The sequence below is a fragment of the Phoenix dactylifera genome, chromosome 9, assembly GCF_051530095.1.
Source record: "Phoenix dactylifera cultivar Ajwa chromosome 9, Ajwa_hap1_PhDact_Kaust_v1.1, whole genome shotgun sequence".
Lineage (NCBI taxonomy): Eukaryota > Viridiplantae > Streptophyta > Magnoliopsida > Arecales > Arecaceae > Phoenix > Phoenix dactylifera.
Genome location: NC_143198.1, coordinates 2,170,356 through 2,275,261, shown reverse-complemented (window position 1 = coordinate 2,275,261; position 104,906 = coordinate 2,170,356). Strand labels below are relative to the sequence as shown.

General features: G+C 40.4%; 10 protein-coding genes, 2 long non-coding RNA genes and 1 pseudogene across 15 annotated transcripts; 7 read left to right on the top strand and 6 right to left on the bottom strand.

The window, feature by feature from the left end:
• Nucleotides 1-1,405: 1,405 nt before the first annotated feature.
• On the bottom strand, nt 1,406-2,818 carry LOC149752777 (uncharacterized). Its single transcript, XM_089925388.1, has one exon. The coding sequence runs from the start codon at nt 2,816-2,818 to the stop codon at nt 1,406-1,408; it is 1,413 nt and encodes a 470-aa protein (XP_089781514.1).
• Nucleotides 2,819-8,315: 5,497 nt separating this feature from the next.
• Nucleotides 8,316-13,386, top strand: LOC103704506 (VAN3-binding protein). Of its 4 annotated transcripts, none has more exons than XM_008787830.6 (7): nt 8,316-9,741; nt 10,594-10,716; nt 11,858-12,251; nt 12,328-12,579; nt 12,687-12,736; nt 12,836-12,893; nt 12,989-13,386. In XM_008787830.6, the coding sequence occupies exons 1-7, from the start codon at nt 9,469-9,471 to the stop codon at nt 13,195-13,197; spliced, it is 1,359 nt and encodes a 452-aa protein (XP_008786052.3). In that variant the 5' UTR covers nt 8,316-9,468; the 3' UTR covers nt 13,198-13,386. The 4 variants fall into 4 exon arrangements, with proteins under 4 accessions (XP_008786052.3, XP_008786051.3, XP_008786050.3 ...); XM_008787829.6 differs by having other exon boundaries at nt 10,591-10,716; XM_008787828.6 differs by having other exon boundaries at nt 8,317-9,741; nt 11,852-12,251.
• A 144-nt stretch (nt 13,387-13,530) lies between these two features.
• LOC103704507 (protein LIFEGUARD 2-like) lies at nt 13,531-17,153 on the bottom strand. Its single transcript, XM_008787831.5, has 4 exons — nt 16,656-17,153; nt 16,448-16,561; nt 14,230-14,387; nt 13,531-14,146 (listed from the first exon to the last, which is right to left on the bottom strand). The coding sequence occupies exons 1-4, from the start codon at nt 16,906-16,908 to the stop codon at nt 13,940-13,942; spliced, it is 732 nt and encodes a 243-aa protein (XP_008786053.4). The 5' UTR covers nt 16,909-17,153; the 3' UTR covers nt 13,531-13,939.
• A 1,322-nt stretch (nt 17,154-18,475) lies between these two features.
• Nucleotides 18,476-21,480, bottom strand: LOC103704508 (protein LIFEGUARD 4-like). The gene is made up of 4 exons (XM_008787832.6): nt 21,087-21,480; nt 20,849-20,962; nt 18,864-19,021; nt 18,476-18,763 (listed from the first exon to the last, which is right to left on the bottom strand). Exons 1-4 carry the CDS (start codon nt 21,340-21,342, stop codon nt 18,557-18,559), a joined length of 735 nt encoding a protein of 244 aa, XP_008786054.3. The 5' UTR covers nt 21,343-21,480; the 3' UTR covers nt 18,476-18,556.
• A 7,142-nt stretch (nt 21,481-28,622) lies between these two features.
• Nucleotides 28,623-29,195, top strand: LOC120104548 (uncharacterized). The gene has a single exon (XM_039115853.3). The coding sequence runs from the start codon at nt 28,623-28,625 to the stop codon at nt 29,193-29,195; it is 573 nt and encodes a 190-aa protein (XP_038971781.3).
• Nucleotides 29,196-33,401: 4,206 nt separating this feature from the next.
• Nucleotides 33,402-33,845, bottom strand: LOC149752776 (secreted RxLR effector protein 161 pseudogene; annotated as a pseudogene).
• Nucleotides 33,846-36,600: 2,755 nt separating this feature from the next.
• LOC149752775 (uncharacterized) lies at nt 36,601-37,245 on the bottom strand. Its single transcript, XM_089925383.1, has one exon. It carries the CDS (start codon nt 37,243-37,245, stop codon nt 36,601-36,603), a length of 645 nt encoding a protein of 214 aa, XP_089781509.1.
• Nucleotides 37,246-55,856: 18,611 nt separating this feature from the next.
• Nucleotides 55,857-56,390, top strand: LOC149752774 (uncharacterized). The gene has a single exon (XM_089925381.1). The coding sequence runs from the start codon at nt 55,857-55,859 to the stop codon at nt 56,388-56,390; it is 534 nt and encodes a 177-aa protein (XP_089781507.1).
• Nucleotides 56,391-60,501: 4,111 nt separating this feature from the next.
• On the top strand, nt 60,502-62,795 carry LOC103704509 (early light-induced protein 2, chloroplastic-like). The gene is made up of 3 exons (XM_008787834.5): nt 60,502-60,793; nt 61,909-61,998; nt 62,328-62,795. Exons 1-3 carry the CDS (start codon nt 60,647-60,649, stop codon nt 62,670-62,672), a joined length of 582 nt encoding a protein of 193 aa, XP_008786056.4. The 5' UTR covers nt 60,502-60,646; the 3' UTR covers nt 62,673-62,795.
• A 1,428-nt stretch (nt 62,796-64,223) lies between these two features.
• On the top strand, nt 64,224-71,263 carry LOC103704586 (emp24/gp25L/p24 family/GOLD family protein). The gene is made up of 4 exons (XM_039115789.3): nt 64,224-64,553; nt 68,886-69,072; nt 69,533-69,640; nt 70,947-71,263. Exons 1-4 carry the CDS (start codon nt 64,332-64,334, stop codon nt 71,078-71,080), a joined length of 651 nt encoding a protein of 216 aa, XP_038971717.1. The 5' UTR covers nt 64,224-64,331; the 3' UTR covers nt 71,081-71,263.
• Nucleotides 71,264-71,484: 221 nt separating this feature from the next.
• On the bottom strand, nt 71,485-74,738 carry LOC149752773 (uncharacterized). The gene is made up of 2 exons (XM_089925380.1): nt 73,875-74,738; nt 71,485-71,559 (listed from the first exon to the last, which is right to left on the bottom strand). Exons 1-2 carry the CDS (start codon nt 74,736-74,738, stop codon nt 71,485-71,487), a joined length of 939 nt encoding a protein of 312 aa, XP_089781506.1.
• A 2,670-nt stretch (nt 74,739-77,408) lies between these two features.
• On the top strand, nt 77,409-80,141 carry LOC103704510 (uncharacterized). The gene is made up of 2 exons (XR_016396355.1): nt 77,409-78,080; nt 79,906-80,141. It is a non-coding gene; the product is annotated as an uncharacterized LOC103704510 (long non-coding RNA).
• An 18,237-nt stretch (nt 80,142-98,378) lies between these two features.
• Nucleotides 98,379-99,216, top strand: LOC103704511 (uncharacterized). Its single transcript, XR_603627.6, has 2 exons — nt 98,379-98,715; nt 98,829-99,216. It is a non-coding gene; the product is annotated as an uncharacterized LOC103704511 (long non-coding RNA).
• The last annotated feature ends 5,690 nt before the right edge of the window (nt 99,217-104,906 follow it).

Genomic DNA, 104,906 nt, shown 5'->3' with positions numbered 1-104,906 from the left:
GGCCATCGCCTATCAGCCATCGAGTGTGAACCGACACCATGGGCACATATCTCGCAATCTCACGCCATAAAAAGGAACACCCCCGCCCACCTCGAACCCCGCCCTCCCGGCCTACCCCCCCATAGCGGGCGGTCATGATCCGGGTCCAGAAGCTCTGCGGCTCCAGGATGAAGCGGGAAGCGTGCCGGGCGAGGAGCACCTCTCGTCTCTCCCGGAGAGACAACACCCCAAGGCCACCCTCCCTGAGAGGGAGGCAAATACTCTCCCATGCCACCAGGTGCACCCCACGGCCCCCACCAAGCGAGCCCCATAAGAAGCCCCGAATCAGTCGTTCAATCTTTAGTAGGACGGATCGTGGTACCACCGTGCTAGTCATGAGATAGATAGGCATAGAGCCCAAAACAGATCTAATCAGCAAAACTCTACCCATCATAGATAGAGACGCTGCTCGCCAACCCTCTAGCCTACTCTGGACCCGTTGCACCATCCCGGAGCACTCAGATACACGCAGTCTCCTACCTGTGATCGGAACACCCAGGTATGTCCAGGTCCCGTCCTGCTCAGGCATCTCCAGAATCCTCCGAATCTCACGTCGAACCCCGAGTGGCGAACTCGGGCTAAAGGAGATAGAGGATTTCTGGGCATTCACTCTCTGACCAGATGCATAGCAATAGGCAGCCAAAGCCCGCCTAATAGCCAGGGCATCTGCTACGCGGGCACGCGTCAGGAGTAGGCAGTCATCGGCGAATAGTAAATGGGATATCGGCTGGGCCCCTAGAGCTGGGACGTAAGCCTCCAGCTCTCCGGCGACACATGCAGCCCGCAGCAATCGAGACAAAACATCAGAACAGATGATGAATAGGTACGGGGATAGCGGGCATCCCTGCCGAAGCCCCATAGTAGAGCTAAAGAATGGGGACGGAGAGCCGTTGATCAAGATGGAGAACCGCGGACTCCGAACACACCCCATAACCCAACCAATCCAGGTCTCATGGAAACCCAGACTCTCCAAAGCTCGCCTAAGAAAACTCCACCTGATTCTATCGTAAGCTCGCTCCATGTCCAGCTTGATAGCCATCAGGCTTCGACGCTTCGGGGCCCGGCGAAGATCCCACATCATCTCTTGGGCCACCATAGCGTTATCGAAAATACTCCTACCTCCAACAAAAGCACCTTGCTCTTGACAAATAATGCCGGAGAGGAAAGGCTTCATACGATCCATCAGAATTCTTGCCACCACTTTGTATAAAGTAGTGCACAAACTGATCGGTCTAAAGTGGCACGGCTCGGACGCATCCGTTCGCTTAGGTATAAGCGTGACAAAAGTGGCCTTCCAGTCGTCAGGCATACCTGACCGACTAAAGAAACACAGGACCGCTTCTACCACTGCGAACCGAACGATGCTCTAGTATCTCCAGAAAAAGAAAGGAGGGAAGCCATCTGGGCCCGGAGCCCTGTCCTCGCCCAATGCCCAGACAGCCTCTCGCACCTCCCCCTCCGTCACTGGTCGAACCAATAGTGCATTCGCAGCCACCCCGATTTGGGATTCAGCTCTCGGGAGCAAGCCAGCAACGTCCGACCCACTATCCTCCGTCCAGCGGGAGCGAAAGAACTCGAGTAGGATGTGGCTAATCGCCGAATCATCGTCCACCCAAAGACCCCGCTCATCCCGCAAGGAACGAATAGTGTTCCTCTGCCTCCTAATAACCGTCGATCGGTGAAAGAAACTAGTGTTCCGGTCACCCTCTCTGACCCACTGAATTCTGGATTTCTGTCTCCAGAAAATCTCATGTTGCCGTAGGATCGAGTGGTGGGTGGCGAGTAGTCCCCGGAGGCTCACCATATCAGCCTCTGGGAGCACGCCCACCTGATCCTCCCTGCTTTGGAGGGCAGCAATCGCACCCTCCACATCTTCCAGCTTCCTAAAAATATCACCTACGACCTCCCGATTCCAGCGACGTAGCCGTCGCTTGGTCAATTCCAGTTTTCGTGAAATCCTCTGCATGGCGTCGCCGTGGACCGGCAGACCCCAAGCTCCCCGGACGATGTCCCAGGATTGAGGAAAGGATAGCCAAACTTTCTCGAAACGGAATGGGCTACGATGACTCGAGCCTGATGCCGTCGAGAACAGCAGAGGACAATGATCCGAAGCAATCCGAGTAAGATGGCTAACCCTATAGGACGGAAATTTGATGAGCCAGTCAGTAGAAGCAACAACCCTGTCCAGTCGCTCCCACACCCTAGCTCGTCCGGATTGGTTGTTACACCAAGTGAAGCGCGGACCTGAGAAACCCAGATCTACTAGGCCGTTCCGCGAGAGGAAATCGCGGAACTCCCTCCTATCCACTGAGTCAGTGAAGGCCCTGCCTCCTCGTTTCTCACTCTCCTCCAAGATACAATTGAAGTCACCCACCATCACAGCCGGAAGGCCCAGAGCAAGTAGGTGGGTGAGCTCATCCCACAGAACCCTCCTGGTTCGATGGTTAGTGCTGGCATACACTCCGCACAAGACCCACGGAGCAGCGTTAGGTTCCGAGATGGTCATGATGACCTGTTGGGAGCAGTTGTGGAATACGTCAATCGTAGCCACACCCCGCTTCCACAGAGCCACAATGCCCCCCGACAACCCCTGGGAGTCTACTGCATACGACTCCCAGTCAACCTCTAACCGTCGTAAGACACGACTGAGTCCTCTACCGGAAAGTCGTGTTTCATAAAGTAGGCAGATCTCCGGACTATGGATCTGGACCAGCCGCCTAAAGGATGACATAAAGGCCAGCTTAGCCGCCCCTCTACAATTCCACGCAAGAATCCTCATGGGAAAAAGTCCGAGAGGTCGGCCACAGGCTCATCGACCCTCTGGGCCATAGGGTCTATCACCATCTCACAATCAGGATCACCCTGCTGACCCTCATCCGTGCTAGTCCCAGACACTACTCGCAGCACAGCCGCCTTCACCCGTTGAACAACAGTCGAGTGATCCACGGTCGAGCGAGTAGCCCCCTCATGACCACTGGGGTCCCCTACCCCTGGCTCCACCAGTACAAGCGTATCCCGCCTCATCGACTCCACAGGTGCCGACGTATCCCGCCCCACCAAGGAGTCGCTCATGGGGCAGTCGTCGCAGATGGGAACCTCACTCGTACTAGTCGCGTCACCCAGCTCTGACTCGCCCGAGGCACCATCTCCCTGTCCCACAGCCACCTCTAGAGAACCTAGAGAGGCGAGGCAGACGGACGGCGGGTCCTGCCCCGGGGCCTGAGCCCCGAAGTGGAACTCGCTGGCACTGGGCCCCGCAGCCTGGGCTAGTGGGTTGGGCCCTGAATCGGACCCCATAAGGCCCGTTTGGGCCGTGAACAGTGGGAGGCCCCCGCCCACAGGGGCCTTCCCACGGTCATCCGCGCGAGGCCCAGCCAAGCTGGGCCACGCGTTAGCCTCCGCGCGACGGGCCAGGGGGCCCGTCGCGCGGTTCACCGCGTGAAACACGCGGGGCACACGTGCCCCGCGAGTCGCTAGTCCTCCGTGGCCCGCCCGACCTCGGCCCAAGGAACGGCCCACCTCCAGAAGCCCAGAGATCCTGTTCCGTTTCTTGGGCTGAAGCACGGGCTGGCCCATCGACCCAGAACACGGCCCGGCCTGATCCGACAGACCGGCCCGAGTCCCCAGCAACCCAGTCCTGTTAGCCGAGGGCACCGAGTCGACTCGTCCCGCGATCGAGTCACCAGCCATGTCAACTCGGGAGCTCTCCTCATGTCCGCCAGTGGCCCGGGCCGCCACCACCGGCGGGGAGTGGCGGCGGGCCACCTTCGTAGGCTTTTGCCAGCCCTCAAGATCCGGCGGGGACACCGGAGGGCTGGTCGAGGAGGGGGGACTCGGCGGAGTAGGTCGAGGTAAGGGGGACCCCGCAGAAGGCTCGGTCACCTTCCCCCGCTCCGGCGGACCCTTCTCCCGTGGCTGCCGGGCGCGGGATGTGACCAACCACGGGCCATAGATCAGGCCCGAACCCACATCCCCCGGTGAACTAGCTCCGGTCGGAGTCGGAGCCCCAAACCGGCACGCCGGCTCGAGGTGCCCGATTCTACCACACCGGACGCACAGGTCCGAAACGCTTTCGAAGACAAAGGGCTGCCAAATGGTCTTCGACCTTCCCTGTATCCGAATCCCTGGGAGGAGGGGTTCGGAGGCGTCGATAGCCACCTTAACCCTAGCGAAACCCATGGCACGCCGCCCCTCTGTGACACTGTCAACGGCCATGGGCCTCCCTGCCTTGGCGGCGATGTCCATAATGGTCGAGGGCGACCAATACTCCGGGGGGAGCCCCGGTAGCCGGAGCCAGACCACCACGGACTTCACAGGGGTTTCCCTGGGTAGAAAGTCCGGCGCCCACGGCTCCATAGCCAAAAGTTGGCCGGCCACCACCCAGGGGCCCTCCAACAGAGCTCGGTCCCGGAGCTCCGGCGACCGGAACCGCAAAGCAAAATGATCTTCAGCGAGGGAGACCCCCACCACCTCCCCTGTTTTCTTCAACCGGGCGGCCACGTCCTCAAAATTCTTTACTCAGCATATTTGGCAAACTAAAAGAGCCGTCCAAGCTCTCATTATTGCGACAGATAGAGAGAATAACAAAAAAGAAAAGAAAAGAACAAGAGTGTACAATATTTATGTGGTTCGATTTATTGATCTATGTCCATAGGCAAAGATGCTGCAAAAATTTTATTATAGAAACTGAAGATTACAAAGCACGAGATTTCCTCGCAAATTCTAACGTCCAATGCACCCAATTTCTAAAACACTCAATTCTCCACTCTTTTTTTTTTATTTTTTTATAAGAGATATATAAAACAGAGTAAGTTGATTTGGACTCGAACTGGTGTCTAGTTGGTCCGGCCTGCATCCTGACCAGCTATTTGTGTAACTCAAACAAAATATGTACGGCAGTTTGGAGGACATTTTCCTTCGCTTTGGAAAAAGATCTCTTATTTTTGACTATCTAGCGCCTGTAAACTCTGATTGAAAGTAAATTCAAGACATGCTCAGCACCCACAATACATTTAGAGAAAGAAATTAGTGGTGCTGACTTGCTGGCCAATAAAGTTTTTGAAGAAGATTGCAGTTTTGACCCTCTGCGTCCAATTCCTCTGCTCCTCCTCGGGCGTCTCACTGTCGTGCAAAACTTTCACCACCTTAAAGGTAAAATATTTTCAAGCTCGCCAGGGGCAATGCTTGCGAATAACCGCCCTTCACATGGAATTAAGAAGAAACACAAATTAACAAGATCTAATTCTTAGTTTGTCACAAAAATCCGAATAATACGAACTTTTTTTTTCCTTTTTGAGCATAAAGGGTGAGACGAAGAAAAGGTTAAAGGGAAGGCCGGTGGGTTTTCGCTTTTGCTCAGTGGACGGTGCGTAGGGGACAGCAGCTCAGATGACGACGTCCCCAAGGCACGCTCTTGCTCTCAAATCTGCCAAAAAGAGAGAGGGTTTTGATCCCTAGAGGAGGTTAAAACACGAGCGAAGGAATCCGTAAATTTGAGATAGAAATAGAAAAAATCCTATGATAGATTGTTGTTTTTTTATAAAATAAATAAATGATTCATATAAATCAAATATAAATATATTCAAAAAAAAAAAGGTTAAAAGACAATAAACTTCAAAACCACTCCTTCTTTGACTCAAAAGATATATCCGAAGTGATTGGTTATGTCTAAGACTAGTTAATTCATAATTTTATTGATCTCTCTACAGATGAATTTAATTTAGAAAATCATATGGTTCTATTTTGAAGCAAGAAGTGGCACCTATTCCTTCAAGGTGTTTTTCTGAATCCAGCGAATAATTCTGGCCGAATGTGACAGGCCTTGTACATGGAGGATGGAACCCAACATGAGACACCATCAACACGCCCCCTCGATCGTAAATCTGGCCCCGTTTTCCGAGATATATTGGCACCATTATTATAGGCAGTGAGCTTAATTAAATACTCTAGTTGTGTTCCATCACCATGTTATTGGGATTGGGATGGAGGAGCAAGGACGAAGGAGACCAAAAGATGGGGCCCTTTTTTGCCTCTTTAATTAGATACTTTGGTGGCTCGGCTCGAGGGAAAGGACGTTAAATGGCCGCTTTATCACGTGGCTAGGCGAAATCTTGGAACCGTGTTTAGATGCGAGAGTAGATGGGCTCGAGTGTACGGATAAATTCCGAGACCGGCCACCATTCGCATGCATGGGTTGTATGTTTCCTCAAAATGATACGTACTTTTAGGAAGCTTGACAACATCATTTTGTTAAATCATTTGGCAAGTCTGTTTGTTTGTTTGTTTGTTTGAATTCTATATATTGAAGTTGCCTTGGATGCTCGCTTTGGATGGAATTCCCTTGCATATTGCAAGTGGGACTTCTTTCCTTCTTCTTTTTTTTTCCCCCTTAAAATAATAATAATAACATGAATGATATAATACTAAATTTGACATCTTTACACTTTATGATGAAGAGTAATCTTGTTATAAAGAATAAAGAGATTTGGATAGATGGATGTTGCTGGATCATATCTAAGATCCTCTATGCATCATATAGAGGTGTGTTTAATCTTACATCAGTTATTCGTAGATAGATTTTAGGTACTTATACAGGATCAAGAAATTCAAATAATACTTTCTGCCTAGTCATTTTGGATGAGGTTTTAGGTTGTTACAAATGGTATCAGAGCAGATTCAACCCATAATCTATGTCAACTAAAAGACAATGTAGCATGAATCTATTGAGGGCCAATTGTGATGTTTGTAATTAGATTTAAATGTATTTGAATCTTTAGCCTAACAAGAACGTTAGTACTTAAACGAGAAGAGTATGCGAGGACCTATATAAGTATGTGTTTAGTCCTACATTAGTTATTATTATTGTAAATTCTATTTAGAGTTTTCTTTTTTTTTTTTTCTTCTTTCTCTAAGAAGGGAGGCTCCAAATCGGGCCGTCTGGCCTTTATGAAGAATCAAGAAGAATTTACGGTGGAGGTAATTGATAGATGGGAGGTCACAGAAGCAGGGGATGCAATGTAAATACCCACATTACCTAGCATTACAAAAAAGCTGAGGAGACTAGACAAAATTTCAATGCAATATCAACATTTATGACTATATTGCTGAGGTGAGATACCTAGAAAGGGACAAATTGTGACTGGTTGTCCTCATCTGGTCATGGGTCCATGTCCATTTAGGGATGAAAATGAAGCAACCAGCCAGTAGCCATTGGATACTTCGCAGGAATTCACCATTGGATCACCACTTATGCTCTGAAATCTGCCAGGAGGATGCATAATAGGGTTGATTCATTCAAATGAGGGTAAATCCTCCTTTTACACAAAAAATACAACCTCTATCCATGATACAAAGTTCATTTTCTTTATATATATATATAGGACATGTACCTTTGAATGCATTAGGGGTAACGGGCATCCAACTTTATTTGAATTACTTCAAAGATTCCCTTGAAGAGAGGTGCTGCACCTGTGCGGGTCCCTTCTTGTCAGCTCACAGTCTCTAGGCATGCTCGGATTTGGTAATCTCACGGCAGGTACACTGATCTCCCAGTCTATAACCGGAGTGGAGTGCTCGCTTTGGGTGGTATGTGGACCAGCCACCAAGTTAATACGCTTGAAGTTGTTAGGTCTGTATATTAGGATTTGGAAAAGAATACTCTCTGCTAATCGAGCTTCATTTAGATGGGGATCGAAGGTGCCATAGCCGTTTTGGTAAAGTTGTTGCAAGTTATTACTTTTGATTTGGATTTAAATCATATATTTTTTTGTAATAAAAGAAAAATTATCTAGATATCTTCTAATTCAGGATCAGTTTTATTTAATGTCCTATGAGTTTAACAAGTTTCAAAGTGATCTTTAAACTTACTTAAAAAGTTCAAAACAGTTTCGAGTCCCATTTAGCATACAATCATAAGGTGGAATGATTTTATCTACTTTGAAAAAAAAAGACCTATTTATTAACAAATACACTCTTTTCTCCTTTTCCTATCATTTCTTGCTCCCACTACATTCTTCTCTTCCAACATCTCATTCCCTCTAAATTCTATGGCTCTTCTCATCCTTTTTCTTAACCGGTTTCACTCAAGCTCTCCATCCACTCCTACCGCCTTATCTTCCAACACCTTTTCTCTAAACTTGGCCACTATCCTTATCTCTTCATTTTATTCTCCTTTTCATCTAATTTGGTCCTAAGCTCCACCCACTCTCGCCACCTCCTTATTTTCTAATGCTGCCTCCTCCTCCTTTTTAAATACTGTCATGCTCCTTATTCTTTGTTTTCATCTAACCTGATCTCCGAGTCCCACCCACTCCTCTTCTCATCCCTCCTCCTCAATGACCTCCACCTTGGTCTCCTTTTCCTCCTCTCCCGCATCGTCGGCCTCCTCTTCTTTGCTTCTACCGCCCCTGCCATGCTGCACCTTCAATCTCGTTTACGGCGTATCCTATACCATCCTCTCTATTGCTGTCATTAGCTTTGTCTCCTATTCTATCTTCATATAGTCATGCATTGCATGGAGATCAAAGACCATAGTACCGACTTCAACTCTACCACTTCCGACCATGGTGCCATTAAAATGTGCTACCAAAACAAAATATTTTATCCTAAAAAATTCCACATTACCATTGCAGGATGGAGTCTTATGGTGGGCCCAGGTAAACAAAGACGGACATCAATTGAGTAATGCCATGGTTTGCAGCTTGATCACAATGACAATTTTATAACTATGTCAATTTATTTAAATCCATTTATACATGAATCTCAAACTTACAATAGCCTCAGATGACCCTTATTTCATAGGATATAACCTTTGCTATTATAACACAAATAAAAAATCGACCATTCATTATTTGTTCCCAAGCCTCATGTTTCCTGAAAAAAAAAAAGAAGCCCAATCCTGAAAAACCTGCTCACAGTGGGAGTACATTTGTGTAATTGGAGATCAGAAACTTCAGTTCAGGGCCACATTACCTTGAGCCCAGAGCTCTGTCTAACTGCAAAAGCCCCAAGAGCCCATCACATTCCTATCCATCCATCAACAATTTAAAGCGAACCCAAAGCTAATTCTTAAGGAAACTCAAAGGTTACTCCTCCCCTTAGAACCATTTTTTTTTAAAAAAAAAGAGAAAAGGAAAAAGAAAAAGGTCACTCTTCCTTTTACCTCACTAAAACCTCCATTAGCAACCCTCATTGCAGCATGATTCCCCTGTTCGCAGTTGGATCCGAGTCGAGGGCATTTCAGTACTTCAAACTCAGTGAGAGAAGGTTACAGGAGAGTAGTGACTGGAGATTGACACAGTGCAGAGTCCACCGCGAAGGTCTTATCACCTCTCTCTCTCTCTCTCTCTCTTTCGCGTTTTAAAACCCCATCACGAGCCGGGGAATTTGCATCATCATCATAACGCCAACCAGCGGCGAGAGCGGCTCCTGATGGACGACCACAGAGAAAGCTGGCGGCCGGAGCCCTCCGCCCTCCGGCCGCCGGAGGCCCCCCGAGACCCGATGGAGTTCCTCTCCCGCTCCTGGAGCGCCTCCGCCTTAGAAGTCTCCAAGGCCCTCGGCCCCCCTCTCCCCTCGCCGCCTGGGGCGATCCTGGAGGACGCCGCCGGCGAGCTGGAGGAGGCCTCCGTCGGTGGGAACCCCTTCTCCTTCGCTCCCTCCGCCACCTCGCAGCTCGTCATGGAGAGGATAATGTCGCAGTCGGTGAGTTGGTGCCCCAAAAGAGTTGCGAAACAGGGGAGGAGTTGGGTACTTGTTTGGTTTATTTCCTTCAGAACTGGATTTTTTTTCTGGATTTTTGCATATAAATGGATTGGTGTTGGTTCCTCCCACTTCTTTCTTAATGCTTTACAGTGGTAAAGGTTTTTACTTTGTCTATTTTTTAAATAATATCCATGAATCGTGGCAGAGTTTTCCCATCCATTTTATCAAAACGAAAAAAGCATTCTTTTTCTCCCTTTGCTTGTTTACATTTCTTGTTTCTTCCATTTAGATCGACCTTATAGTGGCTTTTTTCTTGTATTTTTATTCATTTCTCTTACATTTTTCATTCATTTGTACTATGATTCAACAGCTTTTTTTAAATTGTTTACTTAAACTTAAAAAAATATTTACAGAATCTTTATACAATACCTTCCTTTGTTCTGAAGTTCTTTTATTTAAAGCAGAGCTATTTTTACTTTTATGTTCCATGGGTTCTAACAGGTGCTCTGCTTATTTTCTCGGTGGCATCAGAGCATAACGCATTATTCCTCCACAGATTCTTAGAACATTGGCAAGTGAATCCAGAGGAAAACAGACATTTTATTTGTCAACAGCTATTAACTCTCGTTGAAATTTTAAATTCTTAGAAATGTTTCTCTTAAGCTTTTCTCTTGGATTCTTCTGAGTTTACCTTAGATCATTGCACCTATTCAAACTTTTTTTAGTAAACCTGCAGTCCTAGAGACTTCCAAAACTACAAAAAGATTATATTTTTTTTCTTTATTTTTCACTGTTCAAAATCTAATCTTCTCCCTACTTTGTTCTCTTGCCCTGTTTCTTTCTAAACAGCAGGAAGTGTCACCACTCGCATCAGGGCGTTTATCCCACAGCAGCGGGCCTCTGAATGGCGGCCAGAGCGGCGGATCCCTCTCCGATAGTCCTCCCGTCTCCCCTTCGGACATCGACGACGTTAAGGTCTCCTCCCCTGCTTTCCTTTCTCTCTCAAACTTTTATAATTTCTTATCTTTAGAAAAGCGTTGCTTGTTTTCTTTCTGTTTGCTTATTTTTGTTTAGTATACTGTTTGTTCCTTCTTTAGAAAAATAAAATTGTTTCTTTGAAATCTGGAGCGCTGAAGACAACGCGACCAAATCTCAGGCTCTCTAATAAGTAAAAATTTTCCGCGAGCGAGAGAGAGAGAGAGAGAGAGAGAGAGAGAGAGAGAGTCCTGCCTTTCTCTTGTCCCAATAAAGCACCTGACATTTCTTTCGCCAGGCTTGTAATTAAATGAACCACCCCCTTTCTTTAAGAGCCTGTGAGCTTTTGGCTCTCTGTTTTCTTGCCATTTTTAGTCCCTTTAGCGAGTCTTACCAATGTAGTCCTGCCTCGACACGAACAAGTTCCCAATCTTCATCTCAAAATGCCCCTATAATTAATCTCTCCTTCATCGTAATTTTCTTGTAATTCACGGAATACTCCCTGGATCATCCTTTTTACCTTTTGTATTAAGACAGAGCTGGTTTTTGTCCTCGGGGGTCAAAGTCAAAGTTTGCGTGAAGAGAACTGTGGGTTTTTTGGGCATTGGGATAGATCCAGAGGTGTGTTGTCGTCATAGATCCTGTCCTTTTTTTGTCTTGTAGCTCTGTGAGCTTAGCTTGTGCTGGGCTTTGGGCTGTTGTTTAGCTCTGTTGGACGCAAGAAGCTCTGGTTCTTCTGCAGAGCTGTCTCCTCTCTGTCCCAGTTAAACAAGACACCCCAGTCAGTGATTGCCCCCTTACTGCCTTAATGCCCGAGCCTGCCCATTACTTTTATCTTAGTTCAGAGAGTGATTCCTTCTTTATACGGCTCATGCCCCCTGCCATCCCTGAGGTCACCAAGTCTCTCTCACCATCTTCATGATTCCTTTGGTTTCCAATAGAGAAAAGGCACTTTATTAGTAGTTATCAAACATTCATTTGTGAAAAAATTTGGCTAGCATCAATTAATCTCTCTAATAAGCTGGGAATAATCCCATGCCTGAAGAATGGAATGTAAGGATAAAAAGATGGTATTCTGGTAGTAGTATAGTAGAGCGCTTGCAATGAAGTAATCACTTCACTTGCAATGGATTAGCTGCAGTTGTGCCGAGCTGGCAACACGCCGAAGCTCCAAGCGTATAGAGGGAGCAGCAAGACGGTGGGGAGGTGGCTCAAGGACAGGAGGGAGAAGAAGAAAGAGGAGACTCGGGCCCACAATGCCCAGCTCCATGCTGCCGTCTCGGTGGCCGCCGTCGCTGCGGCGGTTGCGGCGATCGCAGCCGCCACCGCCGCCACCTCGGGGTCGGGCAAGGACGACCGTGCCACCAGGACCGACATGGCGGTGGCGTCTGCTGCAACCCTTGTGGCCGCGCACTGTGTTGAGGCTGCCGAGTCCATGGGGGCCGAGCGCGAGCACCTGGCGTCGGTCGTCGGTTCTGCTGTTAACGTCCGGAACCCTGGGGATATCATCACTCTCACTGCTGCTGCGGCCACTGGTAAGTGTAATTCTTGTTGCAGAGATATCCTCCATGGGCTGTTATTGGAGAAATAAGATTTGTTCTGGGTTGGCAGCACTGCGAGGGGCGGCGACATTGAAGGCCAGGGCGCTTAAAGAGGTATGGAACATAGCGGCCGTCATCCCGGTGGAGAAGGGAGGGATGGGAGGCCACCACGACCATCGCCACCACAAGCAACACAAGGAATTGGATAGCAATGGAAGCAGTTTCAGTGATGAGCTTGTACAGGACGAGGAGAACTTCCTTGGCCTCTGCAGCCAGGAGCTTCTCGCCCGGGGGACCGAGCTTCTCAAACGCACCCGGAAAGGTCTGCAGTCGCTGCCAACCTTCTCGTTAACGATTGAAGTTAAAAAGAGTCCCAGGGAAGGATTGGCATTGATATTTTTTGTGTTTGATGATTATAATTAATTGCAGGCGCGCTTCATTGGAAGGTCGTCTCGGTGTACATCAATCGCATGGGCCTGGTAAGGTGGTTGTGTAAAGCTTGCTACCGTTTGTTTCTCACTGTCATCATTCTCGCTCCAAGATGTTTTAAGTTATATTTTGTCCTGCCGAGTCTGCAGGTAATGCTTAAGATGAAGAGCAGGCATGTTGCTGGAACCATCACCAAGAAGAAAAAGAGTTAGTCTCACACAAGTGATTAATGAAGGTCAAGTATTGCAGGTCTATTTCCTTTGCATGGACTGATGACGATGCTCCGGCATTGTTTGCTGCAGGCGTGGTTATGGAGGTTCGCAGGGATATCCAAGCATGGCCGGGCCGACACTTGCTGGAAGGCGGAGAGCAACGGCGCTACTTTGGACTGAGGACGGCGGAGCGCCGGGTCATCGAGTTCGAATGCAGGAGCCAGAGGGAGTATGAGATGTGGACGCAGGGAGTATCCCGCCTCCTCAACATTGCCAGCGAGAGGAAGCACCTCGCCTGACCGGGGAGAGCTGCCTGCAGACCATCAAAGTGATCAGCCATTTGCTTAGCTAATGGCCCAAACTGAAAACTAATGGCTTGGCGAGGAATTTTTGTAATCAAAGAAATGTGTGAAGTGGGCTCCATCTGCCATTGTAGAAAAAGAAAAGGAGAAGTGAATCAAATCAACCACTGGGGGTTCTTTTGTGGATTTGCTTTTGCTGTTTGGTTTTTGTTATGCAAGTGATACTGTACAAATACTAGCAGCAGGAAAAAGGGGACCATGTTCAGCTCTTAAACAGTTGCGGCCGGGAAGAATCTTTGACTGCAGAAAAGCAAACAGTTTAGTTCTTGAAAAGAGCACGACTGTGTGGGCTCCTCTCTATGTTCTTGATCTGCCAAAGGAAATCAGTCTATTTTGGCTCTTTATACATGATTCCACATTGAGGAATAATCTCAAACATGCAAGTACTTCATATGTAAAATTATAATACCCTCTTCCATAGCAATACAGTATTTCAATTCAAAGACCGTCCATAACTACAAGGCCACTCTCAGAACCACATTACAATTTGATTACAGTTATGTTAAAGCATACAGGCAAAAACTGTTATCATGATCAACTTGAAGACTATGCACTTATATAAGGTTCGGTATCCATGGCAGTTGAAGGTAGGAAGAAGCCCGATAGAGGTGTCGAACTGCTCATGAATCACTAGCACTAAAGGCTGTTAACAGAGCCATTAATGGAGGCGTCGAGCTGCTCATGAATCACTAGCACCGAAGGCTGTGAGCAGAGCCATGAAAAGGTTGACGATGTCAAGATACAGAGAAATGGCAGCACAGACATAATCGTCGTAGCTGTGGCGCTTGATCAGGTTGTCGGTGTCGTAGATGATGAAACCAGAAAAAATAAGCGCCGCCAAGCACCCATAGATCGTCGTTCCGACCTTTCCAAATGGGATGAAAATCTGCAGGAGCATAGCTAAGATGCTCAGCCCCAGGTCATAAAGAAAGGAATTGGGAGAGCTAAAGCTTGGCATGGTCCACTGACCTGGATGAAGCAGTATATCATCAACACCAGAAGGGCTGCAAACAAGAATGGCCCTAGGAAGTTGAAATCATGGCCTCTTTTGGCAGCCCAGAATGTGTATAGTGTGAGCCCAATAACAACAACAACCGTCAGAGATGCAGCTTCCAGTATAACTTTTCCTGTGCCAAAATCGAAACAAATCACATAATGGATATGGTAAACCTAGAATGTCAACAGCATCATGCAATTCTGCTGCAGAGCTGTGTCCAAGTAGCAATTTCAAGGCTCAAAGACATTAAAAGATCAAAAAACATCAACAAAGTTGATAAGGACTTACTCATACAAAGCCAGTTTGAACAATGAAATGAAGAAAAGAAAATAAAATAACTAAGAATGTAATATAACACCATCCTGCACATTTGACATCCACAGTGACCTTCTCTGGTGGATCTCTCTCTGTTCAAGGTACCCTTCTCATATGGCAGCCTCACTCTACTTCACCAGGTTGGACTTTCTCTATGGCCAGTCTCTTTGGTCTTTCTAGGTCGCCCTTCGCAGAGGCATCTTAGACTCTTATTTACTTCCCTTGGATGCTCATTGTTAATTCATGTAGATTATGGAATCCATGAACCAAAATTATCTGTCCATCATGCATTCATGCAGGTAAAAAACCCTAGCTTGTGAATTGAGTCACAACTATATTTTCTTATGTGGGCCCCTCTAGCAATTGCTTTATGCATGGTTGCATTTCCTTATTATGCCAAGACAGCTTCTCTTTTTCGATTTATGAGAACCCCTTGACAGCCACCAAGGTGGTAGCCTAGTGGTACTGGGCAGCAATTCTAACCACAAGGTCTCAAGTTCGAATCGCTGCGGCGACGATTAAATTGTGGACCGGAGCTCACTACTTTGGCCACTGCTTGGACTTGTGGTGTAGGACCGCTCTTGAACCGCTAGTAGCCGGGGTGGTGCCGGGTGTGACGTACTCACACGTGGGACTCGAGCCAGAGCTCAGAGGAGTAGCTGAGCCGGGCCCACGGGTGGGGAGGGTATGAGTAAAACCGGTCGGGGTGCCCAACACACGGCCATTTCTGCCCGCATCGAACATTCTCCTGGCGGGACGGGGGCCCAGTGGGGGCTGCTACGCGGGGGTGGGCTTGTCCCTTCCTCCCCCCTACCCCTTTTCTTTAGCAAAAAAAAAAAAAAAAAAAAAAAAAACCCCTTGACAGTCTCCATTCTTGACTTTAATTTGGTGCTCAGGGCACCAACAACTCAAGGGAAACAAAGATCATGTGTTCATCTCACTACAACCCTATTTATATTCAACTCTGAATGCATTCATTGTTTTGATGAGTAAGGCAAATTCATGGGAACCACTTCATAGTGTAAGTTTACTTGTCAAACAAAAAGATTCTGGATACGGTCCCATTAAGTGTATTTTAAGATATAGGATCTTTTTTGAATACTATAATATAAGTTACTCCACCATGTATATTCAAGTGTTGAACGAGTATATAATTTTGATGGCTAACCAAAATTTTAGAAGCCAAAGCTTCATGATTGCAAGCCATTAGAGGTAATTTTAAACACGAAGGCATTGAATATTGCTAGTCAAACAACCCAAAATTTTATATAGAATTCTATGTTTTTATCATTTTAATTAAGCACCAGCACTAAATCTGTAATGCATTGGTGTCAATTATGTTTTATTAAATCATACAGTTCTCATCGTGTTCTTTCTATTCTATTTTCGTAGAACTTCACGACTCCACAGACATTTAAAAACAAATGATGCATCTTGATTGCGATGAAATACATCACTTATAGGTGTTTGCTTATTCTTCTATTTTCTCCTCCCAAAACTCAATAGCATTTACATTCCAACTACATCAGTTTCCTTCTCCAACTCAATATATAGAAATGTCGGATTCCGAAATATAAATGTTATATATTAAGTTTTAGTGGTGCTCTTTGTCCATTACACTCTCTATATAAAAATTTTTATTGTCGTTTTGTATTCTGTTTTCTTACTACCTCATAATTCAAAGAATATTTAGAATAATAATCTGATTACATTGTTTCCTTCTCAAATTCAAAATAACAAAGTAGAAGAATTCCCTTTGCGACAAACCTAACACAAAAACAGGCACCAAAATGATTGTTTTCTTCCTCTGCTCATGGGATTTCTTTCAGCAGGAAGACAAATATGAATGCAAATTGAAAATAGTTTTCTCCTTACCGCTCCTTGTTGCGCATGCCAACCCGACCGTGAGGCTGATGCAGACCGTGAACAGCATGAGGAGAATCAGATTTATCGGATGGCGCTGCCGGAAGTATATCATCGGCAACATAACTGTTCCACGGAGGGGAACCATCATCAAAATCACAGCTTCTTTTGCTAAAACTCATCAAGATATCTAAATTGGATGGGATTCCGCAAAAATTACCGAAGAATGGCGCGATGATGATTAGAATAAAGACGGCCAATGAGGCAGGGGTATGGGCGAGGAGGAAGCGGGAGATGGCTGGGACAAAGATGACGACGCAGGCGACAGCGATGGTGAGCAGAATCTGGATGACGACGATGGTGTAGACCTTTCGAACGAAGGCCCACCGAATCTGTGGGTTCTCCATCATGTTGGGGTATAGAGCGCCGCCGCCCACCCCAGCCTCGATGTCGTGCTGCTTGTTCTTCACCATCTCGTGCTCGTCGGGCGGTTCTTCCAAGAGGCGAATAGGATTGACGGGCGGTGGCCCAAGGGATCGGATTGGAATCGGGAGAAGGGGAGGAGAGGGGAATTGGGGTTTGGAGGGAGGCGGTTGAAAGGATGGTGGAGGGGCGGAAGAGAGGGGTGGGGAAGCCCGGCCACCGGTCGCGCAAACGAAAGGGACGCGGGTTTCTATTTATATGGAGTTTCGCTTGAGAATTAGACCGTTACGAACCAACTGATGGTTGTGGTCTTCGCGGATGGTGGTGGATCATGCAGTGCTACGTGCAGGGAAGATCGTCGTGGCCTCTGCTTCTGTTACCTCTGGGATGGCCAGGGACATCTGGGGTACTTCCTCCGCTGAGATAGCGCCCAAGTTCGCCCTGGTTTCTTGGGTACCCCCACCCCTTGGTCATCTCAAGGTAAATTTTGATGGTAGTAGGCTGGTGGATGGTGTCTCTGGAGGTGTGGGATTTGTGATCAGAGACTGTGGGGGTAGACTGATAGCCGCTGGGGGCCGCAGCATTTCAGGACCTACCGTTGTCGGGGCAGAGTTGTGTGCTGCTTGGGAGGGCCTATCCTTTGCGAGGAGGGCTCTCGGTGCTGTCCGGGTGTTTCTCGAGGGAGACTCCTCGGCGGTGATCGACTGGATTCAGGGGGTGGATAGGTTCGGTGATGGCCATCCACTTATCCTTGAGACTAGGAGACTGGCTCAGGAGATGGGTGACTTTCATGCTGCACATGTGTATCGGGAGGCGAACAGAGCGGCTGACTGGGTCGCCTCCTATGTTGCCCGGCACTCGGGAGGGTTTCTTTGGACATCAGTAGCTGAGTGTCCTACCCCGTTGTTGTCTTTACTTTCTTTTGATATGGCCGCATGTACTCAAGCTAGAGATATATGAATTGCCGTTTTCACCAAAAAAAAAAAAAAAAAACCAACTGATGGTAGGGACGCGGTTGTATCTTTAGCGCGAAAGAAGGATTCACCATCCGACCGTCGAGATTACTTTGAAATTTGTGCAGATACATGAATTCCATAGCCCATTTTTATCGAAAATTTTACTCTACCATAACATAAGTATCATGAGTTCCAATCACGTAGGCGGATAAAATAGTAGAAATGATATATCCGATCCTTCTCAAACCTTGCAGTAGTAAGCCTTGCTCATCAGGACACCTCTTTCAAAACATGCTCGATCTGATATCATAAATCAACATATAATCTCATCCTAATATATTCCTCATGAGTCATGATGCAACCTAGCATTGTCACCGCCTGCCTCTTTACACTGTTCTAGAGGAAGAAAAGCACAGAATTTTGGAATATAACAGATCGGCGAAACAGAATGAGAAGCAGAAAAATGCATTGTGAAAGCCACAGGAAAGGAATTTTAATCAATCTGTCCCAGATCACTGTATCACCACAGAAAATTCTACTCTTGGCAAACTTTCCACACAATTAAGAAATAAAAACAGGGCAGAAAACTGGACAGGACTGCATGACCTTGATACTCATTAGGAAGACAATATACAATTTTAATATCAGATAACATCTGAACTTGTAAATAGCAAATGTTAATTTGAATTCATAGCATATGTTAATTTGATATTACATAGTTGGTCGGCTAACTGTGTTTATTTCAACTATCAGCTGCTCGAAATAGAGTAAGCAGAGAAAGAAACAGGTTGATAATATCAAGATACAGAGCAACAGCAGCCCATATATATTCATCGTAGGAATAGCGCTTAATCAAGTTGTCCGTGTCATAAATGATGTATCCAGCAAAAATGATTGCAGCCAACCCTCCATATATCATGACAGAAATCTTTCCCAGTGGGAAAAACATCTGCAAGACAAGCAGATACGCACCCAATTGTTAAAAATATGCACAGATAAAATAAAAGAATGACACAAAATGGAGTAATAGCCTAATGGGTCTCGTTTACCTGGATGAGAGCAAACACCAGCAATACTAAAACAGCAGCAAACAGGAAGGGGCCAAGGAAGTTGAAGTCATGGCCTCTCCTTGCTGCCCAGAATGTGTAGAGAGTAAGACTAACAACCACCACTGCGGTAAGAATAGCAGCTTCCAAAATGACCTTCCCTGTTCGCAGCTAAGAACTATTAGCATCAAGATTGCACACCTTTACAATGCCAAAATCCAATACATGCTAGAAAAAAAGGATTTCTGAGCCTCTTACAAAGATCTAACGACTTATACTAAAAAATTAGAAATTCTACTTTAATATGGGATTTATAATTCTAAAAGACATAGTGAAGTAATTTCAATACAGAAAATCCAGCAACTGTCTTACGGCTCATTGTCACAAAAAAAAAAAAAGATCTTACAGCAGATACAACAGGACATCAGACCACTGCAAGCTATTGGATCAACCCACAACATATTGTATTAATATTCTATGTAACTATAAGTTCTTAATGTATCTTCACCATTTTAATCTCTCTCTCCTTGTTCACCTACGCATACATTCATGCATTAACGGACATAGGCCTTAAGCCTTCAATTAAGATAGAATGGTGGGTACAACTAAATCCAGTTTCACTAGAGCCGGTCAACCATGTGATAGCTGATCAATGTTGAAGTATAAAGTTATCCTTCAAATGTTGGCGCCCACAATGTTAGCTAACCAATCTGCAGCACTATCGGAAGTAGAGGTGAAAATTTAACTTGTATGAAGCTCAATCACCAAACTTTCGATGCTTTCAGCCAGATTCAGTCGTACATGGGTGCACACACACACATATATATAGAGAGAGAGGAGGGAGGGAGGAAGGAAGAAAAGCAGAGACGGAGAGAGAGATGGACAGTCTTTAGCATTTCCAAAGAAGTATAATTAGCCCCTAAATTTCTAATCATTCTGAAGAGATATGGCTTATGTTTCAAGTATCAGCTTATGGTTATATAATACTGAGAGAATTCTTTACAAGCAGAATACCCTCAAGTCTGCTGTTGAGGAACGTTAAACAACATCCTCCTACCTAAAGTTTGCAACTTCATACAACTGACGGCCACCTGCCTACTGCTGATCTAAGCATCATTTTTCCTTGATAAGAGAGTGCTATCTCTACCTCACAAGAAACCATGAGTAGGCATGAAAGCACCTTCTCATATTGAGACAAGGATTTGTTTCACTTCATATGTCAAATTATTATGATGAAATTCTTTCAAGAAGCAAATGCTTTTTTCAATTGAAATAGATCCTAACTGTTATTTATTTACTTTTGGTTGATGGGACTCTTAACTCTCAGTTGCAAATATCTATGCTAGCCAGTTGACTAATAAGCTTTAAAAGGATATTAATGAAAGCTATAGCAATTAAAACCCCCATCACCCCCTGCCCTCACCTCCTCCCCGCCCCGTGCCAAACCCCCCAAAAAAAGTCCCAATTGACCAATCTCCTAAATCAAAACCCGATTTTGACATAACATTTCAGGTCATAGAGCATCCCCAGAAGGAGGCTTCAAAACAATCATCTAAACATCCAACTTTTGAACAACTGAAAGTGCATTATTTAAACTCTTCTTATCAAAAATACAAAGGAAAAGGGTGGCCCAGTGCTAAGTTCGCACCACTATAGGATCTGAAGAGGGTCAAATATATGCAGCCTTACCCGTGGAAAAATTATTTTCGAGGTCACAATAAAACAACCTTACGGTTGCGCCAAGGCTCACTCTCAACTTGAATTATCAAGAACAGTTTTAGTAAAATCCTCTTTCAAGGAATTCAATCAAGTTGTTGGTGTCATGAACTATTACTAGATTAGGGTTTCTTTCCAAATCCATAATCAATTCCCATTCCAGCAACAATTTTCCATACAATATAACAAAAAATTGGAGTCTATCCACCTTATCAATCTATGAAAAAGATTCCTTTCCACCAATAAAAATAGGACAAGGAATTAGATGTTACCACTCGTGAACGCGCATGTCAATCCAACGGCGAAGCTTATCGACACCGTGAACAAACCGAGGAGAAGAAAATTCACCGGATGCCGCTGGTGATAGTAATACAGCGGACATAAAACTGTAGAAATTCCACAAAAATTGATTTCCCCCTTGTTTAGATAAAAGCCAGAGGAACAGAGTAAAAAAATAATGTAAGAAATGCCATAAAAACCGGAAATTAAAGAAAAATTCATAAAAGATACCAATGAAAGGGAGAATCAAGAGAAAGATGTAGAGGCCGAGGCCGGCTGCGGAAGAGACAAAGAAGTGTGAGATGGGCCGGACGGCGACGACGACGGAGGCGACGGCGACGGTGAGCGCCATCTGGGCGGTCAGGATCACGTAGATCTTCCTGATGAACGCCCACCGGAGCTCCGGGCTCTCCAGCATCATCGGGTAGAGCAGCCGCGGCCCGGCCTCGACGTCCCCATCCTTCCCGTACGACGGACGATGCCACATCCTCTCGATCGAAATCGCTCGCACCCAGCGAGATCACAATCTCGAAGAAGACTAGGTTTCTCTCGCCGATCGGGCGAGGATTTCTATCTTAGGGTTAGGGTTTTCAATTGGCGACGAAGGTAAGAAGGGAAGACCAGGAAGGCAATGGCAGGAGGGAACAGGTATACGTAGGCCCCGTGGCCACGATAGACGTTGACGTGCTTACTTCGCTGTGGGTTTTGAAACAGTGAATAGATACCTATCCAAAGGGAACGATACACGTGTCCGTTTTAAAGGTCGGGCCCACGGATGATGAATCTTTGAAGGCTGATTGCTGTTTGGACGGAGCGTAACAGAGCCGGTTGTCCGCTAAATACTTCGCCTGAAAGGAACGCAAGGGGGCAACGGGGTTGCGGTTGTCATTCCGCGAGTTTCAGAACAGGAAACTAACTGAGCGATCGGACGGATGCGATTTCTCAGCGACCAACTTTGGGGATATCCATGTAATAGCGAGATATTGTGACCCATTTAGGTTGCTCAAGCCATATGCCGCCTCCTTCACTGTCCACCGCTCGAAAGAAGTTTTTTGGACATATTTTATAGCCACCCCTCCATCCTTAGGCCACTTTTTTTTTACTTTGTGGCAGCTGTTGTACTTTTTTTTTTAGTATGTATCCTACTAAATATTTAAAATTACATGAATACCCTCCTAAAATTGATATTTATATGTATATTCTTATAAAATACTTGTTTTGCGTATACACCCTTTATTTTTTTTTGTTGCATATATGCCCACACCATCTAACCCCGTTAAAAAATTAGCGGTTTAAAATTAAAAATAACTAAAATATGCTTAATGGATAGATATGCAAATGAAAATATTTATAAGGGTATATATGCACATAATACTTTGAGAGGGTATTTATGTAATTCACATATTTAGGAGGGTTTGCATGCAAAAAAATCTAATTAATTTTTTTTATTTCAATCTGTTTTAATACTCGGATTCGTCTAGTATCTACTCCTCAATGTTTTCTATAAAAAATATTGCTTAAAAAAATTGATTCGACAATTAGATAATAAAAATAGTTGTGAAAGTTCTTTCACTAATTATGAAATTATTCTACGTTATTTCTCTTTATTTATAACAATATCTATATCTTATTTTCATCGAAACATAGCTTATAATATTTATTATTAGAGATGCACATATGAGGGCATATATTAGAATATAGAAAAGATTGGAATCTTTCAAAGGCACACGATAGATTGCAATGATCAAAATTTCTTGCTATTGCTATACTCATAGATGAAACAACATCAATCATCTCCAAGCAAAATCATTCAAGGATTTCGAACTTTTCAAACTTATTCACAATCTCCACGACTATGTAGCAAAAGGCCACCCTACACAAATCCGAGTGTTAAAACAGATTGAAATAAAAAAAATAAAATTATAATTTTTTGCATGTAAACTCTGCTACATATATAAAATTACATGAATATTTTCACAAAATATTATTTGCATATTTATCCTTATAAATATTTTCTTTTTTATATATATCCATTAAGAATATTTCAGTTATTTTTAATTTTAAACTGCTAATTTTTTGACGGCGTTATATGGTGTGGGCACATATGCAAGAAAAATAAAATAAAAGATATATATATATATATATATGAAATAAATATTTTATAAAATTATATATATAAATATTAATGTTAAAAAAGTATTCATGTAAATTTTAATATTTAAGAGAGTATGCAAGGATGGGGAAAAAAAAAAAAACTTTTGCGGAGTGCAGGAGCTTTATGGCATAGCCGTTGGCCGTTAAGCGGGCCCACAGCCGAGTAAAGGTGGCAGGAGTGGGAGAGAAAGAGATGTAGGCGAATAATTGCCGTCCAAATGAACTAAATACGTAACATTAATGTAGGCCGCCGGGGTGCCGAGTTTTTGAGGTAGGGAGGCTCCCGGCGGCCGGTTTGGCCACCAGGCAACGACAGTGGCCGGCAGCTTTGACTGAGGAATCACAGATTGTAGTTGAGGACCGGAGGGAAGAGAGAGAGAGATTTGTGATAGCGGAGAGATAAGGGAAGGAGAGAAGGACAAAGAAAAGGAGGGAGGCTTGCTCCTAATTCAAGTCGGGAAGGAATCCCTTTTTTTAGATGGAGATAAAGTCCGTCTCCTGCTCAACCTCCGATGAGTTTCTTCACCTATCAAATCCCACGCCACCCTTCTTCATGAAGTATCTTAGCTGTTTCTCTCTCTCTCTCTCTCTCTCCCCTTTCCCCATTTATTTCTTCCTACAAGATGGCTGAGCCCCTCTTTTTGTTTTTATTTCTTCTCTCTTTCTCTCTACCCACCATGTTCGCTCAACCGACATCGAGCTGGATCTCTTGACCAAGCTGGCCCAGAGGATTATGGCTCGATTTCGGCCGATCTGAAGGACTAGTTTTCATAGCTAGCCTTGATATGTGATATGTTGCAGTGTTGCACGGGTGGTTGGGTATTATCACTGCCATCGCAAGGGTAGGCTCATGACCCACCAGGGGACAAAGGAGGAGGAGAGAAGAGAGCAGATGGGATGGAGGGAGAAAGGGGCAGAGGGGGCTCCCGGGCCACAGAGGGGCAGAGGGCTGAGGAGCCCAAGTGGGGCCAGTGGTGACTACTAGAGATAGGGTTTCTTCGAGGAAAGAAAACCATGGTTTTTGTTTACTTTGAAATAATCAGTGATGTTACAAGGAACTTAAAGTCCCATTAATTAGCGGTTCACAATCTTGCAATTAGTAGACTCAAGCTTCGTCTCAAGCTTTATTAAAAGCAGCATTGGCTTTATTTTAAATCTTGCAATTAATAAAGCTTCCCACTTTGATTTATATTCTTTTACAAAAGAATGATGCTTCTAGCCTTCTAACTAAAAAAGATTGGACAGAGTCTATGCCACACCGGGGTGGGTTCAGTGTTCCTCTGACTATCAGGTCCGTCACCTGCCGAGGATTGCATCCGACCATTGCCCCTTACTGGTTAGTACTGATGCAGTTGTCTTTTTTCGCTCCCCCTTTAGATTTGAGAAGTTTTGGACATGTTATCCACGGTCTTGGGAGATTGTGAGGGAGGCATGGGGCGTACCGGTGAGAGGGGATGCTATGTATCGTGTGTCTTGCCGATTGGAGCTGACGAAAAGAAGGTTGAGAAGGTGGAACCGTGAGGAGGTAGGGAATATTTTTAGGAGGATTGAGGAGTCTGAGGAGGCCATTGCCAAGTTACAGGCTCAGGAGGCTGTGGAGGGAAGTTTGGCAGATGAGGAGATGGGGGAGCTTAGGTCACTTCTAGCCCTGCATGATTCCCTTTTGAGACGGCAGGAGATCTTATGGAGACAGAAATCGAGGGTACAGTAGATCCAGGAGGGGGACCGGAATACTAGATTTTTCCACCAGACGGCAGTGATTAGGAGGCATCGGAACAGGATCAGGGCGATCAGGGATGAGGATGGGCAGCTAGTGGAGGACCCAGATATGATTCGTAGGGTGTTGGAGGGTTTTTTCATGGCCAGATGGTCTGAGCAGACGGGCACCGTGACTTCAGAGGGTATTGTGCCACCACTGATACGGGTGGCGGAGGAGGATACAGCAGCACTGATTAGGCTGGTATCGGAGAGGGAGATTCGGAGGTGATGTGGTCCCTTGAGGGGGACAAGGCGCCCGGTCCGGATGACTTTCCACCGTTTTTTTTCGGAGGTACTGGATGATTGTGGGACAGACTGTGACGGCGACCATATAGCAGTATTTCAGCACAGCCGTGATGTCTATAGATTGGCAGAGGACCCTAGTCACCCTGATACCGAAGCGACAGGATGCTTCTGAGCCGAGTCACTTTCGCCCGATCAGTCTGTGTACGACCTTGTACAAGGCGACGGCGAAGTTACTAGCCTTGAGATTGAGGGATATTCTACCGAGACTGATCAGCCCGGAGCAGGGGGCTTTTGTGGGAGGGCGGAGTATCACAGATAATGTCCTTATTGCTCAGGAATTTATGTTTGATCTTGGTAGGGCCTCGAGTAGGATGAGTTTGATGGGGATCAAGCTTGACATGGAGAGAGCATATGATAGAATGAGATGGGATTTTGCGCAGCAGTCCTTGCAGGAATTTGGCTTTCCTGAGGTATGGATCAGATGGGTTATGGGGTGCATCAGAGCCCCCTCCTTTGCTATCCTGGTAAATGGATCGCCATCACGGTATTTTGTGTCTTTTGGTGGATTGCGTCATGGATGCCCCCTCTCTCCATTGTTGTTTATTATATGCGCAGATGCACTTTCCCGGGCCCTTCGGCATGCAGTGATCTCCCAGGAGCTGGAGGTTTATAGGCCGGTGGCGGAGGCCACACCGATTTCGCATTTGCTCTTCGCCGATGATTGTCTCTTGTTAGCCCGGGCGACTAGGCAGGCTGCTCGGATTATTTGGAGGATTCTTCGAGATTATTGTTCTATGTCTGGTCAACAGGTTAACTTATCTAAGTCAGCAATTATTTTCAGCCCGAGGACCAAACTGACTGTGAAGACCTTCATTTTGGAGATTCTGGGAGTGGGTGAGCAGGAGGGCACGTTGAGGTATTTGGGAGTACCGATCTCCGGTCAGCGCCTACGCAGTAGTGATTGCTCTTCCCTCGAGCTCAGTATCAGACACAGGCTGGAGGGCTGACAGATACACTCACTCTCCATGATGGGCAGGATTACTCTGGTACGGTCAGTTCTTTCCTCGATCCCTGTCTACCTACTATCTAATTCTCTTATCCCAGTAGCGACAGTGAGGAAAATTGAGCAGATCTGTAGGAACTTTATTTAGGGGAGGAACGGAGGCAGGGGGCATCCCTCTTATGGCATGGGAGGTTGTATGTCAGCCAACGAGATATGGTGGTTTGGGGGTGCAGTCCTTGGTGGCGAGACGGGAGGTCCTAGCGGCACGGCACGCTGCTAGAGTTGTGTTGGAGCCTAGTGGCATATGGTCTTCACTGATGAGGGCCAAGTATGGCGTCCTAGTGCCTGGGGCCCATCTGGACGTTGCCATTCACCGGTCTGAAGGGAGATTTGTGCTAGGGCAGGGTTGGTGCTTCCCGCGATTAGATGGGCCATTGGAGATGGTCGGTCCATTGATGTGTTGGAGGATTGCTGGGTGACGGAGCAGCCTATCAGTAGATTACCGGTTATAGTGGATACGTCGAGGTTAGCTGGCCTCAGGGTCAGAGATCTGATGGAGCCAGGGGGTGATCGCTGGAGGATGGAGTTGATCAGAGAGACTTTTGGGGAGCAGTTGGCAGAGATGATCCTGGCCCTACATATCCCTGCCCGAGAGGGGCTGGATAGACTAGTCTGGATGCCGTCAGGGCGATCGCAGGTGCGAGCCAGGGATATTCACACTTTTTTGAGCCGAGAGCCAGCCCGGCAGATAGAGGGAGAATGAATTTGGAAGATGCGGATTCACCCGCGGGTGGCACTCTTCATCTGGAAGGTGGCATGGGGCTGCCTACCGACCAGGAGCTTGCTAGTACGGCGAGGTATGAGGATCACTCAGTGTTGTGAGGAGTGCACGGAGACCGAGGAGACGATTGATCATGCTCTTCTGCAGTGTCCCAAAGCTAGGGAGATTTGGCGCCTATCACCATCCTTATTACCCCACTCAGTCGAGTCGACACAGGATTTGATTCACTGGTTGAGGGTTTCCATGAGGAGGCCTAGCACTGTTGCGGCCGGCATTTGCTGGGTATATTTGGTTTATTCTATTTGGTTGGACAGGAATGCTGGCATCTTTGAGGGCAGGCGATTACCCCCACGAAGGGTGGTGGACAGAGCCATGCTTTATGCCAGGGAGGTTACTATAGCTGCCATTAGCTTCACTTCTGAGATGGCCAGGGACACCTGGGGTACTCTTTCAGCTGTCACAGCGCCCAGGTTCGCCCTAGTTTTTTGGGTATCCCCACCCCTTGGTCATCTCAAAGTGAATTTTGATGGTAGTATGTCGGTGGACGGGGTGTCAGGAGGAGCTGGCTTTGTTATCAGAGACTATCTGGGTAGGCTGATTGCTGCTGGTGGATGCCGTACGCAGGGATTTACCGCAGTTGTGGCAGAGTTGCGGGCAGCCTGGGAGGGCATAGCCTATGCGAGGCGGGTACTCCGTGCTGAGCATATATGTCTTGAGGGAGATTCCTCTGTGGTGATCGATTGGATTCGAGGAGTGGACAGATATGGTGATGGTCATCCCCTCATTCGTGAGATGCGGCGATTGGCTCAGGAGCTGAGCGACTTCCAGGCTTCACATGTTTTTCGGGAGGCGAACAGTATGGCAGACTGGGTTGCCTCTTTTGTTGCCCGGCATTCCGGGGAGATCATATGGACATCTGTAGGAGATATTCCTCCCACCTTTTACTATTTGCTTTCCTTTGATATGGCTGGATGTACTCAAGTTAGAGTTATATGAAATGCCGTTTCTATCAAAAAAAAAAAAAAAAAAAAAAAAAAAAAAAACGTGCTTACTTGTTGCAGGCTCTCTTTTGCTGCCGATAATAGCTGTCAGAAGTGATGCAAGCACCATCCTCAAAGCACTATTTGCTTTGTTCCACGCTTTGAATTTTCTTTAGTTCTTTGTCAAAATAAAAATGCTCCCCGGTTAATAGAAAGAAACTCCTAACCGTAGAAGGTTGCATGGTCAAAAAAACAACCCCGTTGTTATGGACCCATTGAGGCGAATGGTACTACCACACCGTTTTAAAACTCGATGATCCAACTGTGGGATTATCCGATTTAGAACAAACTGATGGTTTCCATGGTTGGACCATTTATAAGATTGCTCAACTCTGAATAAATAATCCAATCAAAAACTTGGTGGTTCTTCTTTGAGGTTTTTATCTCTCCCACCCTAGAAAAACTTTGGACCAAGTTTTTAAGTGAATCCATGATCCAAATTAACTTAGTTTCCAGAAATGCTCTTCAAAAGAGTTTTCCTCGGCTGATGCACGGAGCAAAGCTTGGGCTGGTCAAATGGACTGGGCCAGGCGGGCCTTCACATTAGGCAACATAGATAAATCCGACGCACTGGAATCTGATGCCGGTTTTGGCTCATCCTCAAGTAATTCTTTCACTTTAGTAAAGATGTGGCTTTGCCGGTGCAATTAGAAAAGAATATAGCAATGGAGGTGAACTGGGGCAATTTGCTTTTGAAAAGCAGTAATGTAGCTATATAGGCACCCTAGCTGCCCACAACCATGCTTCCTACCACCTTGCGGTTCATCGAAGCCGGTCGGAGAGGCATGGCAGCCGTACCCATCTCTGACTCTCCGGCCCCCTTGAGCCTCGGTTCTGCTTGGTGGAGTCTCAACTCCTTTGTGGAATCTGCGTTCGAGAGCGCAATGCTCGGAGAGTGGGAAGATGCGGCAGATCTGTACAACCGCTTCGAGGAAGTCCGGGTCGCCACGATCATCCGGACTGGTGACACCTTGCTGCACTTGGCCGTGTCGAGCCGAGTGGAAGGCAACGTGAAGCTGCTCACGGGCCGTATCCCCAGATATCGCAGCAGAAAAATCCTGGGGATGGGGAACAAGAGCGGCGACACGCCACTGCACCTGGCTGCCGCCCTCGGGATGAGGAAGGCGTGCTTGGACATGGCCAGGCGGTGCCCCGAGCTGTTGACCCAGGTTCGCAATGAGCACGGTGAGACGCCCCTCTTTAAGGCCGCGCGCCACGGCCAGAGGGAAACCTTCCGCGCCATGCAACGTGCCGCCCTCGCCGCAGGTAGCAGCCTCTTCGACCTAGGCTGCTGCCGGAAATCTGGCGGCGACACCGTCCTCCACGTTGCCTTGCTCGAGGAGCACTATGGTACGTAAAGATTAGCTGCGATGCCACAGGCATGCATTAATATTGTCACAAATCTAGGAAACTGATGAATTCACTCCATCTCAATTTTTGGTAGGATCGAGGAGCCCAGAACCTCCAAAATATAAGTAGAAGAATTAAAAAAAAGGCAAAAGGAGAAGGAAAAATAATTTAAAAAAAAGGAACAACGACAATAGGAAGAAAGGGTAGATAGAAAATTCCACCAGGTCCATATATAGCATGCACTGTGGAGCTTGGGGCGCCTTCATTCGCGAAATTTTCTTCTCTGGAAATGTATGTGTTGCTAGGATATTTTGAAATATGGCGGGGAAATTTCTCATGATAACCGTATACAGTCAGTACGAATGATCTGCATCCAAAAAAATAGTTTATTTGGTATTTTTAATTTTTTTTTTACATGTATACCTTCCAAAATATTCAAAATTGTGGAAATATCCTCGTAACGTTGTTATTTGCGTATACCCTCATAAAATACTTCTTTTGCATGTATACCTTTATTTTTCTTTCTTTTTTATATATATAGCTACACCATCGAATGCCATTAAAAAATAAATAATTTAAATTTAAAATGGCTAAAATATCCTTACAGGTAGGCGCACACACACAAAAAAAAAGAGGATACACGTGCAAATAGCAACTTTGCAAGGATATTCATACAATTACGTATATTTAGGAGGGTGTGCACTTAAAAAATTTTAATAAAAAATAATCAAAATTCAGTAAAAATAATTCAATTGCTCTTAATATAAAAAGATGACAAAAAAATATTAATATTATTATGTCACATGATCTCATATTAATATTAACTCTTGTAGAATGAATCGAGTTTTTACAAAATTATTGCCTCAAAAACAAATAACAACTTAACATTTACAAATAACTAAAAAATATTTTACTAATTTAAGCATCTATAATTAATTTAAATTTGGTATGCTTTAATTTTTTAAAAATAATAAAGAATATATAGATGTCATATAATTAATAATGATAATTATATCAAAATCAAATGGAGAATAGCATTACCAAAATGATTACTTAATATTCTAATTGGACTAAGTCATGATCCTAAAAAAAAATGACAATGTGGCTCAATTTTTTTTTTGACTTGTCGATCCAACTAAATCATAAAAGACTTAACAAATTCTAGCCAAGTTTTAATTTTTTAATAGATTTTATGAATACATATCCTTCTAAATATGAGAAATTACATGAATACCTTCATAAAGTTACTATTTGTGTGTATACCCTTGTAACTTTTTTTTGCATATCTACCTAAAAAGGTATTTTAGTTATTTTAGTTGTAAACCGTTTATTTTTAACGATGTACATATGAAAAAAAAGGATGTACATATAAATAGTAATTTTACAAGGGTAATCATGCAATTTTATATATTTAGGAGGGTATATATACATACAAAAAAATACTTATGAAAATTGATCAAGTTGGATTATTGATCTACCTAAATAGTTGGCTAACTCTTGAATTGGACCACCAAGTCCCCATTTCGGATGGCTAATTAGAGGCCACCGACTTAATCGTGATTTGATGATAAATATGTTCGATCCAATCCAAATAGGATGCTGCTTAAGTCTGATCACCAAGTGTTCAAATAACAAGCAAGTTGCGACATATCTTCATATCCAATTGTGTTTGCCTTGATTTTGTTCATTGATATAAACATTTCCCGCCCTACTTGCATGTGATTAGCATCTTCTCATGCATATCTTTTGCAAAAATGTTTTAGTAACCAAAGAAGATGCACATACTAGGCATTGAAGCCTGAAAGGGCATGTATATATATATATGTATATATGCACAAATACATACATACATACATACATATATATATATATATATATATTGAAGAATATAATATATTGTTAAATAATTAAAAAATCCATTATCTAGCTATTATCTCGGTGATGATGGATCTTTCCAATGTTAATTTAATTAAAATATAACTCTTTCAAATCCAATCATCATAATAATAATAAAAATCCTATGGACGGTTTGAACGACCCCCTCTGTTTTTCATTTTTTTAAAGAGAGAGAAGGAATGAATGCGATTGTTATAGCAGGCATTATTTTATTCTGAAGTATCCAATCATGACCTATGTAACTGTCACTGCGTATCTGACGATGGTAACTAATAATTTTAGTGGTGCCTGTCATAACGGTCAAACTTTTTGATATTATTTACTGAATGGCGTACGGTATGGTGCACAGATTTGGCTCTGGAGATCGTTCGATGCTGGCCCTTCCTGGCTAACTACCGCAACGAGAAGGGAGAGTTGCCTATCCATATCTTAGCCAGCAAGCCTTCTACTTTTCGGAGCGGAGTTCCCTTCAAAAATTTATTTGATGTTCTTATTTACCGCTGTGAGTCTCTCCCTCTATCTATCTATCTGGCTAGCTAACTAGATTTGGCTCCACTTGAGCATATCTCTATTTAGATTCAGTTAGGTCCAGATTAAACAATGGAGATCCCATGTCAATGATATGAGGTGTTGAATGTGATCTATTTACTTAGATGCCAAAAATCATGTGATTTAAAAACCTCTAGTCTATGCATCAGATGGTCAAAAAATTAGGCGGTCTAAATAATATCAAATTGTATATATTTTTTTTTTATCACTTGATGCATAGGTTAGGAGTCTCCAAATTATATAGTTTTTGGTATGTATTTTAGAGATAGTAAATAATATCCAACGGCTTAGATCATCGATATAAACCCCTCATTGTATTTGTGCAATCTAAGCTTGATCAGATTTGAGTGGAGATCTAAATTCGATATTAGTTAACAACCATTATGAAAGTGGGTTAATGGTGTAACTAACTAAAACGGGTAAGTGGGAGCATTCTCGGATACTTGGTTTGAGTATGTAAAGTATAAATAGAAGTATCATACCAAAGGTGGTCTTTTCCCGGAAAATGAATGCTCATTTTTGTTTCTCTATTTCTATTTTATCAGTAGCTTGTAGGCAGCATTAGTCCTCTTTTTCGGCAGCATGATGATAGTTACCCGAAATCATCTCATTTGGTATGCCAGAAAAGAACGTGTTGGCTGTGGAGTCCTTCGTTCGGGAGAATGGATGGTGCGGGCATCACATGGCAAGTTCATGCGAGTGCATAGGCATGCCATGTTATATTTTCAAATATGAAAATACATCAAGATCTTGAATTATCATGTTAATCACAATCAACGCGGAATATAAAACTATAAAGACATACCTGTATCCATTGCTAAAATCTGTCCTTGCTTTTAGAGAGAAGGATCACCCTAACAACGTTCCTCAAGAGTGTCTCACGATGATTAGAGGCACAAATTATGTTGTAGGTATGAACCCTAGAGTCTCTCATTTCTTTTATAGGTCTCCCACCATCAAGAAGACCAAAGGATTCTTTTAATATGTTTTCTACCAGCAAGAAAACCAAAAGGCTCTTACGAGCAAGAAAATCAAAAGACTCTTTTAATAGGTTTTCTATCCATAAATACAATTGGACTAGTAATGACCCATAATCTTTTAATTGGGTATTATAGGGTGTGTGGGACACTTTAATAGAATATTAATTTATAATATTCTTACATTCTCCCACTTGACCCATACACCCATAAAACAAAATAAAACATTCTTTGTAATTTGAATTTTTTTTTTATAAACGACTATTATGGGTTATGATATTAAAATCATACACGTGCACGCTTTTCATTAGAAAACCTTCCTAGTCCAATATAATTCATATGAGTTCCATTATATCAATGTCAAATTGGCTACCAATGTGAGTCATGGCGGTCATTTGTTATTCAATCAACAAAATTCCTTTCATGTACCACAACACTAGCAACTTCATTCAACATGATCTTTTATAGGGGTTTAAGGCTACTATCATTATGCCTTGGGTTCATATTCATGTCTATTTCAGACATTTTTCTTGTCATCTTTCATCCACACAATTCAATGTACATATAAGTGGAAAACAAGAAAACAGAAACAATTATACTTGGATATCCATGTATGTCTTGAAGAAAACATTTAATACATTAATGAGCTCACTAACATGTTCAAAACATGGATAAATACATAAGACCCATACTGTCAATATGTTCTTTAAATTTCTTTCCTGTTAATCCTTTCGTCAAAGGATCAGCAACCATAAGTGAAGTCTCGATGTGTTCTATGGACACTGTTTGTTTCTATACTTCCTCCTTGACACTAAGGTACTTGAGCTCCATATGTTTCGCACCATTAGAATACTGGTCATTCTTGGAGAAAAAGACTGCAGAGGAATTATCACAATAAATTCTCAGCGGCTTGGCTATAGAGTCGACAACTCCAAGTTCTGAGATAAAGTTCCTCAGCCATAAACCATGCACTGTGGCTTCAAAGCACGCCACAAACTCAGCCTCCATTGTAGACGAAGCAGTAATAGTTTGCTTCATACTCTTCCAAAAAATAGCTCCACCTGCTAGCAAAAACACATAACCAGAAGTGGATTTTCTGCTATCTGAGCAACCAGCAAAATCAGAGTCTGAGTATCCGATCACCTCTAGATTATCAGTTCTTCTAAAGGTAAGCAAATAATCCTTAGTTCCTTGCAAATAGCGCAGTACCCTCTTCGCAGCTTTCCAATGGGACATTCCTGGATTACTTTGGTAACGCCCAAGCATGCCAACTGCAAAACTGATATATGGCCTCGTACAAGTTTGCGCATATATCAAGCTTCCCACAACAGATGCATACGGAATCTTTCCATCTCCTTCCGCTCCCAATCAGTCTTTGGACATTGTGAGATGCTGAACTTATCACCTTTCGTTATCGGGGTATCTAAAGATGAACAATCTTTTATGCCAAATCTCTCAAGAATTCTTTCTATATAACTTTTCTGAGACAATCCCAACAATCCTCGTTTTCGGTCAAAGATTTCGATTCCAATCACGAAAGATGCCTCACCCATGCCTTTCATTTCAAAATTCTTTGAGAGAAAACTCTTAGTTTCATACAGTAAATCCATATCACTACTGCCCAACAATATGTCATCAACATACAGGACTAGAAAAATAAACTTGCTCCCACTGACCTTTAGATATATACATCGATCAACGACGTTTTCCTTAAATCCAAAGGTAATAATGGTATTATGAAACTTTAGATACCATTGTCGAAAAGCTTGTTTAAGTCCATAGATTGACTTATTGAGCTTACAAACCAAGTGACCTTTACCCTCTTCAGAGAAGCCTTCCGGCTGCTCCATGTAGACCTCTTCATCCAAACTTCCATTCAAAAAAGCCGTTTTCACATCCATTTGGTGCAACTCCAAATCAAAATGAGCCACCAATGCCATAATGATTCTGAAAGAGTCCTTTTTAAATACTGGAGAAAAGGTCTCTTTATAATCAATGCCCTATTTCTGAGTAAAACCTTTCGCCACAAGTCTGGCTTTATATTGTTGCACATTGCCTTTAGAGTCATGTTTTCTTTTGAAAACCCATTTACATCCGACTCTTTTGCATCCTTCAGGCAATTCAACAAGATCCTAGACTTTATTTTGGGCCATGGATTTTAACTCTTTCTTTATGGCATCAATCCATTTATCAGAATCACTTCTTTCTTTAATTTGTGAAAACGTAACTGGATCATTACTTGTTCCAATATCAAATTCATGTTCCTGGACATACATTACATAATCAGATGAAATAGCAGGTCTCCGTTCCCTCTGAGATTTGCGTAACATCATCTGTTCTGGTATCTCCATAGCTTGTTCATCAGTGGAATTCTCATTATGAGATGGATCATTATTTACTTCCAATGTATCATTAGAATGATCATTAGGCGGAACAGTAATACTTTCTGAAAAAGTGGGTATTGGAACATCAACCCGTACTTCCTCAATGATTACATCTCTCAATTCTTTACTCTCACTGACTTCACTAAGCTCAAAAAATTTGGTATTTCCAGTTTCTACTATTCTCGGACTATGGTTGGGACAATAAAACCTATACCATTTGGATCTCTCTGGGTAACCAATAAAGTACCCGCTTATAGTTCTAGGATCCAATTTCTTTTCATGTGGACTGTAAAGCCTTGCTTCAGCTGGACAACCCCAGACATGCATATGTCTCAAACTTGGTACCCTTCCAGTCCATAACTCAAAAGGAGTTTTTGGAACTGATTTACTAGGGACACGGTTTAAGATATACACAGCAGTCTTAAGAGCTTCACTCCCAATGACTTAGGTAAGGTAGAATTGCTTATCATACTCCTAACCATATCCAGTAATGTCCGATTACGCCTCTCAGCAACACCATTCTACGGAGGCGTACCAGGCATAGTGTATTATGCCACAATGCCACGTTGTTCAAGAAGTTTGGCGAATGGGCCAGGGTTACGACCCGATTCATCATATCTACTATAGTACTCACCACCTCGATCCGATCTGATGATTTTCACTTTTCTATCTAATTGTCTTTCAACCTCAGTAAGAACCATCTCAAGGACCGTAGCGGCTTGAGATTTCTCATGTAGCAAATAAATATATCTATACCGTGAAAAATCATCTATGAAGGTGATAAAATACTTTTCTCCCCCAAAACATTCTGTGGAGAAAGGTTCACATATATCTGTATGAATTATTTCAAGAAGCTCCTTACTCCTTGTGGCACTTTTCTTTGTATGTTTGGTTTGCTTTCCTTTAATGCAATCCACACACATACCGAGATCAGTAAAATCCAAAATCGGAAGAATCCCTAACTTTACTAATCTCTGTAACCTTTCTTTGGAGATATGCCCCAACCTTTTATGCCACAAGTCATAAGACTTTTCATTAATCATGTTCCTTTTCATTCCAATACAAACTTCATGGTGTTGGGTGTAAACATTTTTAACAAAGGTATTATCAAGGCAAAGCTGATAAAGGCCATTAGAAAGGAAACCAGAACCAATAGGAATAACATTCTTAAACAAACTAAAACAACCATTCTGAAAGGAAAAAGAGTAGCCATCAATGTCAAGTCTTGACAAGGAAATCAAATTACGCCTTACAGAAGGCACAAAAATAGTATCATGAAGGTCTAAACAATGACTGATACTTAAAATTAAACGAAAGGTTCCAATGGCCAAAACTTCGGCCTTATTCTCATTTCCTATGAAGATGAAACATTCAATTGGATTTGGTGTACGGCTTGTAAGGAATCCCTGCATTGTTAAGGAAACATGAACATTAGCACCCGAATCTAACCACCAAGTATTAGTAGGAACGCTTACAAGATTTGATTCGAAACATACACAAGCATAAAGCTTACCCTTCTTTTCGAACCAAGCCTTATGCTTTGGACACTCAGCTTTCATGTGTCCAGGCTTCCTACAGAAATGACATTATGTATCCTTTCCTTGAACCTAATTGCCTTTAGCAGGTCCCTTTCCCTTTGGTGGTGCTTGTTTCTTTCCTTTCCCATAATGGTGCTTTTTATTTCCAGCTTCTTGAGTCACAAAATTAGCAGAAAAAGTCCCTTGTTGTTTTAGTCTTATCTCCTCCTGAACCACCATACTAGCCAACTCATTCACATTCCATTTATCCTTGATAGAATTGTAGTGCATCTGGAATGGACCATACTGAGGTGGCAATGAGTTCAGGATGAATTGAACAATAAAGGACTCCTCTACTTTCATTCCTAGAGTTTCAAGTTTGGCAGCTATATTTGTCATCTCAAGGATATGCTCTTGCATTCCCTTAGCCCCATTATATTTCATGGTGGCAAGTCTAGCCATTAAGGTCCCCGCTAAAGACTTATCTGCTGAGCGAAATCTCTCCTCAACACTTGTCAAAAAGGTTTTGGCATCCTCTGTACTAGGGAGTGAGTGTTTGATGTTTCCAGCTATGGTCATTCTTAAAAACATGAGGCTCAACCTATTTGATCTCTCCCAGGCTTTGAAATTGTCTTTCTCATCTTTGCTACTGTTTTCAGTAAGAGCAGCTGGTTTTGGGGTCAAAAAGGATAAATCTAGATCAAGAACTCCTAAGGTGAATCTGACCCTCTCCATCCATTCTGAAAAATTACTCCCATTCAGCATAGGGACAGATGATGCTTGTGAATGTAAAGAGACCGGCACACTTACTGCAAAGAATTTCAATTTAATCACATTAATGCTTTGAATTAGACACTCATAAATATAATAATCAGAATTTAAATCATAATGGATGAAATAGGGTATCATTAAAATCCAACCTTTGGGAGGATCCTAACATACAAGTGTTCCTTCCAGCATTTAAATTCTGTGGATGAACTAGTAGTATCATCAAAATTCCTCCTTTGGGTAGGAAATTTTCACATACAAATTGTTCCTTCCAATATTAAAAATTAGTAGATGAACTAATCGTATCATTAAGATCCAACCTTTGGGAGGATCCTAACATACAAGTGTTCCCTCCAATATAATCCATTCATAATTATGATGTCAAATATTTGTCATCTAAAATCAAGTAAGATTTTGTACCTTTGGGCAAACAAATTCTCACATGATTTTAGTACAAATAGATTATCTCAAACAATTCATGTCCAATCAATAAATAAAATTCATCAAGCAATAATGGAATTTTACATATAATGGACTAAGATACAAATTAATACATGCCCAACCATAATAAAATTCAATTAACAGTTAAGAATTTAACACATAATGGGCACAAGGTAATCTAGAGGTAATAAGAATAATTTTCACAATTTTTTTTTTTTATATGTCAGATGAAGTCAGATGCACCATTATTTAAATTACATAAACAGATATTATCATCTATCTAACCAGTTAGATGTCCTTATCATTGCTGATTAAACAAGAAACAAATTACTTTGAGGGCCTATAAACCAAGATCTAATTCTTTCATGTTTTGGGAGAAACACCATTACGTTCATGAATCAAGACATCACCTTGTTGAAAGATGGTATATTGCAATCAGTAATATACTTCCTTCTCATGAATAGATGCCTATAGTGTTTTTTCACATGAACAATATGTTCCAAGAATATAGACAGACCCATGTTTTACATAATAGGAAAGAAAAACATAATAGAAAAACTAATAACTTGGTTATTAGCAGACCTGCATAGGAAGCTAATAACAGCAAGCTCATAAATCAGCATTCCCAGCTAACTGTATCAAAATAGTGGGAGGAGTTACAAGGACGGCCACATACAGGTTTATCTTCATTTTCCTATTTATTCGCTAGAGGTGGGAGATGATAAAAAAATGGTGCTGATGTCCACAGGCTTTGCTCAGCCAGCACAAGCATTTGATGCATTCTAAGTGAGTATTCATTCCTGTCAATATAACACTGTAGGCGTAAGCAGTGGATTTGTCATTTATGCATAAAATACAATGTTCCAACTTTCAAGCCTGTTGGGTCAGATTTACGTCAGATCATGTAAAGATTCAAATTTACTATATGGAAACCCTGCTTTTATAAGCCCAAAAACAATTCGGACCAAGCCAAACTGTAACAATAATAACAGGCACAACAACCATTGCAACTTCAAAAAAAAAAGAAATATTCCTTAACATGAACAGAAGGACAGAAAATATTTTAAGAACTAAACAAAGGTATGAACAAACAAAATGCAGAGAAGTTTATTTTGCCATTAATAACTTCTATAGGAATGCTTAGTATGAATATACAATTGTGAAAAACTTGTCCACAATTTTTAGAACTGATATGTAACACAGCAACTGTATCCACAAAGTAAATGTTGATGAGTCAATTTGACAAACACGTGGAAGGCATGCATATTTATATAGCTCTAAGACAAATTTTTGATAATAGGTTATAAAACTAAGTAGACAGAAATGAAGTACATAAATCCATCATAATCTTCAAACCTTATTTGATGGCAGATTCTTAATATCAATGGAAAAACATAATAATCCACAACAATGGGTCTGATACCAAATGTTATATTTTCAAATATGAAAATACATCAAGATCTTGGATTATCATGTTAATCACATGCCAATGATATCAATAGTTGGAAAGAAGATAGGGAAAAGGGTTGGTAGTGAGGATCTTGATTTTTTTACCTTCAAGAACTTTAACTGCCGTGATATTGCCTAACCAAAAAAAGGAAGAGGTAGGATATAGTTGGAGCTATGATTTTACACTATAGCAACGAATAAATTAGAGTAGGACAAGATAACTAAAGCAGGAAAACTAAAGATAGATGCAAGAATAAATAAAAGATAAAGATAAAGATAATGATAAGTTATTTGATTGGCTAATTTTTTTTTTTTTAAGAGTTACAATTTATATTATAAGTAACTTCTATTAACCACTAGGATAGGTGTCACTATTTAACTTTTGACACTTGTCCTTGTTGGTTTGTACCACATGGATGATCATAGTCATCAGTCTAAAATGATGAAAAATATATATAAATTCTAAAAATGATAATTTAAAAAGTATTTTTAAATTACAAAAATATATTATGCATCATATATCTTTTATTTATAGACTATATATTGTTATATTGTAAATAGCATATTTCATTATACTACACGTTATAAAATCCATGAAATATATTTCAGCGAATGAGGAAAATAATGTATAACTCATTGTTATATTGTTATATACTATATATGATTAATTATAAACTATATTATATATCACATGGTATTAATATTATAGTAGATTGAATGGCATTACTTTAATATATACATATGTTTATGTCCTCTATATTGTAATATAATAATTTATTAAAAATACATTATTTAATTCTAATATTTATTATATCTTCTAAGGTATGTTGTAATGAATAATGATTATATTTTTAAATATTATGTTATATTTTTGTACAAACTTGAGTATGCTATGAAGCTATCTTGACAAGTTTTGCATTAACATGGGCTCATTCAGTTTCCAAATATAGAATTGAAATCAATCATTCATTATTAATCCTGGAAATGGGTATCCTAGAATCGGAAAAATAATTCATATTTTTTATTTTTGACAGCAAACATAATTTTATTTTATTTCTTTATTATTTTTAAAAGCAGAAAAATCTGCAAATGGTGGTGGTTCTAGTTTTGATGTACAAAATCTAGAGATATTGTGCCGGTGACAATTACAGATTGAAAGATATGATAAGACATCGACGAGGGTACATATTATATTAAGCCAGGGTTCTGGTATTAGCTAGTGGTGGTGGGGCTCTAAAGGCAAAACCTAAGATTGCATATCAGCTCTTTTATTATTATTATTTTTCATTATTTTTGTTGTTGTTTTTGTCGTTGTTGTGATCACCATCGTAATCATCATTTTTCTATCGTAATGTAGGCGTATTCCCGGATCTCCCGGATCCGCTAGAGCGCTACCGGATACCCCACGGCGCCATTGCGTGGGTGGAGGAGCGATTCCAGGCCATGGCCATGGGTAGGTTTGAAGGCTAAATAAAACACGATTCCGTCTTTTCTTGCCACTGTTGGATAATCAATGAAGCACCGGCATCAATTGATTAAAGGCATTTGTTTATGTTTATGTTTTTTTTTTTTTTTTGAAGTCCTTGATCTAACCTTGTTCATGTATTTCTTTCATTTTTACGATAATGCATCAATAAATTATTTTTAAAAATAACTATAGCAAGAAATTTTGTTTTTTTTCTTCTCCAACTAAATTTAAAATTGAATAGACAAAATCCCAATTAAGAGGACAATTTGGTGAAACCCAACCTATTTAGGTTGTAAGATATTTTTCAGGATATCTTACATGATTACCAATTTTTAGTAAACATTAATCAAAGATCAATTTAAATATATACTACTTTGAGACTTTCAATTAGAAAAATTATACAAGAAAATTTGTTCTCTTTAATTTAGTTTTTTATATTCTCTATTTTATTTTTATTTACTATTATCGACTTTGGACTATAGCTGCTTTATACTGTGTATTGTATATGCCCATTTGCTTTAAATTTTAATTGCTTGGACAACTGCTTAGATTTATCCTCAATTATAAGGTTAATATACATTGAACTTTGTAGTTTTAGAATTCCATAATAGTAAAGACTAAGAAACATCTAATTAGTAAATGCTAGAGTTGCTCCACTAGAGATGAGGCTATGAGATTCCAAACTAGTACCGCAGTTCTTGCTCTCGACCTCTTGCACAACCTTCTGGTTCGAGACAAGGACTTGCGTTGGATTGGCGCATGCTCAACTGCAACCCAACCTGATTTCATTTTATGGTCATGATTTTAGATTTAAACATAACCCATTAGCTGATAAGGTCAGCTCGCGTCCGATCCACGAAAATAATTTTAAATCTAGTGGGTGATGCAGAACCAGAATGAAGTCAATTTGAAGCCATGTAGGAGACTTTGTTTTAGGTTTGGTTGAGTCTTGTTTAGAGTCCTTGTTTAGTTTAAATTGGGTCCTAAATTATGTTTGTTTCAGTTTTAAATTTGGACTTAATTAGGAGTTCATTTGATTAGAGTTTGATTAGGGATTAGGGTGAGTCATGGCCATAGTTTGGGTGCCGTATAAAGGAGTTGTAGAGGGGGCGCCGTCCTCATTCTTTTGGATCCATTGTTTTTCCTTCCGGTGAATGAAAAAAAAAAAAAAAAAGAGAAAACTCTGCAAGGCTCTGTTAAGAGCCCCAAAAACCCCTGTTCCTTCTTTGCTTGGGAGATTCAATCCGGCAGTAGAACAGAGGTCATCTTCTTCACCTCGCTTCCCCTCATCATTTGGTATCAGAGCAGGCGTCTCCTGCTTCGATGGCGGATGACAACGGCGTAGGTGTCCGCCCCGTCGACGGCGATCACGGGGAACGAGCCCTTTGGGCAGCGATCCGCGGGTTGGAGGGAGCCGTGCGTGAAATCCAGCAAAACCTCCAAGCCATGCGGATCGAAAACGTTGTGGATCCCAACCAGGAGCGTGTGCAGACTCGCGAGGATCTCCCTCACGGTCCACCGGCACCGGTGCGAGATCCACCCCATCAGCGGCGCCAGCGAGTTCCTCCGGAGTCTTCCGATGAAGAGGAGGGAGCCGCGGTCTATGGGACGGTCGGTGGACCGCATCTGCACCCAGGTGAGTACGGCTTCATTGGGGGCGAACGGGACCGAAGGCCCTTCTACCACCGCTTTCCGGATGAGGGGCCGCCTGAGGAAGAGCTTGGTGGGTGGCGTCCATGGAGGAATCAAGACCGTGCGGGCCACGGGCTCCGTGGACTCGACCGAAGACCCCCTGGGGATATGGCTCTTGACGGTTGGCCACCTGATGACGATGGAGTATTCTACGAAGCACAGGAGCCGCGTCCACGGGTGAACAGGGTCCCTGCAGGAGGTAGGAATGCGGAACCCGTGAGGAATAGGCTCCCTTGGGGCGTTCGTGATAGGGGCTCCCCTGATTTCAGATTAAAGGTGGATCTCCCTGCATTTAACGGTAATCTTCACATTGAGGGATTTTTGGATTGGTTGGCCGAGGTAGAAAAATTTTTCGATTATATGGAGATCCCAGATCAGAAGAAGGTGAAGCTGGTCGCGTATAAATTGAAGGGAGGAGCATCTGCATGGTGGGATCAACTGCAACATAACCGTCTACGGCAAGGGAAGATGCAGATCACCACCTGGCGCAAGATGAAACAACATTTGCGTGGCCGTTTTCTCCCGCCTGACTACGAGCAGGCACTCTACCATCAGTACCAGAACTGCCGACAGGGCCCCCGGACGGTGACCGAATACACTGATGAATTCAACCGCCTCAATGCCCGCAACAACTTGTCAGAAACAGAAAATCAGCAAGTGGCAAGGTACATTGGTGGGTTGAAGCCGGCCATCCGAGATCAGGTGGATTTATATCCGGTGTGGAGCCTGTCGGAAGCTACAAGTTTGGCCTTAAAACTAGAGGCGCAGGCGACACGAAAGGCACACCAATTTCAGCCCATGAATAGAGCATCATCCTCGCGCTCCACCATAGCAAAGCAGAAGACTGTTGAAGGGGCGGCCACCTCGAGTCAACCACCACCGATATCCACATCGAGAGGAGCCGGAAATTTCAGCAGGCAGCAGGCGGCCCCAAAAGGTAGTGGCAACCCCTACGAGAGACCCATGCCTATAAAATGTTACAGATGTCAGGAGGTTGGGCATCGGTCTAACGAGTGTCCGAGGCGACGGCCAGTCCATGTAGTCGAAGCTGAGGATGAAGAAGAAATGCCGCATGAGGAGGAGGATCATGAAGAGGGGCAGACCGACGATGAAGACGTCGAGGTGACGGCGCCGGATCAGGGAGTTCCGGCCTCCTTTGTAGTTCAGCGAATTTTATTTGCCCCGAAGAATGAAGAAGAATCGCAACGCCACAGCATCTTCAAAACTTGCTGCACTATCAACAAAACTGTGTGCAACGTGATTATTGACAGCGGCAGCAGCGAAAACATTGTTTCCTCCGCATTGGTTCGTGCGATGGGATTGAAGACAGAAAAGCACCCGTCTCCTTATAAGATTGGATGGATTAAAAAGGGAGCTGAAACGAGAGTAGAGGATGTATGCCGAGTGCCATTGTCCATCGGAAGGTACTACAAGGATGAAGTGGTGTGCGATGTGGTGGATATGGATGCATGTCATGTTCTACTCGGGCGTCCATGCCAGCATGACACAGATGTCACATTCAGGGGCCGAGACAACACATACTTGTTCCGATGGCAGGGTAGGAAAATTTTGTTGGTGCCTATGAAAGAGAAGCTTACCCCCAAAACTTCTCAAGTGGAGGGGAAGTCTTTCCTTGCAGTTTCTGGTGCGCAGTTCATGGCGGAACTCAAGGGGGCTGAAGAGGTTATGGTGTTGATTGTTAAGGGGACGGAGATGCCTATCCTGCAGCAGGTGCCCGAGGAGTTCAAAGAATTGTTGACAGAGTTCAAAGACATCACTCCTGCAGAACTACCAAATGGACTGCCTCCCATGCGAGATATTCAGCATCATATTGATTTGGTGCCCGGTGCAAGTCTCCCCAATCTGCCTCATTACCGCATGAGTCCCAAGGAGAGCAAAATTCTGCAGCAACAAGTTGAAGACTTGATCAAGAAGGGGCTGATCCGGGAAAGCATGAGTCCGTGTGCGGTGCCTGCACTTTTGACGCCGAAGAAGGATGGGAGTTGGCGTATGTGCGTGGACAGCCGTGCGATCAACAGGATAACAGTAAAATACCGGTTTCCCATACCCCGTTTGAATGATATGCTCGACATGTTAGAAGGAGCCAAGGTCTTCTCCAAAATTGACTTACGAAGCGGCTACCATCAAATCCGGATTCGCCCTGGTGATGAGTGGAAGACGGCGTTCAAGACGAAGGATGGGTTATATGAGTGGATGGTCATGCCTTTTGGCCTATCCAATGCACCGAGCACCTTCATGAGAATAATGAATTAGGTACTAAAATCATTTATTGGAAAGTTCGTCGTCGTCTACTTTGATGATATTTTGATCTATAGTCGCAATGAAATTGAGCATAAGGAGCACTTGAGAGCAGTTTTGCTTGCTTTATGGGAGAATCAGTTGTTTGTTAATCTTAAGAAGTGTCATTTTGTTACAAAACGCTTGGTGTTCCTGGGATTTGTTGTTGGGGCTGATGGCATACAGGTTGATGAAGAGAAGGTAAAGGCAATACGGGAGTGGCCGATTCCTACAAATGTTAGCCAAGTCCGCAGCTTTCATGGGTTAGCGACATTCTATCGGCGTTTCATTCGAAACTTCAGTACCATCGTCTCTCCCATCACCGAATGCATGAAGAAGGGCCAATTTCAATGGAAGGAGCAGCAACAAGCAAGTTTTGAACTGATAAAAGAAAAGCTAACTTCTGCACTAGTACTAGCATTACCGAGTTTTGAGAAGCTATTTGAAGTGGAGTGTGATGCTTCTGTGGTCGGCATAGGGGCTGTTTTGACCCAAGAAGGACGGCCCGTGGAGTACTTCAGTGAAAAACTTAGTGAAGCACGGCAAAAATGGACAACCTACGAGCTAGAGTTCTATGCCATCATCCGGGCGTTGAAGCATTGGGAGCATTACCTTATTCAAAAAGAATTTGTTCTGTACAGCGACCATCAAGCCTTGAAGTACATCAATAATCAGAACAATTTGAACCGAATGCATGTTCGATGGGTAAGCTTCTTGCAGAAATTTTCCTTTGTGTTGAAGCATCGGTCCGGGCAGCAGAATCGGGTGGCAGATGCTTTGAGTCGACGCAATGCTTTATTGACTACTATGCAGGCAGAGGTCGTGGGGTTTGAATATTTGAAAGAGTTGTATGCAGAGGATGAGGACTTCAAAGATGTATGGGCAAAGTGTACAAGTCATCAAGCAACTGGAGACTTCAACATTCAGGATGGTTATCTATTTTGCGGCAATTCCTTATGTATTCCCAGATCCTCATTGCGAGAAAAGCTGATTAGAGACCTTCATGGTGGCGGTCTTAGTGGGCATATGGGTCGGGACAAGACCATTGCCAGTCTCACGGAAAGGTATCATTGGCCGCAGCTGAGAAGAGATGTTGGAAAATTTATTCAAAGGTGCTATACTTGCCAAACAGCGAAGGGACAGTCGCAAAACACTGGATTATATATGCCTCTACCTGTGCCAAATGCTATTTGGGAGGATCTGTCGATGGATTTTGTGTTGGGACTTCCCCGAACACAAAGGGGTGTAGATTCAGTCTTCGTGGTGGTGGACAGGTTCTCCAAGATGGCGCATTTCATCCCTTGCAAGAAGACATCAGATGCATCCCACATTGCAAGGTTGTTCTTTCGAGAGATTGTTCGATTGCATGGAGTACCACAATCTATAACATCAGATCGGGATTCCAAATTTTTGAGTCACTTCTGGCTTACTCTTTGGAGGATGTTTGACACTTCATTAAATTTCAGTAGCACTGCGCATCCTCAGACTGATGGACAGACAGAAGTGGTTAACAGGACACTGGATAATTTGATCCGTTGTATTTGTGGGAGTACCCCGAAACATTGGGATTATGCCTTGGCCCAAGCAGAGTTTGCCTACAACAATGCTGTCCATAGTGGAACCGGAAGGTCGCCTTTCTCCATTGTCTATTCAAAGGCACCAAAGCACGCATTGGATCTGGCGCGCCTACCGAAAATTTTGGGAAAGAGTGTGGCTGCAGAACATTTGGCAGAGGAGGTTCAAGCTATACAGTTGGAGGTGAAGAAGCGCCTCGAGGACACAAATGCTAAATACAAATCAACGACAGATAAGCATCGAAGGCACAAAGAATTTCGAGAAGGCGACATGGTGATAGTTTTCCTGCGCAAAGAAAGATTTCTCGTGGGAACTTACAGCAAATGGAAGCCAAGAAAGTATGGCCCATACAAAATTTTGAAAAAGATCAATAACAATGCTTACGTTGTGGACCTACCAGATGATATGGGAATTTCAAAGACTTTTAATGTCGCTGATATCTATGAATACCATAATCCTGAAGAGCAGTTATATCCTGATACGAACTCGAGGACGAGTTGTGTTCAAGTGGAGGGGACTGATGCAGAACCAGAATGAAGTCAATTTGAAGCCATGTAGGAGACTTTGTTTTAGGTTTGGTTGAGTCTTGTTTAGAGTCCTTGTTTAGTTTAAATTGGGTCCTAAATTATGTTTGTTTCAGTTTTAAATTTGGACTTAATTAGGAGTTCATTTGATTAGAGTTTGATTAGGGATTAGGGTGAGTCATGGCCATAGTTTGGGTGCCGTATAAAGGAGTTGTAGAGGGGGCGCCGTCCTCATTCTTTTGGATCCATTGTTTTTCCTTCCGGTGAATGAAAAAAAAAAAAAAGAGAACTCTGCAAGGCTCTGTTAAGAGCCCCAAAAACCCCTGTTCCTTCTTTGCTTGGGAGATTCAATCCGGCAGTAGAACAGAGGTCATCTTCTTCACCTCGCTTCCCCTCATCAGTGGGTCACTCAAGTCGTGGTCAACCACGACGCAGACCTAACTCCGAATATTTGGATTTGCGATAGGGATTGGGCCAGGATTACATCAAGTCTGGTTTGTAGTTCGTGACAAACATCTAGATATTTTTTTATAGCTAAAATATAATAGTTTATAATTAAATGTGAAACTCTTAAAAACTTAAATATAACCAAAAAAGAGCCAACTTAAACTAGAACTTTCATTCAAAATTTTTTAATTTTATCCAAGAAATTGATCATTTTTAAATTTGCAAAGTACGATTTTAATATATATTGATATGTTTCAAAGTATTATAAATAAGAATCCACCAAAATAAATAATGAATAATGAATGTTTAAATATAATTTAAGCAGATAATGGGAGATGTAATTGTTGAGATGAAAAGGGGGAATTAGTTTAAATGATAGTTCGTCTAGTGGATTGAAAAAGATATGTCGAGTGAAGGAAAACGAGACTTATATAATTTAGAGTTTTGAGTAGGGCCGTATCGTATTTGAATCGATTTAGACCTATTTTTTGTTGATCTAAATTTGACCTAGATGATAAGTTAGGTTGGGTCGGATTGGGTTGAAAATATAAGACCCGCATCCAACTCGGACTTTAGATCAGCTCCAATTTTTGAGCCCAACCCATGTACAGATGCATACCAGATCTAATTGGGTTGGAACTGCATTGGGTTATGAGTCAACCCGGCCTTTTTGTGATCCTATTTGTGACCATGCCATTACTAATGAGCAGTTGGGTCTGACAAATCTCCATTCCAGACTGGGTTGGCATCATCGAGCTAGATGAGGGCCGGAGATACCGAAGCCCTATTCTTTTCTTTGGATTACTCCACTAATGATCGATTTCCCCATGCTATATTGTTGTACAACTGAATAGATGGGTGATGCAGATCTAATGAGCTGGCATTTTCAATGCAAAACAAATAGTCATTATCTTAAACTCCTGCTTAAGGAAACTTGATAGCCAACATATGTATGTTGTGAGGATAAGGCTGGGGTGCTGTGATCTAAAACCTAAGAGCATTCACTTCTTACATATTTTATACTAGATGTATCAACAAAAAAATTTAAAATAATTTGGTCTAGGCTACTGCAGTTTTTACTTTGTCTAACCACTTTTTTTTTTTTTGTTTTGTTTAAATGTGAAAAGGATTAGTTCCCTTTTAGATTTCTCGAAATACTTAGTTCCCATTTTGATTATCAAAAGGTTCCTTCAGGCATTCAATCGGCCGAATGATAATGCCCACTTGAATTACTGCATACTTTCCTGCTAAACTGCCACATGAATTCCTATTTCTAAACTGCAGGTCGCCGTTTCGGTCGAAGACGCACTCCAAATGAAGAAGACCCTGCAGGTATGTTCTTGCAAGAGAGACTACTCCAGATGGAGCGACACATGCGGTATTATTTTTTCTTTTTGACATCAAGGGAAGGTAGAGAATTCACCCAAGTTTATTAAGAAAGTGAAAAAGAAGTAAAAGGGGCCTCTTAAAGAGAGGAGGAAAAGGAATGGATACAACTTCCATTACTAAGTAATGCAGCTGGTTGATTTTATTTCACATGATGGAAACTTAAGGCTAGTAACCATCTCTTATTATCAACATACATTGACTCAGCATGCGGTATTTTAACTCGAAATATACACAATTGACTTATGCTTTTCTCGATGCTTTTCCCCTCTGCTTTTCTTTTGTGGACGAAGGCAGGAAATGTAGAGCATTCACATTTTAGCGGCAACATATATTGTCCGACAAATGGTAGCTCACATAAGTTTATTTTTTCCTACTCAAAATATACATAATTGACTTTGGCTTTCCTCCTCTGCTTTTCGTTTGTGGATTAAGGTAGGAAATGTAGACCATCCATATTTTAGCGGTCACATATACATTGTCCCACAAATGGTATAGCTCACATCATTTAATTGTTTTCTATGTTGACAATCTCTATTTTTTGTGAACAATGGTTATTCCTTAAGGACTCATCTGTTTCGTCAGAAAATTTTTTTCTTATTGAAATATTTTTTTTCTGAAATGCTGATGCCTCAGTATATGGTGAATGGAAAAGTGGTTTTTTGCATGTTTGGTTGACTATGAGAAAATGACGTATTTCAGAGTGGTTTATGTTTGGTTAAGCATCTATTTTCTGAAAAAATTGTATAAAATATTTATTATACCCTTAATAAAGGTAAAGACCTGATCCCACTCTATCTAAAAGCTTGAGAGTGTTTTTGAAAAAAAAAAATTATTCCAATTTCCAACCCTTGAGAAAGTCGCTTTCTCATGACCTACATAGATTTTTTTTTTCCCATGGGATACGAGAATCTTATTCTTATAGAAAAGCTACTTTTCCATCTTTCTCCTGTTGGAAACTCCAACCAAAATGAGGTATTTCTCCATTTTTCCGGAAACCACCTTGTTAGATATGTTTATGGCCGTACAGCATCTTTTATCTATGTTGTGACCCATGAGAAAAATTAGGCCTTGAAATAGTAGTGTTTACAAAAAAATGATAGGGAAGTAGGATGCGCCTGGCTGGAACAGTCAATCCCTCCAGTCAAATTTGTGCATCAGGAACCGTGAGACAAACCTATGCAATTTATAAGCAACATTAGGAAAAAACCTACATCTTCTTCTCTCCATTAGCCTTTTATTTTCTAGCTAATTAATTGCATCATTACTCTCTTGTCACTAGATTTCAAAAGTTAAATATCAGAGAAGGGTTAAACAATTTGCATGAGATCCCAAACAACACTTGTGAAGGCATAAACAACTCAAGAAGGAAAATTGGACAAATCTTTGAGTTTGATATTATGTTAACTGAGCACTGGACCTCAAAAGCAATGTAAATTAGACCTTAACAGTAAGAAAGATGTAACCTAGACATCTTGCAGCCTTTTCATAACCATAAACAATTTTAATAATGCATATGCCAGGCACCCAAACATGATTCCTGTTCAATTGTTTTGTGATGCTTGGGGTTGATATATATCGCATGTTATATATAGTCTTGAGTGTCTCTCCCTACTCGTTATAGCAGCAGAGATGACCATCATATATTAAAAACTGCCATCATAGTGTAAAATCAGCATATTAATTTCATGGGCGCGCCATTTGCAAAAGTTGTTGCTTAGCCAATTAACCTTTTTTTGGCAGAGAAACGTGAACATGAAAGCGGCCAAGCAAATCAAATGAATTCTGAGCAAGAGAACCAAAATTTCCATAATGTTCGGCGAAGATTTAAAAAGAACTGTAATGCACTGTTCCAGTTGTTCAGGCTTGCGATGAGTTTCCTGCTGGTTATCACTGGAATATCTGGTTCGTAATCTAGCTTAATTATAGTTGAAAGATCTTTCCCCCCATTGGAAGCATATTCATGAGAAATAGTGACAAATCATTATCTGTGTTAGCCATACATTTCTTTCTACGGTAAACAAAGAAGCGTGAAGGTTGCACACAGGAGGCCTAATCCAAATTAAAAATGCTTTGCGCCCTAAAACACTACAACAAAAATGACTTGTGGCGCTAAATTGCTCGTAGTATTTTCTATTATATACTATTATTTTTTTTTGCTGCATTATAGTATAAATGCTGCTATCTTCCAATAAATATTATTTTATTAGTGGGACTTTATTATAAATACTGCTATAAATTTGTATTCTACGGCATATAATTTGAAGTGCCAGAAACTAGAACTGCTATTTTGGCATCTAACTAATATACCGATAAATAATATCATAATTTGTAGGATTTTGAAAGATTGCTGCTAAACTTTAAATTGTTAATTTTTATATAGAGCTTGGGTTCGGTCCTATTGATGCCATCAAATATGTTATCGTACACATATTCTGTTAGCATTACTATATATAGGTCATTTGTTCGATCGAGCTGGTATTAAAATATTAAAAATTAAAAATTATCTAAGATAAAAATGTAATATAAGAATATTACTATTTTTTGCATAAAAATCATTATTACCTTTGATTATAGCATAAATAAAAGTAATCATGAATAAACTATTCTTAAACAGTTTGTGAAAAAATTATACATGAATATGATGATGTACACAAGTTAATTTTTAAATATTTTTAACAATAAAACTTTGAAAATATCATAAAGAATTAAGTTCATTTTTGAGTTTTGTGAAATATAGAAGAATTTTTTAAAATAACGATTAAAATATGAAATATTAAAATGTACATCAAATACTTATTTTTTGACATTAATGTATGTTAATAAGTTAAATAAACGTACTTAATAACAATACAAGTTGCTGCTCGGTGGTTGAGAGCTTCAAAATTTTTCATAAAAAAAAATTTATCGATATTTTTTAAAAATACCGATAACTAATTGCTGACGCTATCTTAAAACAGTGCATAAGAAAATACCATAAAAATGCCGGCTAAGACATTTGCGGCATTTCTGGTTTACAGCGGCACTTAAAAATATCGCTAGTAATTATTTTTGTTGCAGTAAAGAAAGAAATATTATGTTAGGGAATGGAGACCAACGAGACACATTTCTCTTGGGAAATATAATTTTATCTTGCCGTCCTGTAAACTGTGGTCGTTCTTTGTTATTGCAGCAATTGTATGGCTGGGGATGCGAGTAGTCGAAATGAAGAAGCAAAAGACGACACATGTACGTGCACGTCAGATCATGATCGAGATTCTTCAACGTCAAACAAATTGGGATATTGCCAAAGTTGGATGGGATCCTAGCAGAATGAGAGCTTGGTTCATGTTTCATCGAGATTTAGAGAGAGAAGAAATCCCAGGAGCACCCGACGTCGACTTGGAACGTCGATCTCCGTCAAAAGAAGACTCGGAATATTGTGGATTAAAAGAAGAAGTACAGCTTCCACCATTACCCGAAGGCGACTTCGATCGTGGATTTCTATCAAAAATAAAAGAAGAAGTACAGCTTCCACCATTACCCGAAGGCGACCTCGATCGTGGATCTCCATCAAAAATAGAAGAAGAAAAACAGCTTCAAACATCCAAAGGAGACCCAGTTCGAGGTATTCCAAGTTCAATCCCCATGCTAATCTTTACAATTCATTGAACCACCAGCTTAAAATTTTAAAGATGCAGAGTAGCCGTTACACCTCTTCTCCACGTGAAACGAGGTTTTGGATTCAACTTTCGGTGGTGTCATAATTTGCCAAATATTTCACCCGAGCAATTCTTTAAAGAGGCGCACCCACCATCGTTCTCATGAAAAAAAAGGGAGGGGGTGGCAGATAAGCCACTTTAAAAGATAGATAGTTGGAATATTAAAAAAAAGAAAACTCACTAGGTATTTTTTTTTTTAAAAAAAAAAATAGCATTTGCTGGTGCCATAGTCTCTGAGAAGGTTGCAGGATCGAGTGTCTAAACAAGATAAACAATTAAATCACCATTTTTTCTATGCTAGGTCTCTTGTTTCCCGTAAGTTAATCTTCTGTATTCGAGTTTTCTAGAAATTGCCATAACTCAATAATCTTTTATAAGAAACCTATAGGCCATATCATTCTGGGCATATCTTAGAAAGATGGCATCCACCATTGTAGGCCCTAACTTTCTTTTTTGAATTTTGGGTATCTCAAATTTATCTAACTACCCCTAACTTTCAGGTATGCTAGGTTATATTTCCCTTCTACTCTTTATTAGGTGTTATCTCACGGCCTTTAAAGAAGACCCTATTAAAGATATATATGGCACGCACTAAGGACTAGTGCTCCCCTCACATGAGTTGTTTAATACGCCCGAGCTACTTGAACATATTAGAAAAAGTCCTATTTTTCTTCCTATCACCTTATTACATTGAGGTTAACAAGGACCTATGACCTTATGAATTACGTCATGGTCCTCACAAAATTGAGAAAATTTATCTAAAAGGTATTTCTCACTTAATCCACCATTCACTTACTATGGACTCCCACCTCCATTGTTGCAGATTCCAATGGATGAGGGAACAGTAGAGCAAGTTGTGCACGCTTTGATTTTATCATGTCGGAGTAATGTAACGTTGGAACCGCTTAATGTTTGGTTTCTCAATATCGAACAAATTGTAGGCATAGTTTGGAAGCAACATAAGCTATTGAGGCATAACTTCTTGTTATCCCTGATATACAGCTAACGTATACTGGAATAGAATGGGATAAGTAGGAATACTACAAAATTTGAATATGGAATAAGTAATTTTATCCCTATTTAATCGTTATCTCGTGCCAAGTATGCGACGTTTGAAGGTTATTATTTGGATGAAAAGACAAGTACATCATTATTTTTTTTGTTTTTTTGTTAATAAAAGACTTTTATGGATATTCTCACTAACCAAAGGAAATAAAAGATGGGGATAACATGGTTCTGGGACCCTTGAGAACCACCGATCCCCGGTTTTCCCATGTTTGACTGAACCGTCGGAGATTAACGGTTCCGGCCATCAAAATGTTGTGTTTGCCATTCATACAGGATAAGGTTGGTATAATATTGTGAAATGGGGTCTCAAGAATGTTGGATGGAGTTCTTTCACTTTTTGAATCAGTAAATATCAGTTGTAAAGTGGAGAAAAGAATAGAGTCGAATTGAGTTTATGAACTATGGGTGCCACTCTTATTGCTGCCATCAACGAATAATTCTTTTTTTTTCCTTTCTCCTTCAAGATTGGGCAGAGTCACCCATTTTAATTGCTGCGAAGAACGGCATAACAGAGTTGGTGGAGCATATTCTTTACAGGTTCCCAACAGCGCTTTTAGACATGGATTCAAATGGGAGGAACATCATATTACTCGCAGTGGAGCATCGACAATCCCGTATTTATGACCTCATGCTGAAGAGGAAAAAAAGGCAGAAGTTTGTGTTTGGAATAGTGGACAAAAACGGGAACAGCGCTGCCCATCTAGCTGCCGAGCTCGGACCAGACAAGCCTCATATCATTCCCGGAGCGGCTTTTCGCATGCAACAGGCGGTCAGATGGTTCAAGGTGAAACAATGCAATACCATCCCCCACCTCTTCTTTCTTTCATTTTGTGTTTTTGTCCCTTTTCTATTCTTTCCTTTTTTTTTTGGTATAGGCTAGGCAGGCTACTCAACAAAGGTTAGAATATCCCCTAATAAACGGCCCCATAACTCAAACAACCGAATACATACATATACACACAAACCCATACAGATGCACATGCATGCACACGCACATAGTTTATATAAAGTATCAAGTTCAAATTATACCTGGTATAATTCTTATAGAGTTACATATATATGTTTTAAATTAGATGATGGAAATCCCATATCTATAATTTGAGCTATTGGATATGATCTACCATCTTAAATGACTTACATCATAAATCATATGATTTAGATACTTATAGTTAATGCATCAAGTCATCAAAAATATGTATTATCTCATGTTATTTAAATTATCCTATTTTTGACTATTTGTTGCATAAACTAAGAATCTCCAAATCATATAATTTTTGGTATGTAAACAATTTAAAGATAGTGGGTCATATCCATTGGCTAAGGTGTAATCTTATAAGAGTTATAGGAGGAGATGTAACTAGAACTTGACCCTGTACATAGATACATATACAATTACATACATACTATATATAATGCAGGAATATAAAAAGGATCAGTTGTATGGCTGCACTGTTTTTCTCAACATTTAGATTTCTACTTCTTCTCACTGCTCTCCTAGACTGTCTTCCATTACCATTTTAGTTTCCAACTCCTAGTGTTCCAACGTCATTTCAATTAAATCAAATATAACTAGAAACTTAAATTTGCATTGTAAAGTATTTGGATTTTTCAAAATCAATTATATTATTCACTCCTCATATTAATTATTATACTTTTTATGGTTATTATCTCAAGTCATAACTTTATTAAGTATTATTTTCTAATTAATGGTAGGAGAAAGAAAATGAAAACATTGTTTGAAAGCCTATATGATAAATCATATGCTGAATTGAATCCAAAAAAACTCAAATCCAAACTTGAATCTATTAAATGAGTTTGGAGCTTATTTATAAATCCCAACATGAATCCAAACTTGATTTATCTTATTGAGATTGGATGTGCATACACCATGAATCTAACCTAAGTTTGACCCGTTTGCAATTACTATACCCATGTATTATGCTAGATAGCAGCTATACTTACTTGGAGATATTTTTGTCATTTGATGGGCACAATTGATGCACTACCAGATAAAATGATTAGTGCAATATATATATATATATATATATATATATAGAGAGAGAGAGAGAGAGAGAGAGGGGGGGGGGGGGGGGGGGGATTTTGTTCCCTTTAAAATATTTCTTTGAGACTTTCAATATTATGTTGTATTAAGACATATACGTAAAGGATTCGATACCATTTAAGTGCATACTAGGGGACTTTAACAATTCATTATATGTTAGGAATAGGACATTATTCACCTATGTGCATTGATTTATCTTGACCAAGAATTTTTTTTGAAATGAGGTTTACGTAGAAAATGCAACCTTCGAAAGAATAAATGTCTGAATGGAGAAATGAGTAGAAGTAATCAGAATAGAGAGTACATTTATCATTATAGAAATATATTCTTCATTATATACAAACACAAATAAATTATATATATAGTCAGCTGGAGGAAAGTAATCCATCAATTAACCGGTTTGAGTCCCAAGGTTAAAAATCTCATGAATGCGATGGTGTTATGCATGGTAGAAAGTGGAGCGTTCCATGGGCCCCGGATTCTTCCAGCGGTACAACAAAGAAGGCAAGACCGCCCGAGAAATATTCATAGAGAAGCGCAAGGATCTGGCGACAGAGAGTGACAAATGGGTCACCAAGACTTCCAACTTATGCTTCCTGGTCGCGACGTTCATTGCCACCATAGCCTTCACCACCACCACCTCTCTGCCCATCTCGGGCGTCAGCAATAACTCGAGCTCCTTGCAGCCCCTCGAGGGTAGCATCATTGTCATGTCGTCGTTCATCGCGCTCGGCTTCTCCATGCTGTCCCTCACCATTCTCTTCTCCATCGTCGCTCGCCGCTACGAGCCGTGGGATTTCGAGACCGATCTCCCCTTCAAGTTGATGCTCAACCTAATCTGCCTCTTCGTGTCTCTCGTCGCGATAAACTTATGTTTCTGTGCTATCTATTCCCTCTTGATGCACCAGGCAGTTTACCAGTACTACATAATTGGTGGCATCTTGTTGTTGCTGGCTTCATGTTTTGCTTCCGACTGGTATCGCTCTTTATCGCTCTCATAAAGGCCAAATTTGCTCGGCTACCAGAGCGTGCATTGCCTGCCCTAGAAAATTGATATGTTGATTGAGATCTAACATGATGGCCAGGGTTTGTTGTGTTGTGCTGTCCTGTTTGGCATAAATATTGTGTTTCAGCGTGATTAATAATCTGGTGTTGTTCTTCCGGTATTGTGTGTTGCAGCATTTTTAATGCAACTTTTAGTTTTTCGGTATTTCATTTGTTGCATGTTATTTTTTCCAAGTGCATATAATAAGGTTAACCCATATATATTTCCAGGTACAAGCGTGTTCGTAAGTCAGCCTATGCCGTGACCGTCATGCTGCACTACTTCTTACATCGGGAACGTGACAGTTGACGAAACGCACTGTTCATAAAACCAGATCAAAAACATAATTAAAGACATCAGAACCGTCAATCTGATACGATAAGCCCAAAATGAGACAATAGGGTAGAGAATGATGTGGGCTATTGCCATTATCTGGAACTAAGCTCATTTGTGTATATGGATACATTCATAGGGAGTGATTTACAACAATGCCTTGCATTCTTTCCTGGAGTGGCCCTGACTTGCCAAATATGTATATCAATATATCCAGAAAAGATGTATGCATATTTGATGTTTTTCTTGGAACCCAATATAATACCTGACATGATCTTCCTACCAGGATGCTCTTGCTGGTGAACTAAACATGTAGGACATTCGCTTGCCTTTATGAAAAAAATTATGAAGTAGCAAGGTGTTTTCCTGTCCCTAGCTTGGCCCTGTTTGTGCATTATCTTAGACAAGGTATGCCGTACCAGCCCGAATCGAATGGTATAGGACGTACCATACCGTATCGGTTCAGTACCGGTATGGGTGACATACTGATACTCGGTACGACAAAAAAATTTCGTAACGTATTGTACCGTTCGACACTATGCTAGTCTGGCACCAGTATGAGGTCCGATACCGAGACGACAAACCTAGCTTGATCTCTGATACGCAATGTACATACAATAGTACTAGAAAGCATTCTTGTCATTTCTTTTGTTAATATTGCCTTAATTTCATGGTGCAATATTCAAAGCATGGGGATATAAATATTGGTAAATTGAATAAAAGAGCAAAGTTGTTATATGCATAAACAAGAGCCAAAACCTGGCAGCATCAGGTTAGACCATGTATGATTTGTTCTATTACAACCCATAGTCCAACAGCTTGTGAGTGCAGTCCAAGTCAATTTTTTCTTAATAGTTTGATTGGAGTGGACTATGAGTTTCTTATTGCTGGAGGAATCACAAATGGTGATCCTGTAAAACGATCTATTTTGCGTGTGTTATTTTGTTTGTTTGGGTGGGTTGGGGAAGGATCTTTTCTGAATGTCTCTTTGTTCAGAGTTTGCCTGAATTTTTCCTGTGAAATAGCAGTAATTTGTGCAGGTCATTTGAAATTCAGTTGAGGGGTAAGAAAGAAAAATCAACTGATGCTGTACAAACCGCACAGCAGGGTGGATATTTCAGTTGATAGTTTCTAGTTATCAGATCAGTTTTTATAAGTCCTTATTCCTTTTTTTGTATTGTATTAGATCATTGAAGTCTCAACCCACATCCTCAAATCTTATGCTACTCTGAGAACTGTCGTGCAGGTTCTCTGTCATCATCCTTACATATGATGGTGTGAGAATCTTGTTCTCCCATTCTCTTGTTTCAGTCTCTGCTATAAGCTTCCTGAGTTGATGGAGTTGATGAATCAGCAGGGTACCGAGGTTCTTTGAATGTGATAGTTTCAAGGAGCTGGAATGGATTAACTGCAGAGATTTGTGGAAAGTATCCTACGACAAAATTGAATCAGACTCAGATCCATATCCTGTGGACGCTCATTGTCAATGACTTCTTTTCCTACAGCGAATAGCTTGAAGTTCAGCAAGTTGCACATGTTTGGTTTCAGCAGCACATGTACAAACACAACGCAAAAAAACAGGCAGAAAGTTCTCTTAGCTGACATTTTTGGGGAACAGTTCTAGAGAAGGTACGTCGCTTGGATCATTTCAGTAATGTATTTAAAATTCATCAATTCATTTGTTGTTTTCAGTTAGTTCTGCAACATCTGATAATAATATCCTGCATAGGAGAGCAGAGTTTGCAAAGACCAAGTACTTGGCAGGTAAAATCTAGTCAATTTTATGATGGAGGCATTGCATATATGCACTTCTATTCATTGAATAGCTAGTCCCAAGTCCTGAGCAAAAAAAAAAAAATCTTGTAGTTATCAGATTTTATTTATTTATTTATTTTACTGAGAAATGTAGGAGACATGCTCTATTAAGTAAATACAGGTTAATATAGATTTGGATGATTTGTTATTGATTTTGAAATTACTAATGTTGTATGAAAGACTTTATCTTTAGTGTTGATCCAACATGTATACACCTGAACACTAACCAAAAAGGATAGACAAAATCAAAATTAGAATCACAATAACAATGCTATCACCTGACAAATCGTGGCTGTTACAGAAACTTGCATGTTCCAGGGATCATCATTTTATTTGTCACCTGATTAGAAGTCTGTAATCTGCCTTTGTTTCATGAAATAACCACTTGGGCTTGTTGATGCGCAAGTTATTGTTCCCGGATGTTAATGCCCGAGACGCACATGAGGTTACTGAAAGTAGGTGTGCAGAACTTTTTTTCTCGGTAGATCCTGCAACCATCAAAGATAAAGATTGCTATGTAATTATTGCTTTTCCTCAAAGGAAGCATCAGGGCAATTTTACATAAGTTCATCAGAAACTATTATCATAACAACCCAGGATCTTATCCAAAAAGGCTAGCCAAAAGGTATTATTTAGATTCCTTGATCCCATATAAGTATCCAATATTTACCAAGCGAATAACTAATGTGGGACTAAACACACGCCCGCACGAGTCCTCACAACTATATGAAAGACCTTTCTAGAAACTAAAACAAAGAGACACGAGGATTTCATGTACTCTCGCTCCCTCATGGTTTGTCGATCCATCTTATCAAGCTTCCCCTGCAGATTCTGATGCCCTGTATATCTTGATGAATAAGATGGCCCCTGTTAGATTTTCATCTGCAATGGCTCCTGGCAAGGCTTCATTTCAATCAACCTGTTCCCAGATTTATCCGAAAACAACCCAACTAAATCTGAACTCGAGTCATTTGAATCATATTTGAATTAAAAGATACGACCTCAACCATCCAAAACGAATACAATATGGATCAGAAACTCTTCTTGAATTTGAGAATAGCAACTGTTATATATTTGATCACTACTCTCTCTGTTCATAACTTCAAGAAAACGCTTTTTGCACACATGCGTGTACCCAGACAGGGTTTTTGATGGGCTGCGGGGGATAAAATGGGTATAAATGACCCGCGGGTTACGGTGCCACTATTATGTGAAGCAGTAATTTCCTTTCCCGCGATTTGATAGGATGTACTCAAGCTAAAGCTATATAAATTGCCGCATTTACCAAAAAAAAAAAAAAAGCAGTAATCTAACTTATACCTGATTATTGTTTTTGTACAGGGAGTTGGTGCATCATAATTTATTAGTGCTGTTATAGCTATTGTTTTCTTGCATCATATATCTGTGATCTGCTTAAATAATTACCAATCCATTTATGCTTCTCATGGTTTTTGTTTGGATTATTCTTGTGCAGATTCAACCTCAAATATTGCTGAAATCAATAAATTAAATCTCAAAATGTACTAGTCCAATTCAAGCGGACCTTTAATACATACATCAGATTAAGATCATGCAAGAACTCGATCTAACCTGACCCGGTTGCAGCCTTAGCCCTTTAATTCATGGAAATAAGAGAGGCCACCTCAATGCTCCAAAGTGCTCTCACCTGCCGCGTTGCTACCCACAAATCACAAGCCTCCAAAGAACACGGAAGAAACCTCGAACAAGTTCTAGACCACTGGAATCTTCGCCACCTTTTCTGGTGGCCTCGCGGTCCACGTCGTGGCCCATGTCCATATGTGATGCTCATACGGTCCACGTCAAAAACCAAGCCATGGAGGTGATGCGGCCTCGTGACAGCCACCCCTTTGCCCATGTCCTGCTTCTTTTTCTCTCCCACCTCCTCTATAAATCTCGCCATCTAACAATTGCCTTCAATTCAACTCCTCCCACAAGGAAAATATCTCAAGATCTCAAACTCACATTTGATTCCTCCGCATTCTTAATTACTTCTTGCTACTCTTTGCTTCTGTATACTCTATTCTTGCACTTAGAGGCTCGAAGATGGCGACTTCAGCCACGCTAAACTCCTGCATGACAGGCCTCATGCCACTTGCCGGCTTGAGGAGCCATTCTACAGGCCTTCGCTCCACTTGCTTGCTGCCACATCAGCGTGCTGCCGGTGCCATGCGCATTGGCTGCCAAGCCAAGGTGAGAGTGATCACTAAACACTGCAGCATTCTTTACCTGCCTTTGCTCATGTGGAAACAGACATTCTAATGCAGTAAACTAGCGCTACATCAAGTAGAGATGTACTGAGTTCTGAGAATTTGTTATGGTAGTCTATAGTTTCTGTTAGTATATGCACTCCTTGATTTCAGGAGAAAATATTAAACTAAGAAAGGGAGGATGCGATGCATTTAATTTATTTGGGTGTCATGGATGGTAGATATATTGGATGGGTGCATAAAAAAAGTTGTAACCAAGTCATTTAGATTGAAGCCGAGTGCTAGGAAACAGCTTAATCGAGTTGGATTTAGCCTGATATTCGCACTCCTTTAAAGTTGGGTTAGAGCTTTAACATGGACATAACTTACTGATTCAATAACATAAAGGTGGAAGAAGGAAAGGTGCCCAAAAGGTCAAGATGCAACTTTTAGATTCATCCTTACAGAAAACAAAATATATAAAATTTTAATGACAATAATATTATAAATAAAAAGTAGTAAAGGAACGCCTCTCCTTTTGGTTTTTATATCTAGGCCCCATTCCAACCATTTTGAGAGATTTTCTCTTTTTGGAGGTTTAGTAGCTTTCTCAAGAAAAAGGAAAGGAGAATGAAGCCCTTTTGCAGGTATGACAAAGCCGAGTTCAACTCAGACTCAGGAACTCATATAAGATCTATTTTTCTAAAATTGACGCCATAAGATCTTTAAGAAACGAGGCTTATAAAAACAGATCTCTTCCCGTCTTTGTGAAACCTGTTTTAACGGAATCATATTTTATGAATATCTGTTTTAGTAAAATTCAGTGGCAACCCCAAAAAGAAGGCAAATGACATGCGAATTAGCAGATAGAAGCAATAGTCAAAAGAGAAAAAAGAAAAGAAAGAAAGAAACAAACATGGCAAATACCATTACCCTGATTTAATAGCATAACCGCATCATCATTCAGCCTTATCCTGTATCAGCTCAAATTAAATATGAAGGATTAAATCTTGAGTTCATACTCTGAAAATGAATGACAAAGATAAATAGTAGCTTGCATTTTGTGCTCCTCCATCCATACTAACAAAAGTATTTTTTTTTTCTTGGATAATTAAACAGGATCAGCCGCAGGTGCAAAGAGAGGAGCAAACTATACCTGTCACACCTTCACAGCAGCCGGCTCAGACCCCTCCGAAGCCCAAGGCCAAGGTATGCTAGCTATTAGCATGCATTGCTATCAATCATAATACCTAAATACAAACTCCCTTTTCCCATATAACATAGTGAAACTACTTCGACACAAATGCTCTTGTCAAGGAATCCTGTAATCCATGGATCTTTTTACTGACAAGATTACATTGTATCAAGTACAGATGAAGTATTTCATGCAATTTCATATATTTAGGAGGGTATACATACAAAAAACCCTTATTTCTATGTTCACCACATGAATATTGTCATTAGATGGCAAGTTATAAACCATACATACGTACTAGCATCTCTTAGCTCAATCTAATTACCATCTCGACGCATGACAGGAGAGCACAAAATTTTCAGACATGCTAGCATTCAGTGGGCCAGCACCAGAGAGGATCAATGGAAGGTTGGCAATGGTTGGCTTTGTCTCAGCTTTAGCAGTTGAGTTGGCGAGGGGTGATGGCCTTGCAACTCAGCTAATGAATGGCGGGTTGCCATGGTTTGCAGGAACTGCTGCCTTGTTGTCAGTAGCCTCCCTGGTGCCGTTGTTCAAGGGCGTGAGTGTGCAATCCAAGTCCGGTGGCTTGATGACGGCCGATGCAGAGCTGTGGAATGGCCGGTTCGCCATGCTGGGCTTGGTGGCACTAGCTTTCACTGAGTACTTTAAGGGCGGTCCTCTTGTGTGAAGGACTTCTCATCGGTTCATGTTCAGTTCTTTGATATATTTAGAGATGCAAGCAATGTATGAATACAAGTTAGCATTGTAGATCTCAAATACTTATATTGAAATGAATGAGCTTTTGTAATAATTTTTGGACAATGTTTGGCAACATAAGCCTGGGGTGGATTGCTACAACCACATGAGATTCCCCTGAAGCCAAGCTACAAATGTCTGCAGAGTTTGTCTATTGAGAAAATTAACCAAAATTCCCTAATCCCTGTTTTGCACAGAAATTACTTAGTAAGTCCCAAGGTGCAAGCTTTATGTATGGGATCGGCACTTGAGAACTAGTTGATTGCAAATTGAGATAGGCCCTTGTGTCATGTAAAACACCAACTTTGCTGTTTAAAAGAATTCTTTTGCAACATGTCAGACAATGCAGTCAAACCTTAATGATATCATACCTTCTTATCCTAATGCATACATATATATGCAAACATACATAGGTATATGTGAGGAATCTATGTATGCATATGTATATAGATCATATATACATGCATGTGCACATATATATAGATGCATATATATGTAGGGAGAGAACTTTATAATATCTAAGAGATAGTAAAGTATTTTTCATATCATGGATCATTTCGCACTCTTATACATATCATCTATAAATACGGCAACAAGCTTCCAATCTAAGTACATTCCAACAAGGATTTTGCCTAGTGTTGTCCTCATTAAACTTTTAAAATATAGTCACACAAAACTACACATGATAAGAAAATCTTAAGCTGAGGTACCGCAATCTTTAGTAGGTGTATTTATATATTTCCAGCTATATCGTTCTAGAAAACCAAAGGCATTAGAATCTGCCACCTCTTCTTCAATCAAATCATCAGATATTTCTTTCGAATCCTCTTCCGTGAGCTTCACCTTCAAAGATTCTATATCGGCATCAGGGTTCTTGATCTTGGCCATTCCTAAAAATATTGAAATCAATCACATGATAGAGAAGTTGCCATAGATACATCCACATATTATACCCAATACATCCTCAATATCGAACATTTTGCTTAGATTGGATACGCAAGTTTCAAATTTTTTATAAGAATTAATGATAGTGGCAAGTTTATTAATGCAACATTTGAAGGATTTTTACCATAACTGTGTGCTACTCAACTTTTTGAAAGCCTTCAAATTTAAACATCGAGCCATTGAAGACACTTCTATTGTTGTCGAGGAAGGAGAAAACATCGGAGCTATAATTTGGTATTATGAAAATATATGCTAAATAATTCAAATTACTCCACGAACCATAAAAGATATCAGGTCCTTTTCTTTTATCTTAAAATAGGTGTGATAAACCTTAAATCTTGGGCCGGTGAATTGGTTTCGAAAAATAAATGTCTAACATATTCACCATTAGTTTGTTCATGCGCTCGACTCTGTCCCCAATCTCTTGTTCATCCACGCATTTTCCATCAAATCAATCCCCACCGTCCATCACCTTTATCACAAGCATCACATGCATCCGCGTATCTCGCTATTCGGATTTATAAGCTCGCTTGAATCCGTCATATTGTAATCTCCCGACCTCTATCGATCGGGCGTCCCGAAACCTTCCCGTGTCCGTAATCTTCGAAACCCTAGTTCTTCGAGAATTAATCGAGAAGAAAGAACGATGGGGAGAAGGGAGAGATCGATCCAATTCGTGGAGGTCTTATTGATTCTAGGGCTTCTCCTCGGCTGCCCTCACCGTCTCTCCGCTCTCTCCGTCACCGTAAACGACGTGGAGTGCGTCTACGAGTACGTGCTCTACGAGGGCGACACCGTCTCCGGTAACTTCGTTGTCGTCGATCACGATCTCTTCTGGAGCTCCGATCACCCCGGCATCGATCTGGTGGTGAGTGATTCGAACCAGTTGATCTCGCGCTTGTTTCTTCCTAGGGTTTAGTTTCTTCTGAGGTTGTGTCGACTGAAGCCTCGGATTTGGCGGTTTGGGAATGGGATCGGCCTCCATGGCCTTCAATTCTCTACAGAATCAACTCAGAGTTTCATGAGCTATTGTTTTTCTATTATGTGGTGGAAGTCAAAATTGAATTCGTCCTGTCCGTTAGTTAAAATCGAATCTTTCTTAATTTTCTTGGGAAATATGAAGTTCATATTGCATATGCTTTGGTTTTTTTTATTGTTTATGGGAGTCTTTTGAACTCCAAAATGACTTGGTTTGATTGTAAGATGGTAAAGATGAAATCTTGGTACTGCATTTTAAACGTATTGCTGAGTTATAAAAGAAATTGATAGCATTGTCCATCGTGATAGTGCCTTGAAATAGGAAATCAATGAGTTAATATATGTCTTATGTTGCCTGAAGATCCGCTGGCTTGCATAAAAACAGTTAATCACCTTCACCATAAACAGTGTTTCTGAATACACGTGTTTCTAAATCATATGTCTTTAGTGTCACCATAAAAAGAGTTAATCGCATTCCTCCACCATAAAAAGAGTTAATCATATGTTGCCTGAAGATTAGATGGCTTGCATAAAAAGAGTTAATCACCTTCCTTCACCATAAACAGTGTTTCTAAATACATGTGTCTTCAATGTCACTTTTGAAGTAAGTCTTGAATGATACGTGGTTGCAAGTTATGGTAGTCTACTAACTGCTTGGACATTGCTGGTTGCATTTTTGACTTATCCGGCTGCAAGACTAACAATTTGTTGTTATAGGGAAAGGACCATGTGTTGTAAAAGGCATCTTGCTTGACTCGTCTGCCATAAAGTCATGAATGTCCGAATAAATTATGAGCTGCAAACCTAGGAATGACTTATCTTAAAACCTCTTTTGTGTTGGTATGACCCATGGAATATCTCACCAAAAATCGATGCTTAACCACAACTTTCTCATAGTCATTCAGCCAAGCTAGTTGATAGGAATGTTTGTTTCTTTCCATCTTCTAATTTAACTTCTCAACCAGCTCAGAAAATTTAACTTCTCCAACAGCACAGATAGCAATACATTTTTTCTGAAATACCTCCATCAATAATGAGACTAATTATTTGGCTGGGCAGGTTACTTGAGTTCTAGAAATACTGGTTTTTCACTGATCAGTGTTGAGCATCACATCAATGCAAAATGTTACATGATGATTAAACGAGGCATAGCTTAGGTGGTTCTTTAATTTCATCATCATTTACCTGAGTTCTTTTTTGAAGTTAATTCTGCTAGTGCTACCTGCATTTTAGGACATACTCAAAATATGTCCTAATTTTCATACTTGTAGATAACATATGACAATCTCTCTTTTGGACCAACCATCTTAGTTTATTAGAGTTGTTCTTGTGGTAGACATCCTGGTTTTGAGGCTTTGGCTATGGAATTATTTTTGTAGCTTAAATTGGCTTTCAGGTTGTCACTTACCATTTTGACTTATCTTCAATTTGTATAGCTACATGCTTCCTCCACTATACAAGAACATGAAACCAGCCATCTCATCTTGCACCACTCTCTAGAGTTGCAGTCTATACTTTGCTGCTAACATTTTCTCTATCTTCATAAATCTAGCTTGCATTGGATAACTTAAAGAATTTCTCAGTATACGTTCCTTGTATTTCTTTTTCTCAAGCTTGGTGCTGGCTACCCATGGGGGAAATCTTTCTTTTTAAGAGTGCTTATCACCCAATATTATAACTATAAGTATGCCACTGATCTTTTTTGCTTCTTGAACCCAACTTTTCCACCACATGTGCTCAGCTCCCCTTAACGTTGCTGTATGGTATTGCACCTTTTAGCTTATTAAATCCAAAAATTGTGAATTTTTTATATTTCCACGTAAACAAGAAAGATCCTATTACATCTACGAAATTCCCAATTTGAGGAACAAACTATGGAGAAAAATTATGAAAGATACCTTTTCCTTTTTTGCAAAGCATGTGAAAATTTTGGGATTTTTGTTAAATATCAATATGGATGCATGCATTTGTTGCATAAGCATGTTGAATACAATAATTACGGACTCATTTATACTTTATACAATCATACTTATTAGTTCTAGATACCTTACTCATTCAATTTTTATAAGGATAAAGTTGATATTAGATGATTGATGTACGTATAATAACTTGTGATTTTATAGCAATCATTAGATTGTTAATTGTAGTCATTTATTTTGCTAATTTAATTGATGTTCCTTAGTTCATCTACTTAAGCATTAATAAGGTTGGTCCTCATCTCATTCCCTACCTCTTTGAAGCAATCATTAAGTTTAAAAAGTTATATTGGGCTTGTCGGGCAACCATCTTAAAATTGCATTATTGTTGGGACAAAAATCCTTCCAAAGTACATTAACTTTGATCCCACATTTTCAGTGGCAAAACTAGACCAAAGTATATATGAGAGTGAGCAATCTCTCAAAACCACTAAGTTTCTTGCTATATAATCTTGATTTTTGTTATCTTTCTGCAAAGCTCATCCTCACTTTATAGGAACTTGTTTGTGTTGCCACCTGTGGTGAGCATAACCTCAAGCCTATAGGTATTTGCGGAATGGATACGATTTGACACCCCAATATATTCTTCTGCTTCCCAAGTGGGGATTGAGTATTCTGCTGCTTCCCAAGTGTGTTTTTTTTTTTTTTTTTTTTTTTTTTGGGGGGGGGGGGGGGATGGATAAGATTTGACACCCCAATATATTCTGCTGGATTGAGTATTCTGCTGCTTCTGCGCTCGCCATTAGTGGGGCAAGCAAATTCTTTTCTATTTTATAATATTTGTAGTCGCATCCTTGTAACACCTCTATTCATCTCATCAATCTCATATACCTAAAATTCTGTTTTTGTTGAGAGAGAGTAAAGGAGGGAGACCCACGGGTACTGTAATTATCTAGTTCTGAATACTTGGAGATGCAGCACTCAAAATTTGAACCTAGAATCTTTTGTTGCTAACTAGAGGGGTTTGATGATTGGAGCGAGCTCCAATTCATATTTCTAAATAAGCATGCTGTGGCCAAATTAACAAATGTATACACCTGTTATTGAAATTCCATCACCCTAATCACTAGTTATATATTTCATGAAGATCATAACCGTGAACATAGACATCTAACTCATGAAAGTTCTTATCATCTAATTCTTTTATTCTGTTGAATTTCATCCGTTCAGCAAATCGAGGTTTGTTGTACCTACCCATACTACTTGGTACCAGGTGTACAGTATCGGGTAAAGTACCACTATGGTACGAGGGCTTGATCGATACTTTACTAATATGTGATTAGTTGTCTCACCTTCAATGGCATACCATGTGCTAGTACAGGGTTGTACCATGTCAATATGGCACTATTACGGTGCTTGATGCTGATACAATAAAATTTGTTTCAATTTTTGCATGGATGATTTGAGATGCTAATGGGTTGTGTTGCCTTTATTGACCATGTTTGTCGAAACAATTGAGTGGAGCATAAGCTTAAACATGATACACAAAACTAAAGTGGTTTAAGCCTTTCTAGTAGATCTAAGCATTATCATATTTTAGTCGCCTTGCCTTCTAGAGAGTGTTTTGTATTCATGTGGAATATTCTTAACAAAATGAAGGGTCTTCTCAAGGTCATGATTGAGTAGAAATTACTGTTCTAAGGTATTGCTTTCACCAAATGTAGCGCGAAATTCTGTCAAGTCTTTATGCAAGAAGGTTTACTCTTTATATCTCTTTTAGTGTAAGACAATTCTTACATTTAACAGTCATCGAGAGGAAGAAAGAAGAATGTTATAGTGGGCTTGGTTATATATATGCATTCTCTTCCCTTTTACATATTGCTTTTAAATCAATTTTGATTTATTAATGTATGCACTCATCTATGTTTATGTATGCACACCTTAGTTTATTAGCAATATCCCATCATCATGCAGTATGCTTTTTGGGCCATGACATGTATGGATTTTGTGTGCAATCCACTTATGAATGCATTCAGAGTTTCAAATGTTCTGATCTTTACTTTTAGCTCTGTGATTGCTGAGTTGCTTAAAATTGATAAAGGAGAAATCTGGGGCTTATGCTACCAGATATAACGTTAATTTGAAACTGCACTTGAGATATTGCCATGAGTTCTGTTTTACTGTGCCTAGTTTTCTGGGCCTGACTTCCTTCATCTCAATCCGTAGCATAGTTGTTGGTATCATAACTTGATAATTTATATTGAATTCTGTGGCATATTGCTGAAATTCCTTCAAATAATATGCAGGTGACATCTCCAGGGGGAAACACTGTGCACTCTTTGAAGGGAACTTCGGGTGACAAATTTGAGTTTCAGGCTCCAAGAGCTGGAATGTACAAGTTTTGTTTTCATAACCCAAACAGAACACCAGAGACCGTGTCTTTCTACATACATGTTGGTCATATTCCCAACGAGCATGACCTGGCCAAGGATGGTTAGTCCATAAAATATTTGCTATCTACTACAAAGGTTTTCTTTTTGGGGGCATTTACGCATTCTTTTCCCTTTTTTCTTTTCAAAAATATGCACATATATATATATATATATATATATATATATATAGAGAGAGAGAGAGAGAGAGAGAGAGAGAGAGAGAGAGAGAGAGAGAGAAGGACAGGAGCTTGTCTATTCTTTCTGTTGGTTGAATGACTATGGTCTCATAGATGCCTTGTGTAGTTGGATATTTCTAATTCAATTTATCTATTCTGAAGGTTCATTTTTTTAAGATAATTGGCACCATGCGGGTTTCCTCCCATTCATCTTACTTCCATTCTTTATCTAATAAAAACATCATTTTTTCATGTTAAAATGACACTTGGATATTGCAATGCACTGGCGCAGTTTGCTATTTCATATATTTTCACAATTTTTCTTTATTTTTTTTAATCTTGCAGAGCATTTGGATCCCATAAATGTAAAGATTGCACAGCTCAGGGAAGCATTGGAATCTGTTACATCAGAACAGCGGTACCTGAAAGCACGTGAAGTTCGCCACCGTCATAGTAAGTTAAATTACAAAACTCAACTAAGCTTTAATCCCAAACTAGTAGATTAAATTACATAACTTTATATATTATCATATTAGCTAGGCAGTGGAAGGAAACACATTCTAACACTGCTCGGCTCATGTTCATCTAAAAATAGAAGAACTCTGGTGAAATCAGCCTTTAGCCTTCACACTTTTCTAGCTGCTATTCTGAAAATTTATATCACTCCAAATGGTTGGTTGTTTCTTAAATAGTTTTTATAGACAGTTGGTTTGATCTTAAAGACATTTTCAAGTAGAAAATAATTTAGACAAAAATCTGAAGCCTCATTAAATATATGTTATATTTAAAAAAGAATTTCAGAGACAATTAAGAAATATATGAATATTAATTATGTATTGGTTATGTATAATGGCATATCTTGACGTAACATATATCCATTATATGTTTTTGCAAACTAAGATAACATTTTTCCAAATACAATAAGATTCACTTGAAAAAATTAGCAAACAAAAAAATAAAAAGTTCTGAAGATGTGGATGGTAAAAAATTGTTAACTATTAAGAACTAATATTACTGATTAGATTGTAAATCTATAATATCAACACATAAACTGAGAAAAGCTCATGATGGTGTTCCTCGATGCCAATAGGGCCCATTAGTCAGTTCCACTCATCCTCCGCATCCCGCGCGCATACCACCCCCCCCCCCCCCCCCCCCCCCCACTCCCACCCCCACACCCAAAAAAAAAAAAAAAAAAATTGCTTTTGTTTCACTGCTATAAACACCATGGCATCAGCATACTAATCAACCTTAAATGGTGTTGATTGCAAGCCTGATTGGTTTGATCATGATTTTTTTTGAAAAAATTGATTTGGGGAAGGTAACTATCTCTGGAGTAAACAGAAAAGGTAAAGGCCTTTTCAGTTTTAGATCAGCTCTCACTTCTCTTGAAAATTTAGCTTCTTTAATCAGGATTTGTATAGAACATGTCAATTTTGATTGTTTTCCTCCTTTAGACAAAATGACGGATCTTATGATGTCAAATAATAATGCTGTTTAAAATCTTCGAGAGATGAAAGCTTTCAAAATTTTGTTGAGAATAAGTCTCTGACCGAGTTGGAAAATTTTGCGAGTATTGTTTGTAGAAACACCATTTCTTTTTTTTTTTCTTGTTTTTCTTGCAAGCAGAACTTCTTGTTGAATATATTGACAGTATTGCAAACAGTATTATGTTGTGTTCACTGGTCATTCTTTGCTGAAGCATTTGGAAAATTGGAAACCATCTCTTACCTTCACTGGTTCTTTTGTATGCATGCAGCAAATGAGAGTACTAGAAGGCGCCTTATCTTCTATACAATGACGGAGTACTTGGCGCTAGCATGTGCTAGTGGACTTCAGGTAGCCTACATCCGTCGCCTGTTCAACAAATCAGTGGCATATAACAGGGTTTAATGCTTGCAATTTAATATTCTGTTTTATCCTCCATAGTTTCTTAATTTAAATAAAACAGATTTTTTGGTCATCTTTTGTATTATGACTAGCTCCATTCAGCCGCTGAGCTGAGTTTGGGAGTTTTGGTTAGAATTCTCCAGTCTTGTAATCGCAAGGATTATATTTATTCAGATGATTTAGTTATATGTTGCCAGACAAGAAAGGGGAAGAAAAGTGGCTGACTTGTGTTCATGAAGAGAGTAAATGCAGACTGATTTTAGATATCCTTCCTGAAGCCATAATTAACGTAAGCTCTTGAAGTGTATTGTAACAGATCTGTTGGCCTAGTACTTGATGTATCACCAAGATATAGGCTCCCAAGAGATGAATATTCTTATAGCATTTTAGAATATGGAGCCCTTTGCTCATGACTGGTTGCAAGAATCCGAGTCCAGTAATTTCTTGGAAGCTTGATTTATCATGTTTGACAGCAATTGTATCTGGAACATGAAGAAAAGGGGGAAAAAAGCCTGAAAGGGTAAAATAACAAAAGAAGCTGGTTTGTGGCGACCAGCCCTGAAATTAGGTTGTGCTAGTACGTGGTCAGGATCAATTTTCAAGTCATAAGTCTCGTGAACCAATTCCATTTATCAACAGGATTAGGATGGGTTCTGGAGAACCTATGCTTGTAAATGGCCAGTGAAATGGATATCAGCTCTGAAAATCAGAGAAATTTGTTAATTTGTTTGCTCAAGATTTTTGCCGGATTTATGATTAGCCTTATAATCTCACAGAACTAAGATTGCATAGCTGATGTGTGGCTTTTATTGTTGTCACTTCGATCAGAAAGTTCGCATGAAAAATTTTAAATTCGCGTTCAGCAAATTGTACGTGCTTTTTCTGGGCTTATAAGAAAATGATCTTCCATTGAAGTAATTGAACGCAAAACTCAGAAGTATAGCGGTGCATCATGTCACATGTAGCGAGAACTCATCGTTCCCGATGTTTATTCATATGCAAGCAATGACTTTCTCCTTCCCAGCTTTGCTATTTAATAAATAATTAACCATGCATCCTTTTGGGCACCTGTAATTTATTTGCCCTCAGCATATTGCATACCTCACATAAAGCTGATATCTGCTTTCCCCAGCCAGTATGGATTTGTGCCAGGAGAGACGTATCACCTCTATTAGGTGCACCGTATTTGGCTTACCGCGGCATCAGTTGTAGGCTCATGCTGATGCACCGGACGTCACCCAGTATCTGGGCCAATGCCCCCCATACTCTGTAATTTTTAGTTGGACCAGGTCCAACATTGAGTTGGTGGACCAGCCCAACCATGAAGCAACGTACACGGAAGCGCACATATTGCGCTCTTTTCTAGTTTGCACTCTTTTATACCTCTATTTTTTTATTTTTCTCTCTCCAGACGAATATAGTTTATAGGAATGATGGATGGTTCAAGCTTGGAATTCGCGCAAGCAAGTTTACTTTAGTTCTTCGATTAGATTATGAATTTATAGTTAATGATTTTCAGAATATTAAAGATTATGAGTTTGGTTTCATATTTGGATTTAGACACTCTAATCAGTATTGGTTGTATTTATTGGATAATAAAATTGATTTTCTATTTATTTTATTGTATTTGAGATGGATTTGAAGCTAATGTAATGTTGGCTTCGTGTTATCATGGGATGGTGTGCGTGTTGCTCTACAGTTAAGACTAGTGGAGACTAGTCCACTAGCTGAGCGGTGGATATAGTCCAACTAATAATCACTCCAATGCAAGGGGGTAAAACTCCTGCTATACTTCTAAACATGGATTCAATCCCATGCTCACTTAATTTTAACAAAACTTTCTCCTTTGCTCTTTTTTCTATATATATATATATATATATAAAAGAGTAGCCTTACTTGAATTCATTCTATTAAATTAATAAATGAAAAAATATACTTGCTGTATTTCTCCTCCACAACATTGGAAATAGAGCAATTACAGAAATACACTCTTGTGGTAAGTTGCGCAACTCTCAACCATTGCAATCTTGAACTCACTTTTTTTTTTTTTTTTGCTAATACGGGTGGATCATACCTGTCGGGTACGGATACACCCAATAAAGTCAGAAAATAGGATACCTCGGAGTGCCAAAGGCAACTCCCCATCTCCAGTCCACAATGTGTCTCCGGAGTGGCGAGCTACAAATGCAGCCACCCAATCCGCAGCCCCATTGGCTTCACGGTAGATATGCTTGGCCTGAAAGGCCCCTCCATCCCTCGCCATAGTCCATATATCACGAAGCAAAGGGTGGTCACTACCGTCACCCTTAGGACCCTCTCGGATCCAACTGATAACGGTGGCAGAATCACCCTCTAGGGTGATAGACCTAGCCTGTAACACGCATCGGGCATGTCGAAGGCCAGCCCAGGCAGCGCTCAGCTCCGCGCTCGGAACCGAGGTATCAAATAAGTGACTGCCACCAGCGGCTACAACCCTAGCGAAAGGGTCCCGAATGACGAAACCCGCACCTCCCCTCGTGCCACCATCCAGGACTGACCCGTCAAAGTTGACCTTGAGGAAACTCGGGGGTGGGGGCTCCCAGGTGAAAAACACCGTGTAAGATACTGCCGAAGCATGGTGGGGGCCCCAGATGTCCCGAGCTGTCAAGGTCCCTCCAGTGGTGGAGGCATGACACATCTCTGCCGCCTGACTGCGGGCACTCTCGACCACAAATCTCGGCGACATACATCGTTCACTGAATATACGAGCGTTCCTGGCCAACCAGATCTGGTAGGCAGTGCAGCTCACTCGAGTCACCTCCTGACGAAGCGCCGGGGACTCCGAGGCCTGGCGCATGGCCTGTAAGAACTGGTCCCTACAGATCCATACCGGCTGCGAGACCCCTGCCAAACGCCAAGTGTCCCTCGCCCTAGAGCACCGAAACAAGACATGGTCGACCGTCTCGGCCACTCCGCAAACCCCACAGTCCAGGGGGATCCTCAAGCCTCGTCCACCAAGTACTGCTCTCGTTGGAAGACGGTCCCAGACCACCTTCCAGAGGAACAGCGCAACCCTCGGGAGGAGGCCCAATCGCCAGATCCAGGCACAATCAGGACCAGGTTCGTACTCCCGCCTAAGAATACGAGAAAGGACGCTCATCCTGACTCTGGGACTGGTCGAGGAACTCCACACTCGTACATCTGGTCCACCGCTCTGTGGCAGAGGGAGGGAGCGAACCCGCTCCGCCAGATGCTCCCCGAAGAAGCGGGCTAATCGAATCTCGTCCCATCCAGCCTCCCCGGGAGTCATAAGATCACAGACCTGTAAACCCTCCCCTGCCTCAACACTAACAGTAGTCGGCCAGCGGCACAGGGGGAGGCCATCAACCCATGAGTCCCTGGACACATCGATGCTGCGGCCATCGCCTATCAGCCATCGAGTGTGGTCCGACACCATGGGCACATATCTCGCAATCTCACGCCATAAAAAGGAACATCCCCGCCCTCCTCGAACCCCGCCCTCCTGGCCTATCCCCCCATAGCGGGCGGTCATGATCCGGCTCCAGAAACCCTGCGGCTCCAGGATGAAGCGGGAAGCATGCCGGGCGAGGAGCAGCTCTCGTCTCTCCCGGAGAGACAACACCCCAAGGCCACCCTCCCTAAGAGGGAAATACTCTCCCATGCCACCAGGTGCACCCCACGGCCCCCATCAAGCGAGCCCCATAAGAAGCCCCGAATCAGTCGCTCAATCTTTAGGAGGACGGATCTTGGCACCACCGTGCTGGTCATGAGATAGATAGGCATAGAGCCCAAAACAGATCTGATCAGCAAAACTCTACCCATCATGGATAGAGACGCTGCTCGCCAGCCCTCTAGCCTACTCTGGACCCGTAGCACCATCCCGGAGCACTCAGATACACGCAGTCTCCTACCTGTGATCGGAACACCCAGGTATGCCCAAGTCCCGTCCTGCTCAGGCATCTCCAGAATCCTCCGAATCTCACGTCGAACCCCGGGTGGCGAACTCGGGCTAAAGGAGATAGAGAATTTCTGGGCATTCACTCTCTGACCAGATGCATGGCAATAGGCGGCCAAAGCCCGCCTAATAGCCATGGCATCTGCTACGCGGGCACGCGTCAGGAGTAGGCAGTCATCGGCAAAAAGTAAATGGGATATCGGCTGGGCCCCTAGAGCTGGGACGTAAGCCTCCAACTCTCCGGCGGCACATGCAGCCCGCAGCAATCGAGACAAAACATCAGAACAAATGATGAATAGGTACGGGGATAGCGGGCATCCCTGCCGAAGCCCCATAGTAGAACTAAAGAATGGGGACGGAGAACCGTTGATCAAGATAGAGAACCGCGGACTCCGGACACACCCCATGACCCAACCAATCCAGGTCTCATGGAAACCCAGACTCTCCAAAGCTCGCCTAAGAAAACTCCACCTGATTCTATCATAAGCTCGTTCCATATCCAGCTTGATAGCCATCAGGCTTCGACGCTTCGGGGCCCGTCGAAGATCCCACATCATCTCTTGGGCCACCATAACGTTATCGAAAATGCTCCTACCTCCAACAAAAGCACCTTGCTCTTGACAAATAATGCCGGAGAGAAAAGGCTTCATACGATCCATCAGTATTCTTGCCACCACTTTGTATAAAGTAGTACACAAACTGATCGGTCTAAAATGGCTCGGCTCGGACGCATCCGTTCGCTTAGGTATAAGCGTGACAAAAGTGGCCTTCCAGTCATCAGGCATACCTGATCGACTAAAGAAACACAGGACCGCTTCTACCACTGCGAACCGAACGATACTCCAATATCTCCGGAAAAAGAAAGGAGGGAAGCCATCTGGGCCCGGAGCCCTGTCCTCGCCCAATGCCCAGACAGCCTCTCGCACCTCCCCCTCCGTCACTGGTCGAACCAATAGTGCATTCGCAGCCACCCCGATTTGGGATTCAGCTCTCGCAGCCCAAGCCATCTTGAACTCACTATTGGCAGGTAAAAAGTAATATTATATGTAAATATGAGAACTTTCACAGCAGGCGGCGGCATTGAGTTGAATTAACTCAAAACAAGTAGAACTTGATGCTAAAACATTTTATAAATATCTTTGATATAAGAAACATTTCAAAAATAATGTCTTTGTCTAAATAATGTGCGTGTGCAAATTACTTGCTCATGTGCTACTAGGAGGCTGCTAATTTCATGTATATAAACCCGATGCCTCAGAAAATTTCAAATAGCACTCTCCTTGCATGTATATATCTAGAGACTTGGATGCACTCTCCTCCTCCTTTCTTTCTTTCTTTCTTCTTCTTCTTCTTCTTCTTCTTCTTTTTTTTTTTTTTTTGCTTAGACGGGTTCTTCATGCCGTGCGTGTACGAATACATCCAATAAAATCAAAATACACTAGCTCGTGGAGTGTTAATGGCAGCTGCTCCTCTTCTGACCAAAAGATGTATCATGAGTGGTCAACCGCGTAGGCAGCCACCCAATCGGCCGTTCCATTGGCTTCTTTGAATACATGCTTGGCCTGAAAGGCCTCCCTATCCCTCATCATCATGCCTATGTCCCGAATCAGGGGGTGGTCCGTGCTCTCCTTGACCAGTCTGCAAATGAGCCTCTCCATGTAAAATATATTGAAAATGCATGGTAGGACACTTCTAACATGTTATCTCTATCTTCTGTATGATTGTGTAGAATATAGGCTTGCAGGTGTTAGACCACTTCACTACTAGTATCCAACCTTGAGAGGTGAGCGGACATAGGATGGTAGATGGAGATTAGTTCCTCCTAATCTCAAAAAAGATTATATCTATAAAAAATATGCTATGTCACATAGTACGAGAGGATATGCATAACTTGTAAGCAAAACTTTAATATCGGGATCGATAATGATGATACATAGAACAGTAGTACATAAAATAAAAGCATACCAATTAATTGCTAAATTATATTGCCGATATTAAATTCTTCCATAAGAAACGACTAACCCATTCTCTTCTGTATTTGAAAATTTTCAATTATTATGAGAAGAGATATCATAACCCAATATATATAGGCTTGTTTCTACGGGAGCCGTCCGTCCGTCATGGAACTTTGATTGTATTGTATTTCTAATTATATACTAAGCTTAAATTATTGCATGAGCCAACTTTTGGTTTATGAGCCTGTATAAAAAAACCATGTTTTCAATAAGAATGGTATAATTTACTATATTCTTATAATTGAATTCTACCATTTAGGTTTTATAAAATATGGAAACTTGCGAGATGATATAAAATCTAACATAACTTTCAGAATCAACATACATGTATAGATTGTTCAGGATACTGAGATATTATGGCAGCATTGTGTGGATCAATTTTTTTTTCCTTTTGTATAGACAATTGGCTACAAGTATTTTCTTTTTCTTTTCTTTTTTTAATCCTGCTAAAACACTAATGTCTCCAATTATTCGTTTCTTTTTATAGTACTACTAATCGCCCTCATTTAAATCTAACATAACTTTCTATTAAGTATTTTTTTTCTTTCATAACGCCATTAAGATACCAAAAAGAATCTTGCCGCTCTCTTTCCGCTCTTACCCCTACCACTATCCATTTATTTCGCTCCCAAACGCCCCGATGCAGCCGCATTATGCCGTCCAAATGCAAGGGTATATTTGGAAATCAGATCCTCGTAAAATCCATCCTCCCTTCAAGCGCAAACCGATCGGTTTATATATCCCCTCCAGAACTCCGCAGTAAGATCAGAATTCCAGAGAGAGAAGGATTCGGAGTTTGGGTGCATCGGATCGACGGTGGAGGATGCTGAATGTGTTCGATCGGACGGTGGCGAAGAGCCCCGAGGGGCTGCGGAACATGGAGTCGGGGCCGGGGGAGAATGGCCGGCGTCGGCGAAGTGGCCTCCCTGGCGGACCACTTCGTAGCCACTCGCGACGGGGCGGTGACCATAAGACTCGGCTCTTCCGGTTCCATGGCGTAAATGGTGGAGAAGCAGAACCCCCTCCTCCCCAGGTAATTATTAAAAAGAAAAGAAATATATAGACAGAGATCGAGAGAGAGATATAAAGGAGGGACCTTTCTTAAGGCTTAATCTTGGAAATGATCAAAGATCAAATTTTTCTTATTTTTCTACCATGAAATAATTATGAATGAATGTCTTCATGTCAGCTATGTCAGTTTCTTGAGTACACTGAAAGTTGAAAGCAAAATCTAGAATTTTTTTATATATAATTTTTAGTATTTGCGATTTTTTTTGGGGTAACGTTTGTGTAATTAGTTTTTGTTATTCTTGATCAAGGAGTGTTGTTTTCAGCCTCTCTCCATCTGAACTATTTTTTGCTTTAAAATTCTATAATTCTGTCGATTTTATGAACTAATTGTGTGACGCTACTTTTTGTAAACATTGGTTGTGGACTGGATAAAAAACGACGTTGATCGTCTGTTATGAGTGGTTCGTAGACATTGCTAATTACCATGCGATCGCTTTACATAGGATTCAAGTTATGAAGAGCTATTTTTAATCTCTTGATTGCATACGAAAAGCACGTAGGATGAAACTTTTTTCATTTAAACTTAAATATTATCTGCATCATCCCTCTTTATGTTGAAACATTATCTTAATATTATTTATTTATCTTATTTTGGCTATATATTAATAACGTAGGTTACTCTGAAATTTGACTCGAAGTTGCCACAGTTCTTCTCATAATTAGATGGCAGATTTGCATCCATTGTATAAGTTGTTGTGTCAGGTATCTGGTTATGTTCTTGATCAGTATATTTATGTCTAAATGAAGTATTTAAGAAAGATGGCATCCAATTCAAACATAAAATAACAAAACATAGCAAATTTAAGGTTGGTAGGTGGATCATCTATGGATGGAGTACCAAATTTTGCACATCATTCGAAGGAGATTAATTGGCTTGAAGCTTGTGGCATGTTATTTCCACCAAGAATACTTGGTTTGAAACTATTGATTGTCCCATACAAGGTATTTAACTTGAATTGACCATTTCACACCAAGGCCAGCTTGGTAGCCCAGTAATTTTAAACTTTACGAATTAAATTTTCAATACCTCCTCCTTTAGAATTAAGCTTTCATCCCTAAAACTGAGAACTTTTCATGATAATTAGCTTCTCAATATTATCTATACTTTAGCTGAGGAGTTTTACCCCATTAATTCATTAGGTGACACTAGCAAGGCAAACCGTTCTTTATTGTACTGGTTAAATATTAAGCCTTGCTATCCTGCACATCTATTGAGTTTCCTAGTTTTGATGTTCTGCTTTTTACCACCTAACAAATGGCAGGCAATATGTTTTAAGTGTTGACCTAGTAGATACATATGGCAGTGGAAGACTCATCATTGCGATTTTTTGTTATTGTTTACCTAACCAGTTGCTAGTTGTTCTGTCTTGCACCATCAAGTGAAGCAGGTATGATTTCTTGATATTTTCCTTGTACAGGTCTTTAATTAATCCAAGTTGTTTGTTGCTTGAGTTCACAACCTATGACCATCTAAGTCAAACATCTTATGGTTTTTTGCCTGATGCTCAAATTTAGTATTTTGAATATGATCAAGATTATGGATTATCAGTTATGAGCTGAGTATCGGAATTCATTCCTCTAGGGTAGTCTTGGAATCTGATATTGCTTATTTTTAGTGTTATGCTGATCTGCATTATGAGCATTATCAAGGGTGGTATGAAAATTCATAACTTTTATGGATGTCTAACACTATATAATTGTTGAGAATTGAGTTATTAATCTTGGAAAAACTGAACTTGCTTGGCTAATGCTTAGTATGATGGCTTTTCTTCTTGTGTCGTTTCTAGGGGTATTGAGAATAAGAGGCAGTTCTTATCATGCAAGGGGTGCACTGCACTCAAGTACAGAAGTCTATTTCTCTGTAAAATTCATATAGCTGTTTTCCATTTCTGAAGATACATGTACATTACTACAAACAAATGTCCACCATTATATGTTGTTAGTGAATGATGGATACAAAGGACAAATAAGTAGTAAACCTTGTACCAACAGTTGGTGAATGGGGATTGTCATGTTCTTTTTATTCTTATTATGTCTCATTATTATTTTGCTTTCCCTCAACTGGAATCAATAGCCAATTTGATGTTTAAAATTCATGTTTTCCTCCTTTTTTTTATTAAAAAAAACCTTTTTTAATCTCTGTTTCACTCATTTTAACTTTGTCAGTGATCCTCAGAGGCAATGTCCACATCCTTCGTAATTTTTTTGCTTCACTTGGTTCTCACCTATTAACATTATTAGCAATGTTATGGTAGCATTCCCTTTTACTGGGGAACTGATTCAGGAGACCATGTTGTTCTTTTTGAGGATGTGGATATCATAAAAAATATCTGTGGAAAATCATTTGCACCATTCCCAGAAGGTATAATACAGAAAACAGTTATAGATAATAAAGCTATCAAGTCCCATAGTGAGCTTTGTTTCCTATTCCATATATGGCCTTAGTAATTTTGTGATGTTTCAACCAGTTGCTTCTTCACGACCTCAAGGGGATTGCAGAGTTTTGCACATCTTTTGAGTGAGGTGAAGTTCATGCCAAGCATGGTACGCTATGCTGGCCCGAACCGGAAAATATATATGGCGTACCATACCATTTCGGTACTGACACTCGGTACGGATGGCATACCGAGTACCAGTTCGGTACCGACACTCGGTATAGGTGGCATACATACACTCGGTATGCCAAAAAGTTCCATACTGTACCGTATCGATACTGTGCTAGTATGGCACCGATACGAGGTCCAGTACCGAGATGACGAACCTTGATGCCAAGGGTTGACAGCTAAGGGCAGGTGTGCGGGGCTACATATGAGATTGATGCTGAAACTAAGAAGGAATCAGGCATGCCAAGGGTTGACAGTGCTGCAAGCTGGTCTTCTCACTACTAATCTACTGAGTACCATCTACTAGGCTTTTCTTGCTTTTGCCTTTGGTAATAGTTTACCTATGCTTTGACTTTCTGGTCCTTTATGGAATGTTTTATGAATAAATGGGGAACTTTATTGCACAAAGAGTTGAGCTTTATGTGAGTCCACTCTATCATTGGGACCACCTATAATTGTTCCATATCCATGCAGGAAGTGAAACTCAATGTTTATTAAAGATTCTTGCAACCATGCGTTATAGTTTGTAGTGCTACTAATTGAATAATGCAGATGCCTTCATTTATCATATCCTCAGAGGTACCTTAGATGTACCCTAAGAAAAGAAGTTTTTTGGGTTGTTGAATATGATCTTCGGAAACAGATTGTCTAGCTTAATTTTATTTTATAGATTGCGTCCTGTAAACCATAATAAAGTTTGGAAGGTGTTAAAGCAAGACTTGAGCAGTATAAAGTAGCTTCGGTTGTATGTGTTGTTTTGGTGGAAGAGGGGTGTCAAGCTGATGCTCACATCAATGCTTATGTCTGTAATGAGGATGCCTGCTGGTGGATGCATGATGGGAATCAAGGAAATGGAATTATCATCCAACTAGTGTTTTACCAACCTAAGTGACATTTTGCAGCTTGATGTCTGCAACTTATAGTATTTTGATATCTATTGACTTTAATTGCTAATTTTATAAAATATTTGATGTCTTATTGACTTTTAATTGCTAATTTTATATAATTTTGATGTCTGCAGTGGCATTGTTTCTTGTTTTCTCTCACTTTGTTGATTTGTTGATGTGCTTCCTGCTTTGTATAATCTAATGTCTACTGGGTACCAACCACAAGTAGGGTGGCAATGGAGGCTAACAGCCTGCTGATCCACTCAACTTCCAGAAAAAAATTAGATCCAATATGGATATCACTCTGGAGACCTGATACATGAGTTCAATTATAACAGTTTTTTTGTTAAATAATTTGCAAATGCTTGTCCATTATGTATTCATACAAAAATCATATATGTCATCACCCGATGTTTGATTCAAATGTTATGAATATCATATACTAGGTTAAACTCAGTTAGACTCATAAACATGCAAATGATATTACAATTATGAATATTCTAGTCATTTATGTATTCAATTGCTCCATAATCATAGGTTGTTTTAATGAAGAAAGGAAAAATTCTGAGAGAAATAACATTACAAATAATAATTTTTGAAATACATTCCTGAGACCTTGAATTCCAATTGACTCCATGTGAATGCTGAATTCAACAAGATTCAAATTCAGACATGATTTTTTCTGAGAGAAATAACATTACAAATAATAATTTTTGAAATACATTCCTGAGACCTTGAATTTCAACTGACTCTATGTGAATGCTAAATTCAGCAAGATCCAAATTCAGACATGACTAGCTTATCCGGATTGAGTGCACTTTTCCAAATTTTCACACAAAACCCTAAAGCTGTATTTTATAAAATGAGCAAAAGTTGAAAATGATTAATATAGTTGAAGTATGAAAAAAAAAAAGAAATGTAAAAGAATGATGCTTTTTTGTGTGAAAGGGCTATCAATATGTCAATTAAAACAAGTACTTTAGTCAGTGGCATGGTTGTTGCAGTTTAAGTGGTATAATTATACAAAGTTTGTAGGTAGTCTTGCAAGTGTTAACTGAGGCCATGGGGCTAAAGATGTCAAGTGGAGCTCTCTTATGCTAGCCCAATATAACTCAATCACAATAATATTTTGAACTGCATTTTGCGGTACCAAAGTTAAATAACTCTACTGTGCATTTAACTGCAGCCTCTCTCACCCTGTTTTCCAGACCTTGGCATTAAGATAACTAAGTCTTTATTTATATTCTGTTACAAGTTCAAACGACCTACAACATTATTAGAAGTGATTGTGGATATATAGGCCCAGCCCGGCCCTGCCCAGGCCAATCTGAAGACGGACCAGAACCTTATCATCGCCAAAAGAGATGCAGGTGGAGTGGGGCGCAAACCTTTTCCTTTTTCTAATCTCCCACACTTGTAAGAAGCAGCCTTAATTTGTAATGTTTCATGGGCTGCATGAGTTCACATTCAAAGAATCTTGTCTCCTTCAAAACATGTATATGAGCGATTAAGGTTTGGAATATGAAACTGCATTGTAAGAAGGGAAATGTATTTAGTATCAGAATATATGATGACAGCAAAACAGTCCAGGAATCAGAGCACAGCGAACGCAGAGCCAGGCACTAGTGTTCATGAGAGGGATGCTTCCTTAGATAGGTCTTTGGCTGGGACCAGAGCAAGCAAAGCTCTTTATAACAACTTGCTTCTCTCTATTGCTACTTCCAACTCACAATGATAACAGATAGAGGGTAATGCTTTCTAGGCAAGAACCAGAAGTCTAGGAAGAGTGATCCATCTTCTAATCATCCAACTGACAGGATTTATCTCTGTCCACTGCTTGACCAGTTACTTCGAGATCCACAGCTGCTATATTCTTGATGTTGGCAATGCACTGCAGTCCATTGTGACCGCTTTCTTATCTACATATCATGCTCCATTCACCTGATGCAGCAACTCAAAGAACCCAGTCTTCTACTCAGACAGTACTGCTTGTTATGAACTCTACTGATGGTGCTTTACCATCTGCCTGTTTATTAAGCTTTTGCACCCACTTATTTTAATTCTCAGTATAATCTATAACTAAAACATATTTCAACAATCACCATGAATTAATATATATTTCATTAATAAGTTCCCTCAAGAAAAAGAGTTATCAGTCAGGCTGCATGTACATTTGTCTTGCATAGATGTTTGCTTGTTTCAGTTTATCCTACCTATCTATACAATACTGTTAATACAATATATTGCTAAGATAGAGATTAATATTCATACAAATATTGTTTTGCCTGAATTTTTTGCCTTTCAAGTTTCAACTAACGCAGTCTTGTTGCATGCTGTGGTGCCTTTACCTACACCTTAGTGTGCAAGAATGGACTAATTCTGAAATGCTGCGATCAAATACTTATTCATGAATAGGAAAAAATCAACCAATCTGCAGGCTGCGCAAATCATATATAGTTCTTATAAACAGAAATTTGCTTCTTGAGACTATTCAGTTTGATAATAGTGGTAGCATTCATTCATGCATCACATTCGATTTTATGGCGGCATGTGAAAGCCATACAGTGTGATAAAGGCCCCTATGGCTGCTCTGATGTAATCGAACGCCGTTCATGTGCTGATGGTCCCACTGCGTTCTGTCCGATGGCTATGTGGACGATCCATGAAAATTTAAATAAGCGAAGAGATAATATTTATAGCAATCTCTGCTGATGATACAAGGGATATTTAAAGGTCTGTTTCAGTTGCACAGGCTGTGTTCTTTGTTGGTCGGGGAGTATCATTGAATGGGGGAGATGAGGGCATGCAGGACCACATTCTATGAAACAGTAGCTGCAGGGAAAGAGAAGGCCATCAATGGACCACTCACCCAGAGTTTCTGATTCTAGGGTTATTTAAGAGTTTTATTGGGGCAACATGGGGAGTGGCTTCACTGTCTGCAAGCCTTGCATGGAACTTGTAAAACTGGCATCACCTTGGAATTGGTTCCCAACTGAATTGGCAAGGACAGTGATGGATGAACTGTGAGTTCTTGTGGAGATGGGTACATGAGCATCTTTCCAATTTGTTTCATACTAACCTGCTACTATCATATATATTGCACATGTACAACTGGGACCACTGCATCATGATACAGTTCATCGATCGATCTGACCGCAATGTTGCGATTAATGACTGGAAGACAGCTTGGAAAGCACATTGCATGTCCTATTGACCGCAAAATCTAGTTTTGATCCATTTGATAGCAAACATTGTGCATGGTACTTTGATTCCCTGTCCATTTCATGGGTTGCCACAAATATCCTGTTCTAGTACAAAGACACAGTACAAAGACACAATACCAGGTTTGTACTAGCTTTCTCCAAGTGGTCCAAGTGGAAGATAGCAGAGGATCAGAACTCCCATCTCTAACTCAACCGGATTGGACTGACTGTGCGGCTTTATTTACGCAGGTGGAAGTAAAGAGATATGGATGACAAAATTGGAATACTTAGTCATTTCTAGCCATGTTCTTCTATCAATAGAGATTCCTTCTTTAGCGAAAAGAGTTGGGAGCCATGGTGGTGGATCTTGATGTTATGTTGAGGTGGTTGTGTTCCTAATATACATATGAATACACACACACATATGTATGTATGTATGTGTATAAGTATATATATATACATATATGTATATGTGCGTGTCTATATATCTATATATATATATATATATATATGTATATATCTATATATATATATATGTATATATATATATATATGTATATATATATATATGTATATATATATATATATGTATATATATATATGTATATGTATATATATATATATGTATATATATGTATGTATGCATGTATGTATGTATGTATGTATATATATATATGTATATCTATATATATATATATGTATATTGTTACATGATGGGACCTGACCTTTGGGGAGAATGATAGCAGGAGTGGCTTTTTTTTTGTTGACGGTTATTCATACAATGCTTGTACGAATATACCCAATAAAATCAAAAAACACAAGCTCACGAAGTGCCTGTAGTAGCTCCCCTTCTTCTGACCACAGGTTGTATCCTGAGTGGTGGGCCACATAGGCAGCCACCCAATCAGCCACCCTATTGGCTTCTCTGAATACATGCTTGGCCTCGAAGGCCACCCCATCCGTCATCATCATCCCTATGTCCCGGATCAGGGGGTGGTCTGTGTTCTCTCCACTCGACCCTCCCGAATCAACCCAATGACCGTGGCCAAATCATCCTTCAGGATGATCGAATTGCCCTGCAACACCTGCCGCGCATATCGAAGACCTGCCCAGGCAGCTCGCAACTCCGTCCCTGGAACCAACATATCAAACAACTGGTAGCCGCCTGCTGCCACCACCCTAGAGTGCGGGCCTGTATAACAAAGCCCGCACCGCCCTGCGTACCTCCATTCAGCACCGACCCGTCAAAATTGACCCTGAGAAAGCTGGGGGTGGGGGCTCCAAGGTGAAAAACACTATCTGAGGAGTTGCCTGAGCAGAGAGGGAACTTCAGATGTCCCGAGCTGTCAAAGGTCTATCTGAAGAGAATGTGGGTCTGAACTCTATCGTGACTCCGCAACAAATCTCGATGACACCTTATGCTCGCCGAAAGTACGAGCATTCCTTGCCAGCCAGATCTGATGCACTATTCAAGTCGCTCTGATGGCCTTCTAACATGTCCGCGAACTGGCTTTTGATTAGGTACAACTGCAGCAGGAGCATCTTTATGATAAAGTGTTATATCTCGCCCTAGACTAGACTTGCCCTCAATGCTTGCGTTTAGGGCCTATAGGCTTCTCTATATAGAAGAAAGGCATGAAGTCCAACATGAAATACAAATCTTTGGTTAAAGATCCTTCAGAAATTAATATTCACTATATTTAGTTTTATTTTTTTGAAATGCTTGTGGTATATTTCCCATGCGTAAACTTGCTCGGTCCATCAATTCTCCTATTAGTGTAACTTCTTTTTTCACTGTGATTGCTGTTTACTGACTGTTAGGATATTGAAAACATCGGGTTGAAGAATGGCAGATGATATCCCCCCTCGAGCATAAACTTTGTTGAACATATTTACTTAGCAATAATGGAAAAATGATCCTCGCGGAAGTCTATTAAAATCTGAAGTGGGAGTTAAATCACTCAAATTACTCGGCAATGAAGAAATGGATTGAGGGATAGTGCCCATCTTTGTTCTCACATACTGTTAGTACAGTTCTTGTCAGCTTCTTTGAATACTGTGAACCATTTCTGAGGAATGACTGCATATTCTTTGAGAGTGTTCGATGGCCAGTTAGCTCTATTATTCATGTCTCCCCAGTAATAGCAGTATGGGAACCCTACAAGTTGTGATAGGGGTATTCGCTTCCAAGTTCCAGCTCAGATGAATGAAATGCACAACTGAAGGCATCATTTGGTGGGCGTGCAGACTTAGATGGAATGCGGTATCACCAAATGAACCATTTGAGAATTTGGTCCCCTAAAGGTCCTCTCTATGTTCTGAAGCAGCCCATGCTTGCTCGTGATCTCACCATATGCATGTATATGTGTGAACGACATGACTGAAAGTTTTTGAAGTTGAAATGCTAAGGGAATGATGCAAAGTAGTCCGGCATTGGTGGCGGAAAATTGGAGCCTGACATTTTCGAGAGGGATAAGTTTTGTTATAGTGTTGTGGCCACCTCTTTTTGAAGGGTACAAGGCATCTTTGCTTCCTACGAAAAATCCCATGCCGGATGATACCTGCAAACTAATGCCATGCTTCCTGCGCGTGGATTACTTTAACCCATTTGTCCTTTGTACTTTCTTTTCTTAATTTTGGGGTGAAGATTGCCAGGGAAAGAAGATCTTAATACAAAAGGGAGAGCAATAAGCAATCTTGTGCAGGAGGCATGCTGGCTCATGAGAGAAATTTTCCACCCATTCACTATCCATCTCAGTGGATATAATAAGTTAGCATTCCGTATTGCACAGACATATGCTTTTCTAGGAGCCTTTTGGGGAAAAAAAGAAAGAAAGAAACCTTAGAAGCATATCTATTATATGTTTTGAGAAAAAAATTATATATATTAGTGACTTATTTCTTTAGTTTACAAAAATTCAGTCTTTGGGTAGTTTACAAATCATTCAAGGGACTGATCACCATTTCACAAAAAAAATGTAGACGAGGATGACACTGTTACTTTCAACCGTGATGCATCACCTATTTACATTGTACGTACTGGTCTTGGAACATCATCATTCCCACAGCCAGGCTCGCAAAGATCCTTCACAGTAATATTCACAGAACATAGATTTTATTCCACTTTCCGTCCAGAAAAATTATTGTTAACAATTCCCTCATCACCTCTAGTTTCGTTCACCCTTTTGTCATTTCATTGGGTATGCTCCATGGTCTAATTGTGTCGCCTTGTCTTTAATTTGGGTTTGTATCTTCTTTCACACCAGCACCACTGGTCCCCTACTAGCTCATTGCATGCCACAAGCTTGCCTCGAGAGTGCAATATAGATTAGTGTGCTATTTTTTACATTTCAATATGATAAGTTTTTCTCACCTGAAAATGACAATAACGACGATGACGACAACAACAGCGATAATAAAAGTTAGACACATTTGCAGGGATTTGAGTTTTTTACTTTTTTGCATAATATCTAGAATTTGAATTTTGGACCTTCCAAATAGATAATCCCTGTAGGAGTGAGATGCCAGCCAACTATGCTAATAAGTGTTAATAAATGTGAATTTTTCTTTATTTCTAATTTCTTGAGTCAAAATGGCAATTTCTGTACTCCCTCTATAATCCATATCAAGTACAAATACATAACATTCAAGTACATGGATTATCATGTTCATTCTGGCCGTGTCTAATATATGACCCACATCTATATAAGTTAAGAAGGGCAGACACATCCATTCTTTTATTAAAAAGTGTCGGACCATATTTTGTAGTCTATGCTTTCGCTGTTTAGTCTCTTCAATTCCTTAGGACCAATTCCTTTCAGCAAAGATAGCAGATTATTTCATTTCCAAATGGCAATATTAGGTTATTCAAAACGTACTCATTAATTCATGAATTTTATAGTTGCATACTTGCATATTGCATACAGATTCATGAATATCTCATAGGTAACTTACTATAGTTGTTGTTGTTCATTTTTCTAACTAAGGAATGGGGAAGTTCTGAATCTTGAGGGCTGACTATCTAAGCTATAGGTTTCAGACAAGTTTGTGGCTCTTTTTGATGGAAACATCTTTGTTGTTCTTTGCGTTCTAATATGTAGAAACTGGCATGGGCACTCATTCTGCAAGTGATAGAAAGTTGTAGCTGTGAACATGTTCTGAAAGAAATGAAGATCCCCATGATACCTCTTTTCTTTCTTTCTTTTTTGTGAGCAAGAGGTGGTTTACTACCCAAATGTTGGGAAATACCTGTCTAAATTTTATGTTCTGTTGTTGAGCAAAAAAGATAATAAGTAGTTGAAGTTATAGGAGTCAAGTTCAAGCGATTACGTTAGAGAGTAAAGAAGCTATCAAAATTTTTACATTCTTCATTTTCCCTTAAAATTTGAATTTTATTTTTCAGTCATCTAAACTTATTCTGAACTTTCCATAATATTCACTAAAATTATCCATGGTTAAGTAATATTTATGCACCAATTTGTATAATTTCACTCTATCGCCTGACAATGTTGTGAGGACTTGTGCGGATATGTGTTTAGTTCCATATCGCTTATACACTGGGTAGTTCTTAGATACTTATGCAAGGCTAATGGTAATTATTAGCAATTCTGGATTCATGTAGGTGAGTTGCAACTTGCAATCCGAATGAGATAGGTTTTTGGAGTGTTCTCGCCCTTAAGGGATTGTGACCTTTTGGCCTGACTATTGTAGCATGTGCGTCACCAAGGGTATAAGGAACATGATGACTTGATATTATACTCACCTTCCTCAGCCTTACCATAGGCATTTGTTTGGGATTCCAAAATCAATGGTAGCAACTAAACACGAGGGTTGCGTTTATTGTGGGACTTAACCCAAAAGCACCCTCTTTGCTTTGCATTGAAGTGAATCCAAATTACACGTTTCGACTAACCTTTTTAGGTGGTCCTGCATTGTCACAAATGGTATCAAAGAGGACCTGACCTATAGCCCATGTGTACTAGGGCATTGTAGTACGAGCCCATTTGGGTTGACCACGGGCTGCTTGTGATATTTATGATTGGATTTAAATAGATTTGGATCCTAAGCTGGGCAAAGATGTTAGAACTTAAACCGAAAGAATATACGAGGACCCGTGTAGCATGTATTTAGTCCCATGTCGATTATACACTCGGTAGATCTTGGATTCTTATACAGAGTTAAGAAATTTGTATAACACTTTCTAGCTGTTCTATATGGGTAAGATCGGAGATTATTATAAATGGTATCAAAGCAGACCTAACTTATGGCCTATATAGACTAGAGTACACTGTAGCACTAGTGATTAGATTTATGGTACTTATGATTGAATTTAAATAGATTTGGACTTTTATCCTTATGAGGATGTAGAGGCTTAAAAAGAAAGAGTACGTGAGAACTCGTGTCGGCTTGTATTTAGTCCTATATCAATTATATATTGGATAGATCTTGAGTGGATTTTATACTACAAATAATATAAAAACAATCTTGGCTTATGGTCCATGTGGACAGTATGAATCCATTCGGGTTGACCAGAGTTGACCATATTTATAATTAGATCTATAATACTTATGATTGGATTTGAATGGATTTTATACTTTTAATATGGCGAGGATGCCAAGGTTTAAATGGATGGAGTGTGTGAGGACCCGTACATGTATTCATTTAGTTTTTCATCGGTTATATACTAGACAGATATTGGAAACTTATATATGGACCGAATAATCCAAATAATACCTGCTAATTAACTTTTTTGGATGAAAAGCTGATTGTTATGAATATATTATTTTATTATCATTGCTCTTCCTTTGTCTTTTCTTCTTACCATTATTCGGGTGATTTTAGCAATGGCATCCCTTTATAATCTTAGTGGGTTATTGCATTTGTATCCCGTATAAAGTTGCTTTTTGTGAGAATATTATTCCTTTCATCCATCATAGGCCTTTCGAGTCTTTCACTGCTCTCTCTCTCTCTCTCTCTTGTCTCTTTCAATAACCTTTTATCTTCTTTTATAAATTCTCATGCCTTCATGTTGGCTGATCCAAATCTTTTCTCTACTTTCATCTCCACTCTATTCCATTGCCCCCATCTCCATGACCTTTTTTTTTTCCTTTTGAGTGACAACCCCATGACCGTTGTTTCTTTCAACAATTGTCTTCTTTTCTGGAGCACTGCTTATACCTACCACAAAGGTTATGATCCAAAGCCATGTTAGCAACGTGCGAACGTTGCCTTTATGCTTCATGTGGACGATGTACTTCCTTATGGACCATCGTTATCACTTGCATACAATCAGTTGTTCTCCAACTTGATATGTTTAGTTTGCCTTTTCAGATAGCTATTTAAGTATTTCAACCATTATGAATATATTGTACCAAAAAAAAAAAAACATTATGAATATATATGATATCATTTGAGCACCAACCAATTCAAATCATGTCATGGTGATCTTTCACTGTTCAAGTCATCAAATTTTTGAGATGTAATACCTTGTTCTTTTCAAGAGACCAAGTGTCACGACATTGCTTCAAAAGTTGACAGACTATGCTTATGATTCACAGTTCTCTTTCTTGCACTTATTTTATCCACTTTGTGGCATTGCGATGGCAACCACTATGCTAATGCAATCAATCTTTCACCAGCAATCAAAGCATATGAAGATCGAATATCACTTTTGCCTACATCCTTACGTAGTTCATACTAACGATATCACCTTACCATCTATGTCTTCACACCCTATGTTGTTGATCTGGATCAAATATATAACTTCAAGCAGGAGGTTGATATTGATGGATACATCTCTGCTGGTCTAGATGGGTGCCACATTTCCTCAATCTCGCAGGTACATGGACTCAGCAGCGTGCCCTTTCTTTAAGGCAAGGCGAGGACTCAGGAAAAGCTTCACGAGGAGCACTCCAACTGGATCCTTGGAAAGCATAAAATAATAGAGGCTTGGCTTGTAAAGTTATGGATCCCCTGGATGCTTCAACGGTTATATATTTGTATTAAATTAGGGTGCAAGCCTTTCCTCCTCCTCCTCCTCGATCTGATAAAAGCTTTAAGACCCAATAATCGCTATCCGAGCCCGCATGGGGGTACGGCCCCTATGACTTGCTCCAATCCTTTGTTGCTGCGCTGTGCCGCCCTACACCCTGCAACCCTAACCCTTCTTCCACACCTATGTCACCCCTATGCTCTGCGAAACTGAAACCCTAACCCTAACCCTAATCCTAACCCTAGTCTCCATCTGGATCCTTGTCTTTCTTCCCTCTCTCTTTCTACTTTATGGCTCACCCACCTTCGATGGACATGGGATCTTTAGCCACCTCTCCACCAGCTCTTCCCTCTATAAATCCCACATCCCAAGTGGGGTGGGTTTGTGAGATATTCCCATCAACTTCCTCCACTAGGGTTTTATGGTAGCCTTGCTTTGCTCTTTATGCTATTCTCACGTCTCCCATCTCCCATCTCCCATCTCATCTCTTTTTACATGCCTGACTTATATATTTGTGTGTTTCTTTTTATAATTGTTTCTTAGCTTCCTCCTCCTTCATCTACTCTACTTCCCTTTTGGGCTTGGTAGTTGCACCCAGTTTCTTTCTCTATTTTGTTCTGAAAGTTGTCGAATGATTTTTATCTCCCATCCACCATTCTTTTTATTTGCTTCTATTTTCCTTTTCATGGTGCTAGCCCAACTTGCAGTGGGAGTTCCTTGAAGGGGCTGTCTTTTTTTTTTTTTGTATTTGTTCTCATGTTTGTTTTTGTAGTCCTAGCAGACTCTTTCTTGTAGAATGGCAAGGTTGTATGGCATGTAGAGCTTCTCTTCTGGTTTGTTGAGTAGTTTAGAACGGAGAAAGCCGGGCCATGCGTGTAGCTTAAGTTTTCTTTGCATGCTTGCATGTATTGTAACATTCACAGGTTGGAAGGTTAGCTTCCCCTTTAATTTCCTACTAGGAGGCAACCTAGTTCTTTTCTTTTCTCTTCATTAAACGTATGATGCCTGCCTATTTGCATCCTACCTTTCAGATCATTCAGTACTCATATTGTGGGCTCCTTTTCCTCCTCCTCTAATTTCCTATAGACTGGACCACCCTATGTGCTCTTGCATTCTTTAGTATTTCCCTCTCATCTAGTGCCAGTTCTCTCTCTATCTCTCTCTCTTTCTCTCTCATACACACACCCACACCCACACAAACATTTCCAATCTGATGCTTCAGGCTTCCAAGTGTAGTGCCCAGGGGAATGAGTGAAGCTGCCAGCATGATCTAGCTTTGATTGACTAAAACGACTTATGTATGTGTGGTAGTTTTAAGTCAGCCAATCTTTGCTAGGTCATGCTGTGACAGCCTCACTTCTTCCCATATGAATGGGCATATATTGCATTCTCCCATAACCAAATGAAAGGAGGGTAAGAGACAAGGTGAGTATATTCCTTCTACCTATGTTACATAACATAACCATGCCTGCTGACAATTCTTGTGTTTCTTTAATCTTTTTCCAAGCATCAGGAAATGAGAGTTACCACAACCTGTTGCTCTGAAACAAAGAGAAGCCTCACTTGTATGTTGTGGTTTCATCTTTTTTTTTTTTCTTTTCTTGTCCTTCTATTTTGTTTTCCTAGTTAATATTTGGAACCCTGTGGTGTATCCATCTGGAGGTACAGTTGCCTGGTTGTCGCAGATGAGTCCAGGTGGTCCTCATGAACCAAAGGTCCTCTTTTTTTTGTGGTTGGTTACATCAGTCTCAGTTCAATGGATCATACTCTGTGGATCGAGAGCCTTGGTTTTGCTCCTGTTTCCAGTCTTTCAGCATTGGGAACATATCTTTCCTATCTGTAGTTTTGCTGTTTTGCACTTAACAGCAAAGCAGCTAACAATATTGTTATCATGGCTGCTAATCCTCTGCTAACAAATGGATTGATGTGATATACTTGTACCAAGGGCCAACCTTGGCCGTCTGATTAATATGCCAACTGTCTTTGTGAAGGAAGCTACTAATTTCAAACCAGTTCGGTCTGTCCATTTGTACTCTACTGAGATATGTCATCAGAATTTCTGTACTTAGGTATCACACAGTACGTGATATGTCGTTTCCGTTTTCTTTCTTTTCATTAATAAGCAAAGTTTCCATTATCTTTCACTTGGTATAAATTGCTCCTTTTACCATCATCAAAAGCCTAAGTTTATACTCAAAAGAGGAGCGCGAGCAAGTTAATATAGTTTGCAATCAACCATCCGTTAGCAAAATTTAAAGTAATAGGCAACAAGAACACTATAATAGAAGAAAAGAGAATTCTCTGAACTACTCAAGAACCAAAACTGTTCAGTCTATTCTGAACATTTTTCTACCAATGTCGTCATTTGTTTTTTAAGAACATCATGTAAAAATAAAAATCAGTGGCATAATAATGTCTGTTTTACCAAGTAGTGCCTAATTGATTAACTCCCTCTCCGAAGTTCTAAAACTCTACCACACTGGGCTCATTCAGACTGTTGATGAATGTCAAATCTTTGTTTCAGATTTATAAACATGAATTTCAGGCACTTGCAGATGTGCTGAAAGACCTACCAATTTTTGCCTTATTAAAACTCCTATGATTCTTAAACTTGTTCAAGAGAGCTTTTTGAAGAACCTGAAATCTGCAAATGATTACAAGGTATTTGAGAATTGAAACCTTTGTATAAATGCCAAGCCAACTGCAGTATTGGTTCAGTGCAAGTTTGGAATTTGTGAAGGAATGTAGAATTACATATTAGCTGATTGGAGATGGAATAGGGAATTTGAACTTTCGTATAAATGCTAAGCCAGTGGCTATATTGGTTCTGTGCAGCCTTTTTATTCTCTTTATTTATTCTTTCAATCAAGCATTGCTTTTTTTATGGAATGAACTATCCCTTTAGGTTACCAAGGATAAAAAATTTAGAGAGAGAGAGTGAGAGAGAGAGTGAGAGCTAACATACTTCAGAAATGGGGTAATCATAGGGAAAAGTACAAACATAAGGTGTGCAATAAGGACCGGGGTGCAGTAACCTGCGTTTGGGGATGTGAGGGTGCACACCTTGTACTCCAATTGCTCTCTCATCATTCTTGAAAGAGAAAAAGACATAGGATTCAGTTTGTATCTTTTGCAAGAATAACTGATTTTCTTACTGATTTTCTTTCGACTTCTTCAGCTTGTGTGATCCAATGGTAGATTCGTGCCAAGGAAGGTGAATCTTTCTTTCACGACATGTCATGCAACCAGTGAAGATGTCGTACCTACAGGTGGTGGTAGCAGTATGCCTTAAGCTTGCTCCCCTTGTCACATTTCATCCTCTTGCTACGGCTTTTGGTCAAAAAATGTCCTTCGAGGACTGCGGTAAAAGTTCTCGGACAGCGGTGGATTCAGGTTAGCTCTTAATAGAACATAAGTAGAATAGGGGTGGACCACATGGATTTCTATTCTACGTTGGATAGGCTCCCGTAGGGCCCCACCAAACAACTAGACTTACGTTTCGTGCAAGCATGTAAATGCCTAAAAGTCTGAGCATGTGTGTTGATTTAGTCATAGTGAGGGAAAACAATCCGGAGAAGGATAGATTTTGTTTTGTTTTGCATCATAGCAATAAAATTATGTTATGGTCATGCATTCATTGTGTAGAAACTCCCTGATAAATAATAATGGTATTGAACAGAATATGAGCATATAAGTCTTAAATAGCTACTTAATCTATTAAATTTATTGTCAACAAGGGCAACCAGAGTCACCAGACAACCTTTTGCAAATTTTTGGTTAGTAGCTGAATATCTTGCTTCTTATAATTACATTTACATTGCAAGGCTTCATTGCCTTTATGCAAGCTTGACATGTGTAGATCTCTGTCCATCATGTGAGCCTCATATATTCAAAATAAAATGGATTGTTTGAATAATAATGTGCTAATTATCATAATTACATTAATATTATTTGGACATGCATGCAAGGGATGCGGAAGCCACCATTTACTTTTTTTCTCATGTAATCACCACCACCGCGGCGCCGCCTAGTTGCTAATTATGATCTATTTCTGAAACTTGACTAATTATTAGAAAACAATGTGTTAGGTCATCCAATCCAATTTTTTGTGCGCTTTAGGGGGCTCTCTGACCTCATTTGTAAAGAGAGAATTCTCCTTGAAATTCTCCATGAGACTTGTGCCTATGAGACTCTTGCCAATGTAATATCAATGGTTTTTTCACTATTATTGTCTGATCAATGACTAACATGTGGCTTCTAGATGGCATTTTATTCTTCTATTCTCTACTATTAAAATGAAAATCCTCTTAGTCTTCATCTGCGGTCCCTTGCCATGCATCAGTGTTGAAATGCAAAGATCACAACCATAAAAGGCCATATGCTAACCCTACCCCTAATATCTAATACAGTTGATAAATTAATGTGCATGGTTCTCCTCCCATATATTTTACCACTTTGGCATGCTACAAGGTTCGGTGCTCATGAGAATGTCTGCTCCATTCTTTCAATCCAAGTCAAAAGAAGCTTTTATTTGGTATTCTTTTTGTAACCTCTTATATGTTTAACTATGCCAAGCTGCAGTTTTATAATTGCTTGATAAGATGTTTGATGTGTTATTAGTCCATATGATTAGAGGTCGATGGAAACTTATTCAACATTAATGTCATGTCAATAACTAAACTTACACTAAATGATGAAGAAACTTGAGGCCAGGCTCCTGAAGAAAATAGAAAACTAGAGGATTGAACGTATGCCACATAGAATTCGACTATATTCTCGTCTTAGTCAAAAGCAGGGACCTCAGGGTCTCAAAAAGCTACAGCCTACAGATGTGAAATTTTGTTCCCCACCAATGTCATGTAACAGATCGATAATTTATTCAGAACGCATAAGATTAGATTTGCTTTTGAAAAGAAATTTCAAAGAGTCATTAGATGGCATCCCATTTAATTAATTAGCGTTTTCCATGGAACAAACAAATAGGAAGGCGATTCGAGAAGTAATCATGGATTTCGTCCGCCTCAGAAACCAAAATTCTCCGAATGAAGCCTCTCCCCATTGTTGGGCAATAGATCATAGAACTAGGAATATGCAAAAATATACTCGAGTGAATGATATTGAGCTGTTGTAATGCAGACATCAATCTTATGGTGGTTGCACAATTAGAGATAAACATTTAATGATAGAATGCAACTAGAACAACAAACACAACATGGCTCAAAGCTTAGTTACGTTTATCTCTAAATAGGTATGGTTGTAAGCTTTATTAGGTTAAGCCTAATTAGAGACTCAATTCTATTTTGAGGGGGTAACTTAGGACAGTGCCCATGATCCAAAAGCAGATTGTAATCAGACATATCAATTTCTTTGTTGCTTGAATTAGGTTGTTGGTGATGCAGACTGAAGTTACAATGCGTACCATATGGAAGCTGCTGCCTTAAGCACCTACTTATGATCAACTGACACCACCACCCACAGAGGTCAGCTGCATGCTCCCAAGGGATGGTGGACCAAGGCTAACTAAGAAAAGCAGTCATCTCCTAACAAAGAAAGATGCTCATGCGTAATAAGCTAAATGCCAATGCCAAAGCCACCAGAGAGAGAGAGAGAGAGAGAGAGAGAGAGAGAGAGAGCCGAGTATAAACAAAGCTAAAATGGTATATAGAAGCACAAGTGAGGGGGGACCATCTTTCATGGACTCTTATGTGTTGTTGCATAAGGTTCACAAAAATGGATGAGGAGAGCATCTTAACCTAACAAATGCATGCATGTGACCCCTCGCTCTTTCTCTCTATCTCTCTCTCTGGCTAGTAATGTTGTGGGGCATCACTAAATTACCACATCAGCTCCTCATTCCAACATGGCAAGAGGGGATTAGTGTGAAGGTTTTGATTGAATCGTAACATGCCATGGGTCTACTCAGTTACCCTATCGGCTCGTCATAACAAGATGGTACGAGCGAATTGGTATATCTCATGGTTTGCAATATCGGTATTACAGTAATGGTGCGATACAGTACGGTAAGTCTGGTACTGGTTAGCATAGTATATATGGTGCAGGAAATCATGATACAGCTCACGAGATTGGTGCAATATTCAAGAAATGGTCAAATAATGAGCTATATGCAACTGTTTATCGATGTTGGTATTAAAAATAAATAAATTTCATTGCCATGTGTCGTGTGGAAATTGGTGCTTCACACTACAGCCCCACCATGCACCAAACCGGTCCTACAAATAGTGCCAATCCACTTATGCCATATGGCATGGAGCTCCTTTCCCATGGCATCTAGTTTAGTTGAACGGAGCGTGGAGGTACAAGAAAGGGCCCCTCGAAAAGCAATTAAAGGCATGCAGTATATTTAGAAACCCTAACTGCATGGTGGTGGCCTGGGCATGACAATATTCAATATTTTCTTTCGCTCTTGGGAGGCTGGGACCACAATATTTAGTTGTTTTTAGTCTCCTTTCAGCCTCGGCATGAGAACAAATACCAGAGACCAAGTAAAAGAGATCAGTCCCCCACCCCCCATCCCTTTCTCCCTCTATATATCTCCTTTCCCCACCCCTCCTGCCCACCATAGCATCCTTTTGAGGCCAGTTGCAGTTTCTTCTCTTCTTTCCTCTCTCATCTCTCTCCTTGCCTATTCCCTCCTCTCGCGGCCACAGCTTTGATGGTATATATCATGCATGTGGTGCACCACGAGCAGCTGAAGCTGCCAGCATGATCTGATCTCTTCTTTCCTTTCTTCCAAATCTTGGATGAATATGCACATCAGATCATGTTGCAGTTTCATCTGCTGATCGGAGCACCAAAAAACCCTAAACCCCCAAGTCCTTTCATACCCTAAATCCCTGCTCGGACTTCTCGAGGAACCCCTAGAAATTGAGATCTACAGAGAGAGCGCAAAATGGTTAGTCTTTTACTGAGCAGTTTTATCTTCAATATGCCCATAATTCTTACACTTTTTGGTTTGCGATGCTGGTACTGATGCTAATCTCTCTCTCTCTCTCTTTCTCTCTGAAGACATGAGGGCTGATCGGCAATTGAGAGAAGATGTGGGAAAGAAGAGAAGACAGAAGAGGTACTTCTTAGGTTTTAAAGTGGAGGGGATACGGCTTTGGTCTCTCACACATGGTTGGTACTTTTGAGATCTTGACCTTGGAGGCTGAACCTTGCATCCTTCCCTGTGAATTGCTATCGAATTCCATTCTCTTGAACTTTCTTTTGCTTTCCATCTTTATAGATTATTGCTCTCTTAACTTGGATAATACTTTCTCTAATAACCGTTTCCTAAGGGCTTTCAACCTTGAATTTACATATATTGAGAAAGAAAAATTAGTGGCAGTTGCATGTACATAATGGTTTTATCTATTTCATGGATTTTGTCCTCTTCTCACATTTTTACTCTCAACCTCTCTCTCTGTATTCATGTATGGATGGGACAGCACGGATGCATCTGTAACCTATTTTCTATATCTTCGCATGCATGCGTGCGTTTTTCTACAATATTCCTCGCGTCAATCTAGGAAAATATGGCTTAGAACATCTGTAGCTCATCTATGTCTGTCATACATGTAACCTGGATCTGAAATTTGATTCTTTTGGTTTCCTTACATTCTATATCAAGGCTTTAAAAAAGCCGAAATATTACATAGAAGGTATATATGAGGCTACTGAAAGTTACATCTACTTGTACGAGAGAAAAGATCTTTGACTTTGTGAAGTGCTGGCGTGAACATTTAACGCAGTAAGCCTCGGAGAAAATGTCTGCTTTTTTTCTTTTCTTGTTATGTCCTTCCAAGGTTAGGTAAGTGAAAGAAGAAGATAGAGATTGCACCAAAGTTTGTTGTTTTCCCTTTGGCTTGTTGTTTGGTACTTTCTCTCTGTAATCTTTTTGAGGCCTTACAAAGAAATTCCTTTCCAGCATCTCTCTCTAATTGCTAGCTCTCGCCCTCCCCTCCCCCTCTCCCTCTCCCTTAATTAATATGTATATCGGAAGTAGCTCTCTTCCTCTTCAAGAAGAGCCTTCCCTCACTCCGATGCTCCTCATCCATGTTGGTCTGTTGGCATCTCTCACCACCCTGTTTCCACCCTTCTCTCTCTTGCTTCTGGTGGTACTTTGTCGCCTTGTAAGTTTCTTGGAAGCCTCAGGGGAGAGAATCACAAATATCTTTTATGATTTGGTTCCTAGTACCTACATGGCCCTTAATGTCCAACTCACGGGTGGAAGACACATGGAAACTGTCCTGCTTCATCTAGTGTTTGTCTCCATGCAGTTCGAGTCTTGTTCTCATGAAGTCCAGAATCCTTGCCGCCTTGCTTGAGCTTAGCATCAAAGTGGCATGCCTATCTTTGTATAACTCCAAAAGTTAGACCCCATGGCACTTGTTTCACTAAAGGCCTTGTTCAAAATTGGAGAGTTGGAAGGCAGACACGAGAAGAGTGGGGAGAGGGAGGGAGTTCTTCTAATTCTAGTAAGGAATCTCTTTTGGAGAAGATTTTGGATATTTATATAGGACTAAAAAATCCAAATAATACCTTCCGGCTAGCCAATTTAGGTGTGATCCTGAGTTGTTACGAATGGTATTAGAGCGAACTAGGCTCATAGCCTATGTGAACTAGGAGACACTGCAGCATGGGTTAATGGAGGCTGACCATGGGCCTATCGTGGTGCTTGTGATTAAATTTGAATGGATTTGAACCTTTAGCCTGAGCAGAAGGTCAGGGCTTGAATGAGGGGAGTATGTAAGGACTCGTGTGGGCATGTGTTTAATCCTACATTGGTTATTCGCCGAGAAGATCTTATGTATTTATACAGGACTAAGAAACTCAAATAATACCTTTTAGCCAACTATTTTGGGTTAGATTCTGGGTTATTACATATAAAGCCTATTGAAAGGGGTATTTTTTTTTCTATTCTTTTTATTAGACTCGTTCGAACTTTGATGTCTTAATATCTATGGTACCTAACTGTCTAGTCCAAAAAAATTTTTGGAGACCTAATCTAATAACTTAAATTAAAAAATTTCTATTAACATTTTCATAGAAGACCACTCACAGGACTCAGCAAAGTCTTATTAACTCAACATGCTTTGCATTTGCCCCATGTCATAGAAAACCTTTATGCAAGGCTAAGTTCTGTATAGCATCAGCAAGAGCACCATAACTTATGCTACAATAAACTGAACATGTCTGTGGGACAGAATAAGATAATGTGGATGAATTTACAAAATACTCTTCAACTACTACGAGTAGTTCCTATTTAGTTAATTATAAGCTCACAAGATCTTGTGTTGTGAACCCAACAAATAATAAGATCATCCACAAGGTATTAAGAAAAATTTCCCTTTTTTTTCTCTCTCTCTCTTGTTATCATTACAGACATCGAACCTAGATGATTTCAGTGATTCATTAGTGTTCCACATGCAGAATTATCTTATCATTAGCTAATGTGCAGCACATGAAGAGCACCAGTTCGCCACATGTTATCTCTGTTACATTACAATATAGCTGATCTCCGAACACATTGCCTTTCATAGTATGAAACGTTCCTCATCATATATATTATCTTACTGAATGCATGGTTGTGAGAGTGTATGGGTTTAAAAAATTTGATAGTGACTTAGAGCACTCCTTTTTAGTTGGAAGATATGGAAAATGTGTCTCATGCTATCCTCTGGGGATTCTTTTAAAAACTGAATTATGTCATACATCTGTATCGTTAAAATATATAACAATACCCGAGTCTTGTCTGTTAGTTCATGCTTGGCAGCAAAGAGAATTCGATGGTAAGATATCATCCCACATATGTTCAATGATTGGAGACTTTCAATTATTTATGGAATGTAACTGGGTGCATCATGCTGTTGATTCAAAAGAAGGATTGAAGCTGACAACAAAACAGGCTTTAAAGAGGGCATATAAAAAAGTAGGTACGTTCCCAAAATTTCACATTTACTTAGGTGTTGATTAGGAGGGAAGAATGTTGAGATTTGTCAAAACTATAACAATTTCAAAGATTACTTCTAACTCTAAATGACCGAGCCATTCTCTATAGTCTACCGATGGTTCTATTAGAATAGGAACCATAGCTAGAGTCAAGTTATTGTAGGCATTCTTTGGGACCCAAGCTAGCCCTGACTGACCACAACTTTATTTGAACTAGTCTAGACATTGACATGCACACTGATGTAACACGAACAAGCATGACACCAGTTGGCCTGATATGAACATTTCTTGCCAAATGGTTCATCTGCTTAACTCATTCATGATGATGTTACAAATTATTATCTTATGTATCTATAGAGAAACAAGCATATAGTTATGCAGCAGCATGATTCATGATAATTATCGAATTATGAGATGGTTCAGGATAAAAACAAAATTAAAATGAGTAAGTTTATTTTTCTTAAGGGAATCAAGGGAATGATTGAGTGGAAGTTATCCAGTTCCTATGCAATGAGCTGCTTTATAGCTAAATATTGATGGTGACATCAAATATTTCACGGTCCTCTTCGAATCATTAATGGATGAACAGATATGGTGATAATGACATTTTAGACATTCATAAAGAAGAAGAAAAAAAAGAAGCAGCAGATTACATAGCGGATTGATCAAAATAAGTTAGGTAAGAGAAATTTATCAACCCCCATCCCCTGGGGGACCCCCAAATACACACACCAAAAGAGAATAATAATAATAATAATAAAGAATAAGAAAAGAAAAGAAAGTAAAAGTGGAATAAATTGAACATAATTAAAATTTAAGATATTTGTTAAAGATTGAAGATGAAGTAGATTTACATTAAGCAGATAGGAGAAACCTTCATTAAGAAAGATAAGGATGAAATAGTTAGAGGGGATGAATTATATGGATAGGGGAACTGCTAATAGACTTCATAATTAAATTTTCTTTACATTAAGTGAAATGCTCCCAAAGTAATTCAGTTGCTAAAATTCATCTCAAACAGAAGCGAAAAGGAAAAAAAGGAAAATTGGGAGACCAAGAAAGCTAATTGAGCTAACGTAATTATCATATAATTCTGGACCCAGATAAGAATTTCTCCATGACCTAAGTAGTTGTTTTCTGTCACTATTATTTGCATTTTTGTTTTTTTTTTTTTTGAGGCACCATTATTTGAATATGATATGAGGATTTCATAATATGCGATAATGCACTGGACAAAAAGGTTAAAACTCTCTAATCTGCATGTGTTGCTAATGCTTAATGGAACAAGCTGCAGGAGGTGGTCTAAAATCATCACCTTGTCGGTTTTGTCTCAATTAGCAATTCAGAACCATTCGTGCACTAGAATGAATAGAAATAAATCCATGCAGGCTTTGGGTTAAGCTATCACCTAAGTTTTTCTCGAAAATGGGACTGGGCAACCATTGTGATAAATAAGCTATATGTAGCAGAAGCCTTAGACCTCTTCAAGAAATCAGAAGAAAAATTTAAATATTGGCTAGTTTCACTCTGACCAACAAAAATAACTTGGAATGGTAATTTTTGGCATCTCAATCGTTTCTTTCCATGAATTATGATAGTTTAAGATCCTCTGCCATGACTAAGTTGAAATTAGTAAATTTATATGAGTTCTCTTAAGTTGCTTAGGTCTATGGTTTTTCCTTTCACATCAAGATTGTGCAGCCTGTGTATGTGTACATAAGGACAGTGCTATGTGATTGCTTCCGAGAGAGCGAGAGAGCGAGAGAGAGAGAGAGAGAGAGAGAGAGAGAGAGAGAGAGAGAGAGAGAGAGCAATGCTTTGATTCATTCAGGTTTAGGCATTTGTATAATCACTTACTGAGTGAATTAAATTTTCCAGGTTTACTAAGATTACTTGTCCATTTTTCCCTGGCTGTAGTGTGAAACGTTGTTTCAACTAATCTACAACACCGTAATGGTTGGTCTTCGTACACGTAAAAATAAACATAGAACAAGCCTTGCACAAGTCCAATTGTTTTTAAACGGAAAATATTGCTAAATATGAATCATGAAAATACCAATTTCAAAGAAGAAATTAATGTGGAATACTTTTCTGCATGCTAAGTTGCATAGAAAATTCCACACTCGGCGTTAACAATCCTTTCTCTCTTAAACTGTTGGATGAGCTAAGAATTTGAACGAATATAATATTTAAATCTTCCAAATACACAATAAATGACCAAAAGCTGCTGCAAAACAATGTGTCTAAGTTCTATAATTTTCTCAGGGCTTGCTGCTCTTTTTTATGCATATAAAAATGAATGACTAAACATATGATATCTGTAGATTAACTCTTATCATCCCCGCAAGATAATAGTTCTCCCTGATCCTGCACAAAACAAACATATATATTGCTTCTACTTGCATGCTTGTCCAAATAATTAAGTTGTTAGTTGCATGTCAAATCTTATGTGCATATTACATATACATATACATACATGCGTGCATACTTAAATACATACATACATACATACATACACACCCACCATCCTTCATTCCTACATCCAAAAGAAAGGCTGCCATCCTTATTGGCTTAACCACTGAAGCTTTCTAATCACTTGACTTCTCGCATCTGGTGTATCCCATTATTAAGTTGGTGAAGTACGTTTCTAGTGAGTGGAAGGAAACACTCTCGACAGGGATGAGATTGATTGTGAGAGGACGCATGGTTATCGACACTCTTTATTAAAGGACGGTAGGTCTGGGTTTGGTTGGTTGATAGTAACCGCGCAACGACGTCCAACATCTAAAGGAGATGATAAACGGGACAGAACTCTGTACCTTATCCTCGTGACCTCAAGGAGATGACAAACGGGTCGTCTTCTCTCGCTCATGAAAAATATATATATAGGAAGAATAGAAACACCTTCGCCAAAAGAAATAAAAGAAGGAACACCTTCATGGTACTTCTGGTTTGAAAAAAAAAAAAATAACCTGGCTATATATGCATTTATGTTGGTGACAGATATGAATAGGTGATATTTTAAGATGGGTTGCTACGAGAAAATCCAAACTTTTGAACGTGATCTACTACCTATAAACTAAAAAATATTTATTTCAGAAGATTTGTTTGGCTATATCAAGTTACTACAAACAAGCAATTTAAAATAATATA

Bases quoted from the DNA above. Each gene is read 5' to 3' on its own strand.
- LOC149752775 (XM_089925383.1), bottom strand. From the start codon at position 37,245: ATGGAGAGGGTCAGATTCACCTTAGGAGTTCTTGATCTAGATTTATCC.
- LOC120104548 (XM_039115853.3), top strand. From the start codon at position 28,623: ATGGCAGCCGTACCCATCTCTGACTCTCCGGCCCCCTTGAGCCTCGGT.
- LOC149752777 (XM_089925388.1), bottom strand. From the start codon at position 2,818: ATGAGGATTCTTGCGTGGAATTGTAGAGGGGCGGCTAAGCTGGCCTTT.
- LOC103704586 (XM_039115789.3), top strand. From the start codon at position 64,332: ATGGGGAGAAGGGAGAGATCGATCCAATTCGTGGAGGTCTTATTGATT. The intron at 64,554-68,885 runs GTGAGTGATTCG...AATAATATGCAG, and splicing joins ACCCCGGCATCGATCTGGTG to GTGACATCTCCAGGGGGAAA. The intron at 69,073-69,532 runs GTTAGTCCATAA...TTAATCTTGCAG, and splicing joins GCATGACCTGGCCAAGGATG to AGCATTTGGATCCCATAAAT.
- LOC149752774 (XM_089925381.1), top strand. From the start codon at position 55,857: ATGGGCCCCGGATTCTTCCAGCGGTACAACAAAGAAGGCAAGACCGCC.
- LOC103704509 (XM_008787834.5), top strand. From the start codon at position 60,647: ATGGCGACTTCAGCCACGCTAAACTCCTGCATGACAGGCCTCATGCCA. The intron at 60,794-61,908 runs GTGAGAGTGATC...ATAATTAAACAG, and splicing joins GCATTGGCTGCCAAGCCAAG to GATCAGCCGCAGGTGCAAAG. The intron at 61,999-62,327 runs GTATGCTAGCTA...GACGCATGACAG, and splicing joins CTCCGAAGCCCAAGGCCAAG to GAGAGCACAAAATTTTCAGA.
- LOC103704507 (XM_008787831.5), bottom strand. From the start codon at position 16,908: ATGGTGAAGAACAAGCAGCACGACATCGAGGCTGGGGTGGGCGGCGGC. The intron at 16,562-16,655 runs GTAATTTTTGCG...TCCGTGGAACAG, and splicing joins CATCATCGCGCCATTCTTCG to TTATGTTGCCGATGATATAC. The intron at 14,388-16,447 runs GTAAGGAGAAAA...ATTTTGGCACAG, and splicing joins GGCATGCGCAACAAGGAGCG to GAAAAGTTATACTGGAAGCT.
- LOC103704506 (XM_008787827.6), top strand. From the start codon at position 9,469: ATGGACGACCACAGAGAAAGCTGGCGGCCGGAGCCCTCCGCCCTCCGG. The intron at 10,717-11,851 runs GTCTCCTCCCCT...GCAATGGATTAG, and splicing joins CGGACATCGACGACGTTAAG to CTGCAGTTGTGCCGAGCTGG. The intron at 12,252-12,327 runs GTAAGTGTAATT...CTGGGTTGGCAG, and splicing joins CACTGCTGCTGCGGCCACTG to CACTGCGAGGGGCGGCGACA.
- LOC103704508 (XM_008787832.6), bottom strand. From the start codon at position 21,342: ATGTGGCATCGTCCGTCGTACGGGAAGGATGGGGACGTCGAGGCCGGG. The intron at 19,022-20,848 runs GTAACATCTAAT...AGCTGCGAACAG, and splicing joins GACATGCGCGTTCACGAGTG to GGAAGGTCATTTTGGAAGCT. The intron at 18,764-18,863 runs GTAAACGAGACC...CTTGTCTTGCAG, and splicing joins TGGTGTTTGCTCTCATCCAG to ATGTTTTTCCCACTGGGAAA.
- LOC149752773 (XM_089925380.1), bottom strand. From the start codon at position 74,738: ATGGGAGAGTATTTCCCTCTTAGGGAGGGTGGCCTTGGGGTGTTGTCT. The intron at 71,560-73,874 runs GTGACTCGAGTG...TTCATGTTCCAG, and splicing joins CCCCGGCGCTTCGTCAGGAG to ATACAATTGCTGTCAAACAT.